This window comes from Leptonotus elevatus, chromosome 19, assembly GCF_054856555.1.
Source record: "Leptonotus elevatus isolate MCC_2025b chromosome 19, RoL_Lele_1.0, whole genome shotgun sequence".
In the NCBI taxonomy this organism is placed as follows: Eukaryota; Metazoa; Chordata; class Actinopteri; order Syngnathiformes; family Syngnathidae; genus Leptonotus; species Leptonotus elevatus.
In genome coordinates this window covers 14,380,932-14,525,110 of record NC_141257.1, presented here as the reverse complement: position 1 = coordinate 14,525,110, position 144,179 = coordinate 14,380,932, and the positions used below count along the sequence as shown (strand labels likewise).

General features: G+C 39.0%; 8 protein-coding genes across 11 annotated transcripts in view; 2 read left to right on the top strand and 6 right to left on the bottom strand.

Moving 5' to 3' along the window:
- Positions 1-38,502: 38,502 nt before the first annotated feature.
- Positions 38,503-50,815, bottom strand: tmem200b (transmembrane protein 200B). 2 transcript variants are annotated; one of them, XM_086061962.1, is made up of 3 exons: positions 50,577-50,815; positions 50,215-50,486; positions 38,503-42,384 (listed from the first exon to the last, which is right to left on the bottom strand). In XM_086061962.1, the coding sequence occupies exon 3, from the start codon at positions 42,333-42,335 to the stop codon at positions 41,160-41,162; it is 1,176 nt and encodes a 391-aa protein (XP_085918088.1). In that variant the 5' UTR covers positions 42,336-42,384; positions 50,215-50,486; positions 50,577-50,815; the 3' UTR covers positions 38,503-41,159. The 2 variants fall into 2 exon arrangements, with proteins under 2 accessions (XP_085918088.1, XP_085918089.1); XM_086061963.1 differs by having other exon boundaries at positions 50,174-50,815.
- Positions 50,816-54,529: 3,714 nt separating this feature from the next.
- Positions 54,530-60,760, bottom strand: lrrc71 (leucine rich repeat containing 71). Its single transcript, XM_086063044.1, has 17 exons — positions 60,655-60,760; positions 60,359-60,397; positions 60,156-60,278; positions 59,169-59,276; positions 58,960-59,035; positions 58,802-58,876; positions 58,631-58,699; positions 58,367-58,526; positions 57,421-57,504; positions 57,282-57,356; positions 56,381-56,509; positions 55,963-56,023; positions 55,833-55,883; positions 55,695-55,741; positions 55,484-55,595; positions 54,796-54,887; positions 54,530-54,700 (listed from the first exon to the last, which is right to left on the bottom strand). Exons 1-17 carry the CDS (start codon positions 60,728-60,730, stop codon positions 54,566-54,568), a joined length of 1,512 nt encoding a protein of 503 aa, XP_085919170.1. The 5' UTR covers positions 60,731-60,760; the 3' UTR covers positions 54,530-54,565.
- A 680-nt stretch (positions 60,761-61,440) lies between these two features.
- Positions 61,441-94,315, bottom strand: ash1l (ash1 (absent, small, or homeotic)-like (Drosophila)). The gene is made up of 27 exons (XM_086062338.1): positions 94,031-94,315; positions 93,072-93,164; positions 85,635-86,407; positions 79,832-84,215; positions 76,921-77,566; positions 75,071-75,244; positions 74,893-74,987; positions 74,585-74,658; positions 74,387-74,432; positions 74,140-74,248; positions 73,364-73,570; positions 73,112-73,258; positions 71,985-72,093; positions 71,685-71,834; positions 70,593-70,660; positions 70,292-70,458; positions 70,017-70,169; positions 69,688-69,742; positions 69,058-69,190; positions 68,473-68,739; positions 66,753-66,839; positions 66,552-66,642; positions 66,290-66,428; positions 65,999-66,171; positions 65,761-65,927; positions 64,515-64,959; positions 61,441-63,573 (listed from the first exon to the last, which is right to left on the bottom strand). Exons 3-27 carry the CDS (start codon positions 86,223-86,225, stop codon positions 63,482-63,484), a joined length of 8,769 nt encoding a protein of 2,922 aa, XP_085918464.1. The 5' UTR covers positions 86,226-86,407; positions 93,072-93,164; positions 94,031-94,315; the 3' UTR covers positions 61,441-63,481.
- A 1,250-nt stretch (positions 94,316-95,565) lies between these two features.
- On the bottom strand, positions 95,566-106,640 carry rnf115b (ring finger protein 115b). 2 transcript variants are annotated; one of them, XM_086063034.1, is made up of 10 exons: positions 106,359-106,467; positions 105,911-105,992; positions 101,211-101,252; positions 101,065-101,122; positions 100,771-100,979; positions 99,948-100,016; positions 99,783-99,861; positions 98,414-98,507; positions 96,430-96,545; positions 95,566-96,035 (listed from the first exon to the last, which is right to left on the bottom strand). In XM_086063034.1, exons 2-10 carry the CDS (start codon positions 105,952-105,954, stop codon positions 95,910-95,912), a joined length of 837 nt encoding a protein of 278 aa, XP_085919160.1. In that variant the 5' UTR covers positions 105,955-105,992; positions 106,359-106,467; the 3' UTR covers positions 95,566-95,909. The 2 variants fall into 2 exon arrangements, with proteins under 2 accessions (XP_085919160.1, XP_085919159.1); XM_086063033.1 differs by lacking the exon at positions 105,911-105,992 and having other exon boundaries at positions 101,211-101,269; positions 106,359-106,640.
- A 2,181-nt stretch (positions 106,641-108,821) lies between these two features.
- On the bottom strand, positions 108,822-119,174 carry scamp3 (secretory carrier membrane protein 3). Its single transcript, XM_086063478.1, has 9 exons — positions 118,829-119,174; positions 118,503-118,583; positions 116,276-116,407; positions 115,548-115,668; positions 113,524-113,652; positions 113,120-113,279; positions 112,775-112,876; positions 112,024-112,141; positions 108,822-109,612 (listed from the first exon to the last, which is right to left on the bottom strand). Exons 1-9 carry the CDS (start codon positions 118,880-118,882, stop codon positions 109,463-109,465), a joined length of 1,047 nt encoding a protein of 348 aa, XP_085919604.1. The 5' UTR covers positions 118,883-119,174; the 3' UTR covers positions 108,822-109,462.
- A 13,629-nt stretch (positions 119,175-132,803) lies between these two features.
- crabp2b (cellular retinoic acid binding protein 2, b) lies at positions 132,804-136,339 on the bottom strand. The gene is made up of 4 exons (XM_086062919.1): positions 136,135-136,339; positions 134,367-134,545; positions 133,382-133,498; positions 132,804-133,311 (listed from the first exon to the last, which is right to left on the bottom strand). The coding sequence occupies exons 1-4, from the start codon at positions 136,214-136,216 to the stop codon at positions 133,261-133,263; spliced, it is 429 nt and encodes a 142-aa protein (XP_085919045.1). The 5' UTR covers positions 136,217-136,339; the 3' UTR covers positions 132,804-133,260.
- Positions 136,340-138,272: 1,933 nt separating this feature from the next.
- Positions 138,273-141,242, top strand: mrps21 (mitochondrial ribosomal protein S21). Its single transcript, XM_086062920.1, has 2 exons — positions 138,273-138,424; positions 140,758-141,242. Exons 1-2 carry the CDS (start codon positions 138,342-138,344, stop codon positions 140,936-140,938), a joined length of 264 nt encoding a protein of 87 aa, XP_085919046.1. The 5' UTR covers positions 138,273-138,341; the 3' UTR covers positions 140,939-141,242.
- Positions 141,243-141,335: 93 nt separating this feature from the next.
- Positions 141,336-144,179, top strand: part of LOC147158097 (uncharacterized) — a 6,214-nt gene continuing 3,370 nt past the window's right edge. The window contains exons 1-3 of one of the 2 annotated variants that reach the window (XM_086062918.1): positions 141,336-141,843; positions 143,522-143,844; positions 143,921-143,996. In XM_086062918.1, coding sequence (XP_085919044.1) covers positions 143,524-143,844; positions 143,921-143,996 — 397 coding nt within the window. In that variant the 5' untranslated portion in view covers positions 141,336-141,843; positions 143,522-143,523. Of the gene's footprint in view, positions 141,844-141,891; positions 143,845-143,920; positions 143,997-144,179 lie in introns of those variants that run through there. The other variant, XM_086062917.1, reaches the window with a different exon arrangement.

Here is a 144,179-nt window from a genome sequence, read left to right as displayed (position 1 = left end):
CGTCCCAACCGGTCATGGCGACCAGTCCGGTCATGTTCAATCATGGCAACCAGTCCGGTCACGTCCCGACCAGTCATGGTGACCAGTCTTTTTTTTTTTCATTGTTTATTCTTGTGTCTGATTGATTCAAATCCTGTTATTTATTGTCCTAGTTCAATTCAATTTAGTCTCTTTCATTGAAAAAAAATCCTCCTTGTATTTTCATGGAGAATAATCTTTTTTTTTTTTCAGATAAAAACAAGCAGTTCTGTGGATTTGCATTTGATTGGTTAACCTTTTGAATGACTAATCTTTAAAAATTCAGTATGTCTACAGAGAAAACAAAGGTCACATTAAATACATGTAAATTCCCATTATCTATTTAAATACTGTACTGCTTTGTTTCTATTTCTGATAAATACAACTAATTATTATTGCACAATTTGAACTGCTCAGTCTCAAAACACCCTTTGCTGCAGGACCACTCTCATCCCGCTGCTGTCAATTTATTTGAGTGGACGTGTGTGTGTGTGTGGGGGGGGGGGGGGGGGGGTGCGTGCGTCGCGTGTGTGTGTGCACATTTTGGATGACTCATGGTGTGACGGTTATGGTTTTAGTAGTAAAAAAAATTACTGAGTCGTATTTTTCTGCTTTAGATTAAACCATTAAAATGTATTTTACTTTTATTGTTTGCTCCCATTTCCTAAATTCTGGCATTTTTTAATTCCCACTTTTTTCTTTTTTATCTCTGTTCAGATGACCCTTTTTTATATACTGTAGTTTAAATATGCATTGTTCTACTCATCCTTGTGAGTTTCAGACTCACGTTTTTCCATTTTTGCATGGATCAGTCAAGGTGGGACTTTGAATTTGGCTTGATTGGCTTTCTTGCACAGTCAAGATGCATCGCGTTACAGGTTTTCTAATCCAAGTCTATAGTAATTGGCATTTCTTGGGCCTAATTTATCCAGCCAGCCAGGCATTTCCTGTCGTGCTCATCCTCATGAGAGACTCTTGGATACACACTGCAATGTGCTAACATTGGGAGTTTGTGTACCTCTAGTTGGAAAACGCTACTGTAGGTAGTTAGTTTGTTCATCCTCTATTGAACGTTTGTACTCATTATTTATTCTTTCTTTTAGGATTGAGCAGTGATTCTCAACTAGTCAGTCGGAACCCATGTGTCATGGAACCATTTTGAGTTGTTCGCGGACAGAGGTGGCAAATTAGGTCCAGAAAGTTTAAACCCTGCCACAGTTTGGCTTTAGCCCCTGATGCTAGCTAGCTAGTGTTAGAGTAGGCAATATTAAGTATTGTACTCTTTGCGTGTTCAATTAACTGAATGGTGAGATCCTGGTGAAGAAGTCCCTTTGCAAAGGTAAATAATTATCAGAAGCTTCTGATGACAAAAGGCTGACGACACTGAAGCCGTGTTCTCTCCGTCACATCCTTATTTATTAAAAAGTGGGCGAATACGAAATGTCTCCACCCATCAGCCCACAGTACATTTGGTTACAACTCAGTGAATACAAGAGAATCTGTTCCCATGGGTATAAATCAGATTAGAGAAAAACAATAATAATAAGCCTGTGACTCCCTTCTTCCGACCGGCAGAGACCGGCCCTCCCATTAAAGATAGCAAATGTACAAACCCGTTGCCCTTTCTCTCATGAAAGTAACACAGATAAGAATACAATTCTATTCATTGAGCCATACTGCTATAACTAAATCCAAAACGGCTAAAATATAAATTGAAACTAAAAAAACAATGTTAATAACTCATCACTAGCTAGCTCCCTAGCAGGTAAACGAGCATCATGGGAGCTAACTAGGGAGCTAGCTAGCTAGAACCTGCGGCTAAAGCCAAACTGTGGCAGGGTTTTTACTTTCTGGACCTGGATTTGCCACCTCTGTTCGCGGACAGATAGTAACAAATTACGTTTGATTTTCCCGTACAAGTGAGTACAGAGGTGTACCAAGTTCCCACATGAAATTTATTAGGTAAGCGACAGGAAGTGTGGCTGCCGCTGCCTCGCTCTTTGGCTCGTGGACCTCATGCGAAAAGCGATTTGCTTTTGGCAGTTCCATCAGATTCATTTAAAATGACTTTTGAAAATAATAATACAGTGGATTCAACGGACAGAAAATGGTGTCCAGTCCACTCAAAACACCATTTCTAAAGTAGATATTTAAGTCTGTTCTAGAATTGGTCGCAAATCACTACAGTGCCAGTAAACAGCATTGTGGTGCCAACAGATAGAGACCGGTCACATGCTTCTGGTTGCGCTGCTGTCATCATAGATAAACAGACTAAGCAGGCTAAAACACAAGTCAAAGGGCGGCCATTTTAGCAGAGGTGACAGTGCCATCATACGTAATGGACATTAGCTTAGCTTGCCGTAAGCACGTGACGTAGCTCATAGGAGCATTTCGTTTCTACTTCTTCATATCTTTGGCTGTTTTTGACTCAGATAGACTCTTTTGAGCATGCTCTTATTGGAGCAGTTCACTTCTTTTTTTTAAAGCCCTTTTCTATGGCATCTAATCCCACTCCCATCGTTAGGGCAGGACTGGCACAAAAGAATCGGCCCTGGCATTTTGACTGAGACCCACCGGCCCGACCCGGCACAGCCCAACTCCTGCCTAACATGTAGTTCTGCCACTAATGTTTGTTGATGTTTCAGTTTTCTAAGTATATTCGAACTGGATTAACAGACTGGTCCCTCTAAATTGTGGGCCAGTCTCTAGGGGTAAATTGAAGGAAAATAATAATTAAAAAGCACTGCATCTGCCCCAAAAGAGGCCAGCCCACCGGGCATCTGCCCGATATGCCAGATGGCCAGTCCAGCCCTGCCGTTATCCTACGCCTAGCACCAGGAAGGTCAATTTGGATACTTTTTTAAACTTTTCAATAGTATCAAGCTTTTTTTGTTTTATATATATATATATATTTATTTACAATATTTTTGTACTGTACTGTGAGTTTTTAGGCTAAGAAAAAGAGTAGGGATGTTCAATACCACTTTTTTTCAGACCGATACAATACTCAACTCTTGAGCAGTCACCAATACTGATACCAGTTACCGATACCATAAGTACATAAATCCCCCCCCCCCCCTAAAAAAATAAATAAATAAAGACCTATAAATCCCAATACAGTATTTCTCCTTAAAAATTCCATGAAATTAATTAAATTAATTTTCTCCTCCACTAATTTCTAATTTCTAGTTCCTAAAACGGCACTAGAGGGTGGCCGATACCGGTACCTGCCACCGTCACGAGTACCAATACCTTAAAATAAGGCTGGTATTGGCACAGATAATGATACCTGATATCGGTACTCGTGCACCCCCCCCCCCCCCCCCGAAAAGTCTAATAATAATTTTGTACTGTATTGGGTGTTTTTAGGCCACGAGAAAAGTACTTTGATGTAATGGACAATATAAGATCAATTAGTCTATTAAATTAAGGTTCTGCTGTATACCGGGACATCTTGTCAGCATCTTTTTTTAAACAGAACATGTTCTTTGTTCTTCACTTCTATTTAAGTGGGTTGCCACGTTTCATCATAAGGAAAATGTGGCTCCATCTACCTCATTTAGTTGAATTTTGCACTTGTATTATTTGTTCACGTTCATTTTGAATTGACTAATTGTTACTCATGTTGAATGCGCAACCTGATTGCACAATTTTTGTTCAGTCTGCTTTGGGGTCCACGATTGGGTCATTTCGTCCTTCCTATGAGATTGTAGTTCTAGTTAGAGCAATAAGCGTCTTCCCTCTTGTCAGCTGGCATGCTTGCGTAAGAACGTTGCCTACAATATGCTGATTCATGCATCCCCTCCATTTGGTTATACTTAATTGGCCTGTAAAGCCTTTTAATAAGTGAACCATGTGCTTAATAATGAACAGCATATTTTCAGCAAACTGGGATTAGCTTGATCTTTCAAAGGCTGGCACAGAACGCTGTGTCTTAAGCCTTGAGGAAAAACCATCTGGATGGTGTGTTTTGTTACTCACATTACTTGGGCTAAATTACGCCTCCACTCGTTGAAAAGATTCATCACCTGCCCGTCGTTTGGTAAAAAAAATATATATCAAGTCACTGCTGTTTTCCAACTGCTTTTTAAAGTACCAGCCTGATTCTGTCAATTAATTGCCCGGATAGCCTCAGGAATTACAGCCAAAGGGTGTATAAAAGAAAGCCACAATGTATTCATTTAAACATTCAAGTACACACCATAACAATGTTATTAACATGATGACTGTTCACATAGGAATCAGAAAGGCTTTAACACCTACACGGTGCCAATGTCCGTAATGTGGAAATGGCTTGACACTTGACTACAGTGTGTCCAATGTGTTCTATTTACTATTAGCTGTTTGCAGAGGGTTTTTAAATATGTTCTTGTAGTTTGCTGTAACAGCATTAAATTATTCGAGACACTTAACAATAACTGCCAAGTCTCCTCCTTAAACTATTTTTTTGTTAGTTATCTTAAATTGCCTATTTTAACACCCTAAATTAATAATCATAAATAAATAAATAACAAAACCCTCATTTTTCAAGAAGAAATAATCTTATTGATGCAGAATCTATGACTAAAATCTTTTGTCATCTGCAACCTGTCTACTAACTTGATCAATCATATAATTTCAATGCTGGATGAATGCCAGGAATATCAATATGCAAAACTTGTCGCTAGAGAGAACCTCTATGTTGATTAAAATTGATTGAATTCCTCTTGTTAGTATTTTGATGGCATCAAATATGATGTAAAAAAAAAGTCTTATTTAATTCTGAACTCTTCACAGTGTAAAGTTAAAGAGTGATAAGACAATAAGTCATTTTAAAGCAGCATACAGCAGACAGTTATTAATATGTTGAATAAAAATGTATTTAAAAAAAATCATCAGACTATGGAGGACCAAAACTGCCAAAAATAAATAAATGAATAAAAGTGAAAATAAAAACTGATATAAAAAATACAATTCAAAAATTTAATCAAAAAAAATAATATAAATGGAAATAAAAATAACAAAATACTCTAAATAAATAAAAGTGAAAATAAATATATATAAATAGAATTAAATACCAATCAAGAAATAAAAACGCTCTGCTCTCACATTTATTTATTTCATGCTGCAGACTCTCTGTCAGGTCGAAATGTTATTCAAATGAGGGGGTGGTCCTAAGCGTGTCTTGGGTTGAGCTCCGCCGTTTGAATATCATTTACATTTTTCTCTCCATTTTGGTATTTAATTATATTTATGTATTCAATTTTGTATTTATTTTAACATTTATTTTTATATTTATTCATTTATTATCTCGTTTATTTATTTATTTTTACTTTTATTTATTTAGGGACATATATATTATTTTGTTTGTTTGCTTTATTTCCATTTATATATATTTTTGTATTTAATTTTTCAATTATATATTTTTTATCTGTTTTTTATTTTCACTTTGATTCATTCATTTATTTATTTATGTAGTCATTTATTTATTTTTAATTTGGGCAGTTTTGGTCCTCCATATCAGACCACCTTGTGTTCTTAATTTTAATCCCTGAAACCATGGAATGCCTAAAAGCACTGTTTTTGACAATCGCTATTGTTGTTGACATCATTATATTTGTCCAAACAAATGAAAAACTGAGGACGACAAGGTGAATCACTGCTTCTATCACTCATGGCACAGCGCTATAATAAACGGCGAGTACAGCTGGTAGGTTCTTAAATCATTCAAGTAAATGATTCAAATCTTTTTACAGAATCAGGACTCACGAGTCTGGGGTCAGCTTTTACACGATGAGCCCTCTGGGTGCTGCTTGGGGGCACAAGAAGAGTCAGCAGACTCAGTGAAAGTTAACTCGAGCTCGCTAAAATAAGATGACTAGATTTTCTAAATTAAAAACCACACTCTACAGTTTGGATCAAAATCAAATACTGTATACAATACATTTTTATCAGGATCTACTTATAGCAAATTTAATCGCTAGTCAATATTGTGACCGGTGTTTGTCTTGTTACTTTAGCTAATGCTAAATGCTATCTTGGTTGACAGTTCAACAGCGCTAAACAAGTCATGCACTCACCATTGTTCAACCTTTTTTGCTGTGTCTTCACGTTGGTCCCGCATTGTAACATTGGAAATATACCACCAGAAAAACTGAGCTTGCATTAGGTCTGACCGGCAACGTCAGCGTTAGGCTCGCAGGACTACATTTCCCATGATTCTTAAACACGGAAGCCGGAAGTAGTTCTAGTTTCCATCTGTGTGAATGTGGAAGGAGTTTCACAGTTAAATTCCTTTTTAATTGGTTTATTGTATGAATCACTATGACAACTGTGTGGCTGATATACACAAGGCCCAAACAATTGGCTGAAACAAAAAAGGACGCCGGTACTTTCATTTGAAGATTCAGTAAGAGAAGCGGGACTCTTTTGAGTCCCTCCGCAAAACACTCTTCAATAACAATTATTGTCAAATGGCATCATCACTTGCCAGCTAGCATTGTTTAATTCCAGCGTCACGCTTCGTTTTGGTTTTGGCTTTGCGCTTTTTGTGTTTTTCCAACCTGAAACAAAGCTTAATTGACTCCACAAAACTCAATCATGAAGCCAAGTTGGCACTGCAGGTTTTAGAAAGTTGAAATGTGGAGTCTCTGAGTATGAGGATGGGTTAAAAGCAAAGTGACCAATGTACTGGATTAATATTGGCACACGCTACACACAATGCAAAATAACATTGATTTGGCTGTGTAGACCAATCTGGTGTCATATCAATCAATTGTACTGTATAGTGATGTATACTGATTAATAATTTACCACTGGCTGTGCAAAGTGTAGCAGAGCTCTGCCATAAACAATGACTGCAGCCCAACAAATCAAAAACGTCCATGAATCACCTCCCTCAGCGACAGCACTTAGTCGTAAAGATTAATGTACAGCTACTCCACCTGACACACTTAGCCAATGGAATGCAATTAATCAGTGAAGGGAGCTTGTCAGATATGCCAAGTGCACCTGCGGGACATGTTTGGATGTTGGTCCTACCATTTTCTTATTATGTTGACTTATTCTTAATATTCATTATACTCATCATTTGTTTCTATAGTGCTTGTCCTCATTATGGTTACAGGTGAGTTGGAGTTTATCCCAACTGACTTTGGGTGAGTGAATAAATACACCCTACACCATGGGTCTGCAACCTGCAATTCTGGAGCCACATGTGGCTCTTTATCTCTTTCCTGTGGCTCCCTGTGGATCTGTAGAGAAACAAAAGAAGAAAGGCAAAAAATGACCATAAAATGTCTTTGGAATTGCCAAAAAGGTCAGAAAATTTATTAATTTATTAATAATATTAAAATTAGTTTTTTACATATACAGTTTTGTGATAAAATATCCATTAAATGAATTGACTTAATAAACAATAAATAAAAGAAGAGTTAAATGTTTAAAAAAATGTCGGAGTCCAAAATTTTAAGTTGTCAGTAAAAAAGACAAAAGGTGGATGAAAAGGGTTTCAAAATTACCTACAAATTTCCCAAAAGTGATCATAAAATGTCCCAAAAAAGAAGATGAAAAGCAGAAAATTACCATAAAATGTTCATGAAAATACCAAAAATGTCAAAATAGATTTTTTTTTTAAAAGGCAGAGAAGAAAAGTAACCATAAAATGTCCAAAAACAAAAGAAGGCAAAAAATGACCATAAAATGTCTTTGGAATTGCCAAAAAGGTCAGAAAATTTATTAATTTATTAATATTAAAATTAGTTTTTTACATATACAGTTTTGTGATAAAATATCCATTAAATGAATTGACTTAATAAAAAATAAATAGAAGAATTAAATGTTTAAAAAAATGTCGGAGTCCAAAATTTTAAGTTGTCAGTAAAAAAGACAAAAGGTGGATGAAAAGGGTTTCAAAATTACCTACAAATTTCCCAAAAGTGATCATAAAATGTCCCAAAAAAGAAGATGAAAAGCAGAAAATTACCATAAAATGTTCATGAAAATACCAAAAATGTCAAAATAGATTTTTTTTTTTTAAAAGGCAGAGAAGAAAAGTAACCATAAAATGTCCAAAAACAAAAGAATGAAGGCAAAAAATGACCATAAAATGTCTTTGGAATTGCCAAAAAGGTCAGAAAATGTATTTAGTAAAATTCAGAAAAGAAAACATTCAAAAACAAACTATAAAATGTCCAAAAACAAAAGAAGAAATCCCTAAAAGTACCATAAAATGTCCACAAAAAGTCAGAAAATTTATTTATTTTTATTTTTTTAAAGGCGTTTAAACGTTTAAAAAGTAACTACACAGTAAATTCTGTAGAGTAAAAATGACTCTACTTAGAGTGGGACCAAATAGACTCAGTTTTAGAGTAATTTTTACACTTGTAAGAGAGTAGAATAAAGAATTGGGGGAAAAAATAAAAGTCACTGGAGGAACGAATGTACGACCTTCAGCTCGGGAGACAACCGATCTACTCCCTGAGCCACGCAGGTCCTGCTGTGTGTTAGTATATCGCTCGTGTCAGCTGGAATCTTCGTAACTCCAAGAGACCAAAAATGTGTTTGGTCTCCTCTTAGATATATTCAAACAGTAGGAGTGGCATAGCGCAGGTGGTCTCCCAGCTTAAAGTTGTGAGTTTGTTCATCGGTTGAGTGACTTTTATTTTATTTATTTTTCAAATTCTTTATTTGACTCTCTTCTAAGTGTAAATATTAAACTGAGTCTATTTGGTCCCATTCTAAATAGAGTCAAATTTACTGTACAGAATTTACTGTGTATTTATTTTTTTAATGTTTTTTTCCCTGCATTATAATAATAAAATAATCAGACTTTTTGTAACAATTTTATGGTACTTTTCGGGATTTCGTCTTTTGTTTTGGACATTTTATTGTTATTTTTGAACATTTTCTTTTCAGAATTTTATTTAATCAATTTTCTGACCTTTTTGGCAATTCCAAAGACATTTTATGGATTTTTTTTGGTTGCCTTTCTTCTTTTGTTTTTGGACATTTTATTTTATTACTCTAAAACTGAGCCTATTTGGTCCCACTCCAAAAAGAGTCCAATTTACTCTAAATAGAGTAAAATTTACTCTACAGAATTGACTGTGTATAAAATGTCCAAACACAAAAGATGAAATCCTGAAGATTACCATAAAATGTCCACAAAACTGCCCCCAAAAAAAAGTGTCAGAAAATGTATTTAAGAAAGGCAGGGGAACATTTTTTCAAAAATTAACAATAAAATGTCCCAAAGCAAAAGACGAAATCACCCAAAATGACCATAAAATGTCCACAAAAAAAGTCAGAAAATTGATAGCAAAAAAGGCAGAAAAAATGTCGTTAAATAACCATAAAATGTCCAAAAAAGGAAGATGAGAGGCGGGAAATTACCATGTCTATGAAATTGCTAAAAAATAGAAATTTGACAGAAAGGCAGAAAAGTCTAAATATGTATGAAAACAAAGTATAAGAAATTACAAAAACAAATCCAAAAATGAAAGAGGAAAGGTAGAAGAAAATGAATCTGAAAATATTGGATACTGCAAATGTTTCTGTTCTGATGCAGCTCTAATTAGCCCTTAGTACATGATTAGACTAACACGTGGTAGTTTTAGAACCCAGACGCAGAGATAGAGGTTGAGGCTGAAGCAGCTTTTATTTAACAAAACAAAAGCTCCTCATTGAGAGGGAAAAAACAAAAGCTATTCAAGGTTAAACTAAAGGCGCTCCAAAAGGGAGGAAGTCTAAACTACAATCAAAACAAAATCACTCCTTAACTAAAACAATACTGTGGCTATTCAAAGTTACAAACCAAAGTTCTCTCAAGGGACAGGGCAACAAGGCTGTGGACAGTAACTGGCTTTAGTGGCTCTGACGAAAACACTTGGGCACAAGACAGGGGAGACGCAGACCATTTAACACATGAGGGTAATGGGAAACAGGTGGAAACAAACAGTAATCAGGGTTGACACTGACACCACACGAGGAAGGGCAAGCGACCTGAAACGAGAGGAGTTAGAATTTTCAAAATAAAACAGGAAATGACAGGACAACCTCACCGCGGTGTGACAGTACCCCTCCCTCTAGGGCCGACTCCTGACGGCCCAGGCTGGTCAGGATGATCCCTAAAGAAGTCCTCAATTAGAGAGTCATCCATAATGAAGCGGGAAGGAACCCACTGTCTCTCCTCGGGCCCATACCCCTCCCAGTCCACCAAGAACTGCTTGCCCCGGCCCCGTTTGCGGACGGCCAGCAGTCGCTTCACTTTGTAGACGGGACCCCCATCCACAATCACAGGAGGCGGCGGGGGCGAAGGAGCCGGAACCAGGGAACTCTCCCTGACTGGCTTGACTTGGCTAACGTGGAACGTTGGGTGAACACGAAGGGACCGAGGCAGGCGAAGACGGACAGCGGCCGGGTTGATCACCTTGGAGATGGGGTACGGGCCCACAAACCGTGGTGCCAACTTTTGGCATGGCACCTTCAAGTGAAGGTTTTTGGAGGACAGCCACACTTTATCCCCCGGCTGGTATGCTGGAGCAGGTCTCCTCTTCCGATCAGCTGCTCGCTTGCCTCTGTCCCTCTGGCGCTCCAGTACCTGCAGAGCGGCTGCCCAGATGCGATGGCAGCGACGGACCAAGGCATGGGCAGAAGGAACAGAGGCCTCAGACTCCAGATTAGCAAAAAAGGGGGGATCGTAGCCAAAAACGCATTTGAATGGGGTGAGTCCTGTGGCAGAGGTAGGCAGGGAGTTATGGGCAAGCTCAACCCAGACCAGGTGTTTGCTCCACGTTGCAGGATTCTGGGAGACAAGGCACCGTAGACCGGTTTCTAACTGTTGGTTGAGGCGTTCAGACTGGCCATTAGCCTCAGGGTGGTACCCTGAGGTTAGGCTGGCTTTGGCGCCGATTAAGCGGCAAAACTCCCTCCAGAAACGAGACACAAACTGGGGCCCTCGGTCCGACACAATGTCTCTAGGGAACCCATGAACTCGAAAGACTTGGTTAATCATGACCTCAGCCGTTTCCTTGGCTGAGGGAAGCTTAGGCAAGGCAATGAATCTGACCATTTTAGAAAATCTGTCGACTACAGTGAGAACTGTGGTTTTACATCGGGAGATGGGGAGTCCTGTGACAAAATCCAGGGATATTTCTGCCCATGGTCTGGAAGGAATGGGAAGGGGCTGCAGCAGGCCCATGCGCGATCTGGTGGATGTCTTATTTCGGGCACATACCGAGCAGGCCTCGATGTACTCCCGGACCTCCGGCCCCATGGAAGGCCACCAGAATCGCCGGGAGATGGCGTACATTGTCCGTCGGACTCCCGGATGACAGGAAAGAAGCGAGGTGTGGGCCCAATGGATCACCTGTGGGCGCAGCTGCACTGGGACAAATAGTCTATCAAGCGGGCATCCATTTGGTGGAGTTGCCTCACCGTTGGCTTGTTTAACATCCCTCTCGATTTGCCATGTCACGGCTCCAACCACCCAGTTCGGCGAAAGGATGGTCTCTGGTTCCTTAGCTGCAGGCTCGGGCTCATAGAGACGAGACAGGGCGTCGGGCTTGACGTTACGAGACCCCGGCCTGTAAGTGAGAGAGAAGGAAAAACGGTTAAAGAACAGCGCCCATCTGGCCTGGCGTGGGTTAAGTCTCTTGGCTTTGCGTATGTACTCCAGGTTCTTGTAATCGGTCCAGACCACAAACAGATGCTTCGCCCCCTCAAGCCAGTGCCTCCATTCTTCCAAAGCAATCTTGACAGCCAGAAGCTCTCTGTCCCCAACATCATAGTTTCGTTCAGCCTTCGATAGTCGTCGCGACAAGAAGGCGCAGGGATGCATCTTTCCATCCTTCTCTGCACGCTGAGACAGGACAGCTCCGATCCCCTCATTAGACGCGTCCACTTCTACAACAAATTGCCGCTGTGGATCTGGCATTGTGAGGATTGGTGCTGTGACAAAGCGTTTGAGTGCTTGAAATGCGGCTTCTGCCTCCGGTGACCAGCTGAACCTCACCAGAGGGGAGGTGAGGGCATGCAGAGGGGCAGCTATTGCGCTGAACCCTCTGATGAAGAGTCTGTAAAAGTTGGCAAACCCGAGGAATTGCTGAACCTTCTTGCGGCTATAAGGTGTGGGCCACTCCCTCACGGCACTAGTTTTAGCCAGATCCATCTGTACCTTCCCAGGGGCTATGACAAAGCCCAGGAAGGAGACGGTTTTGGCATGAAAAACACTCTTCTCTGCCTTGACATATAGTTTGTTCTCAAGCAGTCTTTGAAGAACCTTGGAAACATGGATTTGATGTGTGGCTAGATCTGACGAGTATATAAGTATGTCGTCTAAATAAACATACACAAACTGGTCCAGAAAGTCTCTCAACACGTCATTAATCATGGCCTGGAAAACCGCAGGAGCATTAGTGAGACCGAAGGGGATGACTAGGTACTCGTAATGGCCACTAGGTGTATTAAACCCGGTTTTCCATTCATCCCCCTCCCGGATCCTAATGAGATGGTAGGCATTACGCAAATCCAATTTGGTAAAGATCGTAGCTTGTTGAAGATTTTCAAACACGGAAGACATGAGAGGAAGGGGGTAGCGGTTCTTTATTGTAATGTCATTAAGGAGGCTATAGTCTATACAAGGCCGTAAGGAACCATCCTTTTTCCCCACAAAAAAGAAACCTGCTCCCGCTGGTGATGAGGACGGACGAATCAGTCCAGCCTTCAGGGAAGTCTCGATGTATTCCTTCAGGGCCGCCTTCTCTGGTCCTGAAACAGAATATAGGCGTCCCTTGGGAATGGTGGAACCTGGAATCAGCTCTATGGCACAGTCATAGGCACAATGGGGTGGGAGCGACATGGCTTTGGTCTTGTTGAAAATCTCCTGGAGGTGATGGTAGCAAGAAGGGACGATGCTCAAATTTGGGTATTCAAAGTCTGTGAAGGAATTAACAGAAATGTGATTAACAGTCGTGATGTCCACTTCTCGAATTGGCGAACCAACCCCATGGCTCACACAATTCTTCCCCCATCCCAGAACTTCGCCAGTCAACCAGTTTACATGGGGGTTGTGTTCACACAACCATGGGTGTCCTAGGACCAGAGTCTGTGAAGGAGACTGAAACACATGAAAAACTAGGTGCTCCTTATGTTTTCCAACTTGGAGCTGGATGGGTTCTGTGATGTGTGTAATGGTGATTAACTCACTTCCATTTAGTGCCCTAGCCTTAATGGGCTTAATTAGTGGCTCAGTCTTGGCTCCAAAATGTCTCACAAGCCCCCAGTCTATCAGGCTCTCATCAGCCCCAGAATTTATCAGGGCATGGAGGTCTGTGGGAGTGGTGCGGTGAATGATTCTTACTGGTGTGAGTTTTCGTGGAACCGACACTGGAGTCGTAACTTGACTCACCGTTTGGGTCATTTTGGCTGGGCAGGCGGCCACGAGATGATCTCGGTTACCGCAGTAAAAGCACAGACCTTCCAGCTTTCGGCGCAGTCTCTCCTCCAGCGAAAGCCGCGCTCTGCCCAGTTGCATGGGCTCCTCCTCTCACCCCAAGGGAACGGGTTGGCGCTGAACTGCCGAAGAACCGAGAGGAGCTGACACCTGGTGCTTGGAAGAGCGGGGATCCCTCCATCGTCCTTGCCCGGCGACCGCGGCTCTGAGTCACCTCCTGCAGCCGATGATCCGTCCGTATGGCAAGGGCGATGAGGGAGTCCAAATCCGGTGGCCGATCGACTGAGATGAGCAGCTCTTGGATGGACGTCGCCAGGCCCTTGAGGAAGACGTCATAGAGAGCCGTGGAGTTCCAGCCACTCTCTGCCGCAAGAGTGCGGAAGCGGATGGCATAGTCGCTCACGGAGTCCTTTCCTTGTATCAGGCTGCTTAGCTGCCGGGCCTTTTCCCGGTCGGAACAGGCTGGATCAAAGACCCTCTGAAGAGCGGCTCGGAATTCCGTGACGGAGCCGCAGAGTGGGGAACTGCGGGCCCACTCTGCCGTGGCCCAGGTTCTGGCTCTCCCAGTCAGGTGGGAAATCATGAAAGCCACCCGGGATCGATCTGTGGGAAAGGCCTGGGGGGGGAGTACTCAAAATGAATGTCACAGTCAGTCAAAAATGCCTTGCATTGTCTTGGCTCCCCAGAGAATCGCTCAGGGGAGGCTAGCTTGATCCCAGACCCGGTATACGGCACGGGCGGAATTGGCATGGCTGATTGAGTCTCTGACACGGCAGGAGGGCTATTGGTGCGATCCTGAACGTCCTGTAACTGTGCTGTGAGCTGGACTATTCGCGCTGCCATGGCTGTCTGAAACTCCTGTTGCTGGGAGAGACGGGCTTCCTGAGCTCGCATTGCTGCGGCAATTTGCTCCCTCTCTGCTGGGTCCATACTGGCCTAAGTGTTCTGACACAACGTGGTAGTTTTAGAACCCAGACGCAGAGATAGAGGTTGAGGCTGAAGCAGCTTTTATTTAACAAAACAAAAGCTCCTCAATGAGAGGGAAAAAACAAAAGCTATTCAAGGTTAAACTAGAGGCGCTCCAAAAGGGAGGAAGTCTAAACTACAATCAAAACAAAATCACTCCTTAACTAAAACAATACTGTGGCTATTCAAAGTTACAAACCAAAGTTCTCTCAAGGGACAGGGCAACAAGGCTGTGGCCGGTAACTGGCTTTAGTGGCTCTGACAAAAACACTTAGGCACAAGACAGGGGAGACGCAGACCATTTAACACATGAGGGTAATGGGAAACAGGTGGACACAATCAGGAATCAGGGTTGACACTGACACCACACGAGGAAGGGCAAGTGACCTGAAACGAGAGGAGTCAGAATTTTCAAAATAAAACAGGAAATGACAGGACAACCTCACCGCGGTGTGACAAACACACTGTTTCCTTCATCACAATCTTCAAATGTTTTGCGGCTCCGGACAGATTTTTGGTTATTTAGTTGGCCTAAAATGGTTCTTTAACAGAAAAAGTTGTTGACCCCTCATGCTCTAGACTGGTTGCTAACCTATAATGTAATAATAAACTAGTTACATCAATATTCTCAAATCCCATCCTTATTTGTGTGAACAATTTCACACTTTTTGTTCAATGTTGTCTCTGTCAAAGCAAAGTCGAAAATAGAATCTCTAATGTGGTACGATTCACGGAAGAGCTCTTCTAGTTCCCTCAGCACCTCTGCAGTCACCTGACCTTCACTTTTTGGACAGTCAGATTGCCTGCCAAACTTTGTCACGCATCCTGATCCACTGAGCACTTAAAACAGGAGCATTCTTTCCGGACACTTAACTGATTTATTTGACTTTGTTGTTTGCCTGAATAACAATGCCGTCTGTGTCAATGTCTGATGTAATTGTGGCATTGTTCGTGTCTGACTTTAGCGGCAAAGGCAAAGTTTATAAGAGTGATTGATGATTCAGTCCATTCAACTCAATTGCAATTCCATCAGTGCTGGTATGAAGGCATGTCAAATGTTGAATTATAAACACTGGATTGAGGTTGGTGGGTTATTTGTACGTATTTGTACATATTTGTACGTATTTGTATGATCGTCCCCCCCTTAATGTACCATATGTAGACATACAGTATTTAATGGTCTATGCTTCGCTGTAGCTTTGATTTCCAGCTGGTGTTTTTTAATGTGTTGTTTGTGCAGATGCAGCTGTGTATACAACATGACTGATTAATGTATATCAACCATTCATATATATTTTTTTTTTTATTGTGAGCCACCGCACACACGATGTGACTAACGTAAGAGCCATTCCAGCTGTGCTAAACCTGCACGTGTTCACAGTGCGTGCAAGTGTAAAAATTGTAGACGGATGCCCACCATAACTAAAACATGAATCTCACCTCTTTTTTTTCTACCTTTGGTTGTTTGGTAACTGTGCCTTGTCAGCTGTCAGTGGAGCCCTAAGATGACAAACGACCTGCTCTGTCCAGGCCAATGAAAATTGAATAACTAAAACTAAAACAAAAATTGAAAAAAAAAATCCCTTTATGAAATAAAATAAAAAATATAAATTTAAAACAACAACTAAAATGACAAAAACTAACTGAAACTAGACTAAGTGCAATTTTTGCAGAAATTGTGTGGGAATGCTGGAAGCTGAATGCTAAACTGAATGCTTATGAAGGAAATTGAAAGATAGATTATGTGAAAATATATATTTTTTAATTGTAGTTAAATGACAAATGAGCTGCAATATGTCTAAAGTGGGATTTAATAATTTCAGAGAAATTATAATCCATTTCCTGATCTGACAGTCATCTGGTATCGAACCATCGAATGTGGTCCAAGTGGGATTTGAACCAAGGTCCATGTTGGTGTCAGGTAATTCTGCTAACCACTGACCTAACCTGACAGTGAGGCCATAAAGGGTGAACCACGTTATAGTGAGGGAACACTGTATAGTGAAAATGTCCTTCATTTTAGTCTGTCAAATGCTATCATACAATACATAAGCTTTCAGGTTTCATTTTTCATCTACCATATTTTTACGACCGTATTAAAAAGCGCAGTCTCATCCGTGTGCTATTCTGTATTTAACACACATAAGGCACACCGTCTTATTAGGCGTAGGCATGGTAAAACATTCGATAGCTTAAAAGTAAACATACGGTTGCATGCTTTCACACTAACACGCATGCTAACTATGTATATATAAAATAAAATAAAAAAAGTTCAGACGACTGAATGTTATTGTTTTTCGGTTTTGTTCCAGATGTTTGAAGTTTAAATACCTGTTTAAAAGGAACATTTTGGAATAATCTTCACTTTTCTGTAGTAAAACAAAAAAAAGATCCCTCAGCAGGGGTTACCATTTTTTACAGGGGTAAATTTCGGCACAACACCGGCACTACTGGAGGGCGTGTCTTGAACGTCCGCATGCCGTCTTCTTTCAGTTGAGTCTTTCGCGTTCTCATAAAACCTACCTGTCCTCACCCAGGTCCGCCTTTCTTGTATATGAGCAATATGTCGGCGGGACATGCTCCCACACAGTCAGTCAAGCGGAGCGCATACCAAAATCGCTCGACAACATTTACAGATTTTGGAACGCGGTGCACACAAAAGCCGCATCTCGTTATTGGCCGCATCGTCGATTTTTGAGAAAATTTAAGACTTTTAAGTACGCCTTATGGTGATGGAAATACGGTATTTATTTTGGTATTGCTAGACTGAAAAAGGAAGGTCAAACTATTGTTTGAGAATTGTAACTTACTGTACTTTATTACACAACACTTAGTGACTTTTTTTTAACATACAAATACCCAATACATAATTAAAAAAAAGACTAAAACCAATCTGTCCATCCGTCCATTTTCCAAACTGCTTATTCCTTACAAGAGTCGCGGTAAAACCAATCCTAAAACTAAAATCATGCATTTTCAAAAAATCAAATCAAATCAAAGCAAAGCTGCTCTAAAAACTAATTTAAACAAACTGAATAAATAAATAAAAAAGTCAAAATGAAATAAAATGAAAATGAAAAATCCAAAACTATTATAACCCTGATTCAGAGTGCCATTTCAAAAGACAGGCTAGGTTATCAAATGACTATATATGCTCGTGTATTTTACATTACATTGTTCTGCGTTTTGTCCGCCATGTTGTTCATGTAGTTTAATGTTATTTAATTTGTCATATCACAAATGAATGGCTCTCAGTGGTTTATCTTCAACAGAAACATTATCATTCCTCTATTAAATATTTCAAATTCCAAGGTCATCTACACTTGGTTAATTGAAACGGAAAGGAGATGTTTTGAAGAATCATCTTGCGCAGTAGTGATAATTACAAACAGCTACTGTAGTGACACACTGGGGCAGAGCTTCTTCACCCCCCGAGATAGCAATTCTGGGTGTAAGTGCCTTGCCCAAGGACACCACAGCAGGATATTGTAGTTGACTGTTCTGCTGCTGCTCGAAGGCAGGGATTGAAGCGAAACCCCGACATTGACAGGTGGCGATCTTAAACACTTAGTCACAGCACAGTTTTGTCTGTAAACCCGAAATTGTAATGGTCACATACATTAGTGTTAGTAAGATTAATTTGTGTAAATCGAAACTGTGGATGTTCTGCATAGCACGGCATTTTTGTGACCTCTCGATAGAATAATCATGTTTTGTAAGAAGCTTAGGAATGGATTCATGTGCTGCTCCTTGTGGTGGGCTGAGACTTTCAGCTACGTGCACTGAATGCTGATCGCTCCCGGAGTCAGACACATGCATGCAGGCTATTTCTCAGCGGGTGAATACATAAGCTACGACTCACTTTTCAAAACATTAAGCTTACCTGATGAATTAACCGTAATAGCTGTGTCGAATACGGCACGTCTCTGTGAGAGGAAAAGCAGTCACAGTATGACAGTATAAACTGAATGGGATTTTGGTCATGTGACGTTCACAAGCTGCGCTCTTAAGGTGGTATCTCACTGAGCGGCTAATGCTTGCGAAGGTAGCGAATGTTTTCTGACGATTGGTGGCGAAAATCAGGGGGTCACCTCTATCATTAACGACCAGAGGTGGCAAATCCAAGTCCAGAAAGTAAAAACTGCCACAGTTTGGCTTTAGCCCCAGGTGCTAGCTAGCTAGCTCCCATGGCGCTCGTTTACCTGCTAGGGAGCTAGCTACCTAAGTAGTATCAGGGGTTAAAGCCAAACTGTGGCAGAGTTTTTACTTTCAGGTGCTAGCTAGCATCAGGGACTAAAGCCAAACTGTGGCAGGGTTTTTACTTTCTGGACCTGGATTTGCCACCTCTGTTAGCGACTTTTAGCGATGCTTGGAGACAACGCACAAATGTTTGCAAAAGACAGATGGCAACTATTTGGGACGGTGTAGCGACAGTTAGTAACTATTTGCTACTATTTGAGAATCCTTGGCGCTTTTTGCCAATGCTTGGAACATCTTCAGTATACTGCAAAAACAAAGGAATTTACATTGCTGTTCCAATACTTTTGGAGAAGACTGTATTTCTTAGTCTTGAACTTTGATCCATGCAAACTTTCTTCCACTGTACTCACTAGCCTGTAAGCTCGAGACACAGTGGCAGCTTTGCAGAGCACAATGATGTGCAGCTCCCAAATGCCGTGATATTTACAATGCAAGCGATGAGACTAAAGGGGTGTGTTGTTTCTGCATCAGAGGAACAAGTTATTGCAGGATTCCACAAATATTCCACTGTGGAATTAAGGCTGTGCAAAGTCAGCCTTACTGTCAGTTTGATGACAACAGCTTAGCTTTCCTAAAATGTTATTTGGAAAGTATAGTTCTGTAAATCTGTGCCTGCTATATCTTCCCATCCATCCATTTTCTTAACCGCTTGTCCTCACAAGTGCCGCGGGGGGCGCTGGAGCATATCCCAGCTGGCTTCGGGCAGTAGGCGGGGTACACACTGAACTGGTTGCAAGCCAATCACAGGGAATTAGTGAATGGAAACATAATAAACAATTTAATTAATCTTTATTATACTCGTGCTTGTACTGTACTGTACCTGAGTAAAAGTACAAGTAGGTAAACAGAAAGAAAAAAAAACTTTGGTATAAGTAAAACTCACCTTGTACAATCTTGGCTAATGAGCAACGTTAGCTAGCACACATTAGCCTGGACATCACGGTTACCAAACAAAGTAATACAGGAATACAAGACGTTTTGACGGATGTAGTGTCCACAAGCCTATAGGTGTGTAATATTATCCTCGTTATCATCACCACAAAGTTTACCACTGTAATCGTTTTGGTCGTCATCTGCAGCTGCAGATGTTGTGTGAGAAGCAGAATCAGCAGCAGGTGTGTTGCCATATTAAATTCTATCAATTTGTATTGTGTGCCTCTCTCTGGACAGGTGGGAATATTCTTTGTGTGCCACAGTTCAGGCATTACATCAATAAAAAATGTTAAAACATTTTTTTTTTAAAGATTTTTTTTTTTTTATAAATAAGGTTAAAAAATCTTTCTTTGTCATTAAAAAATGTTTACTAATTGTTTGGATGAATAATTACAAATGTATTTATGTTTAAAGGAAAAGTATTATCGCTAAACGTACGTTTGGTTTCCACCAATGTACTTCCGGTTTGCGAGCAAAACAAAATGTCCGCCTTCACAGAGCAGTATATAAATGCAACTGACTGTCATCCACGTCGAATTATCAAGCAGCAGCACCTTAAGTTGTGTTTTATCATACTTTATGCATATGAGTGTGAATATGAATGCTTATTTCGTCGAAATGTTGTTATAAATCATTCAATGCACTTTTGTTTGGCGCTCCAGTGTACGTAGCGATTGACTTTTTATGTTATTATGCCCCCAAATAAAAATCTGCGATAGAGTGAATCCGCAATAAGTGAACCGCAAAGTAATGAGGGACCACTGTAAAGTTATTCAAATGTGTTGCGGAGTTTGTCACTTTTTTACTCGCAACTGCCACCCCTGGCCTTAAGTGTAACTGCAGCCTCTGTGTCAAACTCGTGAATGGTGCGCATGCAAGCTGGTGTAGAAAAATTGTTAACGTTAACATTTTAAATTCCACAATGCACAATAGCATATTCACTGATTTTATTTAAAAAGGGACAGTGCATATTAATGAATATTAGCATTTAAATAACCCAGATTATAGCCGTTGGCTACTTTCCATCTGTTGTCCCTTGCCGATCAGATCAGGGTTATTAAGTCTACTAATTACAAATATGTCGTGTCACTAAAAGGCATAGGGAGGCGTTTATGTATTCACTGCACAAAGTGCCCGAGGAGTAATTGAGGCCCAATTGGAATTTGTAGCCTGATCCTCACCGACTGTATGACAGTGAGGAGCATCTGAAATTTAGGGCGGAAAAGAGAAAATGTGTTCTCAACAGCAGTGTTTTTGATGTGGTAGACAGAACAGCATAAATGCATGGTTTAAAATGAGCATGACGCAGGAGGAGAGAAGCTTAAACTTCACAAAGAATGCAAGAGTGCGGAGATCTAAGCGGAAAGAAACGTTAGAAAAGACATTTCTCTCTGCTCTCCTGCAATCTGGTAACAGAAAAGAAACGGTTGGGTCATAAAAGGTTTAGTGTCAGTCAATAGGACCTGCTTGATTATTGTGTGTCGTATGCCAAGCCATTAACTCCTTCTGTAAACAAGCTTTGTCAGTTTGATGAAGAGTCCTGACACAGCAAAACTTGCACAGGCTTTTTCAGTGGTTGATCAATAACTAGAGGCATGCTCTATCTACAAAGGACAATCTGTGGGAATTACAGTGGGACCTCAGAGTTCCGTTCCTACGTAGGTAACAAAATGTTTGTCATACCGTTGAAAACCGTGGACCAATAGATGCAAGGATGCAGAAAAACTCATTGTTAATGCACGGTTTGAATTGGGGCACAAATCGGTGGTGACTCGAATTGAGATGTGGATTGGCCATTATAAATTAATCCTGAATCAGAATTTTCAGAATTGAGTGAGAATGAGTGTCACAGGAATGTCTGAACGTGAGGAGTGCACAGCACTATGTGAAGTGCGCTCTCCGAGACCCAACACCCAGAAGTGTTTGCACATGTATGGGAATTGTTATGCCCCTCCAGTCAAAATTACAAGACCAGAATGTTCTTTTTTTTACAACAGGCATTTAGTGCTGTCAAGCATGCAGTGAGAACTGTACAAAACAGAATACAGAAAACGCTATATTAAAGAGCTAAATAACACAATATGATTCTCATAGAGAGAATAAAAAAATAACCTCCATTTGCCATATAGGCCTGTTAACAACTACATATTCTCGCTAACATGGTAAGTTAATGATAGCATGCTAAAGGACTAGCGCTAGCGAGCTAACCATAGAACACTTTTCCCAAATTGCATCGTAAATACTAACAGAAAGAGTGCAAATATGTTATTTCTTACTAGAGAGAGGTAAAATTGCTTCTTACAACAGTTACAACAGCAACTCTTCAGGCTGGCTTACGATACTCGTACAGGGAATGACGTAGCAATGTGTCCACTGTGGAAACAAACCCTCGAATCGACAAAAATTACAAATGCGTAAAATAAATCTTAATATTTATGATATAATCAAACTTATTTTTAAAGCTGACTCAAATGGCAGCTACACGAATGTTTAACCAGCTAATTAGCATTATATTAAACTGTTAAGCAATCAGTCAACAAAGCCAATATAGGCAGTGTATCAATGCCTTAATTGTTACTTCGCTGTTAGCCTCTGATGTTGTTCTAGCACAAAGGGAGTTTGCAAACGTGGATGCTGGACTGAAGAGACGAATCCTGTGAGGTTATCTTAGCACTAGTTAACTGGTACGACAGAACACGGATGGATTTAAAACTTTAACAAAAGCAAAAAAGCATCCTAGGTCCTGCCAGTGTACGGTGAGGGATCCTGGAATTTAAATTATTTTAAACTAAAAAGGAAAGCCTTTCCGAAGTTTGACACATCCACGCTAGCGCTTCTGCCGCATACAGTATTTAGTATACTTGAATATGAGGCTTGATAAAGCGTTTGGACAACATATATCGTGTAGATAAAGCGCTATATGAGTGCACTGCATTTACCATTATGAGCAAATTTGATTTTTCTTTTTTGGGGGTAGGACTAGTAGCAAAATTACTTTGTACCGGTAGTACCCGTTCAAGTTGACTGGTTAGACGGTAAACAAATATGCGAATGTAGATTTTAAGTGCGAGTCCAAGCTCTAGTTTGAATTACTGCAGTTATTTGCATATTTCTGCTTTGCAACCTAACATGGCAAATATTTCATCCTGTAGATTTTATAGCTATTCGGAGAACAACAAAAGTTATAAGAAACTTGAGATTGTGTAGCATGCATGGCTGTTTGTTAAGATGGTGTATTATTGTCATTAGCAAGGGAGTTGTTCATTGCTATGAAAGGGTACAAGAAATATAAACACTTTTACGACTATTACTGTTTAGTTTCCACAGCAAACAGAAAACCGGAGGAGATGACAATATCAGAATCATGCCACATAATCTATTTTATGACCGCTCATCGTGTAGAACATTCCATTAGTGTCTCTGCCAGGCTCACATTGCAATCTGGCAATGACCAGCGGAATGAAAAGAAACTTCCACATAGAATAACCGATCCAGATACCAGAATCTGTCTGACATGGTATGTGGGTAGGCTTTAACCACGTACTTTTATTTGTAGTGATAAAGTAACAATACACAGAAACTCTAAAGTTACATTTAAATATTTGTCTTTGATATTTTTGTTGTTACATCATCCAAGATAGTTTTCTTGCGTTAGGCAATTACTAAAATGAAGTGTGCGATGATGATAAGGCAACTGGAAGGTGAACATCCAACCGAGAGTGGGAAAGGACTAGAAAACGGAACTAACTATACATATCACTGTCTCTTAGTGAAAACAGGCAGAACAAAGACAACGCTAACCCTGCAGCAACCTTACTTGTATGCCCTTAGGTTTGTTCACTCAGACGCAACCCAGAACATAAGTGCCTTTTAAAATCAGCCACGGGGCATTGCAAAATTGTAACATTCAGTTCACTTTCAACTATGCACTGACGCAAGCTTTAAAAAGAGCTATCCATCTCTGTTTGTCTCGTAGCTTTACCAATATTTTAATAGAGCAGTTATTATGTTCAATATCATTTCAGATGTCTTCATGTCATTGAACAAAATTAAGATTAGTGGTAATGGATAGATGGGGGGGGGGGGGTGTCAGGATGGAAACACATTTTGCTCTGTGTTTATCAATGTTATGCTTACTCTAGGTCTAAAGTGCATACTGTGTGTTTAGTCTATGGAAGGAAGACATATCCACTATCCATTTGTCATTTGAAGAAATATATTTAAGTATGTTAAAGGACTCGTGTTTAACCATCAATTTCATCTTAAGTCCAAACAACTCAAAGCAAAAACTGCTTATAAGTACAGTACGCCAAAAATAATATAAACATCAGTAAAGATAAACTTGCATAAATACTTTAGTAAATAAAAATGTTGTGCTTTTGAGATTCAAGTTTTGCCTCCCTGCTTCCCTGCTTGTGGGTCCTCAACCACATACATCCCCAACAAATATTAAAGGGGAAGTCAACCCCCCCAAAAATGTCTTCACAATAATAAGCTCTTCGCAGCCACCACTAGTTGTGGGAATGTTATTGTGATTTTTATTCTCCACACATTTTTGCCATCACAGTTGCTCAGGTCTCAGGTAACAACCAATCACAGCTCTGCTTCAAAAAACAGGTGAGCTATGATTGGTCGTTGCCTGAGCCCTGCACAACTGTGATGTCATCTTCAGTCGACAGCAAGTGGCAAAATGGCCGCCCCCTGAGATGGATCAAAACGGCTGGATTTTGCTTCATAACTTATATTCCATAAATGTAATATTAATCAGAATGTCATGTTTAGACGTGTAAGGTCACAAACATATTATTGTCAAGAAATGTTTAAGGTTGACTTTCTCTTTAAAATAATATATTTCCTTACTGATTGACTTACTGATACAAGTATGAGTATATTAATAGTATACAGTACTAATATCCTAGACACAAATAGATAAACCCATCATCAAAGCAACATTATTCTGCTATTAAAAGATACATTAAACTCAAATATTCCTCTATGGCATTTCCATGTAAGCTACAATTGCAAATTTCAAAAGAAGATGCACATTTACATATTTTATTGCTGACACTAAGGACACAACATAGACATATAACTAGAGCAAGTTTGATATTGCTCTACAAACCAAACTCCCCAAAAAGTTGAGACACTATAAAAATTGTGAATATAAACTGATTGCAATTATGTGGAAGTGCCACGTTTTAATATTTTATCCAGAATAGAACATAGAGAACAGGTCAAAAGTTTAAACTGAGAAAAATTATCATTTTAAGGGAAAACTATATTGATTTTAAATTCCATGATGTCAACAAATCTCCCAAAAGTTGCGACAAGGCCATTTTCGCCACTATGAGGCGGTCCCCTCTTCTTCTTACAACTTGGGTTGTCCTTGTCCTCTTTAGTCAGTATGATATAGCGCTCCAGTTTTCCACAAAGAACTTCGAATCGTGATTCGTCCAACCACAAAACAAGTTTTTTTACTTTGCCACACTCCATTTTAAATAACCCTTGGCCCAGAGAAACGCCTGCGCTTCTTGGTCTGCTTTAGAAATGGCTTCTTCTTTGTACTGTAGAGTTTCATCTGGCAACGGCGGCTGGCACGGTGGATTGTGTTCACCCACAATGTTTTCTGGAAGTATTGCTGAGCCCTTTCTGTGATTTCTCTTACAGTGAGCATTCCTGTTTGCGGTGCAGTGCTGTTTAAGGGCCCGAAGATCATGGGCATCCAGTATGATTTTTCGGCCCTGACCCTTACACACAGAGATTGTTTCAGATTCTCTGAATCTTTGGATGATGTTATGCACTGTAGATGATAATTACTTCAACCTTTTTGCAATTTTTCGCTGGTTAACACCTTTCTGATATGTTCCACTATCTTTCTGCGCAACATTGGAGGAATTGGTGATTCTCTACCCATCTTTGCTTCTGAGAGACACTGCCACTCCGAGAAGCTCTTTTTATACTCCAATCAAGTTGCCAATGGACCTCATTAGTGGGAACTGGTCTTCCAGCTGTTTTTTTGTTATAAGTGCAATTGACTTTTCCAGACTCTTATCTTATCTTATCTTATCTGTCCCAACTTTTTTGAGATTTGTTGGCACCATGAAATTTACAATCAACATATTTTCCCCTTAAAATTATACATTTTCTCAGTTTAAACTTTTGACCTGTCATCTACGTTCTATTCTGAACAAAATATTGAAATTTGGCACTTCCACATAATTGCATTCAGTTTTTATTCACAATTTGTATAGTGTCCCAATTTTTTGGGAATTGGGTTTGTTGTCTGGATATATTTTAGGCTATTAGTAAAATATTGCATTTTAGTGTATGTAATTAGCATGTTTACCTTTTTGTGACAGATTAAAATTGTTAAGGTCTGTCTAAAAGTATATTTTCATATAAAAATCTCAAATGTGTGCTGCTACAACTTATACATATTTGATTGGCCACTATGCAAAATGAATGAGGATGGTCGGATTGATGAAATTCTGCAGTGTTTCTTTTTACTTCTCTGCATGTGCTCATCAGCATGTCAATGTATTTTTTCAAAGGACACACATCATAATCATTAACCGTTTTTACAAAGCTCTACATTGTGCCAATGTACAAAAACTCTTGTCTGTTTACATAATTGCTCGCACTGTCGTGGTGCAACATGATTTTGGTGTCTCTCTTGGATTATCTTTTTTTTAATGTAACTGTGAAGTGGGAATTTCGCATCGATAGCAATAAGCTAGTGTGAGACAACAGCGTCTGTCATCTCCTCTGACTCATCTCCTCAGCCGGAGAGGTGATGAGCTGCACGACATCACATGCTGCTTAGCACAGACGCAAGTCACCTCCTAATAAAGACCATTAGCTGCTTTTGCTTTGCATTAATTGCTTTGACACTGGGATTATGGTGATGTTACATTTTTGACAGAGGCAATACCAACATGTCTCATCCAACCAAAGCTCTGCCAGCTCTGCAGTGTTAGTATACTGTGAGTGGTTCAGTGTCAGAGAGCCTAAAGCCGAGGAGCTCAAGAGGTTGCAGATGCAGAATAGTAAAATAACATTTAACTCATTCAAACCCAAAAACGTATAAATATATTTTTAATATTTTGTCCTACACTCCCAAAAGCGTATGTATATGTTTTTTATACCAGCATACAGAAGGTTTTGATACAGCTTCTGACATGAAGAGGTTGCTTACAGCAATGGTAGTTATTACAAAAAAACAGCCAGCATGGCATTAGTTCCCAGTCCTGCTACTTACGTCTCCGCTAGTGATCCTCTAGTGAGTAATGGCGAACTAATGTTACATGCGGTATATCTGGTCGTGACACGTTTATATATATATATATATATATAAAACTTATTTTTTCTCTTGAAATCTACTTGGGTGGTCGCCAATTTTCTTGGGTGGCCCGCCCAAGTATTAACATGGTGTGGGAAACACTGTAATGGAATGTATGGTATTTCACAGGGTTCAATTCCGAGGCCTCTGCTGTTTTCATTGTATCTGCTGCCCCTGGGTTCCATCTTAAGAAAACACAGTTTTAAAGCTGTAAAGTGCTCTAAATTAGGGATAGACATAATGGACATCTTGACGAAAATCGGTATCGGCCTTTTTAAAAAATCTGACAGCCGAGAAAAGGTCAATCTAAAACGATTTTAACCTCAGGGAACTATTTATTTCAATTTTCAGTTAACTTCATAAGCAATGCTGCTGACCCTGGGAAACCTTGGGTTTTTTTTGTTGTTTTTTTCTCATTTTTTTTTCAGACCTTGTGTTTTTGTTCGACATTAAAACAATTTTTTTTTTTTTTAAAAGTTGAAGATTTCAGGTATTTAAAATTTTTGGGGGGGAAATATTTACAGTAGAAGACTATAGAGAGCTGTGGTATTTACTTGTTTAAGTTTCCATTTAACTTTTTAAAATGTACTGATAACCTTGGGAGCTCCCTGAACATTTTGTAAGAAATTTAAAATGATTATCTATTGTCTAAGATAAAAAAAATAATAAATGAATACTATAATAATAATAAATACATTCTGAAAAGTTTGGAAAAAGTGTTCAATAAACATGCTTTAAGACATTGCAAAGTCAAGATTAGCATTTGTATTTAAAAAATGTTTTACCCCCTTTTCACTGAAAATGAATATCGGCTCCGAATATTGGTTATCAGCCTTCTTGACTACTAATAATTGGCATCGGTATCGACCCTGAAAAAAACTTAGCGATCTATATCTACTATAAATAAAGAGTTGAGTTGAGTGATTGGTCAGCAAGTATCCTATCTTCGTGATTTGCAATGCCAATGATATTTGTATGTTGTTTGCATTTTCTTATTGTTTTGACACACGTGACCTCACCGATATCAATAAATAGACATTTGAATCAATGGGGGGAAGGGGAAATTATGTGGCCCTTTATGATTTGTATTCGAGTACCCCTGGCCTGAAGCTTAAGAAGCATTATGTATTTGCAGTTTGCGGAAAGATGAAAGAAAAGGCTCCAAACTGAAGGCCGCAGATTTACATTTGACTATGCTTTAAGTTGTGGCATGAATAATGCAAGGGAAGCGCCGTCTCACTGCAGCCATGCACAGAAACATTGGAATGTTAGTGAGGAAAGAGAGAACAATACCGAAGCGGAGTCTTTCTCTGATCGGTGCCCCACAGGAAAACTGCTCACAGCATTGCAAAGTCGTTCAATTACTTTCATCAGGTCTAAGGCCTGCCACAGCAACGCCGGGCTCAATTACTTGTGAAACAATGCTGCCGGGATTTATTCTGATATGCGTCACGCTGGGAAAACTAAGACCAAAGTTTGCAAAAAGCAGTCTTTATTTTATTTTTTGTTCTAGGATCCTTCCCACAGACTCATAACTCCGAGGAAAGAAACTTTTGCTGAAAATAAATAAATAAAATATTTCATGATTTTAATCTGTTTATGTCTGACACCATTTTGACTTACAACACACGTACAGTAGCTTCTGTGCATGTGTGCAGGCTAATCGGCTAACCGCTATCTATAAAGTCTGTTCCAGCCAGTCCGTATTTATAGCACTGTTCTACTTTTCCCACCGTATGTTAAGGAATCCTTATTATAATAATCAATTTTAAACTAAGAAAAAACATTTTGACTTACGACACATACAGTAGCTTCTGTGCATGTGTGCAGGCTAATCGGCTAACTGCTATCTATAAAGTCTGTCCCAGCCAGACCGTATTTATAGCACTGTTTTACTTTTCCCACCGTATGTTAAGGAATCCTGATTATAATAATATAATTTTAAAATAAGAAAAACTTATTTGGCGGTAGAAGATGGCAGCCAAAGTGCGGCAGCATAGTCTTCAGTTCAATATGTAGTTTTCAAATAAGTGAATGTGAGGCACTGTAAAGCACTTTGGGCACCTTATGGTGTAGATAAAGCGGTATATAATGTATAGTATGACGTCTTTGAGTCCATTATTTGAGAAGGATGGACTGGTCTATATGTACCCTGAAATTAACTGGCAACCAAACCAGGCGAAGATGGATGGATGGATGGATGGATGGTTAAGGGTTAGAGTTAAGGGTCTTTGTGGTGATGGAGGACCCAAGTGCAGGAATCTCCAAAATTATTTACCCCCCCAAAAAAACAACTTTTAATTATAAATTATTTGTAATACATTTATAAAAATAAAAAATAAATAAAACAAAAACAAAATAAAAAGCAGTAAAACAAGATTTAAAGTAACAAAGCAAAACTGGTCTAAGGGAACTTGACTGTTGAAGAGACCCACAGACTGACAGGAAGCAGCAAAATAAACGCAAGATAACTAACGAGACGAGGTCCACCTGGACAAAACAACAACAGCAGCTGAAGAGAGCTGATTGGTTGACACAAAGGACCAGGCTGACGAGTCAAGAACAGGTGGAAACAAAAACCTTGAGCCGTTCAGACTGACATAGATACAGGTCGCATTTGGGCAAAAAAATCTGATATGGGTTGCATTTGCCTGCAGTGTGAACGTAGCCTAAGTTGTTGGTTTTTTTTGCCTTATCTAAGACTATACATAGGGGGCTCACAGTTAAGTGGAGGAGACAGACAAGAGGACTTGAGATAGTCTTAAAGGCTTGTTACACAGCAATCTACTCTCGTAGGAGCTAAAAATAAAACCAGCCTTCCTCAGAGTCTGACACGTTTCCAATGACATCATACAAACTGTTGTGCTTTATTTTACGTACGTCTTCCACCTTTTGACCTTATTGTAACATTTTCCTACCCGCTATCCACAGAGACCACAGCTCAACAATAAAAGTGGATTAAGAGAGCCAGTTTTGTGGCTTTACGTCATTTAGAATTGCATGACTGCAGACTAGTGATAGCAAGCTGATCTGGCACTGAACTCCGAGAGAGTGCATTCGCACATAGAGATGACTGCGGAGGGACGGCTGAACCTCGTGCATGGAGATGATAAGACATCCGCTCATGTGTCACATTGTGTTGTCAGTTGTGTTGCAATGCCTGGTAAGGATATCAGGGCCTCGCTTGGATCACATTGAGACAGATTATATACCGTTGTGGATGTGCGAGCAAATCACGCAGAGATAAATAACCACGCAAGTAACTCGACTTTAATATGTAAATGTTTGCCTTTCAATGAGCAGTAAATGGTAAGTAAGAAGTTTTTAGCCACATTTTGCCACTGCAGAGGTATGCTTTTGAGAAATGTGTCATTTTCAGAGGTGGCAAATCCAGGTCCAGAAAGTAAATACCCTGCCACAGTTTGGCTTTAGCCCCTGGTGCTAGCTAGCTAGCTACCTAGCAGGTAAACGAGAACCATGGGAGCTAGCTAGGAAGCTAGCTAAAAATCCTGCCACAGTTTGACTTTAGCCCCTGGTGCTAGCTAGCTCTCTAGCAGGTAATTGAGCACCATGGGAGCTAGCTACGAAGCTAGCTAGGTAGCATCTGAAGCTAAAGCCAAACTGTGGCAGGATTTTTACTTTCTGGACCTGGATTTGCCACCTCTGGTCATTTTCATACATTTGATGTGTGTTTATTTACCTCATATGAAAGAAACCACTATTTCACTTTCATTCAGTAGTATAAACAAAATGAAGACAAAGTCAAATCAGCATTTTATAGATTAATACTTTCTTCAGCAAGATGAAAAATAAACCTGAAGTCTTTTATTGTAGAAGACTGTGAAGAACTACGGGGTTACTCTCAATTACCCAGAATGCAGTCTGCAAACGAAAACACAAACAAACAAGCTTACAGAAATTGTTCCTCCTGCTTAAGAATAAATAATGGTCCACTCCCATCAATTCTCATCGTCCTTCATGTACTCTGAGGCTTCAAAATAAAAACAACTCATTAGCATTTAGGGCCATATTGATCCATAATATTAATAAAGGTCATCTTATTGACTTGAGTCTATCATCTATGTAACATGTAAGCTCTGGATGGTGCAACCCTAAAATGTGTCCGTTATCTGTCATTGTGCAACATTCTACGTTTTTTGTGTTTCAGAAGCTGTAAGGCAAAAGCCCCAACACATATTTGCTAGGGATAGTTGATACATGGCCTTATTTCAAGGTAATTTTAGTACGTACTCAGGTTGCATCCGTTTCTATGGCCAGCATTAAGAGAACAAGCCTTTGAAGGTTTTTTGGAAAGAAAAAAAAATGACCCCAAAATGGAACTGGCTCTTGTTGGGCTGCCATTAATTACAGCAACTGCATATATCATAATGGTAAGTTGAATTTATTTCATTTTTATTGGTTTTGTTTGCCGATCCATCAAAATTTGTCTACCACAGCAAAATATACCAACCTCAACTTGCCAGTGGATGAATAAAATGATAAGTAGGGCTGCTCGATTATGGGGAAAAATAATAATCACGATTATTTTGGCAATAATTCATTTTTTTACGATTATGCTGATTTTGTAATTGTAGAGCGTAATAATTGAAATTGTAATTGAATTTTGATTAATTGCCCAGCCCTTATGATAAGCCAAAAATTCATAAGTAACATTAGATCTTCCATCCTTCAAGTACTGCAGCACAATGTCAAGCAGCGAGGCCAGTTTGGCTGTTTCAAGAGTTCTCACGGCCGTTCGCGGACACAGTGGCCCCTGAGCGGCCGTCCACTTCTCTTTTGTCTGGCGGGTTCCGTATTTAAGACGACAGGGCTCACCACCTCTCATGCTTGAAGCACGCATCTTCACTGGTGACTGCGGGGACAGCCTTGGAGAAAAAAAAAGTTTAAAGTGCCAGCAGGTTGACAATATTGTTTTAAATATCAGCAACTTTGTCCATTGTGAGGTGTAGATCTCTTTACATAGATTTGGGTGCTATATAAAGTGTACTTATTATCATGACTTAGCAACTGGGTAAGGTGATGGATGTAAGGAAAAATGGCTTCCTTTCAAGCTCTTGTAATCTTTATGTTGTCCATCCAAAATTTATAGCCTCATGCAAGAAACTGCACGGCGCAGAGATTCATGACTTGGAGGCTAAACTAGAGAGATCCAACTTCATGATTCTGTTTGAATAGCAGAGAGAGTGATCCCCATGCCCACCCTCTTCTTACTCCTCACACTCCCTCCTCTCTGTCTTGGCAACTTCTGCGCTAACTGCAAGCCTGAGATGAGAGTGGAAAAGTCAGGGAATCTGTAAAGCTCCTCACAAAATGTTCACACTGTACTGACCACACACGCGCTCATAAGCTGCACCCTAGTAATGGACAGATCAATTTAGTATGCATAAATATAGCTTAGCATATCCTCCCTTCTTAAATTTTTTGTTAAATGTACACAGGAAAAAGACCAGTGCTGAATTGACTCCCACAGAGTTGATTTTAACATATTTTCAGAGTTTTTATAGCGATACACTCTCCAAAGTTAAATCAACACTTTAAAAATAGTTAAATATTTAACATTTGGAGGGAGTACCTTTTTAACTCACTAAGCAGAGTTAAATTAACACTACAAGAGTAGACAAGTCATATATATATATATATATATAATTAGGGGTGTGAATCTTTGACTGTCTCATGATTCCGATTCAATTCCAATTTTTGTGTCTGCGATTCGATTCAGAATAGATTTTTGATTCAAAATGATTTGATTGACAATGATTTCTCCTTCAATTTATAGATGTGCAAATAATCATGACTCACTAATGCTAATTAGCGCGCTACTCGTGGCACTTTAAGCACTCAAAAAAACGGCTATTCATAAAAAACGCTTCAAGAATGTATACAGAGAAGCATGTTAACATTACTCACCGGCATATGCTCTTCCTACGCTGCAATAAAACAACTTTTATTGGCATAACTTGATCGTGACTTTTTCGTTCTACTCTCTAATGTGGCTACAACTTAAGTGTGTCAGAACGCGCGGAACCACACTGCCCCTAAGTGGCCAAATCGTGTACAACATGAACAGCACTCTCAATAAAGGCACACACGAACAAGGGCAAGACAGTATCAAATAATTTGAAATAAACTCGATTTGGGGACATTTAAAATTGATTCTGAATCGAACTAAATGTAAATCACGATTTTTATGAGAATCAATTTGGCACACACCTAATAACAACAATAATAATAATAATAATCGTTCTATGTAAATTCCATGTGTTCAAAGTACATCAGTTATTCGGCAAGACTTGAATATCATCATTTTACTGAAAACGAGTCCAAATTTAAATTGAAAACCTTCAACTTTAACCCACCTCTTTTGAAGAGAGCATTTGAAGCATGTTACTGTTGACTACAATCACTTCTGTGAGTGAAAATGACTTCATGGGCCCAAAATCCTTTTGTTTGATTATCTGTGAAGCACATGCGCAGTAATGTTCATGTGGGTCACCCGTGATGTAAACAGAAGCAATGTGGATAAGCTAGTGTCATGGCTAACCGGTGTTAGCAAAAGAGTTCGAAAGATTTTATCAAAAATATTTCATGCAATTGCAAACCTGCCTGTCATGTCAACGCGGCGGTAAAAAAAACAGCATCTAAAAAAATTCTGACATAGGGACTGCCGTGTCTGGAAGGTGGCGTTAGCATACGATGTGTTTTGACGTAACGTGCCGTCAATTCAAGTTTCAACGTGATATATAAATGATGTCAGGAATGCTGGTACAAGCTACATGTTTTATAACAGTTTAATGTACATATTAGGGTTTTTGTTTCTTTTTTCAATTTTTGATTTGCACATTCCTAAAATAATTCAAGCTTGTAAGCTAATAATGGTTATATAAGAGGCCGCCGCGATTTACATATGGACCTATTAGGCAACTACTGGCGACTACTATTAGTGACAAACCAAAAAGGAACAGGCAGGATAAAAATCATATCTAAAGTTTTTGTTTGTTTGTATTATTATTCTGCATATGTGCTAAATCAGAGTGTCTAATATACATTGGTTGACAAGTGACAGCCTCTCACAATATAATTGTTGATGACTACATAATGTTGAGACGTGTACCATAATAAATATATAGTGTTCTGCATGCGCATTTCCTAAAGTAGGAGTGTGTTGACTGATTTTAGCTCAACTGAATCCATGTTAACATTTTTATTTTTTTGTAACGTTTTGCAGTCATTTTCACTCGCCCTATATGATCTCTGGAGAATGTTAAGTTGTCATCCAGGTTAACGGAAATGAACTTGGATCACTGCCAAAGTGTTGATGAGACCAAATGTGGTTGACGCCACCATACTTTTTCTTCACACCCCTACGGCTTTGACCAGATGGCTTAAAGTTGAATTGTGTTTCTTCTAGCGAGTAATATTTCACTACTGGCCTTCACCTTCTTTTGCGAGGTGTAGTGAAGTTACTGTTGTAAACACACACCAATATTTGTTCAAAAAATTGACCGTGCTTTCATGGCTTTATTCATACTCACTAATAAAAACTGTTTAAAACCTGGTTTTTTTTATGTTGTTTTTTTTTCGGCAATAACCAACTAATTTAAAGGAAGCCAAAAATGTTTGTACATGCCACACAACAAACTTACATTAGAATAAACTCTTCTTTTTTTTCATCATTGTACAGTAGTTTGTTTTTGGACAAACAATTATTATGTTAGCGATGATGCTAGTACTAGAGCCTGGTACACACATGAATATACTGGGTGTGTTTTTTTTTAGCTTTGAGCAATTAAAAATGAGTAATTTTTACATTATTTATCTTTCAATTGACTTCATAAGCACATGCAAAAAAAAATGCATTCAAATCTTAGCATTCCGCTTTTTAGCATTCCCACGCAATTTCTACAGAAATTGAATTTTTTCTAGACGTCAAAGATATTTGACCTTGAGCTTTAGTTTTTTTTTAGGCTGGCTCCCATCTTACAACGCGGTGTGTCCAGAAAGACACACAGCTATAAATATTGCCGATCGTCTGTCAGAGATAATCAAGGAGTGGGCCAGCAAATATGCCAGCATCATGAAATTAGCCATTCCGCTACTTTGTGAAGAGTTCTAAAAAAATCTGGGACGCACTCTGCAGCTGGCGATAAAGTCTGTTGTAGTCTTACCTGATGTGCTGAAGGCTATTGATGCAGCACGGTGAGTTGTGAGCCAATTTCCTCACTCCCACGGCACGGCAGGAACAGCTTGGCGTAAGAGCCAACAAACCTCTACATTTGCTACTCTATTGCGGAATTCAATATTTGCCAGGCTCGAGCGGATCACCTTTCTTACGACTCGTCATCAGTAAGAGACCGTTCTGCTTGTTAAGCTAAATTGAGTTGTGTGACTTTTATTTATAGGAAGCGTAATGAGCTGCAAGTTATTCCCATTACATTTAGTCTGATCCATAGGAAAAAGAGCCAAAGCGTTCAAACCAGACAATGTGAAAACAAGGACAGAAATTATACTGTTCAAAGTGTGTGATTGTTTTAGAGCTCATCCCCCTGAAGGCTAAAATATCAGCCACATCCATCACAAGGGAATATCAAATCTGCTGTTGAGGACTGAATCGAAGTGGATACTGCTGGAAATCTGGAAAGAGAAATAATTCACTAGTCTAGATCAGAATGCTGCAAAGCAAAATTTAAACTGTTTTCAACTGAATAATGAGGGCTAAATTACATTAGGAAAAGTTCCCATGCATGTGCAGTAAATTGGTGATTAGTGGAAGTGCTGTGAAGGCCTCACCGTGCGTGTACAGTTGCTTCCCTGCAAGGACATGTCAGTGTGGTCACAACAAATTGGTAGAGACGTGATGTCCTCACATAGACCAGGAATGAAGCCTTAGGGAAGAACAGCATTATGCAGACCCTCGCACAATTCCCCAAATATTATACCAGTTTCAGGCCAGAGTTTGGTTGACTCATCTATATTTGACTTTTAAGGTTATTATAACAACCACAGACAGCTCACCACTAAATCACGTGGCTGGCTGCTGACACATGAGGGCGACGGCCAGTCTACATATATACGATTTACAGTTGCAATTTAAGTCTTCATAAAACCTTGTAAAGTGTTCCCTCGCTATTTGCAGTGGATAGTGACCGAACCCTCATACGAAAAATATGCAGCAAATGACAACCACCCAGAAAGGTTTGGAATTGCCTCGATGACACAAGATAGTGACAAAGCATTTTATCTAGTAGACAAGAATTGGCTCCTCCCCTCACTTCAAAAGATTCCCTTGGTTATAATCCTCAAAACCAACCTGATTATTGGTATGCATGTACTTTATTTACAAATGCACCAATATTATGTGGTCCAAATGTTCTGTTTATAATTTATGATAGTTACGTCCTTCTGTTATGTTTCAAACAATCTCTGATTCATCAGCGGCAAAATCTCATCAAGGCTTTATCTGCTATTGTGAATATAACACATTGTGTCATATTGGAAGTACGTCGCGCTTAATATCCCAAAAAGAAGTTTTTGTATTTGTCAAGGAGTACGATGTGGATAAGATTCAAAATTGCCTTAAAAGACAATGCTAACTAACTAACCTACGGCTTGAAAAAGTAACTTAGTTACTTTACACATTACTTCCTTTTAAAAGTAACTAAATTCGATTACAAGTTACTTTAATATACGTTTGGCAGATACCGACAACTCTGCTTAGCAAAAATGACAGTTGTGCTATTTTATCGGAAGTGAATGACTTAAGATAAAAAAAATTATTAAAAATAAAACAAACACATCCTTTTTGACTGATAGTAATTATTTTCATTTTAAAAATAATGTATTTTCTGGATTTCACTTCTACATGAATGGGTTACTTGTTTTTTTTGTTTTTTTCTTAAAGATTTGTTCTAGACCACTTTTTTTTTAAATAAAATATAAAATAAAAGCAGTGTTGTTGTTGTTTTTACTTGATATAATTAGCCATTAATGTAATGACATAAATGTACATTGTTTATAAATATAACAATTATATTTAATCGAAAGTGAAGGACTTTAAAGATTTTTTTAATTAAAAATAAAATAAACATTATTTTTGACTGATAGTAATTATTAAAAAAATAATAATGTGTCTTTTTTTTCTGGATTTTCCTTTACATCAATGGGCCACTTGTTTTTGTTTTTTTATTACTTCTAGACTTAACAAAAATACATATTTTTAAATAAAATATAAAATAAAAGCAGTTTTGTTTTTTTGTTTTTTACTTGACGTAATTAGCCATTAATGTAATGGCATAAATGTACGTTGTTTATAAAGAAAAAATATATATATTTGATCGGAAGTGAATGACTTTTAAGATATTTTTTTAATTAAAAATAAAATAAACACATTCTTTTTGACTGATAGTAATTATTTTGATTTAAAAAAAGAATGTGTCTTTTCTGGATTTTACTTTACATCAATGGACTTCTTGTTTTTAATTACTTTCAGACTTAACAAATATATATATTTTTAAATAAAATGTAAAATAGGCTCATGACAGCTTTCTGTGAAAGGCAATTCTGAAGTGATACCGAGCGGAAGGAAAACATCCTGTCACCAAGTCCCTGTGTCTTGAATGGTGCTCAAGAAATCCAACATCATTATCCAATCCAACTAGACATGTTGCTGAGGAGTGTGCAAAGTACCAGGAAGATGAAAGGTCAAGCTTGTTCACATTTAATGATTGAAACTGTTATTTTATTGAGAAGACTGGATGACTTTTTTGGCATACTTGAACCCCTTTTTTGCAGAACACTTAAAGTGGCCCAGATACTATCTCCAAGCTCCAGCAGCCCCCACATAAGTTGAGTTTGAGATTCTTGATGTAGTCTAATTACTTGACTGGTAAAACGCGTTCAATTAGTCATCCATACACATTTTGTTCATACACAAAAAAGCAATGAAATGAGAGCTAATGCTGCCGACCTATGTACATTATTTGTTTCTGCAAACCTGGTGCCCAACTACCACCTTGGCAATCTTAAAGCGTTTTAGGCTTTGGCCATACAGGGCAGTTGGTCCTGCCTGCTGGCTTTATGAGCTGTTAGAAACCCAGGAGCCATCTTCTAAACTAGCAATTAAATGAAACAAGTTCACAAGGGAATGCATTCCTGCCCAGATAGAACCATAAAACCCCATAAGAAGGCAAAAAATGTGGAGGTTCTGCTGAGGATAATTGCTGCCAGGGAATTCCCGCCTGCCATGCTCCCATCCACACCTTTCATGTGCTGGCCAGCGAGCAGGGAAGGAGAAAAAAAAAACATGAACTTCTGCTATTGTAATTCAGCGAATGATCAAGTGTGCTGGTGGCTCACTCATCCAGATCCCCCGATGGATATTTGCTGCCTGAGAAAACGGGAGAAACCCCAAGGGCTCCTTTAGAGTGAGGAATGGGGTTGTCAATAGCGAGCCTCAAGAGTTGATTACGTGCTGCATACATCAACAAGCAGGTGCCACTGAATTTACTGCTTGAATTAAAGAGATAATAGCGCACAGTTTTTGCTCAGCCTTATATTTGCAACACAGGCATGGCAATGGTTTTAATGCAGTGGTTTGACAAAGGGCAAGACAAAGCCATTGATTGTTTTGTCCAACCGCTAATATTGCTTAGTATACATTTAGAATACACAACAGGCATCACACACAGAAAATACTACAGAGACATACAGAGGTCACTTCTGCGCAGGGATTTAAGGTAGAGCGGGGGTGGGGGGGCAAGGGGACAGTGATTCATATCTCCTCCCCCCTTCTTAGCAGTGATGACATCACTAAATCTGGACAGGGCTGTTTTGCTTCGTCTGCACAATCCAATTGGTCTAGATGAGATCAGAACGGGGTATGTGTACATATTTACGTGGGTGGGTGTTTTTAAAAGTGGGAGGACCCTCATAAATACTGGGAGACAACCAGCATGAGACCGGAGGGAAACGGTCTTATTGCTTTCACAACAAGCTAATTCTGCTTTAGCAACCGACCAAAAAACATTGGTGTTACTGCTAAAGGGGAATTTTACTTTATTACAACTTTGGTTTCTTATCTACAAGTCTTAAACACCAAGCAGAACAGTCTGGTTCAGTTTTTTGTACCGTTTCCATTGTGAAGGGACAAAATATACAACCAGGACCAGAGGTGGCAAATCCAGATCCAGAAAGTAAAAACCATGCCACAGTTTGGCTTTAGCTCCATGTGCTAGCTAGCTATCTCCTTAGCAGGTAAATGAGCACCCGGGGAGCTAGCTAGGATGCTCGCTAGCTAGCATCTGGGGCTAAAGCCTAATTATGACAGGGTTTTTACTTTCTGGACTTGGATTTGCCACCTCTGACCTGGACTTCTTTTCAAGCACTTTTTCAGTATTCAATATAGTCCAGTTTAAGATGGATATATACGTGTGTAATTTAAGAATATAATTGGATAGGGAGAAAGAGCTGAAAGGAATGTGGCAAAGTGTACTTTATGCTGTCTGCAAGTAAACCCCACTCCATCGCAGGTTCTGTTTTGGTCTTTATTTTGAGGTGTAATGCAACTTTCAACCTCTAGTCAGCAGCACACTATTGTGTTTGACTATGGGTGCACTCGAAAGAAGAAGAGAAAACAGTAAGTATTTCAAACTCAGTTTTGTTTGTGCTAAAGAAATTAGAAAGAAATTACCGAATGTGTCAATCCTCTTTCATCCTGCGTGTTACACCTACAGAAAGCATATATGCTGTATGTTAATTATATAATGTACATCTTTGGGCATGATTATTGATGTATATTGTGAGATCTGTGGTAATAAGTTTGTTTTAGAAAGTGTCTGTATTGCTGTATTTTATAGTGTGGTTAAAGACCTAAAAAAAAAAAAAAAAAGGTCTGCCATAAATGCTATTTAAAAACCTGCACGGGGAATATTTAAATGGGGATTTTATTTATCACAGATTTCACATTTTGGCAAGGGTGGTTCCTTCCAAATGGAGGGGGGTTCACTGTAATGTCAGAACCTATCACTGTCCTATGTCAACACTCTTTTTATCTTTGCTGTGTCACGCTATCGACACGATGGAAACGTAGGCCTAATCAGGATTTACTCATTCAAATCTGTTTGTAGTGAAACAAACTGAAGTGGACTGCGTCATGGAAACGTAGCTTTAGCAGTAATGACATTGCACTGAATAAAAATCCTTTTAGTAGATTGAAATTTGCAGATGAAATAACGTCATTGTTATCCAGTTAGTATTTGAATTTCTGGATATAAAAATAAACAGTACCAGAGCTAATGGGATATTTTAAGACTGAGATCGCCTTTCAAAAAAATGATTAGGGATTTTTTATTTTATTTTTTATGGAAGTGGTGTCCTATTTGTGCTTTCATTGAGAAGGTGTTTGACTGAATTCTGTTATTATCATTTGCTTCAAGAAAACTGTAGTTCTATATTTCTGCACTAATATTGTAGTTTGATCTAAAATTAATAAAGATAAGTATTCATCCTATGTATTTTGCAATAGACTATTTTGTTTTGGATGACAATTAAGACGGAAGATGTATTACACAGGGATCATTCTTAAACTAGTATTAACCTCTTGCACATAAAACCAACGTAGACACTTTTCTGCGTAAGTATTAAGATGTAACTTACTCTACAGTACAGAACAGACATGCATTGTATTTGTCGAACGGGATCTCGGCTGACAACTTGGCGTCTCCCATTTCTATACATACATTGTTGGACAGTATGAATTGTGACAATTCATGGGTCCGACAGAACAGGTACTTTAGGACTGCACAGTGAAAACAACCTTCAGTCTTGCTGCAATCAACAGTTAACTGTCAACTTGGCCTTTTCACACACAAAAAATGCTTAGCTCACCAATGACAGTAGCTGTAGAATCTGTTTCTTGTTCAATTATTAATCCATCAACGTATCGAGTGTGCATCATTTTTTCACTGAAAATTGAAAACAGGCTCAAGTTACAGACCCTCCAATGAGAATATCCACAGATCCACATGGTGCAGGGCTAAGTTGGTAACAAAAATGTTACTGTTTCATAATCAACTCATTGAGTGCCATTGACGACTGTTGACGTCAAAAATCTATTTTTACTGGGCTGGCAGAGAATGAGTTAAAAACAACACACACACATTAATCCTTGGTTGTTTCAGTATCTGTACGTATTCCTCACTGGAAAGGTCCTGAACCAAAACTCTTATCCCACTGAGAACACTGCTGCTCTAACTGGTCCAGCAGTTTGTCCACAGAGTCCTCTTTGTTCTCCAGTTTCAAGTACCGTCTCCCTATGCCCAGGTCTAGCTGAGGCCAGCTTTGGTGAGTGTGCTCCTCCGTGACATCCACAACCTGTCCGGGAATGTTAATGCAAACTTGTGAAAGAGGTTCTTTTCTCGTAACTGCTTGTTCGGTTTTTACCATGGACAAAGGAGTTTGAGCCATGTAAGGTTTAGTCCTGTAACTCATACTATGGCAGCGTCGAGGTTGAGCTGCCGGAATGTCCACGTCGTCCACCCCCAGGGTGGACATGGAGCTGGCAGACATCAGGCAGTTATTGAGCTTTACAAGCGGGGTGTTGAATTCGGTATTAAAGCTCAACTCGGTTTCAAACTGTGCGTTGAAGTCCACCTGGCTGGAGTTACAAGAGGATGAATTGGTGGAAGCCGGAGGCGCTGACTCTTGATGATGGAGAGCCTCCGTTTGCAGGACCGCCTGCTGGTAGACGCCTTCCACGTCCGCACGTCTCGTTTGCAACAGAGGTTCGGAACTTGCCAGCTGCTGCCGACAGAAGCTGTTGAGCTGGGCAGCCGGCAAACTGCTCACCCAGTGATGTTTGGACATGGAGTTGGCGACTGCCATTTCTTGAAGGTCCGCCGACGGCACGGCGGCAGACACCGAGCAGATGACGCTGCGCATCTGAGCCAGCAGCATCTGAGTCTCTCGGTCACGGTTCTCATACAAGACCGTATTGGCACAGATGAGGATGAAGAGTCCCACCCCCATGATGACAGGACCCAGCAGCTTCATCCGCTCGCAGTGGGTCATGCTGATTGATGACAGAAAGCTCTTCGCTCCCAGACTCCAATTCCCCCGTGGTTCAGAAACATGATTTCCCTCCGCCGATCCCAGAATGGACAAACGTGACATTCGGTATCCTGCCACCGCCAGAGCAGTGCCCACCATGACCACAATGACCCCAAGCACCAGGAAAGCTCCGGCAATCGAACGTAGGCGAAGCTTGCCTTGGATCACGCCGTCCTTCTTCTTTCGGCCCCGTAAGGTAAAGCGAGGCTTTCGCCGGCGGGAGGGTGACGATATTGTGACGCCTCTGGTGTTTTGGGTCTTCATGGTGTGGGTCACTCTAGAGCTTTGCTCCAGGTGATACCCAGTCAGAGCCCTTTGGAAGCAGGAGGAAAAACACCACTTAGAATAACAGTATGGAAATAAAACATTCTACATTCAATTACCATGTGTAAGGGTGGATTGACTATAGGGTGACACCTGAATAGTTCAAGCCAAGACACACTCATTTGAAAAACATTTCATGATGCATTTCATGCTGACAGCATCTGCAGCATGAAATAAATAAATATGAGAGCAGAGCCTTTATTTTTTTATTGATTTTTTTTTTTTGATATTTATTTCTATTTATATATTTATTTTTGTTCGGGCGATTAAAATTTGTATTTGTTATTAATCGCATGACTTCAATAGTTAAAGGATCTTTGTGCAGTTTGTCACTTTTTTACTCTTGACTGCCACCTCTGGCCCAAAGCATAACTGAGCACCTGTGTCAGGCTCGTTCATGGCGGCGTGCGAGTACGTGCACAATCTTAAAGCGACAGCCACAGTTGACAAACGAAGACATGACTTCTAATGAAGTAAGAAAAACTCCACCCCTCCCCAAAAAAACTGTGGAGTCGGAGGGTCTGCACACTCTACTATAAAGGGAAGATAAAAGCTGATAGGTGCAGTCAGAGTAAAACAATCAGGGCTCTTCGTACTCATCTGGGCATTGGTGGAGCATGCATGATTCAGAAAAAGCTTTAGCATGACCTTTTTAAACGGCACAATGCACCTTTAAAACATTTTTTAGTGCCGTTAAAGGAACTTCAACTCAAAATTACCGCCCTAATTTTTTCAGTTTTATTTATTTATTTATTCATTTATTTAGGCATTTTTGGTCCTCCATATTACAGAGGTCCATTTCTTTCTTTTTTTTTTGCTCTCATGTACCACAGTTCAGATATGCATCTTGACAACACAAAGAGAAGAAGAAAAAAACATATGGAACCTTATTTTCTTCAGATCAAAATCAGACCTCTTTCAAATGTGGATAAAAAACACTTATCAGATCTGTGCAAATGCAAGAGCATCTTAGGCATACAGATCCTCCAAAACTAAAATACAATCACTATGCACAGATTGCACACTGCAAAAAAAAAAAAAAGCCATAAGAATAATACATCATGTAAGGTACCGTGAACACACCAATAAACTATTTTTAAAATTACGCACACTAAAGTTTAGGGATCTGGTAGATTTTAAAACTGGACAAATAATGTATAAGGCAAATAATAAAATGCAATGTACAAAAATTATTTACAGAGAGAGAGAGGGGGGTAATTTTGAGAGGGGAATTGAAATTTAAACAATATTATGCTCGCACTTAACTCAAAAGTATGTGCATTTCGATCTATGGAGTGGTTTTGGGGAATGGTCGTGAGGGAAACTTTAAAAGAAGTACAAATATTTGTAAATTTAAGAAATTGTATAAAAAAAGTCATTTTTGCTAAATATACTAGGTAGGAATAATAAAAAAAAAAGTGGTTGAAAGTAAAAATTTGTTAAGGCATTTATGAATAATGAGTTAAAGTAATAAGTGAGGTAAAATCGGGATAGGACTAGATAAGCAGGTGCTTCATCCTATTCCATTTCAAACAGTAAGTCTTTTTTTGTAAATTAATTTCTTTGGAAGTCATTACTATTATTTATGGAAAACGAAAACAGTTAAATTTCATCCTTGTTTTGTGGAATAACTTAAATGTCTCTGTTTGTTATTTGTTTTTGGCACAATTGTGACATTATGCTCTTTTGTTTTATATTCATTTTTAAAGTTCAAAATAAAGTTGAGTAAATCTTGGAAAAAAGGTCATCTTTTGGTGAGGTAAGGCATCAACTGTTCGGTTTCCTTTTCTACTTATTGTACTTATTATACTTGTCAGTAACTGACATTTCCCTTATTGCCACCAGGTGGCAGAAAGCTCTATTATAATTGAGCAACTCATTGAAAAAAGCTCCAATGCATTAGTCGGCACTCGCAGCCCAAGTTCGGCATGCGGACGGTATGGATGCATGGTTAAGAACCACTTGTTTAGACATTTCAGGTATGAACTTATAGCCACCCCTATTCGAGTCATGGTTTCACCCTGGCCACCCCAATGAAAAATTTCTGGCTACGCCCCTGGATAAACAGATATACGCTGGCCTGCACAGACAATCAATCACAGCAGATGAGACATGCAGACAAAATGTTGTGTAAAACTGTTACACCTTCATAAAATAGCCAATTTATATTAATTTAAGTTATGAGGTAACGTAAACATTTTGGGATCATGTGGAGTGAGTTGGTCATTATTGTCATTATCATTACCAGCTATTTCAGATCTAAAGTTTTTCGTTTCAACATTTTCATAAGCGTCATAAAGTAAACCGTATCATCTGTGGCTTGATTTATTTCTTTTTTATAAAGTAGCGTACTATAGACGAATGGATGGAAGAGGGACGTCTGCTGTCGCTCGCTGCTGCAATTCAATCATGAATTTTTCACGGGGATTTATTTTGTTTTGAATTTGTCACGTAGTCTGCAAGGGAACAGTGCTCAACTGTTCGCAGTGAGAATCACAAATGAGACATTCCAATCTTGAGTCATGGAGGCAGCAATCTGTCCTAAATGAAATTATTCTGATACTTTGCTCAATGACAGACCTTTCAAAGGACTTGTGTGTGCCTTGTATACAATCTCAGTTCACTTTCATTAGCACTCAGTAAAGAAGAAGAAAACTCATCTCACTCATCTGTAATTGTCAGATATTTAATATTTTATATTTAAAATGTGCTAGTTTGTACAAACAAAAATGTCCCCTCTGCTTGTTCGTCACAATGCCACGCGTTGCATCATCAATTTGATCTTGACAAATCCCATCTCATGTAGTCTGTACACAAAAGAGCAGTATAGCAAGATCAATTTGTCATTTTTTTTGCCCGTTCTGTAATATTTCAGGAAGTCATGACCGATAGGGTCCATCAGTCTTATGTGCAACCTCTACGGACAATTGGATGCTATGGAGAGTGAAATTGAATTGGAACAGTAGCTAGGAAATGACTGATGGTATCTCATAAGAACTCGAAAACTGCCATCACGGGTCAGTACCGTAAACCGAGGATCATGATGAGTATAAAAAGATGAGATGTGGGAGGTGCACCTGCAATGCTACTCATCTTCGCATATGCCCTCATTGACATTAATGCCGTTTGTTTTACTGGGTTCAGGTTTCTCTAATGGTTAATGGTGGTTTTACACTTACAGGACCATTAAAGAATGTTAAAGTGTATCTTAAAACATTGCCTTTACAATTAATAAAAGGCAGTGATATAGCTCAGCCCTTCTTTTTTTTTTTATATTATTTGCTATTCAGAAAATGGTTTCTAAATCCTAACAAATCAGACCACATCGTAATCCTGGAGGTTCCAATTTATGTAGGGCAAAATAAATAAAAATGGTAATGATTTGCAACCTGCAGTGAGCTGACAACAATAACTTGGTGGATGGAGTATTTGGTTTTATATATATATATATATATATATATATATATATATATATATATATATACACACACATTTAGGGGTAACTGTAATTAAACATATTGGATGATAAAAAACAATACAGTATACAAGTCCATAGCAACTCTGATTCTAATCTGTCATGTTTCAATTCTGTGGGGGTTGGGTTTTTCTTTGGTATGGGTGTTCTCCTTTTTTTTTGTCTGTGGTTGGTGTTTTTGTCATGTGTTCCTGGTTTCTTCCCTTGTCTCATTATGTCTAACCGCGTCCACCTGTGTGTGTCTTCCCTTTCCCAGGTGTGTCTCATTAGTGTTAAGTGTATTTAGTCTGCTGTTTGCCCAGTCAAGGTGGGTGCATTGTCTATGTTATGTGTGGAAGTTCGTGTGTCAAATCCTCACCACTGCCAAGTCGTCTTAGTCACAGCCAAGTCGTCTTCGTCGCAGCAAAGTCGTCTTTGTCACACGTCACAGCCAAGTCGTCTTTGTTACAAGTCACAGCCAAGTCGTCCTCGTCGCAGACAAATCATCTTTGCCACAGCCAAGTAGCCATTGTCACGGTCAAGTCGTCTTCGTCACAGCCAAGTTGTCTTCGTCACACGTCACAGCCAAGTCGTCCTCGTCCTAGCCAAGTCGCCATTGTCACAGCCAAGTCGTCTTCGTCACAGCCAAGTTGTCTTCGTCACACGTCACAGCCAAATCGTCTTCGTCACAGCCAAGTCGCCCTCGTCACAGCCAAGAAGTCATAGCCCCAGCCAAGTCATATCCACTCCACAGCAAGTCAAGGCAAATCAGGTCCTGGCACGTCACGCTCGTTCCAGTCATGGCGACCAGTCTACTCACGTCCTGTCCAGTCATGATGACCAGTCACGTCCAGTCATGGTTGTTCGTTGCTCACCTTTCTCTCTATGGTTAATTAAAGTACCACGCATTGCACTTGATCCTGTTTCCCTGCATTTGGGTCCACCATCCCCCATCCACTCACTTTCCAATATGACAGAATCCGAGTCACAGCTCCAATTAAAACATTTTTTGAAGGGAACATTCACCGGTCCTTTTATCTTTAATGCTTGCAATAATATACTAGCAGTAACAACCAAAGTACTGCATTTTCTCAGTTGAACTACTTACAAGATACCAGAAAGATTGCGTACACTGTGGCGGAGCCTTTTGCTGCTGAATGCGGAGGAAGGTCTAATCCATCATCCGTCAATCCACTTTATTTCTATAGCACATTTTATAGACAAGCATTTCCAAAGTGCTGCACATTGAGATCCGCACACTATCATACACATAAAATCTAGTAAATACCAATTATAAAAAATTAAAAACAGTCAATAAAATACTAAAATACAATAAGTAAAATAAAAAAATAAATACATTAAAACAATAAATAAAAAAAATAAAATAAAATAAATAATAATAAAATGTCTACTGTATTGAATCATACACGCCAAAGAGGTCTAATCCTGTTTCCATTTAGGCATCATTGCGTCATGATAGTCGGAACGCTACACTGGAACTGAGGAATTCTGAACTCATTCAAGCCACTTAACATACCAAAGTCACCCATTTTCCTGTGGTTCTTTACCACACTCGTTCCACGTTAATCACCAGTGAAAATCATTATTGTGCAACTCCTTGAACGGTTCCAAATGTTCCCGCTCTGTGGGAAGCTTGTAAATGCAACTTGGTATCCACCAAAGAGGAAAAAGGCATTCTGTACAGTATTAGGGATAAACAGTGTAGAAAAAGGATGGATGGATGTTTAACAATTATGGCCTAAAAGTCATTTTCATACAAATATATATTACTTATGACTTACCTACATATGATGATATTTTGATACCCTTCATTAGTATAAAATTTTTAAAAATCTATTCCATATGAAAACATTTGGTGGTAAGAAAGCTTAAGAAGTGCTAACGTTGTATTTTAGAGCCACTGTTTTAAAATCTATTTTACTTTCCTCAGTTATGTTTCCTCAAGAAAAAAAAGTTCTCTTACTTTGGCCAACAGCTTCCATGTCCTCTCTGGCCACTCATCACAGCATTCGACGTACATCTTCAAGTGCTCATTACTGTTTCAGTCTTATTGTTAACAGTTGTTAACTTCCAGTCACACTTGTTTGAGCATTAAGAATGTTCAATTAAAACATTGCTCCTACAAGTCAATAAATGGTTCATGATGCTTGAACATACGGACGATTGAAATTCTAATGGAGCCTTAAGGAAGTATTGTTTTGGAAGTAGACCGATTGTAGTGGTTCGCAATTGAGAAGTCCCAAGTTTGATTTTATGCTTAGGACCTCGTCTTTGAAGTTTGCATTCACTACCCTGTGCCAAAACACACATTAGGGTTCATTAAAGACTTGAAAAAGCTTCGCTGGCCAATCAAGGGATAGGAATCTTATCAAAATAACCATGCATGTATTTTACTTCTTGCCCACATCGACTGAACAGCATTTACTTTTTCATGAGGAAGTGATATTATATTATATCAGTGTTTAGTGGTTCACTTATTGTGGATTCACTCTATCGCGGATTTTTATTTGGGTCTATTTATGCTATTTTTGGCCTTTAATATAATATTAATATTTGAGTAAATAAAATCAGCTCTTTCTTACATTTAACGCACTCTATTACATTTTTAAACAAAATATAGAATATTTGGTAAATTAAGAAACGTGTACCATGAGTTTCAAAAAGTCATGATGAATAAAGAACGGAGAACGTGAAACAGGAAACGGAAATACAGAGCAGCCTTCCAAATTAAAAGCATGGATTAAAAAACAAGATATAATTAAACATTTCTAAATTACTTGAAGCCCTTTTGTATTGAATTTAATTATTTGCACTTTACTGTATTCCTTAAAAAAAAGTTGTACAGCCTCATATTTTCATTGGGACTTTTTTTATGGCCTCCGGATTATTTGTTTCATCTTATTTATTGATTTTTCTTAAGAGCATATTGAAAAAAATATAATAGCCATTATTTGCTATATATAGTTGGGATATACATGTCGTTTTTAAAAATATATATATTTTTAATTTGTAATTTTAATTTATTTAAAATTTAAAAAAAAATATGTATCATAAGTACTAATAGTATCGGCACTTGGTGAGTACTGAAGAGTTGGGTATAGGTATCGAACATCCCTACAAGAAAGTTAATTGAAGGCAATTAACTTCAACAAGGCTGCTGTTTACGCAACTCAGCAAGAAGAGCTCATTAAGGTGACAGACAGTATTGAAGTTTTGTTGTTTTTTTATGACCTCTACTTTGCGGAAATTCACCTTTCACAAGTGGGCGTGGAACGTATTATCCCCGCGAAAAGTGAGGGAACACTTGTATAATTATTTATGAAAGAATCTAATATCAGACAATATAATTGACGCTGTGTGTTCCTAATATTGCTAACTGATTGCTCAACTAACAAACAAAAAAAAGTGTATTTGTATTTCTTTTTTTAAGATTTCTGTATGACCTGGTGCTAATATAGCTCACGGACCAGTGATATATAGTATTGAATTAGTTTAACACAGTGTTTCCCAATTTTTATTAAGCTACGGCACGTACCTATATTTAGTTTTTTTGTTTTTATTGGAAAAGTCTCTACCAAACAAAAATGTCACCAAAAAAAGTCCATAGAGTGGTTAATTGTGTGCCTATTGCATAGTGAACGAGCATCTAATTATTCTGCCTGTCACTATCGCTGGAATAGAGAGATGACCAAAGATACATTATTTGTAATTAAAAAATAATGTTTTTTGGGCCAATTTAGTGTAATTGGATGATTTTCTAGGGGACACTTGATGATCCCTAATTCTATACACGCATGTTGGATTGGAGTCGAACCAAATTCTCAGAACTGTGAGGCAGACGTGTTAATCACGACAGAAGCGTATCAAAATAATGAGTTGTGTCGTCTGCGTGATTTGGACTTCCTTTGAAAGCATATCAAACATTAACGTCATTTCCCTGATATGTGTACCATTGTTTTTCACATATTAAAAATAAAAATCACTGATTCATACTGCTTGTCTGCTACATGTTTTCTGCAGGAAAGCAGGAAGCTGTTGGCCATCTCGCCTGCGGAGCCACCAGTTGAAGATTCGTGGTGGGGGGAAAACGCAAACCATACACAGTAGAGATGATCAGGCGAACGCAACTTATGTTAAATAAATCACTGTTGCCTTTTAAAAACTACATGCAGCATCTTTACTGGTCGAGCCGATGTGCGGTGATGTGCGCTGCTGCAGTCCTTACCACATACTGACATCAATTAAACATTATCATAAAGCAAAGCCAGATGCCGCATGGAAGCCTCTCAGCATGCAGACCAACCTGAGGGAGTCACATTCAACAGTCCACTTCTGCAAACTTGCCTGTGTTGCCAATTTCCCGCTGCAGCCTGCTCATAGTTTGAGGACACACGAGATCCTGGTCATCAAGAACGCGGATCGTCTCGCACGGAAGGCGTCGAATCCAATTGGAGAGGACAGCATAGGACGCGGAGTTGGCTCCTGCATCTCCTCCGCAGTGCGCGACGCTGAGTTTTTCTCATCCCGAGGAGGCTGACGTTCAGCAGGGAGCCGCTTCTCAAGTCTGGCTGCTTTGCTGCCGCGCTTCCATCAAGCCAGCTGAAACTAATGCAGCCCTTCACAATAAAAGCAACCGATGGAAAAGGGGCTTATTAAAATAAAATAAAAAAAGATGAGGAAAATCATGTGAAAACAGTGAAAATTACATTTTAACGGAATTAATGTTCTACTAAAGCCTATTGACGAACATCCGAGTATTTATACAAATGTTTCCTATACACAGTGTAAACTAACAGTGTATTGCATTGTCTATATTGTTTGTAGCATACAAACCACGCAGATTTTTATAGCAGTCAAACGACATCTCATCACATTTTGAACTCGAAATAATCCTCATAAATCAAATTACAACGAAAAGTCAAATGCTTTTGAATTGGGGGGTTAGAGCCCCTTTGACTTGTGACATGAAATTGTCAATATGGTGGAGCTTCGTGGTAGCCAAGATGGCCACCCCTTGTCTCTCTGGCCACTCCCACATCCAGGAGAAATGTTTTAATCAGCCATTTCATTGCCATTTTCACATGGATGCAGTATTCTAAGACCCCTTGAAGTATAGCTTGTATTAAATCCTCTTTTTTTTTTTTTTATAGATATCGTCACCCTCTTAAAATAATTGCCTAAGTCATTTTTTTGGTATTATTATTATTTTAGTTTTTGCCTAAATCATCTCCTCATGATACAAATGGTTCTTTTTTTGGTGTGTTTCCTGAAAATTCGTAAAAAAAAAAAAATAATTTAGCCGATTGTTATAAGAAGGCGGCGATATACACTTTATTTGAATGCAAACGCTAAAAAAAAAAAAAAAAAAATACTTTCTTTCACACCATATTAACAAGGTTATTATAGTTAACAAAAACTAACATAATACCTAAAACTGGAAGAAAAAAAATCCTCAATGAAATAAAAATGAAAATGCTTAATATTTAAATTAAAAAAAAATTACAATTACAATTTTAAAAAACTAACTGAAACTACATCTTGCGTTTTAAAACTAACTATAATCATAGCTAGCAAAAATGTCCTTCATTTTCATCTTTGTCAATATGATACATGAGCTTTTGGGGTCATTTTAAATGTATTTAATTCAGAATTCTGTACATCCGTACAGTAGACAGAAGGTCAAACTGTTGTTTGAGAACTGTAGTTTATTTTATTTTATTACACAATGCTATTACTTAGGGACATTTTTTTTCTCTTACACTCAATAAACTGTCTATATTTTTTTTTTAACTAAATCTAATACAACTCAATTAAAACAAAGCAAAAACGAATACATTTGCTCTAAAAACTAATAAAATGTAACCAAATTTTAAAAATTAAATTAAAAGTAACTACAATGAAAAATCCAAAACTATTATAATCCTGCCTATTAACTGATATTTGAGAATTTGGCTCATCATGTGAAACTGATGTTGATTTAGCATGTGAGAAGACACATATCACATTTTAAAACAGTTTCCAGGTCTTAATAACGGATTTAATTTGTATTTTAACACGATTTAAAAACTGCAGCATTCATATTTTAACAGATTTTTTTAGGTGACTGCTGAAAAAACTATTCACTACTCAATTCGCTACTCTGGCACCATCTTGTGGCATATTGGCTTCAAGGAAATGTTTAATTCATTGTAGGAGTTTCTTGTAGACATACGTTTTGGGTTGCCGCCATCTTGTAGCATCTATAAGCAATTATAAACCTATTTACAGAGGCATCAGTTACTTGCAGATTTTCACGATTTGTGGCAGGGTTCGGACACTATGTATTATGTGTTTATATTAGGGAAACATAGTATCACTCTTCCAAACAATATACTGCTCAAATACAAATCTTATTTGAATTTGAATTTCCATCTTAAATAAAAAAACAACAACATTAATTCAATTAAGGGATAATTTGTTTTCCCCATTGTCATCAATCCATCCATCTATTTCCCAATGTGCTGTCAATAAAATTTAAATATAAAGTCCCCATCCCAAATGATAACACTCAGTTTTGATTGGCGTATCTTCTTTCCAAGTAGCTGGTCAAGGTACATACACATTAGCACAACTTCCCAACATAATGACTCTGGCAGGTGCCACAGAGAGATGATTGCTACCTATTGCATCACATGTTGTACAGTGACGTTTACAAGCCCAGAGAGTGGAGATGAATAGAAAACATTCTATTTTCTTCACAAACATTTCCTTTCTTGGATCGACCCATGGTTTAGCTAACTGTTCGTTTTTTTGTATGTTCTTCTTTTTAAATTATGTGGCACCGTAAATGTTGTTACCCATGCACAAGAACTAGTACAGATTGCCAGAAAGCATCAAAAAAAACAAAAAAGTCCTCATTAATTAAAAAATAATAATCTTCACACTAATGAACCACTAGAAGGATGGAAAGTATTTGGATACGATCAAAAGCATCTCATGAACTGTCCAATATGATAGAAAATGTGCTGATGCAAAGGCTGCATAGCTAGTGAAGTGTCAATATTTTTTTAAGTGTGTAAACAATCTGGCCATACTCAGTTAAATGTTGAAAATGTTAAAGCAGAATGCCTGAAGGAGAGGAAAACAATGTGAATCAATGCAATTTATAATTCTACACACACACACACACAAAATCCCTTAAATAGAAAAGTCTACTTCTTTCATAACTACATTATTGGCCAAATTACAGTACATGTTGCCTGGATTACATATGTAAAAATAAATAAATAAATAAACAATAATTGATTGCATGCAGTCAGCCAGTCGAGCTTTGCATGTCTCCATCATACTCACACATAGCATTGTCACAGTGTTGATATCTCCAAATAAAACTCGATTGAATATTCATCACGTATTATTTATGTGTATTGTTTTTCTCTCTTTAATGCTCCAGTGAGTCAAATTCCCTTCGTTGTGGACAAAATATATATATATACATTTTTTAAAGGTTTATGAAGGCATGATGACACTTATTCATTGCAAATGTTCAACTTTTGATTTAAAATGTACAATTTTACTGTAACAATCTTTGGGGGTTGGGTTGCGGGTTGGCTAGTTTCCGACGGTATGGACGGGCCCTGAAGGCATCACAGAAACAGCTCCATACTTGGCCTAATTATTTCAACAACGTTACAATACTTTTTTTAAATTGTGTAAAATGGTACGTTTACAAAGCAAGAGTTCATGACCTTCAGTATCTATATTGGCTACTACTGAGCATAACATTTTTTCATTAAAATCTTTTTATGAACTGTATGCATGGATACTCGCATTACGACGGATATACGTCATACGTAACGTGTACGTAAGTGGCGACGCACTGTAACATATTATTATAATATAATTATAGTTAATGATTGAGTGTAAAACACTTCATACACAAATATAAATCACTTAAATGAAACACGTTGAGTACGGTGGTAGCACAAGCGTGCCTGACAACCTTGAAATGTTAGATGTCGAGGACCGTATTCCGGATCCATTTAGAGAAACGACTATTTGTCACCATCTAGTGGTTTGAAACCGCTACGACTTTCACAAAAAAAAATGTTGTTTAACAAATGCGTTACTGCGTTTCTTTATTTTATTTGGAGCTGCGGAAGACACCACCAACCACCATTGGTTCATTTTTACTAATTTATTTTTTACAACAGTTTTCTTACCAGCCACCGCCAGGATTATTTATGACCGTTTTAATGTATATGAAACAAGAATGTTGTTCCACAACGCGTTTGTTAATACAATAAAGTTGAGGTGGGCAGGGAGGGAGGTAATTTATCTTTTTGTTCTCTTTTTTTTTTTAAATGTCAAACCAAAGTGTGAGTAATCCCATACAGTTAGTGATGAATAAATATGGTGCATTTCATGTATCACACTACAATATTTGAAGCATGTCAAATATTTATAACGAGTGCAAAGAGCTTTTCTAATACAGTACATAAAGAATGGGAGAAATGAATAAGCCACATGATGAAAATGACACATGGATGATATATAAATGTATTTTGATAGTTGAATCAATCAGTAAAGTGAGTAACAAAGGAATGCATTGAAGAAAGGAATTTTATTGAATCATTTACAAAATAAAAAAAAAGCTAAAAGCCTGTTTGCTTGTTTACAAAGTCTATAAAAGAGAATTGTACTTCTCCCCATTAGTTTAACTGTCTGAACTTTGTTCACCCTCAACCTCTTCTTCAGTCGGCTCTTCAGTGTTTTTGTTCAGAGGGTCTCTGAGTGCCATCAGTTCTTTTAGCTTCATATAGGGCTCACACTCTCCAGCAAAATGGTTTCTCTAAGAGAATGATACAGCGCAGAAATTCTTATCCATCCATTACTGCTAAACAGGATATGTAAACTTACAAGTACAACTTTATATTGAAAACCCACCTGCAGACAGAGACGGAGTAAACCTTTACCTCCATCTTGCATCTGCAAGGATGTCAGGAACTGAGGTAGAGACAGCTCGGTTATCCTGTTTCCTACACAAACACATGTACACGGCATCAACACTACTTTATCTAGTCTCAACCTAAAACAATATAATCACATTCATATGTATAGCTCAAATTCTCAGGGTTTTTTTGTGTGGCCACCACCATTGCGACCATATTTTTTTACAAATAATTGTTTTTTAAATTATTATTGATTTATTTGTATTTGTATTTTTTTACAAAGATTATTTTAATTATTTATTTATTTTGTTTGTTTTATAAATAATTATTTTTAAATTATTGTTTATTTATTTTTGTATTTTATTTTATTTTTACAAATAAATGTTTTTTATTATTATTATTAATTTTTTTAGGTTGGCGGTTTTTTGTTTGTTTGTTTTTTACAATATAATTGTTTTTTAAATTAATTATTTATTTTAATTTAAATATTATTTTTATTTATTTTTAGGAGTAATAGTTATGGGAGAAATAATTATGTTTAACCACAAGTCAAAAGCAAAACTGCTCAAATTTTCATTGAATAATTTTGACAAAATCTTTATTTATGATAACTTTTGTCGCATTCAAGTTATTTCATGAACAGAGGGGTACTAACAATTTTGTCCATGTGTGCACATACTGACCTGCCAGGTTGAGGGAGACGAGAGTCGTGTTTCCAGGCAGAACGAGCTCTCCATCCTTGTGCTGCACGGATTCATTCAGGAGGGGGCTCGCCATCTCCAGTGGCTTTTTGTGCTGATGAGTAAGGAAGGCACACAAATGCGTATTGAATATAATAAATCATTTGAAACAACCGGTGTACTAAATTGTCCAACAATATGATGTTCTTGGTACCTCCTGATCAGACACATGGTTTTTTTCTTCCGTGTCCGGACCTTCAGCTGCAACACATTAAAGGAAACATTGGTGGAAATTAATCGTAAATTAATTAAAACATGCCCTGTGAATGGCTGGGACCAGTTCAGGGCGTACCCCGCCTCTTGCGCAAAGTCAGCTGGGATAGGCTCCAGCATACCCGCGACCCTAGTGAGGATAAGCAGTACAGAGAATGGATGGATGGATAATTAAAACCCAAGTGTTCATGAGTAATAAAAGTTATTACATTTCTTAAGACACTTTTGGTCTTTGGCTGGAGCTCGTTTCCCATCCGGTTTAGATGATTCCTATAATAAATGATAAGCAGATTAGTTGGTGTTAAATACACAAACATGATAAAGAATAGCATTCACAGTCAATTTTGTTAAGTACTTTAGACTCTAAAATGAAAGCAAAATTACACTAGTAAAATTTAGTCAAAATCTCTCCTTGCAAAATTTACTTAGAATTTCTGAGTGTAAATTATTATTATTATTATTATTATTATTATTATTATTATTGTTATTATTATTATTTGATCAAAAAACACTAAAATACTTTTGAGTAAAATTAACTGAATATTTTACTCTCTTCCAAGTATAAATTTTACTCTGTTTAGAGTGGGGTTGTAACTCTTAATTCATGCAGTCTATTTTGCATCATACCCGTTTCTTAGTAGTATTTTTGTTCTCCCCTTTATTGGAGTTCAGTGAAGCGTTGCCGGCTAAAGATGGCAGTTGATCACTGGACAGCTTGGCAGCACAAGATTGGTCAACATCCACCGTCGCTGACGACTGAAAAATAATGTAAATAAGCATTTATATTGTTATGTTTACATGTCCTGTGCAATTTCTTTATTCATGGGAGTCATGAGTCATATTTGAACAAAATCCACTGCTTTTGAATGCTATTTTTGAGCACGTGTCACTGAGTGTTCGTGATTCTGAAACCTCATTTCAATTATATGCCGATTATTTACTCATTCAAATTCAGAAAGGTTGATACCATTCTTTTCTGTGGTGTATCAAATTTAGAAAACATTTATTATTTTTCATTTTACAGGGAATTTAATGTTTACAGAAAAAACTCTAATTTAACTGTAAGAATTTTCCTGTACCGTTTGTTTGGTGTACTGTAATCACAGAGCCGTATAGAGAGAGAGTTTGGCCAACTCGGCTTCGGCAGGGTAACAAGATGGCGTCCATATGTCATGTGACCAGCAGTTGACTAATTACGCTGATTGGTCACGCTGTTATTGGTCAACTTCTGGTCACATGACAAATGGACGCCATCTTGTTACTCTGCTGAAACCGAGTTTGCCAAACTTTCTCCATAGATCTGTGTAATCCAGTGTTTTACTGCCACCTAGTGGTCGTTATAATGCAGTGAAATAAGATTGTGATGCTGTTTGTTTGCGACACAATTACATGCACAGTACCGTTCGTAAAGGTTTTGTGATAACAACTGTCTGTCCCTTAAAAATACTTTTCTTATTTCCATTATTTCTAATGAGGGAAAACAGTTTTAAAACAGTATAAGTCAACTATATTCCCCAGAAGCACTTACAGAATGTCTTTTTTCCAGAAGTAGTTTCCTCCTCTGCACAACTTCTTCATGTGTAAGCACAACTTCACCAAAAACCTGATCATTGCAGGAGTTATTTAAATACATTCGACTTAACATTTGATCTCATGTCAGTAGCTACCGTGGCCAGTTGTGTAGCTCCTGAGTCTCCAATGTGATTGTTGGAAAGTGAGAGGAACAGCAAAGTACGATTGAACCGCAGGCCCTGAGACAACAAAACGGGATGAGAAAACAAATCAGCAATCATGACTGGCATCCACATAGCAGTGCATTCTTATGGGAAGTCAACCTTAAATATTTTTTTGATAATACCATGTTTTATGTGACCTCGCTAGTCTAAATATGACATTCTGATTAATATTACATTTGTCGAGTATGAGTTATGCAGCAAAATCCAGACGTTTTTATCCATCTCAGGGGGCGGCCATTTTGCCACTTCCTTTGGAGTGAAAATTATATCAGTTTCTCAGGTCTCATGTAGCAACCAATCACAGCACAGCTTCAGAAAACAGGTGATCTGTGATTGGTCATTGCCGGCAACTGTGATGTAATTTTCACTCGACAGCAAGGGACAAAATGGCCGCCTTCTAAAATTGATCAAAACTGCTGGATTTTGCTGCTTAACTCAGATTCCACAAATATAATAGTAACCAAAATACCATATTTAGACTAGAGAGGCTGCATAGAACATATTATTGTCAAAAAAATATTTTTGGGGTTGACTTCGCTGGGGCAATGAATACAATTAAAACAGCAGGGGTGCCAAAATTGAACCCCGTGGAACACCATTTGACAATGGGACACAGAACGACCAAGGTTAACACAAAAAGTTCTGTCTGCCAAATAGGATCTGTACCACCCTACAGCGCTACTACTAATGCCCACCTGGTGCTGCAAATGACCTAACAGAAAACTGTGTTCCGTATCAAATGCTGCAGTCAGATCCAACAAAACAAGACACACAGTTTCCCGTGTCATTAGCCAGAAAGATACCATTAAAAATTCAGAATAGGGCTGATTCTATGCATCATATTAAAACCTGTAAAACGTCCATTCCGTGTCATTACATTTGCAATATGTCCAGCGCCGACATCGCCAATATGGTTAAACGAGAGGTTGAGTGAGGTGAGGTTCCAATTTGCAGATGTGCTGGTTGAGAGACCGGCCCCAAGAAGACTTGCGCCCTCGTCTTCAATTCGGTTGTTGCGCAGGTTCAATTGAGTGAGGCTTGAAACAAAAGAAATACACCAAGATGAAACAGTGATGTTTGGAGTGTGTGTGTGTGTGTGTGTGTGTAGATGTCAGGGCTATTTCTGAAAAAGTGTACTCACGCACTTCCTTCACAAAACAGAAGGTGGTGGTTGTTATCTACCAGAGGATTGCCCTCTAATGTAATAATTCTATCAAAATAAAAGGATGGATTGATGAAGTCATGTTGTAGAGAATTAATTATTAACATTCAAAACAGAGAGGGACAAAAACAAAGACTACGTTTCACTCACCTGAGGCTCATGCACACACATATTGCATTTACGAGGGTGACAACCATTGGCTCCGTCAATCCGGCCTGCCAAAAACTAACACAACCATAGACAATTGAACACAGTTAGTGACTGTGAGTATGGTGCAATGTTTCTCTCGCTACCCTCAAATGACTTACAAAACGCTCTGAAGCGTAGACGAGGAAGAAATTATTTTGCTCAGAACTCGGATGATTGGTTCATCTACTGTCCATCCTGTGAACAATACCAAGAGGATACGCATTATTTCTTGCCACAGTGATCTGATGGGAAAATTATATACTACTGAAGAATATGATTATGATTGTTGCAAACTCTAATCTGTGTGATGAGTGCCAGTCCTCCTTACCAAAGATCTTTATGCTCGATGTGCTATAAGGGTCTCCATTCTCTAGCTCCACTTGGAGTTGTGGCTTAAACACATCACGTGCAGGCTTTTTGTGCGACTGCCTGCCACCTGACAATTAGAAACGCTATTTCAATTTCTTAAGTAAAGAACTTCACATCAGTTATTTGCAGGAAAACTAATCGTTATTCACTGTATTTATGCTTAGGCCGAAGCAATAAAATTATTACTTTGCTGCCATCTTTTGGCATCTTGGTGTCAATGAACTATGTTGAAGAAAAGGAGTAAAGTATTACTTTTCCACCAACCTGTGGCATCTATATGCTATTGTAAAGTGAGGTTTTGTTGGTGGTTAATAGAACACGCTTTATAGGATGAGAAAGCAGGATTGATACGGATTTATTTCGAGAAACAACGCTGTTTTCGTCACACACGCAGCGACAACACTTGATCAGCTGACCAACACTAACCAATCAGGAGCTAGCAAACTTTAGGTAAATGCAAGTCAATTTAGCTACTTGTATATACAAATAAAAAACTAAAATACAAAATTGGATAAAGGTGTAAATTATTCTAGAAATATAAATGTATAAGTAAATACATACATTTTAACAAATCAACTTAAATCTTACTAATTTCTGAACCTTATACTTATACTTTGTGGGGAAGAAGCATGACGTCAGTTGTACATAAGCGGCAGCCCAAAAATGCACAAATAAATACGTACAACCCCCCTCCCCCCCATCCCCCCCAAAATACAATCTAAACTATTAAGCATTTAAACGTGGTCTAAAATGCAATATTAGTGGTCAATCATTACATAAGGAAAATTACTGTCAGAGGTGAGAGAGAGTAACGCCGAGTTGTTTTGTGCATTTTGGGTGTCTATGTCACTTGAAATGTATATGTAAATAGAGTCCAAAAATCGACATGCTCCATTGTAGTTACCAGTGACTTGGCTCGTTTTTATTATACAGCACTTGTGTTTACCTGTGGTGGTTTCTTGGCTGGAGGAGCTGGATTTGGGCTTCAGTGTTGGGATATCTTTTATATCCAAAAGAGCACAGAGGCCAGGGAAGTCAGTCATCACATTGCCAGAACACTCATAGTCGTCTGAGAGAGAGAGTTGGGAGCATTTAAAGCCTATTTGTCAGAGGACTTGGGAAGAATGAGTTTCTCTAATTGCCACTCACCAAAGGTTCGAGTGGCTGCTGTTTCAACTGAAGATGCTCCTATGGCACAACAGACCAGAGATTTCTTTTTTTTAATGCTGAAAATAACTGTATCTATCCATCCATCCATCCATCCATCCATCCATCCATCTATCTATCTATTTATCTATCTATCTATCTATCTATCTATCTATCTATCTATCTATCTATCTATCTATCTATCTATCTATCTATCTATCTATCTATCTATCTATCTATCTATCTATCTATCTATCTATCTATCTATCTAATCTATCTAATCTATCTAATCTATCTACCTGTTTGTATCGGCGACGACTCTTCAGGTTCAGAACTTTTCTCGGACTTGTCTTTAGCTGGTTTCTTTCTCGCCATGTTTGTCCCTTAAAACGTTGCTAGGGAAGCCTTAATTAGGTTGCTATGGCAACACTGCATTGAAGCATCGCGAGACCTTGTCAACCGCACGTAAACGGTCCGAGACAAAAAAACAACAACTTCGTTAACCGAGGGAACTGCGTTTTATAATAAACTTCCCCCAACCTGACTTGACAAATAAATTATAAACAATTGAAAAGGTGCAATAAAACAAATACTGTATTTATTATTACCGAGATGCGCTCTTCTCGTGTCCGCGTGTGTCAATGAAATCTCACAATATGAAAGTCGATTTTAAATTACATGCAGTAATTTGTCATCATCAGCAGACTGCAATAAAACAATGTAGCATATCCTATTTAACTGTAGAATTGAGTGTATTTGAAAAAGTGACAAAATATTGTTGGTCTATTGAAGTTGTTACTGTTTTTTAGTGTCAAGTTATCCTTTAAATATAAATATTTTGTCTAGTTTATCTGTGTTTGTCTATTAAACTTGTGTGACTCATCTAATTTGATGTTCTCAAAATTAATTTGCTATTGATTAAACAATGTGGCTAATCTTTTTGAGGTTATGATTCTGATTAATAGTTTTACATATAAACAACCTCTTGAAAAAAATAACTAACTACAGTATTAAAATGTAGCAATGCGTCTGCGACATTGAAGCAAAAAAAAAATAATAATAATAATAACACAGCATACAGCGTATTCACAATAATGTAGTGCTTTTATTAAAAACAAAAAAACAAACAAATATAAAACAAAAAGTAAAAACCAACAGCATATTTCCATGACTTAAGAATTATAATTACAAACTTTTAACGAGTGGGAGAGGTTTTTGACAAACTGTACACGTCACAAAATGTCAGCCAATCTGCCATTTACAATGCTTGCATCTTATTTTGTGATTGTCTAAAAATAACTAAAGAAATCACACAAAACACACAAATACAAGTACAAGCATCATACAATGACCGCTATCACAAAATGGAACCATTTCCTATTTGAAAGAGAGAGAAAATAACAACAGGAACGTGATAATGGTCTGACAGGTTCATTTTTGTTTTTATCACTTCTCAAAAATATTATAACATTTTTATGTTGGCTAGCTTTTTTAGTGTTCAACACTTTGCAGCAAAAACAAAAACAAGGAGTACACTCCACCTTTATAAAAGCAATATTATTATTAACAATATTCAGTGGCAAGGGTGTTGCTGTGTCACTGCCGTGCCCCAAATGCCTTCTTGTGTTCGTTTTGACATTCTTCTCGCTCATGAACATTTACATGAATTTTATTTATAGGCAACAAAACTTAACTTATGCTTCTATGTTGTCAGGGAAGTTATGGTGAGATTAAAGACAAAAAAAGTATTTTCCTCCAAGTTTTAAGTGTCTTCATAATAGCAATACAAAGCAATTCAAACATTAGCATTATAATAATCGCAATACATTTAGGGCTGAGTCCTGTACAGTACAATAATAAACAAAATCATTTTTTAAGATATTGCTTTAGGAGAAACCCCTCAATGTAAAGCATGTCTATATACACAACTTGGCACTGTACAGCTTAACCGTTTCCATTCTCCATCCACAGTGTCATTTTAATGGATTCTTTGTCAGTTTGCATCGGGACACTAGCTTGTCCCTTTTACGCAGTCATTTGAGAGAGAGAGAGAGAGAGAGAGGGGGGGGTCTCACCAGATACCACCAATTATTTTCAAACATTCTCCATGGCAACAAGGAACAAAGAGACAAAAGTTCATTCCCCTCCCAATATACAGTATACACTTGTCTCAGAATATAAGAAAATATGACCGTCACGATACATTATATGTTAAGCATTGTTTTCCATAGTTTTCTTAAAACTGTTAATTGCCATTAAGCCCTTGTTTTTTCTCTCATATTTTTCTGTTAAAAAAAAAAGAAATCTTGAGGAAATTGTGTAGACTATAGATACACAGAAAAACAGGCAGTCAGAGAGCACTGCTGAGTAAGGCGTTACAGTTCAAGCCAGTGTCCCTCCCACCTGATTTAGTTAAGCTGGTGAATCCATCATTTGAAAAGCTGACCGTCTCAGGGAGAGGAAAAAAACTGAAAATCAAAACCTCAACAATACACTTTGACAAAAAGCGCTCACGCAGTCTTCCCTCCCTCCCTTTGAAAACAAGCAAGCTTAGTCTACATGAGTAGGCTGACTAGAGTAGAACAGGTAAAAGATAATAGACTTGCTTTTTTTCCCACACTGCATCATCAAGTACTGTTTTAGTGTGTTTTTAATACAGATACAATACACAGAGCTTCACTATTATCCATGGTACAAAAGTGCAGTCTACCCAACCTTTTTTTCTCACGAGCAGCATCTTACACCTCAACTACTTTTACTTCCATTCCAAAAATTACACCCCCTCATTGGATGCACTGACATTGCAGCATAGTATCAAAAGGGGGAGCAGTTCTCCAGCATTCTCAACTGCACTGACTGAGCGATAGCCATCTTCCAGTCAGTGTGCTACGTAGTACCAAATGTGTGGGCTTTTTGTCCTATGTCCTAAAAACACTCCTTGAAAATGCTATTGACAAAGTCGGTGCTTCCAAACCCCCTCCAACCATCTCAAGAATTGAGATGATAAAGTCCTGGAAGAGGTAAAGATGCATTATGGTCTGGAAGGGTTTGGATAGCCAACTAGACTAATTTCCTTTCTTATCATCTCCCGTGAAAGGGCGCCGGTTTGCCTGGCATGTTGAAATGTTACTTTCTGCAAACAAAATCACCAAATCCAAGTGTCCGTCGCCGTAGGCGCCGCCCTGCACCTTCCTCCAGGAGATAAGTGACATCTACGGCTGTTGGAAGAACACAAAAAGGGGACGCTTAAGAGCTTTGACAGAAATAGCTGAAAGGTGAGGTCAGATATCAAAGAAATATCTTTAGGAAGGGCTCTCCTAGAAATGGATGATGTTAATCCACAAAAAGATCACTGCCTGTTGGCATTGTGACACGTTTGTCAAGGGAAACATAAAAAAAAAGTTCTGAAATCACCACTTTGGAGACAGATGGGTTCCGGGTGTTGGGGTATTATTTTGGGTAGGGTGGTTATTCTTTGCAAGATGAAGGCTCCCTGCTATACTGTTGTTATTTCTAATAATTAAATGCAAATTAAACATGTTAGCTCCTCAATCAGATTTTGGCCATGCTTTGTCAGCAAAGTGATTCTTGCAGACACATCAAATTGAACAAGGTGCTTTGGTGTATTGGGATTCATTGAGTTGATGCAAACGTTTTTTATTATGGTATAAATTTAAAAACAAAAAGTTCATTAAAATATTATCAAAAAATTAATTTAGACATTTAAAAAAAGGTGGAAAATGTTGGTGGAAAATTAAAATGTTAAGTATTGTTCGTAGGTTAGATCCATATCCAATTTTATGCTACAAGTTCTTTCAATGAGGAAGTTATAATAAGAATAACTGGGTGGTATGTAAGCAGAAGGAAAGAAAAAAACAACAGGTTGTGTTTCTGCAGGAAAAGTGTGGACAAAAGCAAGAACCACAAAAATATAATCCCATCTGTTAGACAAATGTTACGATCCACAATATGACTCATGTCCCCTCATCCATCTGTTAGAACTGGCCAGTGTGAAAATGGTTTGAGAGTCACCAATTTTTGTTTATTTGTTATTTCTCACTCCACCAAATGGGAAGCATTATCAACTTGTATGAATAAATCAAGTGAAGCCCTCAGTCATTTGTTGACCGACCACCCTGCTGTGTGCCCGCTCCCTCACCATTCTTGCTGGGTGTTCTGTGCAGCAAATCCAAGAGAATCTTGTTGAGTCGCTCCCTTTGGGCCTCCCTCCTGCCCAGTGCAGGGTGCTGAAGCGGCGAGCAAGCTGACGAGGACGGCTGCTCAAGCATCTCTCCTATCCTCTCCGTGGAGCCCTCTTCCTGCTCCTTTCGCTCCTCCGCCACAGGCCCTTCTGCTTGGCGCCCCTCTTCATCCTCATCATTGTCCCCCTCTACACGCGGAGGCTTGCCCGGTAACAGTTCAGGATCACCCGTAGCAGCATCGACGTCCTCCTCCGATCTCCTGTCTTCAGCCTCTGGTGGGAAGTCGTCGGCCCGCTCGCACGAAGAGCCGTCGTCCTCGCAGCCTTCAGATCCTTTAGAACGCTCACTCTTCCATGCTGAGCGGCCCCCGTTTCTCTTGTAGTTGTCTGGTACGTAGTGAGGCTACAAACGCACAATTAGACAATGGTCATTTTATTCTCCACACTTTTTCGAAGTGCAAAAAGTCCCACATAATATATCCAATTCACACCGTTCAAATTTGAACTTGCTTCAAAAAGTCTGATTCCACATTACTTACAGTTTTCGCACAATTTAACGTTAATATTTTTTCCCCATTTAATTTTAATTTTCAATGGGATAGACATTCAATTATTTCTAAGTCACTTTCCGTGCCCACTTATCATCATTACCAGCTGTCTGATACTGTTCGGTGGTGCAGTTGGTAAAGTGAATTGTCCAGTAAGCAGAAAGTCGTAGGTTTGAATCCCACCTCCGACTGTACATTGCAAATATATGCATGCCTATTATGCTAAGTGACTAAACTGACTATAATATCAGGAAATACATTATAATTTCACTAAAATGATTAAATGCATGTGTTAGCCTTCAGCATTAGATGACAATTTTCAATATAAATACAGTACACCATAAGACCTGACAAGTTAGCTCACAGATAAAACACATCCTAGGCATTGTGCAGGCATGTCAATACGTGGGTTCAAATCCTGGTTCTAATCCCGCTTTTTTAATCTATCATTCAACTACAATTAATAATTAGTAATTTTCACGTAATTTATCTTTCAATTTAATTTGTAAGTATTCCACAAGCCCTCCGCATGCAATCACCATTCATACGCAATTTCTCCAGAAATTGCACTTTGTCTCGTTTTCTAAACTAGTTATCATTAGGGTTAGGATTACCCAAAAGTCCGCAAAGCAAATTTTGCTTTCCGTCCATCTTACCGAGAAGTCTCTCTTGGGTGTCAGCCGCTTGGAGAAATGGTTGAAGGCATATGGCTTGGTACACACTGGGTAGCGGTTACGATGGATCTTGTAGAAAAGGTGAGCTGACTTGTCCAAGCGGTAATCACAGATGTACACATCAGGCTCTTTTACCCCTTTTGGCCGTCCTTTAGGAAGACAGTCAAGTATGTCGGTCAAGCCATATTAATGAATTAAAAATGAAAAAGCGTTTTCTCACCTTTGCAATACGTGTAGAGATCAAGAACGCAGCAGGTTTCCACCACTGCTTCAAGAGGGATGATCTCGTAGAGTGGCATGCGAAATAACTCATTCTGGTAGAACCGGCGAGATGGCGAATGGTGTGTCTCGTGGGGACGGAAGTAGTGGTGGCCAAAGGCAAACCGCTCACCCCTTCAAGATTGGGTACATATATTATATATATATATTATATAAATGTGACATGAATAGATAAGAGTAAATATTTCCCCCACGGCATGCATTGGTACAGTAGTTGAGTTAACTGCATTACTTTTCATTCTTCCACAGTTTCTCGATGCGAAAGATGTCAAGTTTGTCTCGGTTGAAGTGCGTCAGGAGGCGGTAAGACTGCCTGATGGGCTGGCCCTCGGATGTGCGTCGGCTGTCTCTCATCAGGTACACACAGTCCCCTGCACACACAGACAGCTTACGTTTCAACAACCTTGCAGAATCTATTAGCTTTATAAATAATTTAAAATAAAGTCAATAAACTGAAGAAGAACATTACACGCCCATAAGGTTGCTGTCAATACCTTGGTGGAGAAGCAACTCATCTCTTAGGAGGCAGATGTAGTAGACAGAGCCAGCCTGGGCGTAGCTGGGTTGAGGTATCATGGGAACTTCCTGTAATACATACAAAAACAAAGACAAAATGAATTTAAATGTCCAAGTCACAAGAAATCCTGGCATAGAGTCAGCATGATGGTCTGTGATGCTCTCACATGCAGACCTACCGTGTCTACTGGCCTCGGATCACACTGCTCACACAGGTAGTGCTCCACTTCCGTCTCCAACCGCATGCAGTCACAGTGTTGCCATACCTTAAACAAAAACAAATACACTCCCATTACACTGTGGAAAACCAAAGTGGAGCATTGTGTGTAACATATTTCAGTTATCTTAGTTTTTTGCTGCAAATTGGACCACAGTATGGCTCTGAAGAAAGTACAACGTGAAGTGATTGTGCTATGGCCCTGGAAAATGTTGCAAACTTGCAATTTGGGGGTGTCAGGTGAGCTCTCGATGGCAGGTTTAATGCTTTAACACTGCTTTGCAGAAATGCAGCAAGCTCAGTCACTGTTAGTGCATGTAACAGGGCGAGGCAGTACAGTGATGTACTGTATATACATACATGTCTGGAATGGGCATCGGCTCCTAGCTCAGTGTGCACACATGTACATCGGTGAGTCGACCAGGGTCCCCGTTGTACATTCCTTGCCTATGGCTGTAACGGCTTATTTTTATTTCCATTCATTTTAAAGAGGAAGTCAACCTTAAACATTTGTTGACAATGTGACCTCACTTGTCTAAACACGACATTCTGATTAATTTGTGGAATATGGGGGGCGGCATGACTCAGTGGATGAGTGGTCGTCTCCCATCCGTGAGGTTGTGGGTTCGATCTTCACCTCTGGTGACCATGTCGAAGTGTCCTTGAGCAAGACACTGAACCCCGATTTGCTCCTAATGGACCTGGCAGCGCCTTGCATGGCAGCAGTTGGCCATTGGTGTGTGAATGGGTGAACTTGAGGCTTAAATTGTAAAGCGCTTTGGGCACCATATGGTGTAGTTAAGCGCTATATAAAAAGCAGTCCATTTACATTCTGATTAATATTACATTTGTGGAATATGAGTTATGAAGTAAATTTCAGCTGTTTTTTCCATCTCAGGAGGCGGCCATTTTTCCACACAGCTGAGCTGTGATTGGTTGTTACCTAAGACCTGACAAGCGAGAAATTAGTTAAGCAGTAAAATCCAGCAGTTTTTATCAATATCAGAAGGTGGCCATTTTGCCACTTGCTGCCGAGTGAAAACATCACAGTTGCTCAGGGCTCAAGCAATGATCAATCACAGCTCACCTGTTTTTTGAGGCTGAACTGTGATTGCTTGTTACCCGAGACCTGAGAAACTGTGATGTCATTTTCGACAGCAAGTGGCAAAATGGCCGCCTTCTGATATTAATAAAAAATGCTGGATTTTGCTGCTTAACTCATATTCAACTAACGCAATATTAACTAGAATACCGTATTTAGACTAGTGGGGCGGCATAGAACATATTATTGTCAAGAATTTTTTGGGGGGGGATTGGCCTTCCCTTTATTGGGAAAATTAGTTTTGTTCACAGAAGAGAGTCTCCGAACTGACTAAGGCTGAGAGCCAAGGTTGGAAATTACTGATCACCTCACTGCCAACATCTGACAGGAACAAAAATGTTTGTCTTTGCCTTTGGCACTAGTGTAGAATTTATGTGCTAATGAGAAATATTTTAATGTTCCTTGTTTTTCTTTAGCTCTCCAGAGGAAATTACTAAATTTAGTTTAGTCTCTTAGCATACAATTACTGATTTAACCTGTTTTCATTGGTCAAAAAGCCAATCAGATAAAAAGGTATAATAACATGGAAAATCAACTCCAGTGATGACTGATTTTCCTCTTACACTCCTTTGCTCCTTACCATGCACTTTTCACACTGGATCATCAAGCCTTCATCCTTGTACATCCCACAGATGCACCGGATAACGTCGTCATCCTTGTCATGGGATCCGGCCGCTCCGTGGTGATGGCCCCGGTCACGCTCAAGTGAGTCAGAGCTGTCAGCCTCACTGGCAGTCTCACCCATGATCTCATCGATCTGCACGGCAGCCTCATTGCGTGCACTGTAGTAGGCTTTCCGCAACCGGCACACATCTCTGCCGATTGATGACTTCCTGCCATAATATTTCTAATAGGGAAAACAAGGCATTAGTGAGAAATCATTTTGGAAATGTGATAAGCCACACAATTCCAATTAGTAAAGCAGCATGCCTCTAAACCCTTTTGCTAACAGAACGTGTATGTTTACAAAACTTTCTATTTCTATTTTATTGTTGACTAGTTGGAAGGGTATTCTTTAGTTCAGGCAGTCATCACACTAATTATTGGTAGCTACCAATAAACAATAAACTAAAACTAAACACAAGACCACTTCCACATACTCTGTTCACATTATTCATAGCAAAAGGGTACATTCATTGGAGCGCACAATGGGACACCTGCATACCTCAGCATTGCGGAACACTTTGAGCATGTCAGTGTCGAATACTTCAACGGTCTTATAATGGCCCGTGAGGATTTGTTTCTCAATGGTGCTCAAATCCAGCGGGTCTGACACGTTCTCATAGTAATGGCTGTTCCTAGTAATGCAATAACACACAAAAATCAAATATGGTGACTAAAAGTAACAAAAACTCACAACAAACCTTTAAAGGGGAAGTCAATACAAAAAAATGCTTGACAATTCCGGTTAATATTGCATTATTGGAATATGAGTTAAGCAGCAAAATCAAGCAGTTTTATCAATATCAAAAGGCGACCATTTCGTCACTTGCTGTCGACTGAAGATGACATCACAGTTGCTCAGGCAATGACCAATCACACCTCACCTGTTTTCTGAAGCGGAGCTGTGATTGGTTGTCACCTGAGACCTGAGCAACTGTGATGTCATTTTCACTCGACAGCAAGTGGCAAAATGGCCGCCTCCTGAGATGGATAAAAATGGCTGGATTTTGCTTCATAACTCATATTCCATAAAATAATCAGAATGTCACATATGACATATTATTGTCAAGAAATGTTTACGGTTGACTTCCCGCTTTAAGGGTTTTACTTAATAATAGATTCACATTCTTACCTTTTCCGTGACGGGAGGTTCAAGAGCGGAGCAGCAAGTGTCTGGCTGGATGAATCTGAGGCAGAAGTAGCAGAAAAATCTTTATGCAATGCTGAATTTAGTTCAGGGACAAATTCTGATCGGAACTGTTTTTAACATGTTCAATTAGCTTTGTGAGCTTGACTATGATGAATTTAATTTAGGCCATTTTAGTCAGACTAACCCAATAATTATATTAGTGCCAAAGCTGTAAGATCTGTGTATTTCTTTGGGTCACAATACACAGGTAGATAAAGGTTGTAAGGATATCAAGTACACCTCAACAAATAAATGACAAGATAGTTACTAACCCTTGTAGCTGGTAATCATGTCACAAATCTCCTTGAAGATATGTGCAAGGCGAGCAGTGCGTGTAACTTCTGTGTTTTCTTCAGCAGCAGCAAGCCTCCGTGTACGAACTGACCGTGATGTCTGCAGGGCTGAAAACTGTGTGAGGAAAACGTCTGGAGGAAATAGGGCATGCATGTTAGCTTTACATTCTACCTACTATGACTGTGCAAGTCATATATGCGAAACAAAACCAAATGCAAAAAATATCATTGGAGTTCAAATTAATCAGGCTCACCTGACTTAATGTTGCCATCATCACGGATGACTCCGCCCCAGCGGGTGTACATGGACAGGCTGTTGGGGTCTCTCTCTCTTTCACCCTCACGTTTGAGCAACTCCTGTTTATCCCTCATTTTTTCCCAGTTCCTCAGGAGGAACACTCGATGCTTGAGCACAAAGTTCCTACACATTGAGGGAAGGGTAGAAGTTAGAAACATACAGTCTGACTTGCGTTGATTGTCTGCTCCAACTACAGCCTGCCAGTTGCCTTTGCCTGATCGTTGTTGTTTTTTTTAAGGAAATCATGTGTGATGTACCTTTCTCTGTTTGACATGGGTTTCATTAGGTGAGGGTAAAACTTGTTGCTGTCACTTGATTCTTCCTCCTGAAAATAAAGAAAACCTTCATTAATTTCCTCAGATTGATCATTTCAATAAATTACTATATTTATGAAAATAAAATAATTCCACACGTCTCTGCCAAGTCATAGTTTTCATGCACTAGGTTCAATTTGATTTTAGGCCAAATTGGTTGGTGGTGAAATGAGTAATAATAATAATTTGTTGCATTTTAACAGAAATTTATCCAAGTTTTATTTTCGATATCTGGGATAGGGACAGACCGATTATTGGCCGGGCTGTTTAGCGGCATTTTGACGAATATCGGCATTGGCCTTTCTACGAATCTAAAGGCCGCTAAAGCTGGTATCTCACTGAGCAGTGAATGCTTGGGAACGTAGCGGAATTTAGGGTTTTCATCAGCATTTGTAAGATGTTCACAGACAGTTTTTAATTGTCGCAAAGACATTTTGAACATATTCAGACAATTTATTTTACTGTCTGTGAAGATATTTTGAAATCCTAAAACCCTAAATTAGTTTACACTCATTTGCCGCGCATTTGTCGTTCAGTGACATACAGGGAACTTTTCCTTTATGGATTTATTTAAATTTCCACTTCAGAAAAAAATGAGGCAAGCACTGGGAACTCCCTACTTTTTTTTTTTTTTTTATAAAACAAAAAAATAAAATAAAAAAATTATGTTGAACTTTTGGCAAACTATTTACAGTAGAAAACTTTAGGGAACTATTTACTTGCTTAGTTTTTAATTTTGCTTAACACATGCTTATGACCCTGGAAGCTCCCTGCAATTTTTTTATATGTCAAAAATTAAAAAGGAAAGTCATTAAAAAAAATTGGGACGCTAATATTTCCTCTTTTACTGCAAATGAATATTGGCTCGAAATATCGGTTAAATCGGTCTGCTTGACTACTAATAATCGCTATCTGCCTTGAAAAAAACATATCGGTCAATCACTAATCTGTGGTCCACCAGTGAGTAGTCTAGTGTTTATTAAATACTCTACCTGACCATTATTCATCAGAAAAAAATACAAAGGTATCACTCACTCGTTTTTTAAGTTGGTGTTTGGATTTCCGTTTCTCTTTGAGTCGACCCAGTCGCCGAGTACCAGCGGCCTTGCCAGGCAATCCATTGATACGCTGGCTTTTCCCGCCGATGATACCTCGGCAACTCTCTGAGCCACACTTACACACTTGCTGTGGAGAGAAACAATAACAATATCAAAATAAATAGCACATAGTTGAGGCAGGTGAGAAAAAATGTGTCATGGTAAACTGAAAGAACAATGAAAAGCAGTCACATGAAACATTACAAGGTTACAGCTGTTAATTAGAGTTGTCAGTCACCTGCTCCTCCGTGTTGAAGGAATGGAAGTTGTAATCATAGGTGAGCTCAGTACCGCTGCTGATCTCCTTGAGCGCAAAGAGGCCAATTCTGTACACTCCATTGACTGACCTGCAAGTCATACGGATTGAGTGCACCACCCTCATAAAATAGCCACATAATTACATAGCATACCATAAAGCACAAGGACATTTCAGAAATTAGCTACAGAAAATACTGTATACCACTTTGAAGTTAAAACAAGCGGTCTGTAACCATGTGCTGAGTCTGAGAAAATACTAAATTAAGAGATTTGTTTACATTGGTGTGGGTGGAAAGTGGCATTTAGTCTGTGTAAGGGCTTCCTTTTGAGTTTCAAACATGTCTGCATTGAATGAAAATTAAAATGGGCAATAGGGAAGAAAAAGGAAATCTCTGGACACTGCAGTTGTAACCGAGGCCCAGTTCCAAGTAAGCTCCGCTCTATGACACGATTGATGGATCTTGAGAGCTTCAAAAATCCTCCATTGCCGTTGAGGTTTTTTAGTCCAGCTACTTTTCATTACACATAGATGCACAGTTGCTCACCCACATGCAACCACCAGTTCCCCTCACCTCATTATAGGATGGTCAAATGGGAGAAGACAGTAAAACCTCACACAATCAACTTTCTAAGGTTGTAAATTGTCCACAACTAAACATGCTGAGTTCAGTTTTAAAAGTCAAGCACAGGGACCTATAGACAAGCTTGCTGCTGTGAATTAGACTGGTTTATAAAATCTGTCCTTCAGGAAAGTCATATCACACCTTTATATACAGTCCATCAAAATTACATATTAACCTGCATTTAAGACAGCTTTAATGGCTAGCAAGGCTTCTTTGTCCTCCTCCACTCTCCCTTGCTCGGTGTCAAGTTACTCCTCAACCACTTTTAGCGATAATGATACTTGTGAAGACTGGCTCCACACAGTGGAAGAAAAGGCTTAAGCTCTGGTAGCTAGCCAGTAGTACCATCAGTAGATCCTGAATCGATCAAATCATGAGGTTGCCGAAAGAGTTCACTCCTACTAAAAATGGTACTGACGATAATTGGAAAAAATAATACTAGCTGTTCTATCTTTAAAGTAATTTATCCTTCAGTGACACTTACCACTTCTGCATCTCACAGTTGGGTTCACAGCTGTGGTTTATGAAGCGTGCCTCATTGCCCATTCTATAGCTGTCAATCACCATGCCACTATCCAGGTTCAGACAGTAGTGGCCACTGTGAGCAAAGTACTGCTGCATCATACGACTCCTGAAACATGACGTAGAAAGAAAAAGAGATCAATATGCAGGAGTTTATTTACACTTTAGCTACCAGCAAAATTATGTATTTTCCACATGTCCAAGAGCAGCTTACCTGAATTCATGTTCGCTGACCACTTCTCCCAGGTACTCAATAATGAACTGTCCAGAGCAAAGACTCTCTTTGGTGCGGATGCCCCAGCCCTTGCCCTCGGCACGGAATCTCTCCAGACACTGAGCCCATTCGTGCCTCTGGATATGCTGGTTGTTGCAGTGCTCATGACATGGACATGTGCTGGGAGAGCACTCAGCAAAGCTCATCCTGGAGAATTGAGCCATTTTGCAAACACAGATCATTGTTATCACCATTGGCAGGCTTCAACTCATTCAAACCCAAAAACGTATAAATACGTTTTAATACTTTGTCCTTCATTCCCCAAAATGTATTTATACATATTTTATGTTTTTTTTATGCTAGAGCATACAGAAGGCTTTGATACAGCTTCTGACCTGAAGAGGTCGCTTAAAGCAATGTTAGTTATTACAAAAAAACAGCCAGCAGGTGGCAGCAGAGTATAAGAGATCAGCCAAGGCCATGTTGCAACAAGCTCTTTTTGCCAGTGTTTTCAACAGGTTTGTGAATAATAATGAAAATTAGCTATAGCTAATTGCAGATACAAATATATATTTTTCCTAATGAAAGAAGAAACTCTAAACTCTTTTGGTATGTTCCATGTTTTTATAGCAATAGAACTGAATATTCTATGGACCTGGCAAAATCAGTCAAAATAGAGTAAAACCGGGAGTGAAGGGGGTTGCTTCAGTGAAAATGGCTGGGAGTGAATGAGTTAACATGAAACATGACTCCTTTGATCTATAGGCTGTGTTTACCTGTTGAGGCAGTCATCCAGGCAACCTTTTTCAGTGCGGTTCTCAGGTATTTTACAGTTGCATGTAGTTGTTTCATACCCGGAGAAAGGCTTCACATCAACATATACATCTGCGACACAGCCAAGATTTTACATTGAGGTCTTTTGCCAGGCAAAACAACATTTCACAGTATCAACTGAATCAATATATCAGTACATGTTAAAAATTGGGTTCTGGTTAGAACACAAGAACAATGTTAGACACCTACTTGATCTGATCTTTTTGTAAAGAGGGACATCAGGCCTTTTGTACAGCTAAACAAAACAAAACAAAAAACAAGATAAAGACCAGCTTCATGAAAAAAAACTAGCAAATATGCCAATTCTTAAAGGGTTTACAGCAAATGAAACACAACAAGAAAAACTGAAAATAAATAAACAGTATGATGCTCGTTATGATTGATCACCTGATCGTGTTTCCACAGCCATAGGATGTCATAAGGCAGTTGGAAATCAATGCGCTTTTGTCTCAGGTACTTTCCTGAAACATCACATGAAGTCAAATAAAGCCTTGAGAAATACTGAAAAGATGTGTTGCTGATTGTTTCTGTAAGAGGAAAATGACAAGGACTATACACCACACCGCTTTGAGTTAGCTTTATTAGCTAGGGTAGTTAAGAAAAAGGCTCATCAATATTAGCCCCACTTACATTTACATATTGTACATATGTCAAACCTACTGATATAAGAAAATATAAATAGCTTAGTGACTCACCGACGTGTATGGGTGCTGGAAACAATCCATAATCATGTTCCCCAGGTATGTACTCAAGCTTCTCTTTTTTTAGCTGCAGAAGCTGACTTCGGGGGCTAACAAGCAATAGCATGAAAACAATTAAAAACAAATATATAATGATAAATATTTCACAAACATCTAAATCAAAACATCTTACTCTTCAGTCTTGAACACATCAGAGTAAAGTCCAGCCTTCTGGAACTTTTTCTTTGGAGGTCTGGCTGGTCTCTTTTCCCGTGAACTGGTTATGGGTATGGCTGATGTTTGTTCCCTGGAGACAGTGTCTTGGCTTTGTGGAGAGTGGTGGCCATCTGGTTTACTCTCTACTGAGCTAAAACAGAATTTGGTTGATGGTTAAAAAAAAAAAAACATGTTCCAACAAGAGCCCTACATTCTTTGACACTTGGATGTACAGTATGAAGTGGATGTAAAAACGTTTTTTTGTGATGTAAAAAATGAGACAAAAATGAATCATTTTAAAACTTTTTCCTTCATTAATGTGACCTGTGCAACTCAATTGAAAACACATAAAAGTACCGGTAAACAACATGGTTAATGTTGTTGCTGCATTCAGAATTAACCAATCACATCCAAAATGTTAAATTTGAGTCAGCCAATTCAGGTGCATCTTATTAAACCCTAAAGAAGTTTAGCTGTTCTTGTAGGGTTTTCCTGCAATTGTTTTGCTATCTAGCCAATACTTGAATGTTTTGTGTGAGTGGTATTCGGAACTGTTCATAATTCTCTCTAACTTGACTAAGGCCCTAGGTTCCAACTTTCAGCTGAAGGAAAACAGTCCAACAGATTTTCCCACAATTTAGTGGAGCTTGGATCTTTTTTTGTAAGATAAGGTCTCCATCTTGCCACTATACCCTGCAGGTGAGAGAAATGTAGAAGATAAGAAATTGTTGTCAGAACTACTATAACAGCCCATACATGTAAGAGATTCTTTCAGCTTCTTCATTGTTGTTGTCCGTTGTTGTTGGCAGCCTCAATAATTTTCTTTGCATCTTTTCATTGATTTTCCTGGTAATGTGACTGTCGCACCATATTTTCTCCACTTAATTCATTCACTCCCAGCCATTTTCACTTCGCTCCCGGCTGTTTTACTGGATTTTGACAGATTTTGCAAGGCCCACAGAATATTGTGTTCTATTGCTATAAAAACATGGAACCTACCAAAAGAAAGATTAGAGTCTCTTCTTTCATCAGTTTCCGTTTTGCAGCAATTAGCATTAGAATGTAACACTGGGGAAAAGAGCTTTTTTGCAACATAGCCCTGGTTGATATATTTTACTCTGCTGCCACCTGCTTGCCGTTTTTGTAATAACTACCATTGCTTTAAGCAACCTCTTCAGGTCAGTGTCAGCAAAGCCTTTTATATGCTCTAGTATAAAAATAAAAATAAACGTATAATACGTTTTTGGGATTATGGCAATATTTTAAATAGAACATTTTAATACGTTTTGGGGAGCAAATGAGTTAATGATTACGGTCTTGACTTGAAAATTTTTTGTGCCCTCCTCCTGACTGATACCTTTAAATAATGAGATCTCTCTGATGCTGCGGAAACTTTCTATAGACTATGTCTTATGCTGTTACATGTGACTACAATGTTTTTTTTGTTTTTAAACGTCCACTAGAACCACCAAACTTTATTTGGGATTATTTATGCACTAAATGGTAATATTTATGTTGACTCCCACTTAACATTAGTTTGAATGTGATTGGTTAATTCTGAACACAGCCACATGCCCAGTTATAAGAGACACCCTCTCACTTGTTTGACCACATTTTATGTTATTTTTTATTTCACCTCTCCAAAATATTCAGTCCCCCACCAAAAAAAATTGTTGTACTGGCTATAGGTCACATTAATGGAGAAAAAAGTTCTGAAATGATGTACAAAGTATATTGGTCTCATTTTCTTTTTTACATAAAAGCCTCACATTTGACCATGGGTGTGTAGACTTATCATATTTACTGTATATGGTGAAGTATACTTACCCAGGAAAGTGACTGATCTCATCCTGGGCAAGCCAGCACCGTCCAGAGCCTGGTCTGGGCCTAGCAACCGGGTTGCCCACATTTTCTTCTCTGTCTGGCAATTGCTCCACAGTGTCTTCTACCTCTCCTTCCTCACCTTCATCTCTCTCCCAGTGTTTCCTTTTCTGTCCTCTGCTGCGCTGGTCTTTGACAACTGCCTCAATGGTATCCTTTACAGTATCCCCATCCCACATTCTGCCTCCTGCTGGCTGGTCTCCCACTCTGTGCCGGGTTTGACTGAATTCAACAGCAGGAGGTGGGGACGGGGACGGTGGCGGTGAAGGTAATGGGTGCTTCCGGGGACGCCCAGGGCCCCTCTTTTTCACCATGTTGTTTCCTGTACGGGCTTGCCTCTGCAGCTTCTTAGCGCGCAGAATTTTGTTGACATGGTGAAGGCTGTGCCTGGATTGCTGCGATCGATGGGACTGATGGGGCATGGAGGAATCGAGGCAACAGTCTTGGGAGGGAGACAGGCAGGAAGAGGACGCTGAGCCATGAGAGTAAAACATAGGAGATTGGTGATGGAGCTGTTGTCGGTGGTGCAGGGATCCTTCAGGCCCTTCTGAGGTCGAGAGTACGCCACCTCTTGTCTGGATACTTGCAGACCCTTGTAAAGAAAAATATAAAAATAAATGGTCTGAATATACATGTCAGATGATTGTAAAATCTTAACAAGACAGAAAATGAGGTATCATTCTGGGAAAATTGAATATTATTCCCAAAAAATTGACTTGCTAACCAGTCAATTACATTACGCATTCGCATTGTTAGTTCCCACTCTTTGAGGCCTGATCCACCCACCTTGTCCATTGACCACCAAATGACCCCAAATCCTGAGTTCTAATCCAGGATTACCCTGTCTTGGTTTGAAGTTAGAACAGCACCATTCTGCCTCAAGAGGGTCCTTAGTTTCACATGTCAATTACAAAAGCATGCAAGCACACACACACCCACACACACTCCCCCCCCCACACACACACACGCACGCACGCACACACACACACAAGGCAAATATACAACACTCAAATAAAAATACATACCAGTACCACTGCCTGCATAATAAGGCCAACCCATTACTGATGCCCTGTCTTCATCACAACAATAACTAAACTCTGGTGACAATCGCACTAGGTCTCATATTATGGTAATTTAAAATCAATGTAAAAATAGCTTGTAAGGAAAATACTCCACCCCTTCAGTAAGATGTCTCTTGGCAGAAATGCTACATCAACAATGGTCATCCACATTTTCATTGCAGTCATTGTGCATTTTTGCCAAGCCCTTAACCACTACTAAGCGCTACCAAATGTCAGGGAGTGTGTGCAAAGATTATGTTACAGTCTTTCAAAGAGTCTTCTCTCCATGAACAACTGCTTGTGAGGCCAGAAATGCACGCGACGCGGCTGAACGCGGCTGCAGTGGCCCATCGTGAAAAAATTATAAGTGGCGACTATCCGCCGCAGACCAAGCAAGTCAGCACTGCAATCTAACAAAGCGCTGTTAATATATTGGAACTGCATTATTTTTTTATTGAACCACAAAAACATGGCATGACTGTCAAGAAAGAATGTATGGCCACTAAGAAGAGGAAATGGGCGAGAATAAAAGTGTGAATATTTTGATAGGATAGGATAGGCAATGATCGATTGCCCCATTCACTGGCTGCACCTGTGCATTTCAGCAACAGAGGTTCTCTGTGGGTTTTTTTTAACTTAGATTTTATTGTTGTTGTTTTTTAACTGCTGTTCTTGTTCTTTTGGATTTCATGGGTTTTAGCTGTCCCAGTTTTAATAAATCAAAGTGTCTGTATTATTGACAGTATGACAAAGACCAAGAAAACTTGAGGTATTTGTCCCTACTTACAAACTTTATTTTCCAGTAAGCTAGTTTACCACTGATAATCACACTGAACTCTGAAAACGCAAATGTTGTTGTATTCTCATCACAGACCTCTTCAGGTTAATGCCGTTAAGGCAAAACCTGCTCAACCCTATGAGGTTTTTATGATCATTCAAGGTATTTGTTTATTCAAGGCATCGGAAAAAGATGTTTAGACAAAACGCTGAGCTTGATTTTGTTCAAATTCATGTTTGGCAAATCAAATTCAGCTTTTATCAGTGGGACAATTTTTCCAGCCCATTCTGTGATTCTGTCAAAAATGGACAGTGTAAACATACCAAGACGATGTCATTGAGGTCTGAAAATTATCCTTAAATCAGTTCTATATAAATTGATTGTAATGCAAGTTATAACACCAGTGTGATAACCTACAAAGCTCACGAGCCGCAATATTCTAATGATGGCATGAGAGCTATTTTTGGGCTAATTAACATTGAACAATGTCAAATAGAATTTGGGTCACATATTTCTCTGGTTTAATTACGTCAAAAGTAGTAATGTACAGGATTATCCACTTTCACAGCGGCATTCTAAGGCATCATTTTACAGCATTTTTACTGCGAGGTTGATGTTCATCCAGGAGTTTGCCATGATCCAATGTAATGTCAGAAGCGAAATATCGCCAGACACCACTGGTAAAAAACAAATTCCAGCTCTACTGTAACGCCTCTGATGTTCCAATTTGACAAGAATGTAAAAGTGGCTTTTGATTAGCTTTCATGTAATGAATAGATGTGAGTAGATAAACAACAAGCACTTTTCCAAAACGATAAATAAACACATTTTTACAATTTTGTGTTGAACATTTTCAGACTTAGCCAATGAATTGAATACAATTACTGTTCGTAAGGTCCGGGTTATTAAAAGTCATTTTTCCTAGAATAATCTAAATAGCTCCATAGCGTTTTGGAAAAGAGCTTTTTCAGGTTGTGATTTTTATATTCACACATTATCTAAGGCACATTTGGCTTACCTAATTCTCTTCTCTCTGCTGATATTGAGCGGTCTTTCCTTAACGTCCGGTCCATTCGAGAGAAGCTGGTATTCTCTGGCACAGTCTCGTTCTTTCTGTTCCTGCAACCTCTCAAGTTAGTGCGAGTGAGAGCAGAGGCAAAGAGATTCGTAAGATTTGGGGAATCATGGCCTCTTGGCTCCACATCTTCTGTGGGTGTGAGAGGTCCCTCATCATCACTGTCAGAACAACCAGGTAGTACTTCTGGCCTTCCATCTGAGAAGGGCCCCTGACTGGGCAACACATGACGAAGTGAAAGCTTAGAGTAGTCAGTCTCAGAGGTTCCCATCCTGAACCAGGACTCTGTTGGGTGCTGGATTTTGGAGCTGCTCCCCAGAGCAAGCCTGGAGGGTCCTAGACAGGATATGGAGCTTTCTTTGCGCTTGTACCTATCTGCGGAAGATGATGATGACGAAGAAGGTGAATTGGTTAAAGTGACGCCAGCTTGCTTGCTAGCACTGTTGCTGGAAGTGCCCCGGCCAAAGCGGCATCTTTGCAAAGACTCTGCCATTCCCAAGCTACCAACTCTCTCTCCTTTCCCTGATGCTCCACTGTCAGACAATCCTGCCCCACCACGATTTAAAGATCCGCCCACTGTTTCTTCTTCTTCTTCTCTGCCCTCGTCGGCAATTCGTTCCCTGTGTTTGTGTCTATGTTTGTGTTTGTGGTGCCAATTGAAAGACAGCTCAGAGGACATGGGTGGGTAAAGAACAGGAGACCGTCCTCCTAGGTAATCCTGCCTAAGCAGCTTGTGTTTTTTCTTATGGAATTTCGAAGGGTTCAACAAGAGATGTGAGGGGTGGTGATGATGCATGTAAGATGTGGGGGGAGGAGGGGGGAAAGTTGGTGAATGGTGAGAGTGGTGAGATGATGCTGTGTGGGGTGACTGGTGGTGGGGGTGAGGATACAGAGCACTAGCTGGAGGATAGCCCCTATAGTAGCCCAAACCGAGGGGTCCTGAGGAATAAGGAACGCTGTAGGAGGGATGGTAGAATCCCCCACTGGAGAGTGGGAATCCAAGCCCCGGTACAAAAGGAACTTCTGACATGGTCTCTCTGAGTTTTGGTGGCCGCCCCCGTTTCTTTTTCATGTCTGGTTTACGAACATAGTGCAATGGATCACAAGAGTATGCAGGATGGGAATAGAAGCTACCAAAATTAACCCTGAAGATTGTGGGCAGGAGATCCCTGTGAATGTAGTGATGAGGTGGAGGACCACTGGTACCACCTATGCCACTGGCACGATTGACCACTCCTGGCATTCTATTTGATCCTGCTGCTATGCCTACACCACCACCAAGACGGTGCCCTGTGGTACGATGCGCAATGCGAATTTCACTCATCCTTATGATAATCTCATCCAGTTCAGCAAGGAAGTTGGGGTCGATCCGCCTAGAGCGGAGTTGTAGGTATTTCTTCTTGCGTTTTCTTTTCTGTCTCTTGAGCTTTTCATAGCCTGGGCACCCATGGCTACGGCGTTTACATTTATGTTTATGTTTTTCCTTGTGACCCATAATAGAGGTAGTAGGAGCTGCTGGATGAGGTCTCCGTGGATCAGGTGATAACCTTGCCATATGTGGTGAGGGAGAAGGTGAGGGATGGTCCACAAGTACAGTCGAGTGGCGTCGCCTGCCCCTAGCGTTAAGTCCCATTCCTGGACCTATAGATGAACCAATAACGCCAGGCATTAATAATCCACTACTTAGCCCAGCTGACATCCCCATTCCACCCAAAGCCCCTGCTCCTCCAGCTTTCTCACCACGGTCAGAAGTGCTGTTGTTGTCGGTCCCTATACCACTATCACTAGGTACTGTCTCCTCACTGTGGGATTCACTAACTGGGGATGGAGTAGCTTCTTTCAGCTCACTAAGGGGGGCAGGAGAGGTAGGATGGAGTGGCCGAGGAGGTGAAAGCTTGTGATACTGGTAGTGCTGCCTATAGTGGTGATGGTGGTACCCACGGAACGACGACTTTTTCTGAGAGGTTGATGCGGCCATAGTTAAAGAGGAGCCAAGGACCGGACTGCGAAGATTTGGAGCTGAAAAAGTCGGGGGAGGAAAAGCAAATGTACTATGACTATGGTTTGAATAGTGTGAGTGACCTGCAAAGTGCACCGAGCCTGGTTCGACAAAGCTGGCATCACTGATGGGACTATGGCCTCCACTAGACTGTGAGAGTGAAGGTGAAGGAAAGATTTCTGAGGAGGAATGCTGGTGCTGTTGCTGAGACTGATGATGATGCAGAGGGGAAGTAGTGCTGGGGGACAAGAAGGGTTCTGGTGGGGCTGTTGAAGCTGTGACATTAACTGTTTTTGGTTTACGCCCTCTTCTCTTACCCATATATATTGTGCCTTTTTTGCTAACATTAATTTGTGGTCCAAGTTTTCCCCCAAGAGAAGCAGCCAGGGAGGACAAAGAATGAGTTGTAGTTTCCGCAGTTCCAACCACAGCACTTGGAGACACTTTGGGGGCGTCTTCTTTTCTTGGTCCTAACAGGATTTGACTAAGAATTCGTTTACGTTTCACACTTTTCATCTTGTTGATCTTGCCTATGATTGTTTTCATAATAAGCTGACCATTTCCTTTATTGGGATAGCGTTTGTCCCCAACATCCCCTGCTTCAGGAGCCAATGTGGGAGGTTGACTCTCTTCAGGCAAGGTAGGTGGGAGGCGCTTGGGGCGTCCACGTTTTCGAGGGGTAGGTTTAGGGGGGTTTAGGTCAACCTCTGGATGAAGCACAGGAGGGTCCTGCTCTTCTTTGGATTTCAAAAAAGTTGAATAAACCTTAGATGTGGCCAATTTATTATGGGGGCGTCCACGTGATGGAGCATCAAGCCTTGGCATCTTTGACTTTGAACTTCCCTTTCTTTTTGGCTGGGGTGACGAGGTGAAGAGACGCAACATTGAACTTTGTGGCAGAGTATTTGGTTTAATTTTATTTGGATTGGGAGGTCTCCCCACAGGTCTCTTAACTGGAGGTGACATTTCCAGACTGGAAGATAAAGGCATGGTGGTTTTGCTCTGGTCAAAGGGACTGTCGATGCCTGCTCTTTGATGATGTACTTTGTTCATAGCACGGCCCCAGCGTGGTTTCCTTCCTCTACGTTTTTTAAGGGGTTTACTGTCCTGCTCTGTTGCAGAATCTATGGATGAATCAGGAGAATCATCTCGAAGAGGAGTCTGAGGGCTGTCTTCACTTTCGGGCTCGGGTGAAGAAGATGACCTAGGCCTTATAGGGTCTGCAGGGCTGCTGGTCCGACCAACACGATTACTATCACTGTTGGGACTATGCTTAGATGGACTTGAGCTCTTGTCATTCTCAACTCGCAATGACTGACTGCTCGCCCCTTTGTCTTTCCCTTCAGGCTTTGCTGTTCCTGTTGGAGGACAGAAATTATTCAAATCTCTGGGGCTGCCTTGTCTCAGACTTGCAATGCCTTCCTCCGCAGAAACCTGGGTCTCTCCTGCATGGTCTGCTTGTGAGGCAGCAGGGGACCCTATGTGACTTAAAGTCCTCTGCTCAGCTGTTGTGGTAGGAGAGGATGAAACAAGACCAGTGGACAAACCTGTAGTATGGGATGAGAAGTGACTAGGACGAGACTGAAGTTTAGGAACACTACTATTAATGTTGTCATTGTTGTTGTCCTTGGACATGGAAGGAAGTCTGTTATTGCCATATATGAGTGCTGGGCTGCTGCTCCGACTACTGCTGTTACTGCTGTTCATGTTAATACTGCTACTACTAGGATTCCCAGTCCCATCTGTGTCTTCTTTCCTTGTTGGTGTCAATGCGGGTGAGTTTTCCATAGCAATGTCTTTGTTCCTAGAACCATAGGGCCGACCAGGTGGCCGTGACACTGGTAGTGGGGGAGAAAGGTGAACCATTCTTGAATAGGTATTCCTATTGGCCATAGCCCTGTCTCGCTGCTTGGCTGTGGGTGTCATAAAACCTGAGCTTGAGTGGGAAGGAGCAGGGTCAGTCTTAGCAGGTTTGACAGGCTTTGGGGTCTTTGACGGCGGGCAAGTGGCTATGAGTTGAGCTAATTTTTCAGTTACTGAGGGCGTTCCCCAGCTTTGAACTGCCTTGTCTTTCTCTCGTTGACTTTCATTGCTAAATGTGTATTGTGGTGGTTTTACGCCTTCACAACTTGGTTCTTTAGATAAGGGTAATGGTGAAGAGGGTGCTGATGACCGAGGGTTGTGTTGCAGCGTTGGTGTTTTCTTTCCAGAAGGATGAATTTTGCTGTCTGGAAGAGGGCGATGAAGATTCAGGGGCCGTTCAGATGTGGCAGTAGCTGCTTTAGTGTCTGACTTTGTGTCAGACTGACAATCCATCTTTGATGGAGCCTTCAAAAAAACAAAAACAAAATATAACTGTTAAATTGTCTTTGAAATATTTTATTACTAAATGAAGCCACGTAAATTTGCCACTGATTTTGAATGATATGATAAAATTATCTTTGTTTCCTAAGGACAAATTTTACAGTATTCCTAAGATCTGGCAGAGTAAGGAGACAAAGGCAAGGAGAGGGTGCATTTAGGCACCAACACTTACTAGGGTCAGATTGGGGACAAGAAGGGAGTGCTATGGACAAAGGTCATCCCAGGGTGGGGGAGGGGAACCAAGGGAACGCGGCAAGATAGACAAAATAGCTGGCAAGAGACCGTGGCCAGCCATTACATTGCCTTGCACTTAAGAAAACCAAACTATTCCAGTAAATTGATTAAAACCAGACTTTGAAAATGCATGTTAACTATAATCTCATGTGTTCGACTTTTTAAAATTTGGAATAAAACACTGTAACGGGAAGCTGAGTCGGGGTCATAAGGGAAATAAATTCAACATGTTACATAAGGAAATTAATTAATTTGACATTTGCATAAAGTAAATTTTAAAGCCTGTGGATTGAAAGAAAATGTGACGGAACATCTTGTGTGTCAGTGTGTCACATCCATATACTTGAACATATAGATATTTTGAACATCAAAATAAAATGTTACTATCCACATTAGAAAAATGGACTGGAAATAACAATTAGTCTATGACAGTTGAAAAATACCCGTAAAGAAAAGATGACTTCACTGTACCCCTCATTTACCCGATGAAGGCCCACAGTAATATAAAGTATTTTAAGGGTCTGTTTAATCAAACTTAAATTAGTTGTGTGAGAATGTGCACATATTTATTTAAACATAATCCCCAAATGGCCAAATGCATTCAAAGTAATGGCCAGCAAACTTAATTTCAAATATTAAATCAAAGCAACAGCTATCAGAATCTATTTAATTAATTCCACTTTTGTCATACCAGACTTGACTAAAATAATTCCGAAAGGATCTACTACAGCTACCAAAACCTAAAGTGGCAACAACCCACTCTACCTTGTTGAATCCCCAGCACTAAACAAGCTGAAAGAAGCATCATCACCATCATAGTGGTGGAAGACCTAGTTCTGACAAAGATTAAATTAACCCTGGAATGTCACAAAGAGCATAGCTCAGTGGTAGAGAAAATTAGTTACTACTCCATTTTGGGGGGGAAATTGGAATTACCTAACGCCGTTAGTTTGAATGGCGTTATTACCAACGCTGAAATTATGAGGTTGGTGATATGTTGTAAATCAGACAATAAATACCCAACCGGGAGGGGGGGTATCTGAAAAATGGTGCCTTATTACCAGACAGTCCCTTATTACAGCCATGCATGCATAATTGTGTAAAGATAACTGCACAAGTAGTCCAGCAAGCATACAGTATAACACTTACTCGTTTTCCCGTTGAACTTCCATTCACTTGAGTCGGTGCCATAGTAGCTGTGCTAGTAGGTGGAGGTCCAGCCGGAGGTGGTGTAGGGACTTTAGAAGATGGGTTTGATGAGGATAATGACACTGGTCTGTTGACACTTGAACTCTGCTCCCTCTCCTTTTCCCTGACATGAGGACTCTGGCTCTGGCTACCTGGCCCATCATTCGTATTCCCTGCACGATTTCCTCGAGCACCACCTCCTCCCCGTCCTGTATTCCTCATTGTAGCCCTAAAGGCTGGTCTGCATACATAATTTTCCAAGATCTTAGGAGGTTTTTTCATGCGTTTTGCTTGAAGACCAATCTTCAGTTTGACATTGCCCTCGGATAGGCTGCTCTCCTTGACAGAGAACTGTGACTGGTCACCACTTTCACCTTGACCACCTGCTCCTGTACCATCGGATATACTAGAAGCATCTTTCTCTTTGTCCCTCTTCTTCTCCTCCTCATCTTCTTTCTTTCCCACTCCTCCTTCTTTCTCACGCTCACCGGAAGGAGCACCTGAGACAAGAGGAGGTGGCGTTGCAGTTCTGCCGTGAATCTTCTGATCCATCTTAACTTATGGGCCAGCTCAAGTTCAAAAGGTAAGAAATGTGTATCCTAGGAAAGGAAGTGGGATAGGGAAGGAGGAGAGAAAGGGGAAGGGGGAATAACAATGAGGTAGAAGCTCTCCTTTTTTCCCCAGAGCGTTTCTATCTTTCCCCGTCAGTCCAGCCCTCTTACTCCGTCCTTCAACTGTAGTTGTAGAGAATTGTAGAGAGAGAAATAGAGAGAGAGGGGGGGGGGGGGTTGAAAAGGGGAGAGAAGGCGAAAACAAATGTTCATTAATGTTGACGACCATACAGACGGAGAAACATTTTGATGGACAAACGTATTTATCATCTTTTTGTTCCAGGTTGTCCTTCATTCGGCTCTTTTCACAATAATACAGCAAAATCCGAATGGTCTTTTTCAACAACAAAAATTAGGGGGGTGCTGCCAAAATTGTACAAAAGATTGGTAAAAAACAGCCATCATGCAGAAAAACCTCCGTTCAGTGAAAGCACAAGGATCATGTGTTTTGCCTTTCCTATGGCTTTTGGGAACAAAAGATGAAACCAACATGCACAAGAGCTCAGTAACGCAAGACTGTTTATCTTTAGGTATATGTATGCTGCATTAAAGGTCCATTGCAGAGTTTGTCACTTTTTTACTTGTGACTGCCACCTCTGGCCTAAAACCTAACTGCAGCGTGTGAAGCGCGTGCTTCAATTCTACATAATTCTCTGTATTCTATTTAGCCACGCTGCTGCCAGCATGTTGTGGTTTGGGGCACGCCGAGCACATCGTCTCCTGTGGGTTACTGCACACAATCGACGACGCTGTTCCAAAATTAGACACAGCGTCGCAGAAACTGCGTTGAATGAGCTGCTTTTGCCGCTCACAATTATTTAACAAATTTGTATTGTCAGCACAAACATACAGAGCAGCAATACAGCACGTAAGAATTCCAAGGTTTTCCTCCATTTCCGGGTTTGTGCCCTGCGTGCCACGTCATTATTAGCGTCCAATGGGAGCACAGCTCGTCACACGGGTGATTGTATAGTTCAGTGTGAATACGAAACGCACCATCGAGAAAGAAATTAAGTCCGCTTTTGGTTCGGACCAAACAAGCAGATAAAGGATTTATCTGGTGTGAATACACCCTCAGTTTCCATCCCAATTGTGTCGTACACCAGCGCTACATGTTCATGGGGATGAGAATGATGTCATCCTGTTTGTTTGTTTGGCAAAATTTCACTTGCGGACATGGCACCCACTTCCTTGTTCATTCATATGCCATAATGCCTCTGGGTATCTATCTAGTCTGCACCTCCGGTCATAAAGTGAAGCAACTTGATGTCTAAGCAAAAAAAAAATTTAAGTCAATGTTTACGTTATCTTTAAAGTATATTCCATTTCAATGTGCACAATGTAAGAGTCATTTGGATTTTTTTTTTAATTAATTTATGTTACTTATTTATATCCTTAAAGTTCTAATGTTATGTCCTAAAATTGAGGTTTTGCATTTACATGTGATGGGAGTAAGGAAAAATATTATTAGGAGATGAAACATGAGGTTACTGGTGTTTTTGTTAACTGTTATTTTCAGGCTTGGGGAGTAACGGAATACATGTACCGCCGTTACGTAATCAGATTACAAAAATAATAATAACTGTATTCCATTACAGTTACAGGAAAAAACATGTAATCAGATTACAGGTACATTTATTAAAAATAGGGATTACTTCGAGGGATTACAATTTTTACGATGAGAGTGCGAAAGAGGGTGAGAGAGAGAGAGAAGAGAGAGAGAGAGAGAGAGAGAGAGAGAGAGAGAGAGAGAGAGAGAGAGAGAGAGAGAGAGAGAGAGAGAGAGAGAGAGAGAGAAAGAGGACAGAGCGAGAGAGAGAGAGACAGAGAGACAGAGAGACAGAGAGACAGAGAGACAGAGCAAGAGAGTCGTGTCCTCCACACGCGGGGAGTTTGAGGAAATGGCGACCGGTATTCACTGGAACTTACTCGGAGCGAAATTTTGAGCTAAGAGTCCAGCGGCATGCTACGTGCTGTAGCTTCTTGCTAGCTAGCCCGCTAGCCTACAACCATAATGTGAGTTACACCTTCCAAACAAATCTTCCTCCCGCCAATTTACTATTTAAACATCATACACAACTTATACATGGCTAAACTTGTGACTGGGATAGTTCATTTTGCAGTTGATGTCATGCATCATCATTGGATCTATCTATCTATCTATCTTTCAAACTGTGAGGTGTGGTTGCTTTCAGTGACAGTTCGAAAAAAGCATATGGCCTTCAATCAATCAATCAATCAATCAATCAATAGCCTACATGCTTTTTAATTACAAAATTATTTTTGCTATTTGTAGGCTGCCCGGGTCCCTATCACCCGCAAATAGCAGGGGCACATTGTATAGAATATATATTGTGGTGATATTTATTTTTATTTTGTCTTCATGAGCATACTCAATATTGGAGTAATCCAAAAGTAATCCAGTTACATTACTTTAATATTTTGGTACTTGGATTACATTACTAACTACATTTTTTTAGCAAGTAACTTGTAATTGTAACGGATTACATTTTAAAAGTAACCCTCCCAACCCTGGTTATTTTGCACATAATTGAAAAAAAAATAATTGGGGGAAATGAAAATCAGTTTCTCATATATGCCTTGTTACAATTATGTTACAGTAAGTGTAATGCAGTAGCCTAATGCATGTAGAATTGAGTTTGAGTTGATTTGAACACGAAAAAGAATAAATAAATAAAAACAATAACAGTAATAAACATACAACAACAACAAAATAAAATAGCTACAAAACATGCAAAATTCAATAAAGCGCACCTAACAATGATTTTCTATGTTCAAAAGGGAGTGGAAGACCTGTTGTGTGTTATTGTGTATACTGTGTAACTGTACCAAAAGGAGGTGTTTTTTTTAATCATTATTATTATTATTATTTTCTTTTTTGCATGTCGCTGGAGGAATTAACAAGGCTTTGTCAGTCATAAAGACCTGAGTAGAGAAAAATCGCTAATCATCCTTATTATAATATTGTAGCCATCCAAATAATCAGTTAGAAAAAACAGACGACGACTGAAATTGTTTGAGTTGAAGACGCTCAGAATGCCACTGGTATATGATGACCATATTTATTGCGTTTTTGTTTTGTAGACTAATGCTGAGGTCACACCTAACGATTTCCACAGTCTCCGACTAAAAATTAAAAGTATTAAGAAAGTTTTGGAGTTTAACTGGAATTGCAGCACGCGTCCGTCATCACCACCATTTAGTGTGCGGTGGTAAGCTCTGCTGCTTTAGGTCACTCTTTTCCTAGTCTTGGCTTTACGACAGTATCAATCGTGTTTGATATTATAGTCTTTCAGTCTTTGCTGTGACGTGACACAACCAACAACCAATACGTGAGCTAGGGTTGTGCAAATTTACTTTTAAATCAAATTAATTTTATTATAAAAATGTAATCGTTGAAAATTTGCCAAATCGTGAAATCGAGGTACATATAAATAAATACACTTTTGTTTTCTTATGGATTATTAAAAGTTGTTGTTCTTATGTTCTGTTACATCTAAATGTGATTGTGAGTTGGAATTTTGCAAAAGTGGCAGAATGCTGGATGGGTGGTTTACAAGACTTGTTTACAATAGTTACTAACTACTTAATTGTGGCATTTAAGCGCAAACTATGAATGTTAAGAATCAGTATACATTATTGTTGTCTGAACATTTTTGCATAGGAATTATTTTGAATAAATGCAACCTTTAAATAAATGTTTGTTGGGTTTATTAGATTAAAATCTTAATCGTCCAGAATGACTGAAACAAAAAAGAGATTTTATTTTTTGACCATATCGCCCACCCCCAACATGAGCTTTAAAACACATGGAAACAGGAACATTTATAATCAATAACAGGAGTGGCATGCTGCGAGTGAAACGGCCCCCGGTGAATAATAATTAAGATAGCAGACTTTTGTTCGATTAAATTTGTTTAGTTGAATTTTGGTGTTTTAAAAAAATAGCGCAATATTTCACTCTCTTCGTTTTTAGGGGTCAGTTTAAAAGTAACCTTTTAAAGTGGGAGGCGTAGCGCAATTTGGAAAACAACTTTTTTCTGCTCCAGGTGTTGTTGTCCCTCCGGCCTGCTGTGCTGTTATTGTGTTGGGCAGTAGGCCAAATAAAGTACACTGTAGTTGCACTCATTAGTTGTTTTTTTTTGTCCTTTCCAAATAAAAATATTGTGCATATTTTACAGGAGTGGCAAACGAACAACTTGAAGCAAGCATGCATACCTAACTGTTTTTGGAGAACTGATGTTTGCTATCTGTCAAACTGGTCAGAAGTACAAGCGCTGAAAACAGATTGTATCATTTCATTTCTGACGGCGAAGTATGTACTTTTCAAGTACCAGGTATACTGTGCAACTCTCGGGAATTGTCCACAGCTCTTTCAAGCCTTTAAATGATTTAATGCAGAGCCACGCAAAGCAGGTGCTTTCTGTGGGTAAAGTCATTTGAAGGCAATTGAGAACTGTGACCTCAGCACTTTAGGCCCTCTGGGACTGCACAGGGATCTCTGTTTTCTTCCTCTGCCTTCAGCAGCAGTAAATGAAAGTGAGTGATAGAGCGTCAACATGACGGCGGTTTCTCGCCCCCCCCCCCCCCCCCATATGAAGGAAAACACTTAAGTAGACGCATAGGGGAGCCTGCAGAAAGTCATACAATTTCATCACGATGCATGGCAAGAAACAAAGGTAATCTTCAATTTTATGCTCTTGGTCCATGTTTGTGTTGGATTATGAGTAGTGGTAGTACATGTTTTTTAACCACATTTAGCCATTTCTGGAGTGTGGCGTGCAGCTCACCCACACCCACTTCTCAGAGTTTACATCAGTTACTCATTCCATTTCACCTCAAAACTACACACCCAGTATGCTACATATGGCAAACTCAAAACACCTTGTTTTGTTTTTTTTAGCACTCCATCAATCTCTGTTCTGACCATTTTTAAGCTTGCCATCAGCTTCCTCCTTTCACAAACTTGCAAAGTGGCAGTCACAGCGCACAAACTGAAGTAATTGTGGTCCCAATAACCAAAAACACATTTCGCACAACAGCTTTGTTCCCGACTTCCTTCTCTCACAAACTGACAAATGTTCTACTACTTTGATACTAAATTGAAAGTGATACTGGCTGCTTTAGCTTCCGAACAGAAGCTATGTGTGAGACAGACCCAACACACAGTTGCAACTTAAAATATTTAAAGACTATGCAATTTGGAAATCAACCACAAAACGTTCAGTAATGTTATCAGGGTCCATAAGCCATTTTGATGGTAGCCCTGGCAGAACCAGCACTGGCCCTACATATTCATTATATAGGTTTTCAGTTTCAACTTTCAACGATTATTTCATATTAAGCATCTTTATACTGTATTCGTTAAACATTTAAGAAACTTTACTTCTGTTGTTACTTTTTTCCCAGCATAAAATCTAACTACAACATTTGACATGTTTTGGTCTTAATATCTTGTTCAAGTCGAAATGATCTGGCATGCAAATAAATGTTTATTAAAAAGATCACAACAATTGATCAATCTAAGCGGCTAAAACTCAAACTGATATTAAATAGAACAAGACATGTTCATTTAATCGTATTTCTGTAAGAAATGTAACTGGGCCAGTATCAGTGAACTTAGGGTGGGCCACTGTTAATTTAGAACCCTGGTTAGTGGTTATGTATAAAACATGCACGAAAATGTTTGTGATTGGACCGTCATCAAGTGTTTGTTTGTTTGTTTGTTTGTTTGAATGTAAAGCCATTACTTTGTTAACTTTATGTTTACATATGTATGGCTGTTAAGAATGTTACTTAAACATTACCTGTATCGTTAATATAGGTTTTACAATAGCTATTTTTAACCAATGACAAAGTAAAGGTCTACCTTCACTAAAAAACAGATTACATTTGAGGTCTACACTGGATTATTTGTATTAATGTGTGCAAAATACTTATGCGCCTCCTTGTAATAAGCATGAAAAATTTAACAAATGAATTTGAAGCTAACAACAGGAGAAATGGCACAGCAGGCCAAACTGTAGTAAACAACTTCTCACGTCCCCTCCCCTTTCATTCTAGCCAATTCCCTGCCATCTTACTTTTGCACACGCTGTTCATAACTGCTTATTTCCCTTTGACTACAGCAATATGCAATGCAGCCCACCCCCACATCATTCACGAGGGCTCGGCCGGCATGTATAGTCTCTTTCATGGTTTTTGCTCCATGGGAATAATAGCAAATAGTCTGCTTAAACAAGCAAGCAAGGGATAATGCTTTGGTAGAACTGTGTTTAACATAACGGATAAGCAAATATCATGAAAAGCTGCTTTGAATTGGACTGTTTGTGTAGATGTGTTTCGTGTAACCTTTCCCTGAACTCTACCTTTACCCACAACCCCTATCTTATCTCTACTTGGCCTCACCACAATCCAACCTGATCCTAACCCCCACAGAGTGGATGGGTGGGGGCGTCTTCAGAGTGAGGGAAAGCAACATGGATGACAGGTGTCAGTTGAGCCAGCACATTTCAAACATCCTCTGCATGCGGGAGCGATGTGAAGCTCATTCCACTGTAGTAACAGTGCATGCATGTGTGATAAAAGCGGATGTACTACCCAAACAATGACGGGCTCGGTCTGCATCATTTACCCTACAATGTTATCTTTATTTTATTTATTTATTTATTTAGATTAATTCCCTTAACCAAAAGTAAACATGCATGTTTAAGCGCCATCACATTTACCAGCCGGCTGTGGATTTAAATCACACATTTGTACTCACCTCTACTAGTTTTCCAGAAATGGTGTTCACATTATTTGGCTCCGTGTCCTTCCTCGTTTGTGACTACGTGATGGCCAGACATTACTCCAAGTGCTGAATTGGCATAATATGACACGAAATGTAAACTGTAGGAATTGGTTTGCATAAATATGAGATCACTCAAAAGCATGCACCGTGATCTACACAGTACGCACTGCTGTCAGTAGTCATGTGTCGCGCCTTATGTTACACTATTATCGCGTTTGTGGCGCGTACAAGGGTGCCAAATATTAACCTGGCGAAAGCGCACAAAACAATGACGATACAAATAAATCAACAAACCGCCCATTATCCCCCTCGAATGCATTACTGTACTGTTATTAATGGAAAAATAACAGGGACAGTTATGGAGGACGGCGTCGTCGCTGTAGTGCTAAATATAGCGCTAACCAACGTATTGAGAAATAATTGAGGTAATAAACTATTAGCTGCACTATATCCTAAAATAGACATAATATCCTCTCATTTGAATGATCCTGATGGTGAGCATCTTGTTATCTATCAGCCTATAACTGCTACTGTTTAAAGACGACTGGGGCTATTTTCATCCAGCAAATGTTCAATTTATAACATTCGCGGGCTTGTAATGAGTCGCAAATTCCAACAGTCTTTTTAGCCGCCCTGAGTCGTTAAATATCCTACATATAGTCTTTCTGTAATGCGCATTTAAGCATGGGATTATTACTATGACATTGCAGGACAAGTGATGTACATAATCTTACATCTCCGTCACATTCTCGCATGCACTCGTGTTACTACATCTCAGCTACGACGGCTAACGATGCACTAGCGAGCCCGCTAAACCACAAAAAAAATATTACCACGTAGCTATGAATACAATTGTGGAATTAAAATCGCATAAACACGAAGCGCATAAGTGTGTAGTGTAACATTCGTGTGGTATAAGATAAATGCACTACCGTGTAGGTTGTTTAAAAAAAAAAAAAAAAAAAACACTGTCAACAAAATGGCGGCTACGTTGAATCAACATAGAGCCCCGAAATGGATCTCCCTCTTAATTCCTTCTTCTTTGGGGGTAAAATCCTTCTTCCTTACAGCGAGTGGTATCCGGTATTTCTTCCGAGATGTCCCAAAAATCCAAACCGACGCTCTGTTAGCTGGGCCTGGACGTGTCAGCACGGGCCTCTCTCGTTGGTCGGGCCTCCATGTCTGCTCAGCCCGTGTCGCTACAGTGTCAGCCCAGCACGGGCATTCTCAGCCGCGGGGAGGGAGGACGGGCGGGGGCGAGCGGAGGAGAGGAAAGAAGGGAGCAAATGTCACTTGCTCGCTTGCACAGAGAACAAAGTCTACGTTTAATAATTTCTCGCCTTTTTTTTCTTTTCAAATGTAATTCCTGGCGTTTTCCCCACTGCACTACTGGCTTTTCCAAAACGCTCGATGTCAGCTGTCAAATGAAGTGCTTGTCAACGCAACGACAAGTATCTCTTAGCCTAATCCATTAATAATTGTGCTGGAGATGTTACATTCAAAGTGGAGCCCAGACCAGTCGATTAATGAAGTAGGCGTCTATTTTAATAATTCATCATACCAACTACCGTATACAGTATGAGCAAAACAATATCTTGTTTCAGGTTCTCCATTCATTGCATTACATCTGATCTCGGTTCCATATTTTATAATGTTTGGGCTTTGGGCATAATTTGACACTGACAGCAAATACCGGTACTTGAATTAAACTATCACAGAAGGTAATAATGTTGCATATATTCAATAGTGAACTAAATTACAAGGTGATTTACAGAGAGGCTTACATTCATACACCAATGGGTAGCTGCAAGGCACTGCCAGACCCACTAGGAGCGAATATTGGTTCAGTCAGTGTCTTGCCCAAAGACACTTCGACCACAGACACTGGTATTTAACCCAACGGCCCTACAGTCACTCACTGGATGACCTGCTCTGCCAACTGAGCCACAACAGCCCCTAAATAGACACTCTTATATAAATGATATAGCTATATAGAAATTATATAATTCAGTATTTGTTTAGGAACTATATATGAAATAATAAGTCATAAAAAGGATCAGACATTATTTGCTTATTAATAATTACATACTACTTATACAGTGGACCCCCACATACTCATGGTTTAGCACCCAGAGATTTACATATTTACATCTTTTTTTTAATCCATCAATCTAAAAGACACACCTGAACTAGAAACACAGTCAAGTGACTCACGTCATGTTCCAATACTTTTGCTCACTTGAAAAGTGGGTGGCTTCAAACAAAAGGCACTCTGTCCTGAGTTGTTTAACACATCTAAATGTAAAATCCCATGAAATAAAAGATGGAAATCATCTTTTGATCTGAAACCCAAATGTTTTCAACAAAAACAAAGGAATTGACCTTGGACGAACATCTCTATACCTCTATAAACTTTTTTTGTCAGCTCTTGTGACAAGGAAGAAAAAAGGGCATAAGGAGATGAGGATCACAGCGATAACATTTAATAACAGCCTTACAAACAAGAGTGTGACGCTGATTTAGATCAAGTGGAGAAATTAGGTCACTGTCTTCATAACAGTCTTCATGTAAAATTGGTATTTCTTGGGAATTCTGTCAGCTCGCAGGTGGTGACAAGTTCCGGACATCTGAATCACCCAAGCGAACCAGCAGAGTGTGGTAGCGTTGTGGTCTTGTTAGCTTACTGCTCAGTGATTTAGTGCAGAGAAGAAAAATTAGGGATCCTTGGCTAAAATGTGCAAATGAAGTGACAGTTCAAGCTACACGTAATGACGAAGATGGTCGCCATAAAGGAGGTGAAGTTGCCATAACTCAGATGGCTTGCCTCCCCTGTTGCTCTGTCCTAATGGCGTGACCCTCTGGAGATTGTGATGCGTGCAGGAGGCGACTGTTGTCAAGACCGTCAAGACTTTTTCGGCACACTGGACATGTATCGTGCTGAAAGAGGGAAAACCATCAGCAGTGTGAGCAAGGGAAGCCTGAGTGACAAAGTTAGCATCAATCTTGAATATTTCAAACTACAAATGTGAGTAGTAGACATGAAGTGTCAAATCCAGGTCCAGAAAGTAAAAACCATGCCACATTTTGGCTTTAGCTCCTCATGCTAGCTAGCTAGCTACCTGGGTGCTCGTTTACCTGCTAGGGAACTAGCTATAGCTAGCACAAGGGCCAATAGCCAAACTGTGGTAGACTTTTTACTTTCTGGACCTAGATTTGCCATCTCTGGTAGTAGATGACCATTGTTGGATGTGAGGAACATTATATGACAAATGTGTCAAAACCTCGGCCTTAGGTCCTCACACTCTTCAACTCTGCAAGTGGTCATCCTTACCAGCTCCAGCCAAGGCACTATACATTCACTATGGAAGTAATGGAGGCATGGTAGCTTCCGGACAAATTCCCCTGATGAATACTCCTCCCTACAAATTGTACACTCCAGTCTGCAGTCTGAGAGACAAAACAAAGGAAGAGCTGTTGTTTATGAGAGTAAGATAATAAGCAAAGTCATAACATAACAAGGAGACAGCCAAATAATTAAATTCATTTCATCATTCCAAGTTTGTCCTTTGAGTTGATACAGTGTGACTAATGGGTTTTGCATTCCTCAATAATAGGGATCTTTCTAGAAACTTCATGAATTGTCACCCACTTTTTATTTGCAGTCAGTAAGTCACAGTTTTTATGAATCATTGGCACAATAATTTGTTTTTATGTAGGCCACATTAGAGTGGAGTGGCATACTTTCAACTATTATTTTCCATCTCTGGCCACTGCATATCAAGCCTTACCCGGATAAATAAAGCTTAAATAAATATAATTATTTGATGTTGTCGATTACAGGACTGTTTCGTTGTGCATGCTTCACCAGCTTCTGGCATTAAAAATGTATGTCTGAAAAATACATTAACAAAACACAAATGACATACAAGGGTATTTTTTTTATATAATTTGCTAATTTAGCTTCTTCTTTTTTGTTTTTACTCAGTTCACAACATGAGTGAAGTTATGGGAACATGTTATGATACAAGTTGAGCCAATGCTATAGCGAGCTCTTGATTTAAAAAACAACAGTGTGACCCTTAACATAATATAGATTTTTTTTTTATTCGATACACGCAATGTCATAAAAACTTTTTTTCTTTTTACTGCCAAGTTATCAATATGAGTGGTGTGTAGAGTTGACACAAATAATTTGTACTTTTTACATTTGTACTGAAGTGAGTGTTTTGCAATTTCTTTCCCTTCTACCCCCAATGGAAGAGGAAAATCTTTCATGAGCCCCCAATTCTCCACCACGACTAATAAATAGTAGGGATGGGCGAGTAAAGTAGTAGTGCTATCTGTAGTCGTGACCAAGCCTGATAACAATCCTCTTGTGGCCGTTTTATGACAGGAACTAGAAAGTAGAAATTAGAAGAATAGAAAATTGCTATTAATTTCATGCAATTTTAAAGAAAAAGATAAGCGATTTGGATAATAGATAGGTGGATGCTATCTTGTGATGTATAGGTAATTATTTAAAAATCATCTATCATTGATTAAAAAAAATATATATTTTATTTTTTATTTGATGTATTAGTAGAATCGGTGACTACTCAAGACTTGAGTAGTCGCACTGGTATCGGTGTGAAAAAAAGATATAGAACATAAATCATAATATTGTTGTACAACTCACATTATACTATATGCATTCTGACAATGAGTGCCACTGCCACCTACTGTAACAGATGTGCAATTACACTTTATTCTATTATGAGCACACACCCAAAAAAATACTAAGTACTAACTTAAGTATATTTTAGAGTATGCACTTTTTTAACAAATGTATCTGACCAAAGTGTGAGCACTTCTGCCACCATATATGTATTTACATAAACTTGAATATAAATGTAGAACTGGTGACAGCTATTGAATCTTGTTTGAAAGCCGTTCCAGATGTAATTATGCACTGGCAGGGTTTAAGGTTCCAAAATATTGTCTTTGTAGTAATTTTAGGGTTAGGGTTAAGCACAGCAAGAACTGCCATATAAATAAATACCCTATGGAAAAAATATTGATATACTGGATTGAGTGCAGAAAGAAAAACATGGCATATAAAACTTCCATGAATTGTCAGTAAGGGAAGATAGGAAGACCAAGGAAGAGGGGGAGGAATGTAGGAACAACAAATGTAAAGAGAAATAAAGCAGTGGATGGTGACAGGAAGTTGACAGCAGATTTCGCAGTGAGTGGAAAGACAAGTGACTGAGGAGGGCTGAAAAAGAGCTAAAAAGAAGAAACTAGTGTATATATAAGTGCCATAATGTGATTCCCACCTGTTTGCTCTTGAGAAATGCAAACTGTCGGCAAAGATGAGATCATGTTCTTTTCGGCAGGGGGTGGACCCGTGTTCTCCAACTGTCCTAACAACTGGGATGGCAACAACAAGGTGGGTTGTACCCGGTAATGGTGACGTGATGATGTCAGAGAACAAGTTTAGCTTTTTAGCAGAAGCGGCAAATCCAGGTCCAGAAAGTAAAAACCCTGCCACAGTTTGGCTTTAGCCTTGTGCTAGCTAGCTAGCTCGCTCCCTAGCAGATAAATGAGCACACGGGGAGCTATCTCGCTAGCACCTGGGGCTAAAGACAAACTATGATAGGGTTTTTACTTTCTGGACTTGGATTTGCCACCCAAAAATATCCCACCAGTAACGGAACATTGCAACTTCCTAAGAATGTTGTCAAAGATATTTATTTACCTGTTCATTGGCAAGTATTGAGACATTATTAACATGATCAGTGTCACATTCATGAATATCCATTCCTTTTTTTTTGCACAGTTTATCATCACGAGAGTAGTATAAATTTGATGGGGAAAATAACTACAGCATGTAAACAAAAAAAATAGTGTTCTGTTGAGTTGGGACAGTTACGACTAGTCAAACCCCAGTTAGCAACATAAGCTGTAATTATCCTTACAACTTTTGTTTTTTTTGATAAGGTGAATCTATTAACAAATGAATAGTAATTGTTAGATATTTGTTATGTTACATGTCTGTTAAAATTTTCTGGTGATAGTGGCAACTCATGCCTTTCTGCTAGCATTGATCACTGCTAAGAATAAGGAGCTTGTGGCAATGACCTGTCTGAAATTTTTGGCTTTTAAAAAAACAACAACAACTGTTCACTTTGCAAACAACAACCAAATGGTAATTATTCCTGGTTATTTTCTATTAGACCACATGGTTGTTGTTTTTTTTCCTGTTTGTGATCACCAGCAAAGGCAGCGTGTCCGCTTCCATTCCATTTAATTTCTATCATTTCTAACCCCTGCTGGTAAAAAGGGGCTACTTTCCAGATGGAAATACCATAAAATAAAAGCTGGAATTCTGAATTTATGTCTCATATTCATCTGAAACCCAAATGTCTTCAGTAAACAACAACAACAAAGGAATTGACCTTACCGTTCCAATACTTTTGGAGGACTTAAAATCAAATACAAGCGGGTCTATGCAGCAATCAGAGCAGCTATTTATTTTATATTCTTACGTTTGAAGCCTTAAGTGTGAGATACTTTTGCAAGGCACTGTACTGCCATTCTTGTAAAAGGTATGTTTACTTGTCTCCCATTCCAATAGATAAATAAATGCAGAGAAATTAAGAACTGCTTTACAATTACAGAGAGGAACATTCTATATAAACTGACCTCTGTGATGACTGTATCCAGGCCTCCCTGACCCCATGCATAATCTGCTGGGTTTGAGTACAGTTGCAGCATGCTCGATCTGAGAGAGAAACAGACAGAAAAAAGGAGAACGTTTGGTCACTTCTTGGCAGATGAAATCAGAAAATGATTAAAAAAGAGGATTACAATGCAGCTGGTGTAGTGCTGGGGTTTCCATTGGATGTAAACAGGTCGGCCAAAAAGTGTTGCATGATCCTTGAGTGGGCAAAAACAGAAAATATTTGTTATTTTTTTGTCAAATGGAGAAAAACAATGGCCAGACAAATAGTCAACCTGATATAATGTATATCTAGAAAAGATTTGTGAGCAATCATTCCAGATGATTCGATTAACTCATTCAAACCCAAAAATTTATAAATGTTTTTTTTTTTTTAAATACTTTGTACTTCACTCCCCAAAACGTATTTAACACGTTTTTTTTCATGCTAAATCATACAGAAGGCTTTGAAACAGCTTCTGACAGAAAGCAATGGTAGTTACTACAAAAAACGACCAGCAGGTAGCAGAAGAGTATAAGAGATCAACCAGGGCCATGTTGCAATAAGCTTTTTGCCAGTGTTTTCAACAGGTTTGTGAATAATGATGAAACTTAAGCTATATTCTACTGCTAATTGCTGCAAAATGGAAACAGATCCAAATAAAAAAAAATTCTGATGAAAGAAGAGACTAATCTTTCTTTTGGTAGGTTCCATGTTTTTATAGCAATAGAACAGAATATTCTGTGGACCTTGCAAAATCGGTCAAAATCCAGTAAAACAGACGGGAGCAAAGGGGGTTGCTTCAGTGAAAATGGTTGGGAGTGAATGAGAAATGTAAAAATGTTGCCACAGTCGGATATCCAAAATAGGACACTATCAGACCCAGACATTTCTTGTCCTCAAAAAAATGTACACGCCCTCTAGCCCTCTAGTGTAATTTATCTTACGATGTTGTGTACCATCACACACACCCTTCCACTTGAGGCCTTTGTTCAGGTCGGGGTGACCTCTGCTCAGGCTGGGACAGAAACTGTAGCTCTCTGACCTCAGCATTTCCTGGTGTCGCGAAAGGATGATGACTTTGAGCACTAAGCAACGTCTCGCTATCATCCTGGTCTGACTCCGACGAAGGCGGGTGCGTCAGCAGAGCGGAGCGCTCCATAAACAACAGCTGCCATAACTTGGAGAGATACGGGAGAATTAGTGAGTCAGAGGCTTGGAGAAATAGCTATGTTTATATTGAAAGGCAATAAGCAAAGGATTACTTCTGAGAACAACGAGTTAGAGTCTTCACTGGTCTCTGGTGTGCTGTTCTCTAAGAGTCTGGATATCATAACAAAAAGCAGGTTCAGTACTGGAAACTTTTAAAAAAAAATCCAAATAAGAGCCCAATCCCAAAATGGTCCCGTACCTGGAGTCATGTTCCACCTCCTCAATAAAGTCAGACTTGCACCTGGGGCACACAAAATCCTTGAAAAGAAAAGAACATCCTAAATTCCCTACAGGGATGTAAACATTATGACCACATAATGACATACGACATGTTTCGTTTTTACAGATTCTTAATAATAAAACTGATCATAGTTTGCAGTGGTGTAGAACAGAACTGCATCAAACTGAATGAAAGCTGTATCATACATTAGATGTGTTCGGTGAATATAAACCAGGGGTCAGCAACCTTTCCTGTCAAAGGAGGCCATTTTAGGCCAAAGAAATAACCAAAAGTGTGTGTGGAGCCGCAAAACATTTGAAGATTGTGATGAAGGAAACCGCGTGTTAGTCGAATGTACTGAGGGAACAAGAGCTTTTTAGAGCTGCACCATAACACACAAATATCAGAGCAGCATCCAATTAATTAATTATTATATAATTAATTAATTTTTTGTAATTTTTCATACTTCGTTTCTCATACAATTGTAGACTTTTCTGCCTTTCTGTTACATCTGTCATATTTTTAGAAATTTTATGGACACAATGTGGTCATTTTCTGCCACTGTCCTTCATTTTTTGGACATTTTATGGCAATTTAATTAATTTATTAAATTTTTTCCTGTCTTTTTTGCTATAAATTTTCTGACCTTTTTGACAATTTAGTGTACATTTTATAGTAATTTTCAGGATTTCTTGTTTTGTTTTTGGACATGTTATAGTTACTTTTTGTACGTTTTCTTTTTGCCTTTACAAAAAAATATAAATTTTCTGACTTTTTGGGGGGAATTTTGTGTATATTTTATGGTAATTTTCAGGAGTTCTTAGATATTTTATGATTACTTTTTTAACATATTCTTTTCTGCCTTTTTTATTCGGTTTCTCTGACATTTTGGGACATTTTATGGATATCTTATGGTAATTTTCTGCTTTTCCTCTTCCTTTTTGGACATTTTATTGTAATTTTTTGGACATTTTTAGATATATTTTTTAAATCATCTACCTTTGGTCTCTCAATTTTGTGTACATTTTATGGTAATTCTCGGGATTTCTTTTGTTTTTGGACATGTTATAGTTACTTTTTGTAATTTTTTTGTGCTTTTTAAGTAAATCTATTTTCTTTCTTTATTTTTTGGCAATTTTGTGCATATTTTATGGTAATTTTCAGGAGTTCTTAGACATTTGATGGTCATTTTTTGCTTTTTTCTTCCTTTTTGGACATTTTAAGGTGACTTTTGACAAATTTGGCAATTTTTTATTTTATTTTATTTACATTTTTTCTGCCTTTTTTGGTATCAATTTTCTGACATTTTTGGGGCAATTTTGTGTACATTTTATGGTCATTTTCAGGATTTTTCTTTCTTTTTGCATGTTATAGTTACTTTTTGTACATTTTCTTTTTTGCCTTTAAAAAACATTGGACATTTAATGAACATTTTATGGTAATTTTCAGCCTTTTCTCTTTCTTTTTGGCCATTTTATGGTCACTTTTTTTTACATTTTTTGGCAATTTTATGGATATATGGTCATTTTCCAACTCTGTTCTTCATTTTTGGGACATTTTATTTATTATTTTTTACTTTTTTTCTATATATTTTTCTGACATTTTTGGCAATTTTGTGTACATTTATGGTAATTTGGGGGATTTTTTCTTTAGTTTTTGGACGTTAGTGACTTTTTGTAAGTTTTCTTTTCTGCCTTTAAAAAAAAGACTTTTTGGGGCAATTTTGTGCATATTTTATGGTAATTTTCAGGAGTTGTTAAATATTTAATGGTTACTTTTTGAACATGTTCTTTTCTGCCTTTTTTTATTCGATTTTCTGACATATTTGGACATTTTATGGATATTTTATGGTAATTTTCAGGATTTATTTTGTTTTTGGACATGTTATAGTTAGTTAGTTTCTGACAACTTATAAATTTGGACTCTGACATAAAAAAATTAAAAATAATTAAAAAAAAATATATATATATATATATATATATAAATTAAATAATCTAAATCATTACTTCATTTAAAGAGTATTTTGTCTAAAAATAAATATATTTATAAAAAATAATTTATTTCTACTGAATTTGTTTTTACAAGGAGCCACAGGAAAGTAACTAAAAAGCCACATGTGGCTCCAAAGCCGCAGTTTGCAGACCCCTGTACTAAACAGTTATTTTAGATCCTCCCATTAGGATATGAAAAAAGAGGCTGAACGCCTTCTCCAAGTCCACAAAGCACGTTTAGACTGGTTGGACGGCCACCATGGACCCTCAAAGACCCTGCCAAGAGTGTAAGGCTGGTCCCACTGTTCCACTGCCTGAAAACCAAACACTGCTCGTATATCTGACATTTGCCTTCCCGATTGATCCTCCAGATGATGGAATACACACTCCAGTCCCCCATATTTGTTGGCATGGTACAACATCAATGACATTTGTACACAGAAAAAACAACAACAGAACAAACATGTTTGCCACAAACATTATTTTCGGCAGGGACATCAAAGCCCGGATCATTGAGCAAGCAATGATGCAGAGATGATGTCACGGCAATACCGGGAGATCATTACACTTCACTAAGCATACGATCAAAAGGCGCTGATGTCATCCATCCGCTGTTCACAGCTCCCAAGGGACATATTTGCATGGCATCTGGGGATTGCTGTGATATGCTAATAACCATCATTGTACTCCTCATTTTTCATATTAATGCAGCATTTGGGTTTGGCAGCAACATCGCAGTGTTCACATCCAATTTTTAAGGAAATCACAAATTGTCTTCCTAGCTCAGAAATAGACACTAAATGGGAATGTTTTTGTTTAAATGACTTCCCACTTAAGTACCTGCCCATGTGGCAAAAGATTTATGTCATCATTAAAGTGCACCAAACGACGGGGGTTCTCGGTTTACGATTTAAGGTCCCACCAACAGTGGCGGTGTAAGAATATGTTGTCACACGACACAAGCAGGCAGGCTTAGTTAATGTACTTATTGTACAGTATTTAATTCAATGTATTGTTTTTAAGCTACGGAAGTGTTTTTAATTCACATATTTAATTTACTGTAATTTGACTATTGTGTTAGCATAGATAAAGACTAAAACGTTATCACTTAATTGGAGCAAAATTCTTGTGTTTACTACAATGTATGTTTTCAGTAACCATTTTGCCAGGATGACCTATTTTTCCACACGCAAAAAAAAATTTTTTGGATCAGGATAATTCAAGTAGATTGCATTTTCAATTGTATCTATTTGTTTTAGAAAAATCAATAAATAACTATTGCAAAGCCTCTTTCTGCTCTGCAATGTGGACACGTCACCATAAATAAATCAAATGTTTTTTTCCCATCAAATGTGCGGTTATCCCGCAATATAGAGAAATAAAAAATCAAATAGAAAGATTTGCCAGAAATGTATTTAAACGTATTTTCTCATTCTGATTGCTGTAGTAGTTTGGGGGGCCGAGGGTCGGGCGGGGCATGTTGCTCAGAACGTGGAAAAAATATTGTTATTGATTTCTGGTGAATAATTCAGACTATTTATTACATCCAGTTCCTCCATATTGGGCAGAGGTGGCAAATCCAGGTCCAGAAAGTAAAAACTTTTATCTTTAGCCCCTTGTGCTAGCTCGCTAGCTCCCTAGCACCCGGGGAGCTAGCTAGGGAGCTCGCTAGCTACCACCTGAGACTAAAGCCAAACTGTGGCAGGGTTATTATTTTCTGGACCTGGATTTGCCACCTGTGATATTGGGACATATCAGCAAAGTTTGAAGTGTTGACCATCAGGTCGGCTTTCAGTCCGTGTAAAATCTTTAGTGGCGCGTTTTAATTTTGTGTAGGTGATAATGTTTTTTCTTCCCAGGAGCTCCTATTTGATGTCAATAAAATCCAAACTATTGTGTCAATTGCTTTTATATTTTCACAGGTTAAGTGGACAGGGCTGTGCAGTGTGCAAATGAATCTTGGTAGTGATTTGTCAGACACTAGGTGACAAATAGATGCAGAAAAAAGCCAGGAAACAATGCTTCCCTTCAGTGATGAGCAGAAACAAGCAGTCCCCGTGTATGAATAATCAGTATTAGAATTTGTTCTGAAAGTAGTTACACAAAACAAAACTGAAATCACTACTGAGTTTTTCCAGGGACGGGTGAATTTTTAAACTGGTATTTTTACTTAGATGTGCCAATGATCAGTCCATTCAATTCTCCGTTTAACATGTATTCATTATCAGTTACTGGGAATGTGTGTAAATTACAAATAATAAATTATGCAAAAAAATATTGATCATTATATTCCAAAGTAGATGTTTCCAAAAACACTACAAAAATCTGAATGCAGTATTTACTGTTGAGAGGCTGAAAAAAAGGACAACATCTCCAAACGATTGATTATTCAAAAAGTTAAATTTGATAATTCATCGTTGTCAATCAATTGTTGAACCTATACTTTCATGTCCGCTATGTTGTACTGAAATGCATGTATATCAATTACCATCACTATGCTACCTACCCCACTGCAAACCACAATCACAATAACAATGCATAAGCATATAAACAAGGCAATTAAAACTCAGCTGTGTCCGATTTATACGTAGTAGAAGTGGTCATAATGTTAATGCAAGATCGTCATGGTCTGTAAATACGCTATGACGTGAGTGAGTGCACAATAAATGCAATGCAGCAGTAACTCACAAAAGCACACCACGCCCCCTTTTGCAGAAGACAATCTTCAACATGTGGCTCCCATCCAATCAATTTTTTCTTCTTCAGTCGGCTGCGTGTGATTCAAGTCCCATGTTGGTGCCACATAAACAAGAACACGAGTCCAAATGACCCACCCCCTGCTCACATGCAAGTAGAGACAACTGGACACCAGAGTACCCTTCTAAATATGGCCACGCATGTGAACCACCCAAATAAGATTTTTAAATGTTTATTCTTGCATGTAGGAACATAATGGTAAGCACAAAGGTAGTACGCTCAAAATAAAGTAGGACGGAGTGGTACATTTACAAGTTCAACTTATTACTAAAAGTACATTCGCATCGACCATCTTCAACGGCTTTCACAAAGTGTGATGCACATCTAAATGTAAGTGAATAAATGCAAGGCATAAGCTCTCACCAACTAAATGACTTACCGGGAGTTGAGGATAAGTTTCGCGCTTGCAGCAGTGACAGAAGAACCGGTGCTTAATTGTCGCCGCTGCGGCCTCCGCCATGTTCTCGTCGAAGCGCACACCCCCTGACGTGTGGACGTCCTTATAAGTCAGACCAGCAAACAACGCAACGTGCTACGATTCACGTCACATAATGTGTAACATAGTACTTTTTCCACATCCAACGTCTGCCTTGTGTCACTAAGCTAGACGCGTGCAAATAGTTCAAAATATTAAGATATATGTGATCGTTCTGTGTTTATAGTTGGCTGTATGATGATCTATATGTCAATGTCAAGGCTCAAAACACAAGAGAATCAGGTGGCAAAAAAAAGCAAGTTGACAGACGACATCATGGACGCAGTACGCCCCGAGTGCGACAGGTGACGCCAAAGAGCAAACATCATTTGGTAGTAGAGGAGTAGTTCTGTTTTTTAAATAGAGAAAATCTGCAAATAATTGACGGAGATTATAAAATTGGGGAAGTGGTCGGGGGGAGGGGGGGGTTATTACTTCAATTAAAAAAAGAACAGCATTTTTGTTCAACCATTAACATTGCATCGTCAGGGAGCAAGCCATACTGTGGCAGGGTTTTTACTTTCTGGACCTGGATTTGCCATCTCTGAACATATTGAAATCACAAACACTCAAATGTCCGGTAATTAACCCCCACCCCACCCCTCCTCCCCAAAATAGTATTAAAGTATAGATTAATGAGTCACTTAAACAATATGTCCCTCAACAAACATAATCTTACCACAATATCATCCTTCTAACCTTTAACAATTGATGATTTTCATTGAAGTGGAAGTCAACCGTAAACATTTATTGACAATAATATGTTACATGTGACCTCACTAGCCTAAACATGACATTCTAAATAATATTATAAGAGTTATGAAGCAAAATCCAGCCGTTTTCATCCAGGGCCACTTTTAATTGGTTAATCATTTGTAAAACTAACTAAAACATACGTTGGCACTGACCAATAGTTTGATTTGTTTTTTTTTTCTTTTTAAATAAAGATGAAATTGACAAAATTAGGATGTTTCAGCTTGACGCGGACTCAGTTGTAACTTGTGAGGTGCAGGGTTTGAATCTTGGCTTAGGAGCTTCGACGGAATTTTAATGTTAATAATAATAACAATGCATCAGATTTATATAGCGCTTTTCACTCAAAGACACGTTACAATGGATACATTATTCTTGCGCTCAGTTTCTCTCTAGACACTCCAGTTTAGTAATATATATATATATATATATATATATATATATATATATATACACATATATATATATATATATACATACATACATATACGTATATACATATATATATATATATATACACACACACATATATATTTTTTTAAACAATTGTTTCCCCTTGTTTTTCATATCTTTTTTTTTCCATTTGTTCATCTTATTTTATCTATTTATTTGTATATTGAAATCTAAATACATAATAAAAAATAATTTAAAAAAGTAAATTATCACTGAGATTTCATTGGAAATGTAAAATTCATTACAAATACAATTCATTATTATTATTAAATTGTTAAATATATTGTAATTATATAATAGTTATTTTATTGTTTACACTCCTTTAAAACTGCTCAAAATAACCCAATTTTTGTCAAAAAATTGACCAACCCGCTACTTGGGTCAATTTGACCCAACATTGGGTTGTTTTGTAACAAAAACAACCCATAGTTGGGTCAAATAGACTTGAGTAGCAGGTCAGTCCAATTTTTGACCAAACTTGGGTTATTTTTTACCCAAAAGTTTTAAGAGTGCGTTCTTATAACTAAATTAATGACAAATAATAATAAAAAATTAGTGCAGTACAGCCAACAAGAGGTTAGAACGTCTGCCTCAGTCAAAAGGTGTGAATCTTGGCTCAGGAGTTGGCATGTTATGCTTGTGAGGATTTACTCCAGATAGTTTTAAATTAAAAAAAAAATTCTCACAGGAAATCATGCAGTGAGTAATTAACAAGTTCTGGGCTCAAAATATCCCCATTAAATAACCTTTATTAACTGCACAGGGCTATACAAGTGATTTATTGTTTTCAGTGGATTTTTGCTAATGCTAAATATAATCAATAGTTAAGTTAAGCAGTCATGAAGCACAAGTCCTACACAAGTCAGAGTTGTCACTGGTGTGCTTCTCAAGAAACGTTTTTATTGTTGGGGAAGGTTGGGTGGCAGAAGGGGAGGAAAATAAAAGTCATTGGGTTTGTTTTGGGACAGGAAGTATGTTTGCCTGCGGGAGCTGAGGTCAAGGAAAGTGAGCAGTTGCTGCCTCACTCAGATGCAGTGACCTCACCCAGGCACAAGCTCACTGATGCAAAGATTGGGTAAAACTTTTTGTCAAAATGGAGATCGTGATTGTATTGATTTAATTACCACAAACGTTATTCAATGACTGCCGTAAACTCAGATATTTGTGCATTTCAGTATATTTGTATTAAAACAAAGACGAGTCGTAACAACAAGATGCACCAACAGAACAGTGAGGCACCAAACAACACAATTTCTTACATTAAATTCTTACAGTGTGAGAGTTTTTGGCAACAACATAAATAGGCATTCTTTTAAGAATTGCTAGTTTTATACAACAAAAAGTAGCATTTGGCATATTTTGACAAATTTGGAATTAGATGTTTAAATGAAATGTTAGCATGAGCTAATAAACAACTTGTCTTAAGTCAATGGTTCCATCTGTGTTTTTAAAAAAATGGAAGCTATCAAAGCAAGTGTGGCTTGTACATGGTAAACTTGGCACTCTGTCTTTAAAAGCTTCTTCTCTGTATTCAACCAAACCTTCATACAGTTTATTGATACAACGCCAGCTGTGTGCATGAACCAACCCTACTAAATGTTGATTCCTTCAAATAACCATTTATACACATATTACATAGCCCCATAGTCTCATGCACTTGTTTAGTTTCCTTGTGGTAATTGCACACAGACTTAGGTTGCCCACCTATTGAAATCTAATCACCAGTGGGAAAATGAAAATCCAACTGATCCTTTCAGACTTCTTCTTCTCTCAAACTTACCCACCCTGAACTACCCTCCTAATCAGCGTGGTGCGGTGAAGGCCCCTTGAGCCGCATTGGCAGCGACGTTGACAGTAGCTTGGCGGACAGCCTGATTGGACATGACGCCAGTGGCAAACTCAGCCTGGGCCTTTTGAAAACTGGCATCGGTCTGCCTGTAAAGAGCATGGACCTGAACAAGGAAATACGATATGTTATTAGCTACATTTTCTTGGACAGCAACAACCGATTTCTTTATTTCTTATTGATTGATGATTTTCATTGAAGTGGAAGTCAACCATAAACATTTATTGACAGTAATATGTTATATGTGACCTCACTAGTCTAAACATGACATTCTGATTAATATTACATTTGTGGAATATGAGTTATGCAGCAAAATCCAGCCATTTTTAACCATCTCAGGGAGATGACTGAAGATGACATCACAGATGCTCAGGGCTCAGGCAACGACCAATCACAGCTCACCTGTTTTTTTGAAGCGGAGTTGTGATTGGTTGTTACCTGAGACCTGAGCAACATTGATGTAATCTTCAGACAACAGCAAGTGGCAAAATGGCCGCCCACTGAGTTGGATAAAAACAGCCCGATTTTGCTGCTTTACTCGTATTCCACTAACGCAATATCAACCAGAACATTATTGTCAAAAAATAATTGGGGTTGACTTCACCTTTAAAGCATGTTTATTGAAAACATTTTCAGACTTTAGTTTGATTTATCTTAGACAACACCAAAAAAATACCAGGAATCTTAAACTTTCAGATTTCTTTGTTTTAATAATGTCAAACAAAAACAAAAGGTAACCAGGGTCACCAGTATATCTTATAAAGTTAACAATGTGCACATTGTGTACGTGAAGAAGGGAAAATGCTGTTTCATTTTTCAGCCACAGGTGGCAGTAGCGATTCAAATTTCAATTTCCTGCGTTCAGTAGCTTTAAGCGCTTACTAATATTTGACACCGGGTTTTGAGGAAGAGACAAGTAGGATCATTTTATACTGAGTTATCAAGAGGCTGGAAGCAGGTTCTAAATGACCGGCTGCGGTGTGCACCGTGCTCCCCAGGGTTAGGTTTTTGAAAAGGGGTTAGGGTTATTTAATGCTGACAGCACATAACATGAGATGTTTTTAAGTGCACCTTAGTTTCATGTAATTAATTAGTTGCTGAGAAACATAATATTTCTATAAAATCGCTAGTTTTGTAATGTGTTACTCCCAACACTGCCAACAAAGCACAAATAGTGTTGTTTGGCCACATAATGCAAGTGATCTGAAGGCAGACACTCAGTGATTCAATCGCCAATGAGACATGCTGCAATAATATGTGGAAAGATTTCTCTATTTAAAAAGTGACAGTGACTGGAAAATGATTTGTCGGTTCTGTCTCTCCATTAGTTTTGCTGCACATGCCCGCAAGGTAGCTTATCGTGCTGCCTCCGTTTGTTCCCTCGGTTTCAAGATATTGACAAAATTAATGTACTCAAGAAATTTACAATCTTAGCTCCGACGGTGTATACATTTTTTTTTAGACGTCAGGTGCAATATTCCCCCCCCCCAAAAAAGTGGCATATTTGAGAGAGAAAAAACTAATGAGAAATACACGTAGCGTAGCTATACTCTAATGTGAGGATTTGTTGGTGGTTAATGGGTCACTGTTTATAAAATGAAAAGGCAGGATGGAGATGGATTCATTCCTAATTTAAACTTTACTCGTCATACACGGCAGCTAGAGCAACAACACTTCCTGGTCCCCTATCAACTGACTAAACACTAACCAATCAGAAGCAAGCATACTTGAGATAAATGCAAATGAATGCCAGAGTGAAGCAGATTTGACACATCAACTTAGCTACTTGTACAAAAAATACCAAAATGTATGAATGTGTAAATAATAATTCTGGAAACAAATGTACACGTAAATATTTATTTTAACAAATTAACTTGATCCTCAGGATCAAAGCCATTACTATCTCCTTATTTGAAAACCCGACAGAAAAGTATTGGCACAAACATCCGAGTAGTAGGTTACGTGTATTTCTCGTAAGTTTCTGAGTTTTTTTCTCGCAAATCTGCCCCTTTATAAACTAACAAATTTACGAGTTTTTTCTTCGTCAAATTTGCCATTTTATATAGTGGCAAATTTGTGAGTTTTTTTCTCTCTGAATATTGCCCCCGCCGCCTAAAAAAAAATATATTTATAAGTGGCCCTAATACGCCGTTGTAAGTTAGACCTTTGCAATGGTATTGTGTTTTTTTTTTGTGTGCCTGTAAACTCCATTAGGGCAGTTAAACAAAGCACAAAATGCACCTGCCGTTTTTAAAAAATGCCTGCAAGCTTCAAAGACTACAGTTACACTTTCAACACTAATCACTCGCATTCAAAATTGCAGTGATGGCTACTTTCTTTGGTAGCCATTTTTTTTCTTGCTTATTAAGTTACGACTGTATAACTATTGAAAGGTGCAAGCGGCAATGAACGAGCCCTCACACCCCCTTTTTCATAGAAAATCCTCAAAAAGATGATGCAACTTAAGCAAAAATGTATATATGTATAAATATGTACAGTATATTCTTCAATAGCTACCTTCTTCAGCATGAGCACCCCAATGGCGGCCTGGGCAGTGAAGAGGATGGCGTTTATCATCGTGATTACACCGACAGCGACATTTTGTTTGAGAGCAGTCATGCTCACGATCCATCCACTGAGACAACGTTGAGAAGACAGAAGATTTACTTTTTGGGGTTAAAATTAAGATGAACATTTTTATATTACAAACTTTTAAAAAATTAACTCATTCACTCCCAGTAATTTTCACTGAAGCAACCCTCTTCGCTCCCGGCTGTTTTACTGAATTTTGACAGATTTTGCAAGGCCCACAGAATATTGTGTTCCATTGCTATAAAAACATGGAACCTACCAAAAGAAAGATTAGTCTCTTCTTTCATCAGGAAAAGAAAAGTCTATTTGTATCCGTTTCTGTTTTGCAGCAATTAGAATTAGAATATAGCTAAGTTTCATCATTATTCACAAACCTGTTTAAAACAGTAGGGAAAAGAGCTTTTTGCAACATAGCCTAGGTTGATCCCTTATACTCTGCTGCCGCCTGCTGGCTGTTTTTGTAATACTACCATTTCTTTAAGTGACTTTTTCAGGTCAGAGGCTGCATCAAAGCCTCTTCTGTATGCTCTAGCATAAAAAAAATAAAATTTAAATAAAAAATTATAAATACATATGTTTTTGGGACATGGTAATATTTAAAATAGAATGTATTTATACGTTTTGGGGAGCAAATGAGTTAAGGACAGTCATTAACCATACTGCTCAGAACCATTACCTGAACCCCCATCCAGGGATGCCAATGGTCATGATGACATAAACAACCACTTGGGCAAAAAAAACAAAGAAGAAAACAAAGAAGTTGAAGGAGCTGTCACTCCTAGAGGGAACACAGAAAGTAAATGTTTTAGAAGCAACAAATATTTGTTAACTTGCAGTAACTATTGCAGGAGTGTAAAACCACAACATTGCTTGCTTTCATGGTGCAAATTATTAACCGAGTTCGATTATCTCATGAGTGACAACGACGTTACACGGCCCTTCAAAGAGGTTAAAAATCTACAAACATTTCAACAATTTGTTATAATCCATAACCAAAACGAAACATTCCCCAAATAAGCACCTGAAGGCTTTGTACGCAGGCCGATACCAGCAGACGAAGGAGCATGGTGTGAAGAGAAGCGCCCAGAGAATGGCAAGACCAAGACCAACACCGACTGTATGGTCGATGCAGAACATGGCCAGTGAGGAGACAAGATTGAAGAGCAAAGTTCCAGTGCCAACTGCATATCAACAACAGCAACAAAGAGAAGAAATGACCAGACGCACAAAAATATTGGTCAGAAAATTTGCAAATTTTGAGCAAGTTTTTTGCAAAAAGATTTTGCTGGCTTGCTGCCACATTCATTAGTATCAAGTAGCGGGTTTACTGTTTTACATTGCACTACCTTCTTTTTTCATAAGTGAGGCATTTTACTCGCTAGCAGACTTACCAATTGTGTTACCACTAAAACATCAGAAACTCACATAACCAAAAGTAGTACATGATGGTGACGGTTCGCTGGAAGCGCTGGCTAATCTCCACATTGATGTCCTGATAGAAGCAAGGGCCAACAGGACAGAACGAAGGCAGAGGAGGCCAGTTATTCTGACGAGCTAAAGCGGAGCACAAAAATGGAACCAACGGTTATTTCCTAAATGAAAGTTTCCTTGGGACGATGGCAAGTTTCAGATTTCAGAACAGTTTCACACAGACTTGCTTTTCAATTTCACAAGTCCATGTTCAGACTATACTGTGTATGGACTGTATATTAATATTTGGAAGCAGACACATTATCTTCATCGTTACTGGATTGTATCAATGGCGGACCAAAATTGCCAAAATTATAAATAAATAAATAAATAAATAAATAAAAGTGAACATAAAAAATATAATTCAAAAATTAAACACAAAAACAAAAATAAATATAAAAATACATGTGGAAATAAATACAAATATAGTTTTGGTCCTCCATATACAGTGCTGCGCAAAAGTTTGTGAACCCGGCACGGATGGTCAGATTTTTGGTAAAAAATAAATAAATAAAATAGCCAGGGTGGGGAACCCAGGTCCAGAAGAATAAACCCTGAAACAGTTTGACTTTAGCCACAGGTGCTTCTACTCCACAGGTGCTGAAAATAACCTTATAAAATGTTTAGTTATACCCCAATCTACAATGCTGACATTGAAAATAATGGACTTGAACAAAAATAATGATAATATTGTCATTCATTATTTCACAAAAGTTATTGATTTAAGAAAAACTCAGATTTCAAGGGTGCAAACGTATGTGAACCTATTCAGCAAAACGCAGCCAATGAGTAGTTGGATAAGATCTCTAGCATAAACTGCCTGCTTCAGGTATTGGTTGTATTGCTGGAATGCTTTGGATCATCATCATGTTGCATGATTCATCTTCTGCCAACCTTTAACTTCACAAAGGACGGCTTCAGGTTATGTTCCATCATTTTACAATATTTCTCAGAATTCATGAAACATTTTCACTACCCTGCTTCACCCTAGGGTAAATGGTTCTTTTGCTGGTATGCAGTGTTGACTTTTCACCAAACCGTTTTAGTTGTGAGCAAACAGTTCAATTTTGGACTCATCTGTCCACAGAAGGGACTTCCAAAAAGCTTCAGGTTTGTCCAGGTACTCTCTGGCAAAGTTGAGATGGGCAGCTTTGATCTTTTTGGTGGGCAGAGGCTTCTACCTAGCAAGCCTTCCATGAAAGCCTTGTCGATTGACACGTGTCCCAGATGCAGCAAAAGAGACGCAAATCCTTTGATGTGATGTTCGAGTTAGCTTTTTACCTGAATTATAATTTTTCTTGTGGTACTTGCTGATATTTTTAGAAGGTCGTCACCTTTTAGGCAGGGTTGTAGTAATTTTCAGTGCTCTCCAGTTGTAGATGATCTGCCTCACAGTGGAATGATGAAGCTCAATTTTTTTTTAGATGACGTTATAGCTTTCCCGAGTGCTGTCACTACCCACTCTCTGAGGTCCTCTTGAGATTTCCTCTCAGCCTGACTGTGACCTGTATGGGTTTACCTGGGTAGGACTAGAGTGACGTGGTTTTGTCTCTGTTTCAACCAGTGATGCACAATTTCTTCACTAAACCTCTCTCATTTCATTGGTCCATTTAAGTGGTTAATGTAGGTACTAATTTGTCCTACCTGATCCTACTTGACTGCTTGTTTTAAGCAATTCAGCCCAGGGTTCACTTACCTTTGCACCTACATGAATGACCAAAAACTTTTTAATTTAGTCTTGACTAAATAATTGATTTAAAAAAACAAAAAAAAGAACAATACATTGAATTGATAAGCTTACATCTGTTATTTCATATAAAATATAATGGTCCATATTGAACAACAAAATCAGGTTGAAAATCCAAATTGCTCAAGAGGTCACAAACTTGAGCAGGACTGTATATCCTTACAACATCAATAAATAAATCTCATACTTCATTAGGTGTGTGAAACCCCCCTTGAACCCCTCACTATCTTACAGGCTCCAGGCCCCAAGCTGTGCGACTGCAGCTCCCGCTCTCTCCTCTCCAGCTCCTGGGCTTTCCTCTCGAGTTCCTCTTGCTTTTTCATCAGCTCTGTCGTGGTAGCATTTACCGCAGTCTGACAAATAAAACACACAAAAAATATATAATCCAAATATTTTTTACCTCATTCACTCAGCCATTTTCACTGAAGCAGCCCCCTTTGCTCCCGGCTGTTTTACTGGTTTTGACAGATTTTGCAAGGCCCACAGAATATTGTGTTCTATTGCTATAAAAACATGGAACCTACCTAAAAACAGATTAGTCTCTTCTTTCATTAGGAAAAAAAAAGTATATTTCTATCTGTTTCCGTTTTGCAGAAATTAGCATTAGAATATAGCTCAATTTCACCACTATTCACAAATCTGTTTAAACAGTGAAGAAAATAGCTTTTTGCAACATGGCCCTGGTTGATCTCTTATACTCTGCAGCCACCTGCTGGCCGTTTTTGTAGTAACTACTATTGCTTCAAGCATTCTCTTCAGCTCCGAGGCTGCATCAAAGCCATCTGTATGCTCTAGCATAAAAAAACATTTTAAAAAACATTAAAAACTTTTAAATACATCTTTGGGATCATGGTAATATTTAAAATAGAACGTATTTATACGCTTTGGGGAGCAAATTAGTTAAAAATGCTTTTTTATGTTGTTTTTGTGAAGCTCACAAGAGGTGAGTGTCAATTCTACCTGGTTGTTAAGGGAGTTGTAGGAGCCATAGTTGCGAGGCTCTGTGGGTGTTGTCCGGCTGGGTGGGGTCTGTGCCGGTACAGATGGAGCAGAGGGAGCAGAGGGAGAGGTGGCTTCATATGGAGGCGGAGGCTAAAACACAAAAAGGTCAAGCAAGAAGTCATACTCTCTGCTTATTCAAATGTGGCACAGGGTTGTTTGAGCATTCTGACGGTCAATCCCTTCAAAACATTGTCATGAAATTTGACAATAAGAACGTTCACGTCTTGCTATAATGAGGAAGATATCCGTCCTCTTAAACCTAGCAATAGTATCTCGATACACGTGGAATGAAACAATTAACCAATAAATCATACCATTTCAAATAGCTGGCATTAGTTTCAAACTAATTTTTGTTATGTTGTGTATCAAGTTTATTTTGTATTGTTAAAAATGTATCAAACAATAACAGAAGGGTGTGTGTTTTCATAACGCCAACAGAGCAGTTAAGATTTTAACCTCTGCAATAAATGTCTGCCTGTTTCCTGTCTGTTCCAGTGTTTGCTCATTCCATCACCTGACGGGAAACAAGCAGAGACCCCAACAGTTTCTAAGCAACACGCTTAAAAAGGAATGCAAAAGGGTAATATGGTATATATGCATCATTTTCAGAAATAAAAATGCACAGGTAGGTCTTATGACTTCTCTCTGTTTGTACAACTACATATCAATGGGAAAGGTCTGAAAAATTAGCAGGGGCAGAGGGGATAAATCTTGGCCAGTCTAATGATGCACCTACTGCTTCTATTCAGTGCCAGATAGGTACCCTAATTACTGCAGCCAGAGCAAATTACCAGATTATGTTGTGTTTACAATGTTGACAATCCACATTCCTTATCTAAGAGATAAGGTTCGCATATACTCACAGAGACCAATCAATGGACAATCTAATGAGATACATTACAAGAGCTGAATCAATAACTCCGTCTTAACATAGAAAATAAATGATTATTTTTGGCACTATCAAAACAATAATAATTTACTGTACAAAGCAATTATTGTATTGTAGTAGAGTGTACACTGAATTGTACTAGTGTTTTCTAATGTGCTGTATCTTTTTTTAACCTTATTCAAAGGAGGGGGATTTAAGAGATATCCATCATTGCCAACTATAATGACAATAGTAAACATGACATTCGATTGCGCAAGTCTACCAAATGTGGCGATTGGTGAGCGTACTTTATGTACTGTACTATGTAAAAGGGCCTCTAGTAAATGGTAGGACAGATATACGTAGTTTAAAGTATTTCGCACACAAAAAATTTAATAATTTATACTATACTTTATGTCCATGTACAAGCCCTGGGCTTGTACATGGACATAAAGAAAGAAGAAGAAGAAAGAAGCCATCAAATTTTGGTGATGATCTTTCTCGATAAAAGGAGAGAGATACATACCCAAGACACGCTTAGGATCGCCCTCTCATTTGAATAACATTTCGACCTGACAACAGCGTCTGCAGCATGAAATAAATAAATGTGAAAGCAGTGTTTTTATTTATTGATTGATATTTAATTATATGAATATATTTATTTTTGTATTTATTTCGACATACATTTTTATATTTTGAATCTCATTTTTAATTTTTTTATTTAAGAATGTATTGTTTTTAATTATATTTGTATTTTTTGTACTTATTTTTATTATTATATTTTTATATCAGTTTTTTTTTTAATTTTCACTTGTATTCATTTATTTAGCCATTTATTTATTTTTAATTTTGGCTGTTTTGGTCCTCCATACAACAATGCCTTCCATCTCAGCAGCCAAACCTGAACTTGCACTCTCAGATGAATCCACCAAAGATAAGAAATCTCCAGCAACAATTTCTCCGATGTCACCAATTCTACTTCCTCCTCCTCTCTCTACCTATGCACAGTGTTAAGTACACAGTACAGTACTTATTGTGGTGCTTGTTAACATAATTCCCCAATGGAACTAAAAGTTGAGGGGGGGTGTTCAGGTGTTTTTTGCGTGACAGACTACTGGTTGACAGTATTTTTTAATGACTTCCAAATGCAATTAAAGACTGAAATTTTATTTACAAAAAAAATTGCGTACAAATTGCCTCTCAGAACTCATTGTGTTCATATCTTGGGGACCTGCTGTATTCAACTTTGTTATATTAGCTTAGCTTTAGCTGGAAGCTTCAATATGCTAAATATTAAGCTAATATGATGCATCATACCTCAACTGTGCCCTCAAATGGGTTGTACAGGTCCAAAGTGGCATAGCCGGTGTTGCTGCTGTGTTGGGTCACTGCTGGATCCTGACAACAAAAAATACTTAATTAGAACATTAACCGAATCTCTGTCCTATGATGTCTTTGTGAGTTTATTGCTAACAGAAGCTACAAGTGGGCCAAAGCTTGAAGAGGACACACAGTCTAGAAAATAAACCACATGGTGTCACATGATGAGCGACAACACGCCAGCTATTACTTGCCACCCACTTTAGTGACAAGTTTTTATTAATAACACAGTTACATGAGCTTTTTAACATCACATCACTCACCTGGAAAGGGTTGTGGTCGTCCATTGGCTCAGGAAAGCTGGTGTATTTCGACATAACAATAAGAAAATAATATACCTCACGTCAAGTGTCAACACCACTTGCTGCGAATGTAAACGTCACTGTAGATAGAGGAATGCAGTTAGCGTCTTTGAAAGGAAAAACACAGGCCTAGCCTTCCATTCGCATCGCAATTTCAACGAAACGCCACACACGCACACACAGAAGCTTTGGGTGTATTTCTTTTTCGGGCAGCGGATCGTATCCGTTAGATATCTGTACAAGACAACAGAAACCAGTGAGCAGGAAGTATGAGCCAAAGTCATGGTCATGTGACCACTGCGGCGGAAAAAAAGACGGACAGATCGAAGGGGCGTGGCCACATCTCCCTGTGATCCGTAAAATTTTTGTTTTATCACATATTTTACATAATAAATTGTGTCTCAACATTCACGCAGCTCTGTAATCTTTTTTTAAATTCTTTAACAGTCTGTCAAAATGTGTTAATACAGTACAAAGATACTTAAATAAACAAAATACATAAACAAAAATAACAATAAATCACCAAAAACAAAACGAAAACAGGGAAAAAAAGCATGACATGAATTTAATTTGATCTATTTGTATCAGGGACAGTACATATTAACAAACATTTCAGTAAATATACCATAATTAGCTAAAACGGTCGACAGATAGTAAATGTTACCCTAGTAAAATAAAAAATAAAATGCACAACAATAACAATACAATAACAATTTCGTGTAAAAATTCACGAAAATACTATTAAAATGTTGAAATTACATTTTCATAACAAAAGCAATACATTCACTAAAATGTACATTAAAACCAACCAGGGATAAACAAATACAGGAAGCATTAGTGTTGACATTTCTGATTATCAATTAACCATCTTTTTTTCTTTTTTTTAGTTCGAACTTGTAATGTGTTTAGGTTTCTGATGTGAACAGGAATGAGATTCCACTCGGTAGCAGCTCGGACAGAGAAAGCAGTTTGACCAAAAGCACTTTTCCTAATCAAATCAAAATTTAATAAATTGAAGTTATTAATGTGGGAGCAGAATTTTAAAGTGCTTTCTTGTTTTTAGCAGCAGATGTTGAAAAAAAAAAATACAGATCGAATTATTTCATTAATTTACATTTGAGAATACAGAAATTTGTAATAAATATACGATTAATTAAATAGTAAAGTGGATCCCCAGTGTCGCGAATAGTGAAAATCTGCATATAATTTACACCCATTGAAATTAAATGCATTTTTTTTTAACCCAGAGATTTTTTCCCCCCTAAAAAATGCTAATAAACCGAGTCTGCGATTTTCACAAAAACAAAAAAACAGGGGAAAATAATTTTTCTTCATTGTATAACTAACGTAAGTTTGTTCTTGACCAGTTAGCACAGCAGCTAACACAACAAGTAGCTGTAGGCTACTCGTGAGCAAAAAATAACATTAGCATTGATTTGCCAACGTGTTACTTTGTGTGGCTGTATTTTATGGTATTTATTTAATGTCTATTTTTATACATGCAGTCCTGGCATCCTCGGTTTCTTAATAGGGATCTCTGAAAGGCACTACACGTGTAGTAACATGTTTAAAGACAGAGGCATTATTGTCAGTGACATAATAGCTCTTAATAATTCCAGGTGGTACGTAAGATTTTGAAATATATTTAAGAAGTATATGTAAATATTTCTAAAACATCTATATATAAGTTCATAAAATGAAGTCAGTAGGCTATTCAATTTCAGTGTCCTAAAAATCCAGTATCTCCCCCATACCAGAATGGTTAGACAGCACTTGTCATATGTCACCTAGAATCACCTGTCAATCACTTGAAAAACTTTATTTAAAGGTCAATTAATTATTTCTTTTTGAGAACGGAGCTTTAGTATGATCCCAAAAGATGACACATTATGTTGACAATAATTTCTGTGTGCGCAAATCTTTATTTATTTATTAATTATATATTTTTATTTCCAAATAGTTCAAGAGACCACATAAATACAAATAAAGTTTCGAAGTTTAATAAATCAGACAACGATGGCACAGCACTCTGTTTACTTCTTTTTTTTTTCTTCAATCAGAAATGCGTTGCGCAGGTTAGGGGGTCATTGGCTGAAAAAAATATTTCACACGGGGTACATCACTTTAAAAAAAAAGGTGAACCACTGTTTTAGATTAGAGCAATATATTTTCTTTATTTTGCAGACACATGCACCTTGACTGGTCTTACAGTAGATGTCGCTCTTACGCCCTTTTGGAAGAATATATATTAAACCACTACAGTACATGTATATTCCTTCACTTTCACCAGAAAATGTAATTAACTGCAATCTCTCTTTACAAATCATGGAAATCAGCATAATCAAGGTACAATATTATTTAACAATACATTCCATCTTCATATAAATAGCCTGAAATGGTGTAAAGATTACTTGTTTCCAATATTTTTTGTACTTGGGATGGGCAAGTAACAAAACAGCTTTGAGAAAGAAAATAATAGGCAAACGTGAGTGCTGAATTTTTGCTACAGATCTTGCAGTGGCTCACATTAGATTTTGCAGGTTATTATAGTCCAAAATGCAACATCTTTTATTTAACCAGCGGTTATTGCATAATCATTGTAATCCATGCACTATTCACCTACAAGTCACATGGGGTCACATGGGTGAGGGCAGTCATGTGATGAAGTCACATATGTATCCATCCTGCAGTTACATTCCTCATACTCTTTGATAATGGTATATACCTAGAGAATGTTTTTGTTTGCAACATTCTTGATTTTTTTGTTTTGTTTTGTTTTTTCAAGAACCTTTGGCCTCGCCATGCAAATGCTAAGCAGAAAAAAATATGAGTTGGAGACATTCTCATTGAACACATACAAATATGGACGTTTTTTTTTGTATCTGAAATAAGGCATTGCCTTTCCAAGCAATCTGCAAACAATTTGCAGAAAAGACCCACCCCTACATATTTAAGACGCCAAGGACAAGTGATCTGGATTACTTTACTTTTTGAAGATTGTACGCCTGAAAGGTGATCCAAATTTTCCATGCCAGGAAATGTACTAAATAACACATAGTTTTTCATTTTTAGGCAATCAGATTTAATAATACAAGAAAAACATCCAGGATCCAATACCACCAAAGAAACATTGACTTTATGTAGCTCTTTGAAATGGCAAGTCATGTACTTGATAAGGCTCAAAATGGTTAAGAATTTATTCTTTACTCTAAATAATACAATAACAGACCCAGAGGGCCGATACATTATTATTCAGGTGACTATATTTAATACAATATATACATTTGGTAATTTATATGCCTTTTTCCATGAATTTTTCTCTCAGCTGTTTGAATTAGGAGCAAACTCTACTATTATTATTGGAGGAGACTTTAACACAGTCTTAAATCCATTAATAGATCGTTCTAATAATACAACATGTATAAGGCGATTACAATCTACTAAAGTAATAGGGGAATATATGGATGATTTTGGCCTCGTTGACAGCCGGAGACTTAAAAACCCAAATAAGAAGGAATTTACCTTATTTTCCGCTGTGCACCGGTCTTTTTCAAGAATTGATTTTTTTCTTACAAATAACTCTATTGCTAATAAAACTGTGACAAAAATACATCCTAATATTATTAGCGACCATGCACCAGTCTCACTTTCCCTACAAGTTGATTTTACCTTTAAACCACCCCCGACATGGCGTTTTAACATCTCACTGCCAAACGACGCAGAGTTTGACAAAATTATAAGAAAAGAGTGGGCAGACTTTTTGGAAATAAATGACTCTCCAGACTTATCTCCATCTCTTCTCTGGGAAGCTGGGAAAGCAGTAATTAGAGGTAAAATTATATCATATTCATCTTATAAAAAGAAACAGGATAAAAAAATTAGAAAAAGACTTGGAAGATAAAATTAACAACTGACGGATGAGTACGCAATAAACCCAAATAACCAAATATGGACTGACTTACAAAATACAAAAATACAGTTAGATGATATGCTATCTAAAAAGACAGAGTTTATAATACAACAATTGAGATACAACAACTTTGAATATAATAACAAATCAGGTAAATTTCTTGCAAACCAACTTCAACGCAATCGGGGAAAAATCTCTTATAACGGCTATTAAAGGGACAACTGGTGAATGCACACAATCACCAGAAGAAATTAATCAAATTTTTTATAACTATTATTGCAACCTATACTCAGAAACTAACAAGCCTAACCCTGAGCATATTGAGGCATTCCTCAGTAGCTTAAATATACCTCAGTTAACTACTGAATATAAAGATATGTTAGATGCGCCTACAGTGCTCTAGATAGTATGCCAAATGGCAAAGCACCTGGCCCGGATAGTTATCCGGCTATATTTTTTAAGCACTTCTGTTTTATGCTTGCTCCACTATTCTTAAGAGTAGTAACAGAAATTAAAACTCATGGTTACATACGCCCACACATGAATACAGCAGCAATTAAACTTTTATTAAAGCCAGAAAAAGACCCCACCCTTCCACCAAGTTACCGTCCGATTTCACTAATTAACACTGATATTAAAATGATCACTAAGGCTTTCGCATCTAGACTAGAAACAGTAATCTCGATAATCATTCATAGCGACCAAACAGGCTTTATTAAAGATCGTCACTCTACTAATAATATTAGGAGGCTCTTTAACCTTATTAGCATGTCACAGCGGCATGATAAAAAAGCAGTTATTATATCATTGGATGCAGAAAAAGCTTTCGACAAAGTTAACTGGTCCTTCCTCTTTGCTGTTTTAAATAAATTTGGCTTTGGGAAGTAATTTATTCACTGGGTGTCAATATTATATGATTCTCCTAAAGCTACAGTTACTACTAATGGGATTATATCTCAGAGTTTTACTCTACAGAGAGGCACAATACAGGGATGCCCACTGTCCCCTTTATTATTTGCAATATTTATTGAGCCGCTTGCATTAGCCATACGCCAGGAAAGAAGGATTCAAGGAATTCACTCTAGGGTAACAGAACACAAAATTAATCTATAGGCCGATGATATTTTACTTTATTTAGAAAAGCCTGCTATTTCGTTAGGGGAAGTATTTAACTTAATAACTAAATTCTCACATTTATCAGATTATTCTATTAATTGGACAAAATCAACACTACTACCTATTACAGAAAATTAATGGAACCCTGCAAGCCAGGACCCACACTACTCATTTCCTATAGATAATTTAAAATACTTAGGCATACAAATCTCACCTAAATTAACTGATTTAAACTTTACACCACTTCTGGATAGCATTTATAGTGACTTGGAGCGCTGGAATAATCTTCGTATTTCTCTAATAGGACGAATAGCCACCATTAAAATGAAAGTTTTACCCAAAATAAACTATTTTTTCTCAATGATTCCATTTAAACCTACGGCTAACTGGTTCCAGTTGTTGGACTCGGCCGTTACAAAATTTTACTGGAATAAAAAAAAAGCAAAGATTAGTCTATCTACTCTTCAGAAAAGTAAATCCAAAGGAGGTCTAGAGGCACCAAATTGTATGCACTACTATATAGCTAACCAGCTACAATATATCATTCTATGGGCACAACCCAACAGAGATACTAAGTGTTGGCTGGAACTAGAACAGAAGGATTGTAATAACCTCAGACTTCTAGATTTACGCTTCATTACAACATCGATTACGCGACATAATTGTTTTAAAAACCCAATGATTTCCGCCACCCTGACTGCCTGGTGGAAGGCACTAGAAATTACAAAAGCCCAAGTGGAGCCCTGCGGGCTTTCTCCCCTATGGCATAACCCCAACTTTCAACTTAACAACCAATCATTTTATTTAGGTGTGTGGGAGCAGAAAGGAATTACACATCTCCGCCATAATAATATGTTTATATCATATACATCCTTGCTCCAAAAATACAAAATAAAAAACGGAAATGTTTACATTATCTGCAAGTTATAAGTATGATAAAGAAACTAATTCCAACACTTCGGGGTACGCTCCAACCGCCTGTTTTATCTAAAGATATTACCAAGCTTACTCCGACAACAACAAAAAAGCGCTCAAAAATATATAAGTTACTTTCATATACTGATAAAATGTCTTTACCCATCTCGAAATGGGAGACAGACTTGTCTATAGCTCCGGAATCTGACTTTTGGATTCAAGTTTGTGAAAACGTATTTAAAATGACAAAACACACAAATTTACAACTTATCCAATATAAAATTATTCATAGAACATACATTACTCAATATATGATGAAGAAAATGGGACTCTCAGACTCCGACATTTGTCTCCAGTGTTTACAAAACACTACAGACACTTATTTTCATGCTTTATGGTTATGCACTCCGGTTATGTATTTCTGGACTAAAGTCTAAAAACTTTCCGCGATCTTGGACTGTAGGATACCTTTATCTCCAAACTTGTGTTTGCTAGGTGACCTAACAACAACTGACTTACCACATAAATAATTTCAAGCAAAAAGAAAAAGAAAAAAACAAAAAACAATTGTTGTTAACTGGAAAAATAAACAAACTCTGAATATCGACCAATGGTCTAACCTCCTCATAAATCACATTTTAATGGAAAAAATATCAGCCTCAAATAAAAACCAAATATCAAAATTTATAGAAACATGGTCTACGTATATAGAATATTTTAACCTAAATCTGGTTACTTAATTCTGCCTGTTAGCGAGAGCCACCCCTGGCTGGGCGTGGGCGGCTCTGCCCCTCTATTGACTGCTGGGTAGCAGCTGCGTCTTGGCCGTTCCCTGGGTCTCTTGGGGGGTGCTATGTTGCAGGGCTCTCTCTGGTGTCCGGGGCGGCGCCGTCCCGGCGCGGTCCGTCGCTCCGGGCCCGGCGAAGCAGTTCGGGGCCTCTGGGCCGCCAGGGTGCCCCGTGGTTCACTCTCCCCTCCCTCTTCCTCCCCCTTGCTGCCTCTCCCTCCTCGCCTCTCCCCGTCTGTCCTCCGCCTCTCTGTCCCTTCTCCCTCGTCACCCTTCCTCCTCCTCTCCCCCTCTCTCTGCGGCCCTGCCGCTGCCCCTTGCCCTTCTTGTCGTCTCCTGTCGTTGGGGTGGATGGCTGGGGTGGATGGGGTTCGGGGGGGTCGTAGGGGGAGGGGGGGTGTGTGTGGACCGGTGGGGTGCCTGGCGGGACTGCAGTGCCCCGTCCTGCTGCGTTGGGTTGGGGGCGCGGGCCGTGTTGGGGTGGGGGGCGCTCCTGCTCCTGGGTTTGCTCTCCGGCCGGTGGCCCCTGCGGGGCCTGGGGGTTGTCCCTTGGCGCTTGCTCTGTCCTGGCAGGGGTCAACGGCTCCCCTCTTTGGTGGAGATTTTCATGCATGCCAGGTCCACCACACAAGCATCTATCGAAACTCAGACACAATCTGCCTCTTCCTCTGGTCGTTGAATCGGTGGAGGCTAGTATCTGTGGATCTCACTCTGCTTCGTCTGTCCTTCCTTCCTTTCCTCAGTCTCTCCTTTGGTCTCTTGAGGTCTCCCTGATTTGTTGGAATTTAGATGTTTCTGGGGTTGGTGAAGGACTCTGGTTGGTGGCCCGGTGGGTAGTGGGTGGTGTCTGGTCGGTGCTGGATTTCACTTTCCTTTCTTTTCTTTGGTCCTTCCTCGGGTCTCCTGACGGCCTCACGACTCTGGCTGGATTGTAAATACACACTCACACGCACGCACACACGCACATGCAAAATAAAAATTTATAAAAAAAAAAATAATAATACATTTTAAAAAAGAGAGCAATGATGATGTCATGTTTGGGTTCTGTTTTTCCTTGTGTGTCTCCCTTGGTCTTGTTAAGTGTAATCCTGCCCTTCCTTGTGTCAACCAATCAGTGCCCTCAGCCACTTGTGTCTTGCCCCAGGTGTGTCTTGTTGTGTGATTAGCGTGTGTGTATTTAGTCTCCTGTCTCCCCTTTGTCTGTGTCGGTTCATTGTCATTTCTCTCTCGTCATGCTACCAGTTTTTGCCTTGTTGTCCCCCCCACGTTTTGTTTTCACTTGCCATTTGGAGTTCGCTTTTGTTTTGAATAATTAAATTTATTTTTGTCCATCACCTCTGCCTCCTCCTTGCCCTGCTTCCCTGCGTCTGGGTCCTCCACCAAACTTTGCCTTCCTGACAGAATGAACCGACCACAGAAGGACCCAGCGGGAGCTCTGTCATGCCAGGAACAAATACTTGCCTCCGGAGCTTTGATGATTGCTTTGTTGGACAAAGTCCTGTGGTACCTGGCTTTGGCTGGTGGCGCTCTGGGTGTCAGGTCAAACAGTCCTCAAGTCCCCGAACCACGCCTGCCGCAGCTTCAAGTCCTCGAACCACGTCTGCCGCAGCCTCAAGTCCCCGTCCCGGCTCCACGGCAGCCTCAAGTCCCCGTCCCGGCTCCACGGCAGCCTCAAGTCCCCGTCCCGGCTCCACGGCAGCCTCAAGACCCCGTCCCGGCTCCACGGCAGCCTCAAGTCCCCGTGCCGACTCCACGGCAGCCTCAAGTCCCCGTGCCGGCTCCACGGCAGCCTCAAGTCCCCGTGACGGCTCCACGGCAGCCTCAAGTCCCCATGCCGGCTCCACGGCAGCCTCAAGTCCCCGTGCCGGCTCCACGGCAGCCTCAAGTCCCCGTGCCGGCTCCACGGCAGCCTCAAGTCCCCGTGCCGGCTCCGCGGCAGCCTCAATTCCCCGTGCCGGCTCCACGGCAGCCTCAAGTCCCCGTGCCGGCTCCACGGCAGCCTCAGTCTACAGCCTTTTCGCCTGTGCCGCTGCAGCCCCGGGCATCCTCGCCTGTGCCGCTGCAGCCCCTGGCCTCCTTGCCTCGGCCGCTCTTGTGCAAAGTCTCTTCGCCTCTTCCATGGCGGCTTCAAGCCCATGAGTGTGGACAGGAGGCGCACGTCCCGCTGCCGTCCTCTTCTCCTCGTCTGGCGGAGCACGTCCTGCGGCCGCCTTGTGCTCCAGTGTGGCGTCTGGGACGCCCTGCGGACCGGCGCCACCGGGCTCCCCTTGTCTGGCGTCCGGGACGCCCTCCGGACTACCCCGGACTGGCCTTGATGGGTGAGCCAGGTTCCCGCCTCCGTGCCCCCCCTCCACCCGCCCTGTTTTTGGACTCTTTTATATGAGGGACGTCTGGGAGCCGTCCCTTGAGGGAGGGGTACTGTTTTTCCTTGTGTGTCTCCCTTGGTCTTGTTAAGTGTAATCCTGCCCTTCCTCGTGTCAACCAATCAGTGCCCTCAGCCACTTGTGTCTTGCCCCAGGTGTGTCTTGTTGTGTCATTAGCGTGTGTGTATTTAGTCTCCTGTCTCCCCTTTGTTCTGTGTCGGTTCATTGTCATTTTCCTCTCGTCATGCTACCAGTTTTTGCCTTGTTGTCCCCCCCACGTTTTGTTTTCACTTGCCATTTGGAGTTCGCTATTGTTTTGAATAATTACATTTCTTTTTGTCCATCACCTCTGCCTCCTCCTTGCCCTGCTTCCCTGCGTCTGGGTCCTCCACCAAACTTTGCCTTCCTGACAGAATGAACCGACCACAGAAGGACCCAGCGGGAGCTCTGTCATGCCAGGAACAAATACTTGCCTCCGGAGCTTTGATGATTGCTTTGTTGGACAAAGTCCTGTGGTACCTGGCTTTGGCTGGTGGCGCTCTGGGTGTCAGGTCAAACAGTCCTCAAGTCCCCGAACCACGCCTGCCGCAGCTTCAAGTCCTCGAACCACGTCTGCCGCAGCCTCAAGTCCCCGTCCCGGCTCCACGGCAGCCTCAAGTCCCCGTCCCGGCTCCACGGCAGCCTCAAGTCCCCGTCCCGGCTCCACGGCAGCCTCAAGTCCCCGTGCCGGCTCCACGGCAGCCTCAAGACCCCGTCCCGACTCCACGGCAGCCTCAAGTCCCCGTGCCGGCTCCACGGCAGCCTCAAGTCCCCGTGCCGGCTCCACGGCAGCCTCAAGTCCCCGTGCCGGCTCCACGGCAGCCTCAAGTCCCCGTGCCGGCTCCACGGCAGCCTCAAGTCCCCGTGCCGGCTCCACGGCAGCCTCAAGTCCCCGTGCCGGCTCCGCGGCAGCCTCAATTCCCCGTGCCGGCTCCACGGCAGCCTCAGTCTACAGCCTTTTCGCCTGTGCCGCTGCAGCCCCGGGCATCCTCGCCTGTGCCGCTGCAGCCCCTGGCCTCCTTGCCTCGGCCGCTCTTGTGCAAAGTCTCTTCGCCTCTTCCATGGCGGCTTCAAGCCCATGAGTGTGGACAGGAGGCGCACGTCCCGCTGCCGTCCTCTTCTCCTCGTCTGGCGGAGCACGTCCTGCGGCCGCCTTGTGCTCCAGTGTGGCGTCTGGGACGCCCTGCGGACCGGCGCCACCGGGCTCCCCTTGTCTGGCGTCCGGGACGCCCTCCGGACTACCCCGGACTGGCCTTGATGGGTGAGCCAGGTTCCCGCCTCCGTGCCCCCCCTCCACCCGCCCTGTTTTTGGACTCTTTTATATGAGGGACGTCTGGGAGCCGTCCCTTGAGGGAGGGGTACTGTTTTTCCTTGTGTGTCTCCCTTGGTCTTGTTAAGTGTAATCCTGCCCTTCCTCGTGTCAACCAATCAGTGCCCTCAGCCACTTGTGTCTTGCCCCAGGTGTGTCTTGTTGTGTCATTAGCGTGTGTGTATTTAGTCTCCTGTCTCCCCTTTGTTCTGTGTCGGTTCATTGTCATTTTCCTCTCGTCATGCTACCAGTTTTTGCCTTGTTGTCCCCCCCACGTTTTGTTTTCACTTGCCATTTGGAGTTCGCTATTGTTTTGAATAATTACATTTCTTTTTGTCCATCACCTCTGCCTCCTTGCCCTGCTTCCCTGCGTCTGGGTCCTCCACCAAACTTTGCCTTCCTTTTTTTTTTTTCTTTTCTTTCTTTCTTTCAAAAAGAGCTCAGTATTGTTCATTCGGTAATGTCATCATCATTGCTCTTCTTTTTTTCTTTTTGCATGTGGGTGAGTATTTGTATGTGTATGTGCGTGCGTGCGAGTGTATGTGTATTCGTTAGCTCACCAAAAACCTATTAGAAAAAATCCCATACCGTTCACCTAAAACACCGCCGTCAGGAGACCCGAGGGGACCAAAGGAAAGTGAAATCCAGCACCGGCCAGACACCACCCACCGGGCCACCAACCAAACCTGACAGATGATGACATGTCAAATCGGTAAAATTACCGAATGAACTGAGCTCTCAGAAAGAAAAAAAAATGGTTAAGGCTCAACTTAATTGGGTTAAGTAGTTTAAACTAGTGACGAGGAGAAAATGGGACAGCCTCCATTCATTAAATGGCTTTGATTTGATTGAGTAAAAATGCTCAAATAAGTACCCTGCTTAACTCTTAGGTATAAAGTTAAAATAAATAAATAAATAATTATAAAAAAGTGGGGCCCGTTCAGTAAAGCAGTTTATCTCTCACCCATTTCTTTTTAGAAGGGTTAAGAAGTGATCAATTCACTGGCTGTACTAGAATGCTGAATCTCAACAATGTACACAGTAAAAAAACATTCTCTGACAAAAATGGATAAAAAAATTAGGTGACCTGACGATTACGCTGAAATAAGTTCACTCACACTATTCTAGTTCTCACCAAAGGTAATGGTCTTGAGGTCAGAGTTGAATTTCTTCCATACCAACCCAATTAACCACTCAAATTTGGGACAGTCATGCTTGCACAGAAAAGGGCCGTCTCAAATTGTCTCCAAGGGATTTAGAAGCATAAAAATTGATTAATTATTACAATTCACAGGGATTTACAGTATCATAAAAAAGTGAGCTCAACCTTCACATTTCTGCAGATGGACAACACTGAAGTGATGACACTTAGACACAATAAAAAAAGTAGTCAGTCTACAGCTTATACCATCCATCCATCCATTTTCTTAACCGCTTGTCCTTGCACATTGAAAAATAAACATTTAAATTTAAAAAACGGTAATTTTCCGGCAGCTGGGGCGCCATATACTGTTGTGATATACTCTTATATTACATACAATATTGTTAAAATTACAGTTAAAAACTGTACTGTACTGTAAAAAAGTAATTTTCTGTTATTTCAAAGTATTTTTCTGGCGCCCAGATGCCGGAAAGTTACTGTTTTTTTACAGTGTATATTTCATTAGTTGTCCTTTCAAAATAAATGTTAATACAATGAATGCTACCATCAATAGGAAATTACAGAAATTTTAGTTATTTTCAATTTCAAAAAATTGTAAATTCACAAAGAAATTGTGGTTAAAAAAAAAAAATACTGTTTATTTATCAGTAAATATATATATTTTTTCCTTTTTCTCAGGGTTTTAAAGTTGAATTTTACATTTTATTCCATTAGATAATAGACAAATATTTGTGAAATTGCGATACATTTGTGAACATATTTTAACAATCAATATATGTATTTCTAATGAAGTTTTTTTTGCAAAAGAGCAGAAATATTTTACAGTTACAGTGATTTCATGTTATTTTTAAAATACTTTTTTTTTTTTTACTGTAAAATTCAGTTATATTAAAGTTTTGTTTTTGTTTTTTACAGTGCAGTTTAATAGGACAGGTTCCACTCAGAACAGGCCAAATAAGTGGAAAAGAAGAAGACTAAGGAAATATTAGTGGAATCATGTCATGCGGTCTGATGAGATCTAGATAAACTTATTTGGTTCAGATGTCACGAGTGTGTGACGGCAACCAGGTCAGGAGTACAAAGACAAATGTTTCTTGCCTACAGTCAAGCACTGGGGTGTGCTGTGCTTTTGATGCCTCCATCCAATTAATGTTCAGTGCAGCCATTGAGTTTACGAACCATGGAATGGCATATTTTTTTTGTCTGCTTTGACCTACTTATCAGCTTCAATTCTTGCACTTGTACAGCCTTTTGTGCTGGTATGTTTATCAGTCGACTCCTGCAACTCTGCTTTAACATTCATGATTGTTTCAGATGGCCCCAAATCAAAACCACAGCATTCCAAAGCTGATCGTGCTACAGGAAAGGCCCCATTACATCACTGCGAGAGGAATGAACTGGCACCACAGTTGTGTGGGGGAAAATGACCCGGTTAATAAGGAGGGACCGAATGGTTTCAAATTCTCCTCTGTGGATAACAACCTTTAGTCAAGGGGCGTTATTTAGTCAGATTTAATATGTGACTGCCAATTTTTTATTTTATTTTTTATTGAGCAAACAGCGAATAACTTTCCATCCACCCCGGAGCGCAGTAAAATATCTGTGTTTTTTCCTCACACAATGATGTGTGCTTCAGAGTGGCTGTTGAGAAAACCTCCAACTGGACACATAAAATATACATTCGGGCTGAGGACTCATACATTCACTTATTGAGGTCATTGAGAATACAACATACATGTTAGCATTGTGTGCATAAACTGGAAAGAGCGTCACAGGACCACTTGTCTGCACACTTTTTTAAAATCTGGAAAATCCATAGCTCTACCCTTCTCAAGAAAAGTCTGACAGTCCTTTTTTCTTTTTTTTTTCTTTTTTACAACATGACGAACCATTGGTGTTAACTTTTTGGTTGGTGAACTGAAGGCCCTGGAGACACTGAATACTAAATCTATCACTTTTTTCGCCACACTTGAAAATGTAAAAAAAATCAAAAATCAAATAGGCAGCTGTACTTTGCATCACTCCAAATAATTCCCCATGCAGATTCCCTCTTTATGTAGGTTGTGGTTTTGGCTAATACCTTTTTGTCTGTTTTTTCACCCTCCACCATCCTGAAAGGAGCTTATTATTATTATTATTTTTTAAGGTAAATTCGTTTTCAAACAATCACATTCCTCACAGAGAATAAAAAAATTAGTGTCTGTGTTCCTGAAAGGGTTCTGGAACCGCAACATAGATCTAATTTAGCGTTAGGGGTAAGTTAGCTGACTAAGCTATGGCACCATTGTATTTGAAAAGGACTCATCGATCTATAAAATAAAAACAATCCAAATAGTTTTGAAAATAAAAGTGTAATATTTCATTTTTTATACATGGAGAAGAATCCAGTCAGGTTTGATAGTAACTACTGCACAGAAAAAAAACGTATTTTACAGGAAATAACAATTTGTGAAAAAAATACAGCTCCACGTGCTGAGAGTTTTCTAAATAATTACAAATAATATTGAACAACAATTAACTAATTGTTAAATGTACCTATAGCTGATGCAAAGATTCATAAAATGCCAATCCCAACTTGGCATTCTCAATAATTTGGAATCAGAGGTAACTAATGAATCCAAGCAAATTCCTGATTTACCCAATTCAATTAAATATTAAGTAAAATTTTCTGCATGTGGAGCTTGATCTGACCAAGATTGGCCTCTCTCAGAGGACAAAAGGAAGGGCAAGGCAAATATGAACCATGCATGAGACACAAATGGAGAATATCGTATGACAGTCTTTCCATTTCCTTATTCCTTTTCATAAACTCTGGTGCAGACAACATCCCCGGCAGTCATCGTCTAGAAAAAGAAAGAAAAACTGTTTAACCGAGAAACCATGCTGGCAGCATTTATCAACAAAATGATTTACCAGTATCAGCTCTCCGTCATTAGTCAACTCTCTAGTCCAGGCTGTTTTAGGTCCCTCGCCTTTCTGTAATGTCTGTTCACAGCTAATCTTGTTCTCTGATTCCCATGTAGGAAAACTCTTCATGAAAAAGACAGAAATACAAAAGTGGTTTAGGCTCATTTAACATAAAAACTAGGGCTGAATGAGTTTGAAAAATTATCTAATTTTCTTTCTGGAGCTGGATTTGGCACCTCTGTTGGCCAATAGTTTTCTGACTGGTTTCCGGTTCGAATTTCCCACCCTCTGTCTGCGGATGTGACATCATGTGCACATCGTGTACGTGAAGAAAGGGGTGTGTAGTTTCATTTTTTGTTCACATGTTTTGTGACGAAGCTGTCCTCTTTTTGTAAAGCGCTTTTTAAGTCAAAAAGCGCTGTTTGTGAAAAGCGCTATAGAAATAAAGCTTACTTACTTACTTACAAGTGTGGCGTAAATATTACATAGAGGCTATATAAACAAATAAATGAATAAAATATCTGTATGTATAAATATAAAGCCCTTTCCACTGACCCAATAAAGCAAAAAAATTAGTTTTGTTTTTTCAATTGCATCGTTGATTTAAGTTTGGTTTATTGTCAGAGATGGCAAATCCAGGTCCAGAACGTAAAACGTTTGGCTTTAGCCCCTCATGCTAGCTAGCTAGCTCCCTAGCAGGTAAACAAGCACGCGGGGAGATAGCTAGCTGCTAGCACATAGGGCTAAAGCCAAATTGTGGCAGGGTTTTTACTTTCTGGACCTGGATTTGCCAACTCTGTTAATTGTTCAGCGCTAACAAAAACTAAAGTTGTTCTAATCAGAGGCTTGGTTCCTCCCAGCCCAGTATTAAATGAAGACCAGAATGTCTACTAAACTACAATCACTTCCATATGTTTTTTCTTCTCTGTTCGAGTGTTGGCCATTTCCCACTAAGGTAGGAATACATGCTGTGATGCTAAATGATAAATACCGTGCAGGGGCGTCCATCTACTGTGGTCTCATTGAAAGATTGACCCACAGTAAAGGAGACATGGGTAGTGCGGATGCTGGTGGATGTTTTAATGGACAGACTTTCCCCCTGCTGGGTGATTTCCACTGCAGGACTAGAGGCTGCCGCCACAGCAATTTTCCTCACAAACACATTCACACCTGTGCATAAAGGAACAAAGATGTCAGGTCAAAAAGGCAGCTGTGCTTTGCATCACTCCAAATACCGGTTCCAAGCGATTTCCTGTCTTTTTGCAGTTTGTGGTTTTGGCTAATGCAGTGTTACATTACTGTCGTGTGTTAGGAAAGTGATCCAAATACATCATCAATTACATACAGCAGTCAGGACTGTAATAACATTTTGTTGTTGTTGTTGTTTTGGAGGACTCCTTGGCATTTGACTCAGACTTGTCTTGGACTCGACCATTGGATTCACAAAATATTTTTATCGACTCAAACAAGTCCAACTAGTCCAAGTTAGCGTTTAGGAGCCAAAGTAATAACACAACCACCGGTCACCAGATTGACTAGTGATGTTCAAACTTTTGGGGGGGGGGGGGGGGCAGACATTAAGGAGGAGCACATCCTCTAATCCACTTGAAGCGACCCCTGTGCATTTATGGTATTACTATGCTAAGGTAAATATTATATATTTATATTTTTATAATATGTTGTTTTTCTTTTTTTTCCCCTCCTAGGGTTTTATGTTGTTGTTGTTGTTTTATTTTTTAACGTGTTTTTTTTAGTAAAGACATATTCCGCATGCCGGTGACTTTTGTATGCTGGCGTTTTATGAAGCAATTTTAGGACATGACACATTGAAATGCATCCGATAATGAATTCATGATAGTAGGAGCTTTAACACTTCTCGATCTAATGATGTAAAATAAAGATGTTAATACATTTTGAGAGAGGTACAACCTCGATTGAAAAGGGTAATTAACAACATACTTTCTGTGCTCCAGTCTGCTCATGCCATTAAGGGAAGCACAGCACCCGCATGCCGCATTAGATTTGGCTCGCGGAGGCCCCGGGCCATGCAGGCAAGTCTGTGTCTCATAGCTGCTGACTGGCTGTAGGGGCCCATGTTGAGGCTCAGTTCCGTTTACGCTGACTCTAATTACATCCGCATGAGGAGTACCCTGCTTCAGATGAATCTAACATTCCTCCACAGTTTGTTTGCCTTTTAATTTTGAATGGATACCATTAGTTGGCCCCTTCCTGATCTCTCATGTGCAGTTCTGCCAAACAAGCAGTTTTGGCTTTTAATTTGATTTAAAAAGAAAAAACAAGAGTGGTTAGGTAAATGCTAAATTTAGAGACAATTTGCACAATAACCAACGCATTAACTAATCTTCATATCTTGTTATCTCAAGAAATTTCTTATATAGGCCAGGACTATAACCAACCGCTGATAAGTGATAGTTTACATTTAAAGTGGGACGCATGTGAAACTGTCAGATGACAGTGGCAAAGAAAGATTCCAGTATTAACTCAATATTGACAGTGTCATTGACTGTATTTAGAGTATTTAGTATAGTTGTAGACATGCAGTCACACTATTATGTCCCATCAGAGTTCTCAATGTTTAATAACAATCTTACATAGATGGATGGCTGAATATGTCTAAATAAATTATTACATATATTGTATGCATTTAATAAAGTCAAGAATGAAACATTTACATGTAACACATAACAATATCTAGTTTAGAAAGTTTTCTTACCGACTTTAAATGAATTGTTACTCACCTAGGGCTTTCAAGAGCTCCTCAAAACTTTCCGAAGACTTCATTTTCCATTTTCCAGAGAAGTCCGGGATTTTCTTCTCCATTTTAACGATCTGTGTGAATGGTTTATTTCTGCACAAGATCTGCGTGTGTCTACGTGTGTGTGTCGCTGTTAACCAGGTCGACGAAGTCCACTCATCTGTCTTGCATCTGCGTCTCTTTTCTATTGGCTAATAGCTCGCCTGGATGTGAAGAAGCTCCAGCCAATAAGAAGTCAAGAGCAAGAAGGGCTTTGCTGCTACATCAGCGAGATGAGACATTTGGATACGAGATGGGGAAAACATTCTGCCAAACAGGTAGCGTTCTACAATAAAGAAAGTGTTGACGCCACGTGCCGTGAAACATGCAATAATAATAATAATACGATTTTTTTAAAAAGTGAAATTAGAGAGCCCAGAAGGGAGTTCATCACTTGACAGCAACCAGCAGAGGGCGCAAATGTGTTACGGCCAAATTTTAATGCCAAAATAGGATGTTCAAAGTAGTCAGTGGGCCAAAACTGAAACAGACCGTTAAGAAGGATGCCTTTGGCTACCAGCCCATTCGGTATTACTCTTAACATATGTTATAGTTAGGTTATCATCTTTTAAAATACTTTTTTTGTGCCACTTTATCATTGCATTTATGGCAAAGGTGGGTGCCAGGGCCAGTAAGGCCTTCTCTGCTGGCCTATTATCGAAAGCACTGACACACAATAACAACCTACATTTAAGTATTTGTCCTATAACATTGTTTTAATTTATTCCCAACATTGAATGTAATCTGACAAGGGTCAATTATCAGTTAATTCAATACAATATATTTTATTGTATCATTTATTCTCCCAACCTGTTGATAAAGGATTTTTGTTTGAGTGTCCACCCAGTCTTGAAATAAGATTTCCAGCATCTGGAATGTGAAATCTGATAACCGGTTACGGGTATACAGGTGGGGGCGTTTAAGAGCTTTTAATTGTTCTATCAATAGATAAGACTCCCTGCTGGGGGCTATCAAAAGATATTAGACCCGTCTAACCCACCATGATTTGTTTGTTTTTGTGTCCCTATAAATGTCATGTCTTTAAGGGCTACATACCACGTCTAGTAAGAAAATAATGTGTAGACTACCTCCACAGTGAGTTTGAAAGGAAATACATGTTTCTTACACATGCACTTACACGTACGCACTAGTAAGGAATATTTCATCAGGTTTGGATCAGAGAGGTCTCTGGAAACGCAATTCAGTGCATTTAGTCAACAATAATGATGTTGTCTGTGCAGGAAGTCTCTTAGTTTTGGGATTTTGTCTGCCACGTGGTGCAAGTCTGACTTAATTGAGAAAGTGGTAGCACTCCAGGAAGAGTAGTGCATCATTTTTTGGGGCCTGTGTTCCAGTGGTGGGCACCAGAGACCGGTAATTTTTCGAAATCCTTGTTTTTATAAGTAATGTTTTGGCATTTTTTAATACTCTTATTTCTCCAAGGGTTTGACACACTGTTTATCCAGAATCTCTTCAGGTTATGGCAGCTGCTGTTTATGTAGTGAGACTGGGTAGGGAGCGAGACGTTCCTAAGTACTCAAAGTCATCTTCCTCTTGTGTCAATGGGAAATGTTGATGTCAGAGAGCTCCAGTTTCTGACCCAGCCTAGAGAGGAGAGGTCACTACCACTTTCACAAAGGCCTAAAGTAGAAGAGTGTGTGACGTGTATGTAATGTGTTGTACACATCATCATCAGCTAAACACAGTAGAATGCTTCTAAGTTTTTACAGTTATATTTATATACCACTTGCTTTATACCACAAACAAAATAAGTTATCTAAAGACACTAAACAATATCTCCAGTAGCCATAATAACAATAATACACAAGGACTTAGAGAAATAAAACAATTATTTTTTTACGATTAAATCAACCAGAGAGGAAAAATAATTGTATGTTGTGGATTAACTCGACCTGCAAGCAGTCGCGTTGTTGGTCAAATTAAAAATGCAAATTATAAATAAAATCCCAAAAATAAATAAAATTTATATTAACGTCAACAATCCTTACATTCACGAAGTATTCTCGCCTTTAAACTAATGATTTGAAGCACCTCTTTAACCTGTTGGACAGAACTGTTGGCGGAACCTTTTACTAAAAAGGTCTGTTTCTACACGGTGAACATTTTCGCTACCATTGGTTGGTATTCATCATGGCGAGACATCTTCGCTTCGTTGCCCGGACAGTGATGGTTCAAGATGGCAACGTAGATACAGCGTACAAACAACTCAACAGGTAAAGTGTGTCATATTATATTTCTATGTTGTAAAACTTACTATCGGGCAAGAATGAGCGGTTTCTAATGTGAGCTAAGATACCCTTCCGCTCAATGTCACGTAACTGCGCGTGCGCAAAATATCACAAGACCCCGCTTGGAATGGGTGGGCCCATTGAATATGGGGGGAGATTTGTCTAAAAAATATTCACGCAAATAAATTTGTGATTTTCACATGTGTTTTTCAGATCCACAAATACATCCGTGATTTTCACATGTGTTTTTCAGATCCACAAACATTTTCGCGATTTTCACATGTGTTTTTCAGATCCACAAATGTATCCGCGATTTTCACATGTCTTTTTAAATTTAATGTGTGCATTTTCCATGACTTTTGCTATCGAGTTGTCGAAAGTGCGTTTGTGGATTGTTGCGCACGCGCATTTATATTTGAAACAAACATCACGCTGTTTCGAGATATTTTCAGTAGACCCCAAAAATGACATGTTTTTCTTTAACCATTAACATTGCATCATCAATATGGGGAGAGATTTGTCTAAAAAATATTCACACAAATAAATTTGTGATTTTCACATGTGTTTTACAGATTCACAAACATTTTCGCGATGTTCACGTGTTTTTTAGATCCACAAATGTATCCGCAATTTTCACATGTCTTTTTAAAATTTTGTGTGTGCATTTTCATTGACTTTGGGGAAATGAGAGGCATGCACAATGCACTTAGTAGAAAGGCGCTTTGTAAAGTACAATCCATTCTCTCGCACGGGTCAGATCTGACACATTCAATATGTCAGACGTGCTTACGTATCCCTTCAATTATGGGGAGAGATTTGTCTAAAAAAAATTCACAAAAATACATTTGTGATTTTCACGTGTTTTTCAGATCAACAAAGATTATTTTTTGCGATTTTCACATGTGTTTTTCAGATACACAAACATATTAATTATTTTTACGTGTTTTTCAAACCACGAATGTATCCGCGATTTTCATGTCTTGTTAAATTTTGTGTGTGCATTTTCCATGACTTTTGCTATCGAGTTGTCGAAAGTGCGTTTGTGGATCGTTGCGCACGCGCATTTATTTTTGAGACAAACATCACGCTGTTTCAAGATATTCACACACACACACACAAGCTTTCAGATATTCACACGTGTCTAAGGCCCTTTCCTCTACTGTCCACGGGGAGGCAGTGTTGCTGCCTCCATTGAACGGGAACAAGCCGTTTCTCGTTTAAAATTGGACTTTGAAAAACAGAAATCGAGTCTTTAGCTGCCCTTTCATTATGTGTTTATTTTGCGCAAGTCAGGAGAAAGAAAATGCGACCTTAATTAGTTTTAGCTTTACTCAAAAGACACTCTTCTTCTTTGGCCGCTGCTGCTTTAGTGGCGTAGAAGAAGAAAATTCAACAGCAGGAGAGTGTCTTTTGAGTGAAAGCAAAACAAGCTCAAGGGAAACAAACTAAGGTCGCATTTTGTTTCCCGACTTGTGCAAAATAAACACATAATGAAAGCTCAGATAAAGACTCGATTTCTGTTTTTCAAAGTCCAATTTTAAACGAGAAACTGAAACGGCTCGTTCCCTTTCAATGGAGACAGTAACATTGCCTCCCTGTGGACGGCGGAGGAGCGGGCCTTAGACACACATGAATATCTGAGAGCTTGTGTGTGTGTGAATATCTCGAAACAGCGTGATGTTTGTCTCAAAAATAAATGCGCAACGATCCACAAACGCACTTTCGACAACTCGATAGCAAAAGTCATGGAAAATGCACACACAAAATTTAACAAGACATGAAAATCGCGGATACATTCGTGGATTTGAAAAACACGTAAAAATAATTAATATGTTTGTGTATCTGAAAAACACATGTGAAAATCGCAAAAAATAATCTTTGTGGATCTGAAAAACACGTGAAAATCACAAATGTATTTTTGTGAAAAATTTTTAGACAAATCTCTCCCCATAATTGAAGGGATACGTAAGCACGTCTGACATATTGAATGTGTCAGATCTGACCCGTGCGAGAGAATGGATTGTACTTTACAAAGCGCCTTTCTACTAAGTGCATTGTGCACACTGCATGCCTCTCATTTCCCCATTCACACACACGTGATTGAGTGTAGCATAGATATCAATGTGCACTTGTATGAAATTTTGTTTGAATCAAATTATGAGAAAATATATTCCCCCTCAAAATTCATAGTATTTTTTCACCAGTCCATGGAAGGATTCAAACTTTTATAAATTCCTATAATAAAAATAGGCTAGCATTTTAGTTAAATTTTCTATTGTTTACCTGTGGCATCGACAGACATTAGGCATTTATTACAGGATCCTGACCCAGGATAGGATCATTGAGACGGTGAACCGCAGGCGGTACTACGAGAAGCCCTGCAGAGAACGTCAGCGGAAGAGCTATGAGAACTGTAAGCGTATCTACAACACTGAAATGGCCCGGAAAATCGCCTTCATATCCAGGACAAACAGAACGGATCCCTGGCTTGGTTCTTAGTGAAACCGCGACTGATACACGGATGCTTGCAGTGGAATGGTTGAAATGGAGTCAGCAAGGTAGAAAATGGAAAGTCAGCCCAATAGTTGTCACCAAACTGAGAAATGGAAAGAATGGGATATGTTTTCTCAGAAGGAAATTTGTACTCTCATTTCTTTATCATCTCATGGCACAGATTTCGTGTGAAAAAATTGCTGTGCTTGTCTTTGGAAAGCCAATTCTTGCATATTTTATGAATGTTGTCTACTCTATTGTGCCGTGCGTGCAAACCATTTGTTGCAATAAAATGTATGTATGTAAGGTATGTATGTATATAAATTTAAAAAGGGGGGGGGGGGGTTACTGGCTCCAACAAATATTGTCTAAAATGTAAAAAATAAATACTGCTTGATATCAAACTGTTAGCTCAGTTTTAATAGATTGCAATAATCATATTTAATAAACGTAAAAACAAGAAGTTGCCAGAAAATACTCAAGTAAAAGTATTTGCACTTCTTTACTTCCCACAACTTGCACACTGCATTTCAAGTCAACAGACGCAGGCGGCTGCCTCGTGACGGTCGCTTCGTTACGAGGCCATACTCCAAACACGTGCGGGCTGCGGGGATTCCAGCCAATCATCTCCAGGATGCCTGCTGATTGGTCACGCCTCCCAACCAATGAGATAGGAGCCAAGAATTCCTCAACCAATCCGAGTTGTGTACCCACTCCGCACGTGTATTCCCTGTTGCTCGAGTTGTACTTGAGCATGTTGTCTTGACTGCTGTAGATGCAGTCACGATTAACCAGATAGAACAGCACAGTACAGCGGCAGTTTTTATTGGCGTCTGTTTGTATTTCACGAGCTTTGCCTTGAATATTTGATAGCTGCATTTTCAGGAAACCACTTCTGCTGCAGTCACAAGGTAAGGGTCTGAAATTAAAATATCTGAAGTTAATGTTGACAAATTCTATGTCAGTGAAGTAAATACGTGCACGTGTAATGTGCATCAGCCACGCCTTTTGGACTGATTTGCATTGTGTACATTTTGTGTAAGATTCGCTTTTTACAATAAATAACTAAATCTTAACCTTACGGAGATAGGTTCTACAAGTCTGTTGACTGCTACGCACGTACTCGAGCATGACTCATGGAACGTGACGCTGAAAGTTTGCTGCACGTGTATATAAAAGGTCATATTCTTTAATGTTAAGATTTAGTTCTCAAATACTGTTTGTTGATATAAAATAAAGTATTTTAAAAATAGTTCCCCAATACTGTAATCAGAATTTAAGTGTAAACTGACATTAACTAATGTTTTTTGTTTATGTTTTGTTTTTTTAATAAAGTGTAATAAAAAAATATATATACAGTGTTCCAACATGCTATCCTTTAACTAACATGATTTTGATTATACCGTAAAAATCAATCTGGTTCAAATAACTAGGGAAACTATTTAAATTTTGTGATTAATAGAATGATTTCTTAACCTGCCAGCCAAGACATTTTGACCATTTGCACAATTATTTACATAATTTTCTTATTGAAATTATACCAGTTCATGGCTCCTCTCTTGCAAACGTTTCATAATTTTACCTAACTGCCACATACAGCTCTACCTGCAGTAGCTTGTTTTGAATTACGTAAGGGGAAAAGTGTCATAGCTTGATCAACATTGAAAATAGCATTGTTCCATGTTGAGCTCTAATGTAATCTTTGATTGTGATTCAAATAACGCCATGACTTGTGCTGTGCACTCAACAAATCTGTTGAATCTCCCGTTTAAGTTAAAGCTTCAATGATGCTTAATATAAAATATTTGCAGACAACACTGTGCTTGTGTCCAGTAAAATAACAAAAAAAATTGCTGTTGATGCATGTCAATGAAGGCATCATTGGCACAATACTGCTCTGATAAAGATCATAATTAGAAGAAAAGAAGAAAAAATAAAATACATGATTTTAAAATGTTTAGAAGATGCTAATCAAAGGTTTAGGACAAAAAGCAAAGTTTTGAACCTGTATTGACACTCAGGGCTGACTTCACTTCTCTTGGGAGCTTATTCCATTTGTGTGCAGCATAGCAGCTAAATGCAGCTTCAGCATGTTTACTTTGAACTCTGGGTTCCACTAATTGGCCCAAGTCTGCAGATCTCAGCGCCCTACTGGGGTTATATTCAATCATCATTTCTTTGATATATTCAGGACCCAAAACCTGCAATGTTGAGTAAGGTAGGGTTAAAACTAGCACTTGCCAAGAGCAATTATTTTTATACTATATTCTGTAGCGGACCGACAGGTTAACCAGCTGGCTAATTTAATCGACTGATATTGGCGCTTTTAAAATTGGCAGATTTTAGCCTCTCTTTTTAACACATTAAAACATTAGACAAATATGGAGTAATGTCATTCAATAATACAACCATCTCACCCCACAAAATTTGCATTTTTTTGTTTTATGTATATATATATATATTTTTTTTTTTCTATTTTTTTTTCAATGTTCATCAGAATGATATTCTTCCAAATAGCAGAATCGACATCGGCTTCAAAAAATCCGTACCGGTCAAGTCCTAATTTTTTACCTCACTATTTGTCTACAGATATGAATCCAATGACTGCTTCTCGGTGGCCATCTTACGACTTTCATCCACCCACCCTCAACTACATTCTTAGTGAGAGCGAGCTGACTGAAGATGAAGCTGGCATTTTGTCAGAAGGAGAGGAGGAGGACTTGGGGACTTGTAAAGTCTTATCAGGCTATGAGGGATGTTTACGAGGTCGTTTGGATAAAATGTACTCAAGGTCCAAGAGAGCCCACCACACTGTACATGCTAGTGGTAGAACCAAGTATCATCTCTCTCCTGGTGCCCCCGCTGGCGACTCGTCATCACCTTCAGCAGGAGACCTCGCATTCACTCAGAAAGTTAGTACTTGTAAAATGTGCCTTTTTGTTTGTTGTTTTGTGCTGAGTTGCTGATCAACTGTATTTTTTTTTCTAGTGTACAGATTTGCGCAACTTCATCTGTCCTCTGATGGAACTTCTTCACGGACTTAAAACTGGCAGGTTTAATAAAGGTATGCGATTGAGTTATTGCAAACATGATTAGCATCCCATCCAGTCATGTTTGTTCATTTTTTACATAGCAACAGTACATTGAACATATTTAACTTTTATACCACCCATCACTAAATCAGTTGCTCAAATCAAGGATTTGGAACCAAGGCAGATTCAAATAGAGGTAGCAAATCCAGGTCCAG

Excerpts from the sequence above, each read along its gene's own strand:
- tmem200b (XM_086061963.1), bottom strand. The coding sequence starts at position 42,335 with ATGAAGACCCAAAACACCAGAGGCGTCACAATATCGTCACCCTCCCGC.
- lrrc71 (XM_086063044.1), bottom strand. The coding sequence starts at position 60,730 with ATGGCGAGAAAGAAACCAGCTAAAGACAAGTCCGAGAAAAGTTCTGAA. Across the intron at positions 56,510-57,281 it reads TTCTGGAAAAAAGACATTCT|TCGTCAGCGACGGTGGATGT; the intron begins GTAAGTGCTTCT and ends ATTATTTTTCAG. Across the intron at positions 54,888-55,483 it reads CGTCTCCCTCAACCTGGCAG|GAAACAGGATAACCGAGCTG; the intron begins GTCAGTATGTGC and ends GTGTTTGTGTAG.
- ash1l (XM_086062338.1), bottom strand. The coding sequence starts at position 86,225 with ATGGATCAGAAGATTCACGGCAGAACTGCAACGCCACCTCCTCTTGTC. Across the intron at positions 69,743-70,016 it reads CATGATTACCAGCTACAAGG|ATTCATCCAGCCAGACACTT; the intron begins GTTAGTAACTAT and ends CTTCTGCCTCAG. Across the intron at positions 63,574-64,514 it reads CAGAACACCCAGCAAGAATG|CCGTAGATGTCACTTATCTC; the intron begins GTGAGGGAGCGG and ends TTCTTCCAACAG.
- rnf115b (XM_086063033.1), bottom strand. The coding sequence starts at position 106,439 with ATGGCGGAGGCCGCAGCGGCGACAATTAAGCACCGGTTCTTCTGTCAC. Across the intron at positions 101,123-101,210 it reads GAGGTGGAACATGACTCCAG|ACTCTTAGAGAACAGCACAC; the intron begins GTACGGGACCAT and ends TATGATATCCAG. Across the intron at positions 100,980-101,064 it reads CTAACTCGTTGTTCTCAGAA|TTATGGCAGCTGTTGTTTAT; the intron begins GTAATCCTTTGC and ends TATCTCTCCAAG.
- scamp3 (XM_086063478.1), bottom strand. The coding sequence starts at position 118,882 with ATGTCGAAATACACCAGCTTTCCTGAGCCAATGGACGACCACAACCCT. Across the intron at positions 118,584-118,828 it reads ACGACCACAACCCTTTCCAG|GATCCAGCAGTGACCCAACA; the intron begins GTGAGTGATGTG and ends TTTTGTTGTCAG. Across the intron at positions 112,142-112,774 it reads ATCCCTGGATGGGGGTTCAG|TGGATGGATCGTGAGCATGA; the intron begins GTAATGGTTCTG and ends ACGTTGTCTCAG.
- crabp2b (XM_086062919.1), bottom strand. The coding sequence starts at position 136,216 with ATGGAGAAGAAAATCCCGGACTTCTCTGGAAAATGGAAAATGAAGTCT. Across the intron at positions 133,499-134,366 it reads TAGATGGACGCCCCTGCACG|AGTTTTCCTACATGGGAATC; the intron begins GTATTTATCATT and ends TTTTTCATGAAG. Across the intron at positions 133,312-133,381 it reads ATGACGGAGAGCTGATACTG|ACGATGACTGCCGGGGATGT; the intron begins GTAAATCATTTT and ends TTCTTTTTCTAG.
- mrps21 (XM_086062920.1), top strand. The coding sequence starts at position 138,342 with ATGGCGAGACATCTTCGCTTCGTTGCCCGGACAGTGATGGTTCAAGAT. Across the intron at positions 138,425-140,757 it reads GCGTACAAACAACTCAACAG|GATCCTGACCCAGGATAGGA; the intron begins GTAAAGTGTGTC and ends CATTTATTACAG.